Source organism: Magnolia sinica, chromosome 7 (assembly GCF_029962835.1).
Source record: "Magnolia sinica isolate HGM2019 chromosome 7, MsV1, whole genome shotgun sequence".
Lineage (NCBI taxonomy): Eukaryota > Viridiplantae > Streptophyta > Magnoliopsida > Magnoliales > Magnoliaceae > Magnolia > Magnolia sinica.
Window position 1 is genome coordinate 76,986,685 of NC_080579.1, and position 144,179 is coordinate 77,130,863.

The following is a 144,179-nucleotide window of genomic DNA, read 5'->3' on the forward strand; positions in this document are numbered from 1 at the left end:
ATTCAAGAATCTATAAAATTGTGATAGATGATCAACAAATCACACCTAGTCCCAATAAAGATGATGACGATGATGTCAATGTGTAACACCCGGTACCTCTGGTACACGGGTGTTACCTTTCAAACATACAACAATGGAGGTCAGGGTTAATTAACTAAATACCTTGAACCAATTTATGTAGGATGGGGCTCCCAGTTACCATTGAAGCCTTCCATCTGAGGCCCTAGGAGCTGAGATGAACTCCATGCTAGTCAAGAAGGTACGATCAACTAAAGACCCCGACTTATAACAACTTATATGTCACTAAATCAAGTCATTGGGGGGGGGGGGGGGGGCAACGCACCCACTGATAAATTAATGACCAACCAGGCACTCGAAGCCTCTCAAATCCCTATTTAGCCGTCAAAACGAAATCTCAGGCCAATCCAACCTTTAGATTGAGATTTATGGGCCAAATGAGCCCTAGAAAGTGTGATATGGCCCACTTGATCTCAACCCCGCCTCAAACTGGGTCAAGGCCCCTACATAGGGCTCCTAATGCAAATGGACGGAGTGGATTTGTCATAAACATCACAGTGGACCCCCCACACAGGGTGTGAATGCACCTAGTGTACTCGCGCACGACGTGCACTGGATGCCCATATCTAGTCAAACCAGCTTTGACCATGCCAAAACACAAAAAAAAAAAAAAATCAGATTTCTCTCCCGCCAACAAACCATTTAAATCTGACAGTCTTTAAGCTCCAAAGTGGCCCACCCTGGGCACTTTCCGAATGATCCAAACCATTCATTAGATTCGTGGGACCCGTCTAACCATAATTGTATAGGCTTTCCATAGAGATGAGGTTTCTGAGATGGAACTGTTCAAAAGCATATGGAGAGCTTGGATCTCGGGTGGTGAGACGACAGGGGGGGGCCACATGGGTAGTCCAGGATCGGATTGGCCTTGCAATCCCATTCATCCATCCGAACGTTGGAGGGTGCACTCTCCCTTTACCAAAAACGGTCGAGCGAGGCTGCACCAAGAAAAAGGAAAAAGGGGTTTTCCCCTTAAGGAAATGTTTGCTAGCGCATCCCTGGCCGTCCCTTAGGCCATGTGGAGCTATCCCAGCCCCTCATTTCAGGGTGGTATGGATGGAGAAGAGAAGCATCTCATCTCTCGAGAAATTAACGAAAAATGAAAAATCTTCAAGATATTCCAAAACTAACGTTTGGGGTCCAAAAAGTGGGCCCCACGTTGATCAGAGGTCCCATCTGGTCCGCTCAAGCGGATCAGATCATGCCAATATACGTGGGACATTGATCTGTCATTAAAGGCCATATCATCTTCCCCGATAACCCATCTGAACTTGATCTCGAGATGGGCCCCACCAGACTAAGAAGTTTACTTTTTTGGTGGGCCAGAGCATCGGCAATCCATCCCACCGTGTGGATAACCCCATGCATGGCCATTTTTCAATCAAAACCATCGAAAGGGAGGTCGTTTTCCAACCGTTGGGACTCTCTCTCCCACTACTATAAAAAGAGCCATGTAGCCCTCGGGATTTGCACCAAGGAGAGAGAGGAAAAAGGAGAGAGAGAGAGAGAGAGAGAGAGAGAGAGAGAGAGGAACAAGTTGGCCGAGTGAACTCAATTCACACTGCACCAACCCAGTTCGTGCAAGAATCGGACCGTGTTGGATCAGTGTAGGGCATGTAGCTTCACAGTCAGGGGGAAAGAAGGAGAGAGAGGGATAAAGGGAGGAAGAAAGGTGAGTGTGAGAGATGTGGGTGCGTTGCTAACCTCCGAGTTAGGTAACCCGTCCTCTCCCCATCTCCTTGTAGCTTTCATCTTAAGCTGGAAATGGCGCTTGAATGGGCCGAAACCAGGCTAAATAATAGTTGTGTTTCGGACTGAAACAAGGCCGGGAAGTAACTCAGTTTCAGACCAAGACTCGTATCCTAGACTGTACCATTCTGTGGACTCACGCGGTCCTCCCTGTCGAATTCCGGTGACTTGCAATCTGTAATCGGCATTTGCGTGTGACCCTGAGTTGCATCTTGTCGATCTGAGTTAGCACGGCCTGAGACTTCTATCATTGTGACCGCACCATCGCCACGGTTCTAAAGCCGCATCTCGCGCATCGATGCAATACTCAGGCTAGGAGATGTGGGCCTACGTTTATTTCGAGAAAAATATCACGTAAGAGAATCTCTACTAAATGTCAAATCAATCCCATCAATCAATTAATAAAAGTACACAACCCATCAAGTCAAGTACTCTATCCCATCCCCAAGTACATAACCCATCCCTAAAGTCAACTCTCTCTCTCTCTCTCCACCCATCCCTTCCTTACACCGATCACCCATCACTCCACGCACCATTCATCACTCCTTTCTCTCATTTCTCACTCTCCCAAGCAACTCCCAAGGAGAGGAAACGTCCAAGCTCTCCATGAGAAGAGCCATGTGTGGCCCACTCTCGACCACCCTACCTCCCATCTCCACCATAGAAGGAGCACTTTTAGAGCATTGGAAGGCTAGGGAGGAAGAAGAAGGATAGGCGGGTGATCTTAGAATTTTTACCGTTGATTTCTATTTATGGACCCACTTGTGGTGGGACCCACTTGATGTATGCATTGTATTCAGTTTAGGGAGGGCCCATAGTGGCAAGGTCTCTCCCCTTCACACGTCTCTCTCTCTCTCTCTCTCTCTCTCTCTCTCTCTCTCTCTCTCTCTCCCATGTGTTGTGGACCCCACTGTGATGATATATCCACGCCGTCCAGTAGTGGGCCACCCTCTGTCCAGTAGCGGCGGCCCAACTCACTGCTGACCGGACTGGATGATGAATAACACAAATTCCAGCTTTGATAAAGCTGGTGGGCCACACGTGTGGACCCACCAGATGTATGCGTTCCATCTATCTCATCCACCGTCCATCATTTGGACGATGGAGCCCACCTTAATGTTTATATATTATCCACGTCGTCCATGCTGCCTCCAACATGTGTGGCCTGCTGGATGTGGGGCCCACCTTAAAGACCTGTGCATCCAGCACGTGGACCCCACCTTGAGGACATCATGTGTCCAAGCCGTCTAGTAGGCCTGGACACTGGAGTGGTTATAAAATAATAATAATTTAATATTATATATATATATATATATATATCATTAAGGTGGGTCCCACGTGGTGGGCCACCCCACTTCTCTCTCTCTCTCTCTCTTTATATATCTTTTAAAGATATATAAAGAGAGAGAGAGAGAAGTGGGGTGGCCCACCATGTGGGACACACCTTAATGATATATATTATAATATCTGGGCCGTCTATCTACTAGACGGCCAGCTATGGCCAGCAACGGCCAGTAGCTACATAGCTGCTGGACTGACGTCACCATGTTCTGTGGGCGTGATCATTAGGCATGTGTTATATCTAACCATCCATCTACAGTGGGACACACCTAATGCTTGTGTTATCCCCCACCGTCCAGCAGGTGGGACGGTGGATGATCCTGATCGTCCAAACCACTGGATGGTGGGCCACGTGCCCGTGGACCCACCTTGATATAAGTATTATATTCACGCTGTCCACCTGTTTTTGCAGGGATGGTGGGTCCCGTTGCTACTGACGTCAGCAAGTTCTGTAGGTCCCGCATGATGTATGTATCTCATTCCATGTCGTCCACCTATTTTTCATCTAAGCCATCCATCCGTGTGGGATCCTCTATGATGTATGTGTTTTAAATCCACACCGCCCACTAGTTGGATGGTGGAAATCCACTAGATGAATGGGCTTTGTCCTCACCATTCGTCCATCTTCTGGGACGTGGACCCCATATAATGTATGTGTTCGCACCGTCCAGGCATTGGGACGGTGTTGCTGCACCGTGATGCATGTGTTGTATCAGTGTCGTCCAGCAGATGGGACCCACATTGTGACTTATTGAGGCCTTTGATGAGGCCTAATGTGATACATTTACGACGCATTTGGTGAGGCTCATTGTGATGTTCTTGTGGCCCATTGTGATATGTTTGTGGCCTTTGATGAGGCCCAATGTGATACATTTACAACCCATTTGGTAAGCCCCATTGTGATGTTCTTGTGGTCTATTTGTTGAGGCCCATTGTGATATGTTTGTGGCCTTTGATAAGGCCCAATGTGATATAATTACGGCCCATTTGGCGAGGCCCAATGTGATGTATTTGAGGCCCATGGATGTGGCCCATTGTAACGTATTTGAGGCCCATGGATGTGGCCCATTGTGATGCATTTGAGGCCCATGGATGTCGCCCATTGTAATGTATATGAGGCCCTTATGTTGAGGCCCAATGTGATGTATATATGGCCCATGTGATGAGGCCCATTATGTTGTATGAGAGGCCCATTATGTTGTATGTAAGGCCTTGTGTGAGGCCATGGGCCCCACTATATGTTAGGCTCTATGTGGGCCACTCTTTGGGAGCAATGTTGGTTAAATGTCGACATTGATGGGCAATAATGGTTAAATGTCTACATTGTGACCTTCCCTTATACCTTATTAGGCTCATTCTCATCGATGCCAATTATCAAGGCCGATACTGATCATCGATACCGATTATCGAGGCCGATGCTAATCATCAATGCTAATTATCGAGGCCGATTATCAGTGTTGATTATCGGTGCTGGTTATCTATACCGATTATGAGTTGACAACATAACTTAATGATACATGCCCATACACATCATCTGCATATTTATTATGAGATGTGGTTGACCACTGCATATGTCATAGGACAGGTTGCTTATGGGACTCCCTGATAAGTAGAGTCGTCCCACATGACCGCACGGTATGTCTAAGATTGATGCATGATTGGACTGTGTGACTCATGCATCTCGCATTTTGGGATATGACTATTGTACGCCCTAATGATATCAGGGTCGTAGCCTTCACAGGCATATCATAGATGGCCAAATGGGACACTGAAAATGTTTAGTTCGAGCATCTGGGTACGTTGGATGTCCGTGGGTGAAAGTCCCTAAACCTCTGTGGCCAAGAGACGTCCTAACGTTTAGACCAAGTAGATATATATGAGCGCATGAGGGCCGTATACTAGTAGGCCGCGTCTCCCACTGTGTTGTGGTCAGTTTAGAGGGGGTGTGACCTTACCCGCCTGAGTGAGGGGGAAATATCTAGGTTAAGTTTGACCAACTTAAGGAATGGGTTCGCTATCAACGAGCCGGGCCCGATATTGGCAGGCGGATAGTGAAGTCTCTTCCACTTACCCAGTTGTGTGCTTGAATAGGGGCGGCAACCTAGCATAGAGTGCAATAGACCCCGGTGATGATCCCAAAGATTTATAATACTGATATGTGTACTTATTGAGCAGGAGTTGCATACTCAACATTTTACTCATTCATCCATTTATTCACTATCCACTCGGTTTGGTGGTGCGAACTAATTATTGTGTACCTTCGCAAGGCCAGGATTTCGGTTGGGGCACGCGACTAACCTAAGATCAGGAATCTACCACTTGAGTCTAACTATCTAAATTTAGGTATGAGACTGGTTTAGATAGAAGTTCCTTATGATGGACCCCATAGCCTGCGATACTACGTACTATCATCCCGACTTCACACTCCAACTCAGTCATTACATTCGCACCGCATCCTGCATCCACGGCATATGGCATTTTGGGTTACTATGTTTCTGCATTTATATGGCCTAGATGATCCTGACGGTATTTGTGGACTCATTAGGATTTGTATATTGCATTGCATTCTCAGTATATGATATTTGGCTTACTATGTCTTCGCATTGATAGCTGATCTACATTGCTTCCTCAGTATATGATATTGCCTTACTTTGTCTTCACATTGCATAACTGATTTACATTGCTTCCTCAGTATATGATATTAGCTTATTATGTTTTTGCATCGCATAGCCTAGATAAGGCTGATGATGTTTATGGACTTACCAGCATGTTTCCGCATGACTCTGATATTGTACGATTTATGGATTGTCAGTATTTTCACTAACTCTGATATTTATATGCTTGGCACGTGCATCGCACACACTTACACTACCCTCTAAGCTTTTTACAAGCTTATGCACTATAGATGCATGCAGGTGGCGTTAGGTCGCAACAACAGTAAGCTTGGAGTGTGCAGTTGTCTTCTGGAGCTTTAATTTTCAATATATGTATATTTCCCTTTCAGCATTATATTCAACTATTTATATTAGTGGATATGTGATGATAATGTTACCTTTGTGATTTGGGTAAACTTGTGGTTATGCTTATTACGAGTTAAATTTATGTTGAAAAATCCTCCTTGTAGGATCCCAGGATCGGAATTTGGCGTATGGACGTTGGGAGCCGAGAATGGGGTACTACGGAGGCTGTCGGCACCGGATTCGGCGATTGAAAAATTTGTGAGCCCGGTTTCTAAGTTTGAGGCATGACAGGCCAGGTGCTGACTGAAACCAGCCCTGAATCTAGGCCGGGACCAGACCCAGAAGTAGGCTGGAATCAGCCCAGTTCGGGCCCTGCTCATTACAGGTGAGCCACACCGCAGTGGGCCTTACCCTCAAGTTACCCGTGGGACTCACTTTAGTCAGGTGGGCTGCACTTGAGGAAAACCTCTGTGGCCGCACGCTAATATTAGGTGGGCCACACCATGCATATTGTGGGCCGCACGCTAATATCAGGTGGGCCGCACCACATATGTAGGGTGGGCTGCACCACATATACTAGGTGGGCCGCACCCTACAGCAGGTGGACTGCACACTACGGCAGGCGGGCCTCACCCTATCTAGAACTCTGGTGGGCCGCACACTATAGCAGGTGGGCCTCACCTGATCTAAAAACTCACGGCTGCTGCACGATGTGCCTTGCCACACAGTGCAAAGGGGCAGCCTCATTTGGGCTCGTTATGAGACCCAATAACTGGGCCAAGACAAGCCCAGTTCAGCCTCGTTGTTGGACCATCCGTGGTCAGATATTATGAGCCCCAGTCAGGCCCAATTTAGACTTAATTATTGGGCCAAGCCTGGCCCAATTCACATGTTAATGAGCCCTTACAAACCCCACACACTATCAGTTGTTTGAAATCTTGGAAACACGTGACTAATACAAACTATGACTCTAGGAGATTATTTGTATGACTTGGAGCCGCTAGATACTCACAAAAATTTATATTGAGGTCGGGATCACAACACTCCAGGTGATGATTTTTTTTCCTTGAGCTTTCCATCTCTAAACTAGATTAAGGATAGTCTTTTATAAATGATATCCTAGGAGTGGATGATCATTCAACTTGTTTGTTTGAGTACATGCTCTTTGGCTTTGTTTAATCATTTATTAGCTATTGTTTATGTATTTTAGAAGTAATCAAATCCTTGATTTATTTCACCACATGTCATAGGGTCGACCATTGGAATTGTTTACTCTACCATATGTTCTTGGAATTCATTAAATTACTGATTAGTTTAACTTGAAAGCATGATTTGGATTTACTAAAATACTCGATTGTTTACTTGAGACGTATGCTTTAGAATTTTATAAGTTAGGAATATATGATTCCTGAACTAGTTGCATACATGAGTTTTACTTCAAATATCAAAGCATGCTGGAATCTTCAAAAGATTGTATTATTTGTAAGTCATACATCATCTAAAACCTCTCTATGGAACTCCTATTCTAAGAGAGTCTGAACTTAGGGTGTAACGAAATGGATTGTGATAAAAATAGACCCTCAACATGGAGGTTATGATTAGTGACAATTGAGTTATGAGGTTTACCATCTATGGAGTGATTTCACTTACCTGACTATAGAATGAACCGCGCAACATTTATTCTCTTCGTTGTTTACTCGTATTGATCCATACATACCTTCTCATTTTAATCGCTACATTTAATGATTTCAATACTTCATTCTTAGTCAGCATACGGTGGTAGTTCCCTTATATTGAGAATTGATTGGCCACGTGTTGATGGGTTCTATACACACCCTAAGGCAATAGTCTTATGAGCCGGGGATAGTGGTATGAGACCTATGCCCGAGCTGTCGCCCCATGTTGGTGATAAGCCCCCGTAGTAACCTTGAGCTTATTTAAATTGGCTGATTGTAACTGGACTAATAATGGTTTGGCTAATCATGCATACATGACACAGACCAGCATCTATCGCTATCATACGTGATGTATGTATTTTGTCCGATTGGATGAGCATTCCCAAGTCGATGATTGCAAGGGTGACGAGCCCAATGTTCGCACGGATGAGCATCCCTGGGGCGATGATTGCATTCACGCATCCATGCATATGATAAGACTGTATTACTTCGTTTTGGATTTCCTGGATGTTTTATGTTATTTCTTATCTAGAGCGGTAATGTGTAATCTTGAGGAGAGATCACATTGAGCTGGCCACTCATTCATTAATGTTCAACCGTACAGAGGATACAGGGCCAGATGGACTCGCGCCGGATCTGAAGGTGGCTGTAGTTGAAGAGGAGCCTTACGATGAGGAGCCGTACCAAGAGGGGCTGCTTATTTTGGATTAAATCAGTAGATTATTTGCTTAGATTTATTTCAGTACATTGAGGTCTTGAGGTTTTGTATATGGGCCCCAACTGAGTGGCCCAGGATATTGTTATTGTTTGAGCTACATTTATACTACGCTTGGTTCTGTTAATCACACTTTAATTTGGTTTGATTATCTTTTTAATTACCAACTAACACTTGAGTTTTCTAGGAACGAGTCATATACTCAGGTCCCGAAAACTAGGGCGTTACAAGTTGGTATCAAAGCGAGGTATGAGATAGTCTGACCGTGGGATCAACATACAAAACCTTAAAGGATTAACTTAGACATAACTTAAACATTTCTCTTAGGGAGTAGGAATGATGAGTTAACTTAGAAACAAAACACTTAGGCCCCTTAGATATTAGCAGGATGAACTTTTGAACTTATGAAGGAATCCCCAGTAGTTAGAAAGAACTTAGAGTATGAATCACCTAAGAAAGAACCTAGAATTGTTTAATAAGCGACAAGTTAGTCACCTGAACTTAAAAGCAGAAACCTTAGTTCCCTTGAAATTTCAACCAAGTGTATCATTTAGAAACTAAACTTATACATCGTGTGGTAGGCAAGATCTCTAACTCTTGTGTCGTTTCAAAATTAACTAGAATCATTTTTCCGATACCTGAACCATGAAATTCTGATCTCACATGAAGCCATGCCACCTGTGTTGTGATCACATCAGACCCGTACGGTTGACATAGACCCCATCCTATCGACAGAGCGCCAGCTGGAGCGTAGCCCCGTTTACACACCAGGCCTTCCGCCTAGAGTGGCGAATGGGGACATGAGATCAGAAGCTGTGGGTGACTCTCCTTCCCCTCAGATCTTTACGTCCTGAGTACCCTCATAATACTTCGAGCGATGGACACCTTCAGCCGAACCTTCAGCTGAGGCATATGCAGACTCGCCGATAGGGGCCGCAGTTTTCGTGGCATTTGCACAGATGGTGGCGACTATGCAGCAGCAGCAGGCTGCCTTCATGCAACAGCAGTAGCATTCACATACCCTCATGATGGAGACCCTCCGAGACCGAAACCGCGGGGGAGCACCGCGTGATGTAGAGACCTGAGGCACCGACATATTCGATCACTTCTTGAGGCTCCGCCCACTGACTTTCAGGGGAGCGCCTGACCCAGTTCAGGCCGAGCACTGGCTGGCGAGGATCACCAAGATGATGGGACCACTGGAGTGCTCTGATGCTCAGAGGGTCAGCTTAGCCACGTACATGCTGGAGGAGAGGCTGAGAACTGGTGGAACAACGTACAGAGAGGCGTGCCAGCTGGGTACGCCTGGACATGGGCTAACTTCAGGACGAAGTTCCTAGAGAAATACTTTCCGTGGTCGTGCCGGAGCGAAAAGATCTCTCAGTTCCTAAATCTGGAGTAGGGGAACCTGACAGTCGCCCAGTAAGAGGCGAGGTTTAACGAGCTATCCCGTTATGTACCAAAGGCCCTCGAGAACGAGTATAAATTAGAGAAGTTTAAGGAGGGGTTAAAGCCCGGGATATAATCTCGGCTGTGCACCTGGGATTTCGGGGACTTTCCGAAATTGGTGGACAAGGCAATGTGAGTAGAAAGAGACTTCGAGTGCACCATCCACTCCCACCTTCCAGCCCGAGACGCCCCGGTCAGGCTGAGGCAGGCTCCCCCTACCCTGCCTGTTCCTGCAGGGAGATTCAGGCCGCTACTCGCGCGAGCTCCGCCTTTGCCTTCTGGCGAAGGTTATAACTACTGTGGTAGGGCAAATCACATTGCCCGGAACTGCTTCCAGAGGATGTGGGATCAAGGTCTTCCACTCCCGGCGAACCGACCCCAGTAGAACCAGATGGCAGCCAAAGCAGCGCTTTGGCCCCATCAGCCTAAGAAGGGACCCCCGATGCAGCAGAGGGCTCGCCCGGCACGACTATATATTGTTGCTGCCACAGAGGCTAAGCAGGGCCCCCTGCAGACTATTCATGGGACCGCTCACATTAACAGTACCCCTATACTCACCCCAGTTGATTCTGGTGCAACTCTTTCTTTTATTGATTCTGCTATTACATCTAGACTAGAACTGAACCCAACTCGGATGCATGCCTGATGAGGGTCGAATATTACATGTCAGACCCCAATTATTACCTGATTTTACGTATATGATAATGTTTAACGGAGTATTTTAATTATATTTTTGTTGCAGGATGAAATCAGGAGCGTTGATGGAAAAAGAGTACTACAAGCATGGATTTGACATTCCGAAGTCACCAGAGCAAGGGACGCACTCCAGAGAACTAAGACTGAAGAACTTACATACCAGGGATCCAAGGAAATCAAGCCGTTTACATTAAAAAGGCCCAAAAATGGTCCAGAATGCAAGATCACATGGGTTTCGCTATCCGATTGACTCGAAACTTCATACATGGGATGGGAGGCATAAATAAACCATACACATAAAATTTTAACCATTTCATATCTCGGGAAGTGGCTCAACGGCCAAATCAGCCCTTTAATTCCTTAAGCGGGGCCCACCTGGTCTCTGGATATGCATCAAATTTGGTCTCAACCCATTATATGAGGAGACAAAACAGATGGTCGGATTAGATTTTAAAAGAAACATTGTAGTGGACCCCACCTTGTGTGACATGTGCACATGTACACTGCCCGTGCACCGAATGAACTAAGTCGGTCAGCAGTGCTGACCCGACTTCCTTCCTAAAAAATGGATGTTTCCGTTTCTGGCGCTGCGTAACGGACGAAAAGTCCATTTTTACGGACCTTTGTGGGCCCCACCCATAGCACGTACATCTAATCCAAACCGTTCATCGTGTAAAAGGATTCGAGAACTACAAAACCATGTGTACATTTTGTGCCCATACGTGCACACGTGTGAGATACAGAGGCCACAAGTGGACTGTCCTGTGACATTCAAAATTGATTTTATTTTAATTTCTTCTATGGGTCGCGTCAATGGATGTTCAAAACCATCCATATCTGACCGAAATTTCGTCGTGCATCCAATGGACGGCTTGGATTTCCCTGAAAACTCTTATGTGGGGCCCACCGAGCATCACAGCGCTGGACGTGCGAAGGCTTACGCACGTCCGCGAAAAGCGGACTTCCGGGCGGTTGTGGCCCACCATCTTTGATCAGATGGAAGATCTGATCCGTCCATCGTATAGACCAGCCAAAAACGTCCCAGGATACGTTGATTTTACGGATAAAGTGCAAAGAACAAAGGACTTATAACACTCCAAAGTTGGCTACGAAAAGGGGACGCGGCTGTTGCTGCGACAGCCTCTCCATCGACTCCAGCCTTTCCACCGCCCTTCCAGCACCTATAAGAGAGTTTTGGACGTGGTAAGGAGGGGATCGAGAGTTTGGGGAGAGCCAGGGAGGAGAAAAAGAGAAGAAAAGAGAAGAAAGAGGAGAGCCAGGGAGAAGAAAAGAGAAGAAAGCAAGGGGAATCTGTGGCTGGACGTGGAGCTGAGAACAAACAAGAAAGAGAAAAGGGAGAGATTGAAAATGGATGTATTTTTATCAAGTATGTTTTTCCTTCTTTCCAGTTGAATCTATGAGTTTCTAAGTTCTTAGTTAGGGCTGAGATGAAGCCCCTAATTTGAATAACCCTGGTTATGTGTTGATTTCATTTTGATTTAATTGATTTGTTTCTTTCTCTAGTGTGCTTAATTGAAAGTTTTGTACTTCTCCATTCTAAGAGCTCAACCAAAGTCTAGTTATGGATATTGTTTGGAATATTATTCTAGGTGCTTATATCTGACCATGAACAGGTTCCTATAGAGGAAGAAACAGGAATCTACATCTCTCCATGCCTGACCATGGATGGAAAGATGTGATCTATATGCTTTAAGGAATTATACATTCTGTGTGCCCGACCAAGGACATAAAGTGCGCTTTATTTATTTTGATATCAATCTGAATTGGGGTGAATCAACAGGTAGAATAAGGTTTATGATAATTAGGGGTGGATTCGAAAGTCCTAGTCTTCTCCTTGATTGAATTTTTCTCATTATTGCTCTTGGTTATTTTTCCATTGATTTTTGTTTAGTGTACCCAATTACTAGCTCAAATATTTGTTGGATTAGTTAAGAAGAGTCTTTAATTTTAAATTGTGACAACCAGTCCTCGTGGGAACGATCTCGTAATACATGTCATATCTACATCTGATTCGTATACTTGCGAGTTTAAAATCATTTAAATCAGGTTGGTTTAAATAAAACATCAATGCCCCTTTAGTTGTAGTGTCTCCTATGGGCAACTTTGTAGAAACAGACAAGATATGCAGGGCATGTCCCATCACTCTCGCGAATCGCGAAGTGACTGTGGACCTAATTGTCATGCCCGTCGTCAGACAGTTTGACGTCATCCTCGAGATGGGCTAGCTTACATTGGCAAGTGCATTCATGGACTGTCGCGACAAGACGGTTACTATATCCGTCCCCGGGGAGGCCTCCTTCACTTTGAAGGGGAGGGGCAGACACAAAGAATTCGAGAGCTTGTGGGCTCTAGATGAAACTGAGATAGTAGAAACCATTATCAGTCGGATACCAGTTGTGCAAGATTTTCCAGAAGTGTTCCAAGAAATATCAGGGTTGCCTCCTAGGCGAGCGGTAGATTTTTGTATCGATCTTAAACTAGGAACCGCCCCTATATCACTTCCTCCGTTTTGCATGCCTCCTTGCGAGATAGAGGAGTGGAGGAGTTAGATTGATGAGTTGTTGGCTCAAGGTTTCATTCGCCCCAACATTTCTCCTAAGGAGCGCCGATTCTCTTTGTAAAGAAGAAGGACGGGTCGATGCGTCTTTATATAGACTACATGAGGCTCAATGATGTGATGATAAAGAACAGATACCCCCTACCGTGTATCGATGATTTGTTCAACCAGCTTAAGGGTGCCAAATATTTGTCTAAGATAGATCTGCGCTCGGGGTACTACCAGTTGAGGATCAGGGATGAGGATATCCTAAAGACGACTTTCTAGACTCACTATGGGCATGACGAGTTCCTAAAGAATGATTAGTAGTCTTCTGTACTTAACTACTAGTAGACTTGATATTACTTTTAGTGCTGTAATATGTGCTAGACATCAATCTAATCCTAAAGATTCACATTTAACTGTTGTTAAACGGATAATCAGATATTTCACTGTTTCGAACAAGAAACAAATGCATTTTATTTGGGAAATTATCTTATTCAAGCATAATAAAGAGAGAGAGAGAGAGTATTAAGGATTATCATCATATTTTATTAGTACTGAGTTCATTTACATCCTCAAACATCCGTTGATTCTAAGATATATTATTTAGAATGTAGAAATTGACCAAATTCAAATGTCCAAGTCAGATATCAAATCCGGCAGCACTTCGACTCGCGATTTGATCATCTCTTTAAGAGGGATATGACATAGATATCTTCTACTGATTTCTCTTCTTGAAACTTGGACAGAAGAAATCTGGAGACTTAGTCATTTCTGCAGCATGTTAGCTCCTTAACATCACAGACTGCAGGGTAGTGTGGTTGCGCGGACCCGCACAACCGATATGGTTTGCACGGGCCCGCGCAAGCCATCGATGCTTCTTCATTCCTACCTTCAGTCTTCCTTCTTGCTCTGCTTCTTCTCCAAAATCTTCAATCCTCCAAAATGAGGGGGGAAGGGGGTATTTTTAGACCTCCACACGTGCGAAACCTCGATCTTGGTGCCAAGGGACCCACCTTTCATTAATACTGATCATTCATGGACACCAAGTGCACGAACTAGTTGTGCGACATCGCGCAACTAAATTATTGGTTGCGAGGACCCGCGCAACCGATATGCCTTGCGTGGACCCACGCAAACCCTCCTGAAAAACACTTGTCTTTCTTCATTTTCTATTTCCTTCCACTTTTTACTTTTCAATCTTATTTTCTTCAATTCTTTCTTCTCATTTTTATGCCTTAACAGATGTCCCTTTGATCCTTTCTTTGTTTCTCCAAAAATTAAAGAATCAGGATCGATTTTTATTCTGAAGAAAGGGTTTGCATGGACACGCGCAACTGACGGTCGTGTACTGTACTCGGCCTTATACACTATAAATACCCCAGACTTCATTTATTCTGCACTTGCTTCAAACTACGTCGAACCTCCGTCTCTCCGCCGAATCCCTGCACAACTTATATCGTTTGCGCGGACTCGCGCAACAACTTTTCTGTTCGCGTTGATCCTTTGGACGTTGCGTTGTTCTGTGTAACCAACTTTGATTGTGCGAACTTGCACAACCAGGACTTAGAGAATTTTTTAATCCCCTGATCTTTTCCTTCTTTAACTAACCTTCAAATCCTTAACTTTTTCAGTCATGGCCCGCATTAAGCGAACTTTCCGTGCTATAGATCCACCTACTGAACAACCTTCTCACTCGGATTTGCCAGACCCATCTTCTTTCCATCCTTCCCCTTCTTCATATCAACAACTAGCGAAACGCGTTAAAACCACTACTCGCAATCCCTTGTCTTTCAAGGAGCCCGTATTACTAACCTTTAATTTCACCGATCGTATTTCTTCCTTACCTTCTCCTATTCACCGGGCAATCGCGATGGGAGACGTAGAACGGCCTCCGAAGTAGGGTTGAGAATATGATTGGGACGAATGGTTGAAGACAAATGCTCATATTCGTATAGACAGTCAAAGACCCCCTGTTCGAGAAGACACTCCTCCTGCTTCTCGCTCAAAGAAGACTCGCCAAAACAAGGCCAAGGAGTTCGAGGAGAAGATCAAGGAGCACAACAAGAAGAAGCTCCAGAACTCATGGGAATCATTCAGAGTAATCGAGGGCATTATGAACTTCGATAATCCTCACTCGGAGGGTATGACGGTGATTCCCATCAACCTTCATCGCCACCAATCCATACTTGATTGCGAGCCGATGGATTACATAGACAGAGAGAAGCTAATGTACACTTCCTCGTGGTCAACAAGAGAACTGCACATCCTTGAGGGGATATTGATAGCGCATAAGCTACGACAAAGTATTGGTGAAGTCCACCCTATGATTTTTCTTACCCCTTTTCACAGTCCTCACAACCTATTCCCCACATATTTCTATGAAACCATCAAGCAACGCTTCAGAGATCGCGATTAACTTTAGGGACCTGAAGAATTCCGAACAAGGGGTCTGTTAACTTCATGACGTTATTATTCAGACTGTGTAGAAGCCATCTTGCAAAAGCACGCAGGCATGCTTGCTAAGATCGGCTTGTATGACGCTATAGAAGTTACATCTCAATACTTTTATAAGGAACCAACTGTGATAAAGGGTTTCCTTGAGTACTGGTCTCCCACCACCAACTCTTTCCACCTGCCAGTAGGTGAAATGAGTATCACACTCTGAAATCTCCATCAAATAGCATGCCTTCAACTGACTAGAAAGTTTTATGATGAATTCGTCCCGTCTAATAAAGAGTTGGCCTTTATTTCTTCTCCCGATCGTAAGCCTTCCATCTCTGAAACCACCATCGAACTCTTCAGAGAGATGACAAAATTTCCAAACATCCATAAGCTTTCTCCTCTGTAGTGGCTTACACATTTTTCTATGTCCCTTAGATATTTTCAAGTTTAGGATTCAACTTCCCTTTTTCTTTCTTCCCTTTTTTATTACACATTTCCTCATATCAATCTTTTACCTTTCCCTGTAAATTCTACGATTGTCAGTCTAAAGAGCTAATGGAGCTTCGTGACAATGTCAAGGAAAGAGCGGAGTACAGCTTATATGGGGAGCTCGTGGCCTTCTTAGCCTATTGGCTGAGCATCGTAGTACTTCTAAGCTCAAAATGGGCAGATGTTATTCGCCCTATAGTCTTTGTCGTTGCCGGTGCTTTGGTAAAAGGCCACAAGTATTCACTCGCACCTCCAGTGTTGTGTTCTATTTATAGATCCCTTAGAGAAGTAGCCAGTCATGTCAAGAATCCTACCATTGGAGCTTCCTCAACGCACACTCCATGGCATTACATCACCGGCTAGATAGGAGTCTATTTTCCTTGGACTTTTGAAGCACCAGAGAAGGCATATGTTCATCCAACACATCTCCCACTCTGGTTTTTTCAACAAAGGGCTGTGGCGAAAAGATCATATAACTGGGTAGCCAACAAAATCCGGGACACTGATCAAGTGGATTTCTTTCAATTCTGCCTCCATTGTTATACTGACGACACTGATATGGTGGACAAGGGAACACTCACTACAGGAGAAAGGGCGTTCTTCCCCTCTATACGCTCTTGTAGCTTACCATTACGAGAAGGAACAGAGTTTTGTCGAGAACCCTACTATCCTAGTAGCTTTGCTCGCCAAGTTAGCTATGACCAGGCCGTTCCAAAAGACTGCGGATTAGTCACTAAGAGAATGTGTTGCTATGGCACTGGTCATATCAATTGGGCCATGATATGGAAACAGCTATTAGGCGGTCGTGTTGATTCTTTCTTCATAATCCCTAGTTGCGATCACACAGTTCGTACTTCTTATAGCTGGATGCGGTGGTGGGATCACCAGTCATTCTTGGTCAACAATTGTTTACCAGTAGATTCACCCATCTAGCTTCACCCGTCCAGGCCAAGGGGTAGAAAATGTGAAGACGAAATTGGCTACGTACCAGAGAAGATCCGCGCATCTTTTCACAGTGAAATTTACAGAAAAATATCGCTAGAAGATCTAATATGTGAAAAGAAACCCATTAATACTTTAGAAAGCTTGATTGCTCACGGACTCTTGACAGAATTTGAGCAAGTCCCTTGTGACTTTGGTGGCCGGGTCACAAATGATGTCGAAAGAACATCTTCTCCTATTCCGGCAGAAACTGTTGTAGCTCAGGATGAGCCAGCTCCTCCTTCACAGCTTACTCCTCCTAGTTCATCATCCCTCATGACTAGGTCTCAAGCATGCTTGCAAGCATCGTCATCTATTCCTCAAGAAGGAGATAGACAGGCCTTTACATCCCCTTCAGTCCCAGCTAACAGAGAACCTCAACCAGAAAGTAGTCGAGTTGCTCTTTCTAAAGGAAAACAAGTCATGATTGAAGAAGTAAACGAAGAAAACTTAGGGGATGAAAATTTGGCTTCTTCGTCGGAGAGTACTGCTTCTGCTGAATACAAAGATGATAAAGACGACAAAAATGGTGAAGATAAAGATGATGATTTCGAAGAAGGAGAAGTTGATATAGATGGGGAGGAGGATGTTGTTACGGAAAATGCTGACAAAGAACACCCTCCTGTAGATTCTAAAACTCTTCCTAGTGCCAATATTCCTGCAAAGTCTCCTGCGATAATAGAGGAGGAAGAAGAACCTTTAGATTATGGGAATATGGATATTCACTAGGTAATGGAATTTTTTAATTCTGTATATATATTCGTATATGTATTTGGTGATAGTTATCTCATTATTATTGTCATATCCTTATTTCAGGTACTCACGTTGTTAATGCTAGGATGGGTGATACTCCTCCCATGAATCCTCCTACAACTGCACCGATAATTTCACCGAGGGTTCCTCTGGTTCCTTTGGTAGCTCCAAAAGTGGTGGCCCGTGAAATTATCTTTCTAGTAGAGACCACTGATTTGCCCACTCCAAGTACTAGAGATTCAAGTACAGAGGCCGGAGCGCCTTCTTTCGCTGACATGTTAGGAGCTGGTCCTTCTACAGTTCAGGAAATCCCACCTCCTATTAGTCATACTTCTGCGGCAGGTATATATATATTGATTGCTTTATCAAGAGCTGTACATCTTCTAACTTTTTTATCACTATTTTGAGTTCTTTCCATCTTTATACTACAGGAACTCCTCCTTGTAGTGGGGCAGCAAGCTCTGAGTCTGTGGCCACTGCGTCTGAACTATTGTCCTTCGTGAAGATTCCCACACACAAGATGTTTTTGATGAAGAATTCTCTGTCAGCAATAATTCACATTTTCAAAGACCCTGAACAATGGTCAGACCTAGATATTGCCATTGAAATTCTAAAAAGTTCTGCAAGAATGGCGAAGATCAACATTTCCACTCTGCGTGATTCTCTTTTCAAATTCCGCGATTCAATAATCTCTTTAGCATCAGCGAAAAATGTCACAATTGCTCTTGAGATCTTGGAATATGGGAAGCAGCTAACTCTGTCCAAGGAAAAGGCTTCTCGTATTGCTTCCACTATTTCTAAATTTGATTAGGGACAATTAGTTATTCAAGAATAGTTAAAGGCTTATAGTGATGACAAAGTGGTTATTCGGGACCGTATCGCTACCCTGAAAGAAGAGATTTCGCAGCTAGAGTTAAAGGATCACGAGAAGGAATCATCCATAAAGGAGATTGAAGAAAGGATACAAGTCAATATTCAGTCTATTAATGCTAAGAAATCCGAACTACTTAAGAGCGAAGAGATGATCTCATCATTGGAAGATAAACAGACTGGCATTCCTGATCAAGCAAATATCATCTTTAAGGAAAAGTCAAAACATGTCACAGCTCAAATGCAATTAAAAGAGGATTTGCAAAAGTATATGGGGATAGTAGGAAGTATAGAAGAACTTTGAGTATGTAATTTCTTTATGTATATATTTTTTGAACAAGTAATCTCTTTTAACTCTCAACATATGAAGACATGATAATATTTTGAAATATTTTATTCTTTTATGAATTTCTACATCACAGATCATTTCAAACATATTTATCTATGCAATAATCTTGACATAATATTTAATGAGGAACTGATATAAACACCAGTATTTAATGCTTGCAGTATGGGATTTCATATATGATTTTTTGTCTTAATTGGTGGTGCTAAGTTTTAGTTTAGTCAGATAATCACACAGTTTAAGCTCTTGAGTAGTGGAGCCCATACAGTTTTTTAGACTCTTGAGTAGTGGAGTCGGGTCTCACGTGATGGTCTTTGTAACTCTTAGGAGTTCACTGGACTTCTCACAACCTAGTGAGTTCACAAACCGCAATCCACCAGAGGGGCCCAGTGAAGCTACTGGGGCCGTGAACTCGGTTGGATTTACGCACAAGGTTGGCTGCAGTAACTCTATAGAGTTCATGGGGCTCACAAGACGACCTTTGGGGTACCAAATTTAGGGCCGCCAGTCTATCAATGTGTAGGTTTAAGCCCCTTCTCATGAGTTAATACTGAAATCAAGCCAGAGATCTGGGGGGTCTTACGTATGGTTGACCTATCTATGGATATGGCCAAAGAGCTCACACTGCACCCCGCGTTTTCTTCGTCTGCAAGGTCGGACCCATTCATGGGAGGGCATTTTCCTCTATTCCCTATGACGCTGTCGGAAAGCTATACAGACGGCATTGGTCTCACGCGTGACTGGCCGTAGAGGACTTTTCGGCCTTTTAGGCTTTTAGTTGCTGGCTACGTCCGCTGCTCGCATGGGTATGTATATGATGGCCTTCACAGGCTTTTTAGGGCCACTGGCTTCTCATTGTTGCCCGAATGGCAAAAGTGATAGGCCTTAAGCATAGTTGGACATTTTTAAGACTTGGCTAGGCTGCCATAAAAGATAATAGTAGGTTATCATCGTTGTCGCGAGGATGATAGATATTTCTGCCCGAGATTGATACGTCACCACTTCCGTTAATATCTTCAACGATATTCATATGCGTTGTTCACAATGCATTAGCCTGGTGACGATATTAATTTCAACAAAATTTTGTAGAGCTCGCTTGATGATGTAATGATGGTCACTTTTTTTTCGTTTCACTTGTTGGTACATAGTCCTAATGTGCTCGCAAATTTCTTCTTTATTCATTCATCTAACAGTACATAGTCGTGGTCTTGTTTATTCTTACCTCCTTTTGATACAGAATCATTATTCTGATAATATTCTGGATCAGAATCAGTAGTAGCTTCAGGTACACTATTTTTTGATGAAGCGAGCATTGACCGGTATACTGATACCTTGTCCATCTTGATCCATGACTCTATATGCTTCATTGGAGTACACTTCTTTTATTATGTACGGCCCATCCCATTTAGGCTCAAATTTGCCCCATGTTCGATGGGTGACCATTATAGGTCTTTTCAGTATCAGTACCATATCCCCTTTTTTGAAAGAGCGATATTTAACTTGTTTATCAAACGCGGCTGATATCCTTGCCTGATACGATTGCAATCGTTGTTGGGCTGTTAGATGTTTCTCATTGAGTAAATCCAGTTCCTTCAGCCTTATTTTTACATTTTCATCATCTGTAATGGACTGATGTACTGCCACTCTAAGTGATGTTACTTGTATTTCAATCGGAATCACTGCTTCTACGCCATAGACTAGCGAGTACAGTGTTGCTTTTGTTGTTGTCTGGTGAGTAGTGTTGTATGCCCACAATGCTTCTTGTAACCTTTCATCCCAATCACGTTTGTTCCCTGTCATTGTTTTCTTCAGTATATTGACTATCGTCTTCTTAAACGCCTCTGTTAATCCATTGGCCAGTGAATAATAAGGTGTTGAAAATGAATGACGAATGCTGAATTTCTGACATAGTTTTTCCATGCCTCTGTTTTTTAAAGGAGTGTCATTATCTGTACTAATCTTCTTAGGAATACCATGGCGGTATATTATTGCATGTCGGATGAAATTAACTACATCTCTCTCCTTAACACTGCGTAATGCAACTGCTTTTGTCCACTTGGAGAAATAATCTGTCGCTACCAAAATATACTGCTTTCCTTTGGACGAAGGTGGATTTATAGGACAAATGACGTCAAGTCCCCGAGCAGAGAAGGGCCAAGGGGGGACTGACTGATGTAGGTCCTCAGGAGGAATGTGTATAACATCTCTATGAATTTGACATTCATGACACTGCTTTGCGTAATTTATTATATCTTTGAACATAGTAGGCTAATAATACCCAATTCGATGTATTCGATGGAACAAATTTCGGCTAGCTTGATGCGCTCCATATTCTTCAGAGTGTGCCTCTCGCAACGTCTGATCTGCTTCTTCTTCATCTAAGCAACGTAGCAACATTCCATTGTAAGATTTTCTATACAGCACTTCACTACATATAATGAATCTGCTTGACCTTTGCATAATTTGTTGTCTCTACGCTGGATCTTTTAGTAGGATATCATATTTGAGATAATCTATAAAAGGCTGACGCCAGTCTTCTATCGTTACCTCTAAACATGAAATTGGAAGTGTCTCAACAACTTCATCCATGACCTCTAAAGATGGAAAAAATCTTCTTTCTTCTATAGTTACTTAGAGAGGGCTTCGATTTGGGCAGGACAAAGTCGCTGCCAAGCTGGCCAAAGCATCTGCTCTTGCATTTTCACACCGTGGTATGTGCTTAATTTCGACATTATTGTTCTAGCAATTGCTGTGCTTTTCGGCAGTATGATAAAAGCTCTTGCTTTCTTATCTCGAATTCAGTCGTCAATTGATTTATGATCAATTTAGAATCCCCAAAGATATGCAGCGTTTTTATCTTCATTTCTTGAGCTATTTCCATTCCGATGATGAGGGCTCTATATTTGGCCTCATTGTTTGTGCATGTAGTACCCAACGTGAATGGGTAGGGTAACAAGTCACCTTGAGGAGTAATGAATATTACTCTGCACCCACTCCTGATGCTCGAGAAGCACCATTAAAATACTTCTACCATGGGCTTTGTGACTCAGCTAACATAAATTGTTCAATTGAAAAATTATCACTGATGGTTTCACATTTTGCTACAGGGTGCGCCGCAAGGAAGTCTGCCATTGCTTGTCCTTTTACCGCTTTTGCCAGCTCATATGTAATAGAATATTCCGAAAGTAATAGCATCCATTTGGCCAATCTCCCAGAGAACATCGGTCTTGTTATTAAAAACTTTATCGGATCTGCTCTTGAAATCAAAGTTATGTTATAGGAGAGACAATAGTGTCTCAATTTTTGTACCGCGAATATCAGTGTCAAACATTCTTTATCGATTGGAAAGTAGTTACATTCCGCACCCAGCAGAGTTCTACTTAAATAATAAAGAGCGGTCTCTTTCCCAAATTCATTCACCTATGCCAACAAAGCTCCTAAAGAATTCTTGGCTGCAGATACATATAAAATAAGTGGCTTCCTTTTTATCGGGGCTGTTAATACCGATGGTTGTTTCAGCAATTCCTTTGTTGAGTCAAACGCATTCTGACAGGCTTAGTCCCATACAAACTCTGTACCTTTCTTCATCAAATAGGAAAATAGCTGACATCTCCCTGCCAGATTTGAAATGAAACGGCGAATGTATGCTAGTTTTCCTTGCAAACTTTTCAATTCTTTTAATGTCTTCGATGGTGGCATATTTTGAATGGCTCTGACTTTCCCTGAATCTATCTCAATGCCCTTATGTCGGATGACAAAACTGAGAAATTTACTTGAGGACACCCCAAATGCACATTTAATTGGATTCATCTTCAGCTGTTTCTTTCTGAGTCGACGGAAAACCAATGTTAAATGTTTGCGATGCTCCTGATGATTTCTTGACCTGACTACCAAGTCATCGACATAACACTCAACATGCTTGTGCATCATGTCTTGAAAGATATTCTGCATTGCTCTCTGATATGTCACATCGGCATTTTTGAGACCAAATGGCATAACTTTATAACAATAAATCCCCAGCGAAGTTCTGAACGTTGTTGCTTCTTCATCTTCAGGTGTCATTCTAATCTAGTTATACCCTACATAACCGTTCATGAAGGACATGATAACATACTGAGTCGTACTATGAATCAACAATTTGGTTATTAGGAGAGAAAAATCATCTTTCGGATAGGCTTCGTTAAGATCTCTGAAGTCAACGCACACCCTGACTTGTCCGTTTTCCTTCTTCACGGAGACAATGTTCGATATCCACTTTGGATATTTGACCTCCCTGATAAACCTAACTTTATCAACTTATTCACTTCTTCTTTTATCAGGGGAACCATGTCCGGATGAAATTGCCTTTGCACTTGCTTAACCGGCCTTTTCTCTTTAGAGATATTTAATCGGTGCATTGCTACGGAAGGCTCCAAACCTGGCATCTCTACATACGTCCAAGCAAAGATGTCTTTATTTTCTTTGAGAAGTTGAACGTATTTCTCAGACTCCTGTTCAGAAAGACCGGCACTGACGAATGTGTTCCTTGGCTCATCCTCCGTACCCAGGTTTATCTCTCGCAAACTGTTTATTGTTGGCTGCCCCCCGTCTTCTATTTGCTTTGGAGCTATTTCAGGATGTTTGATTGTTTTAGGATCCTCTTCCGATAACTACTCGGTTGTAACCATGTTCACCGATGATTCTGCCCCCAATCCTTGAAATTTTCCTCGATTTTCCTAACCAACTCCAATAGGAATTTGAATTCCTCTCCCATGATTCAAATCGGTGGGTTCTTCGTAATCAAAACCCATGTTTCTCATGATTTTCTTGCTTGTCGGGTTATATTTTTTGAGATCTTGCGGTGTCAGCCTACCGCGGTACACATTATTCTTGGTTTCTTCTCCTACCTTTGCTTCCACTAAAGCGTAAAATTCTATTGGTTCCAGGTATTTCGCGCTAGCCCTGACCTAAAATCTTCTTCGAGCGGCCGAAAATGACTTATTTCTTTCAACATATGGCAATAGTGTTGTATAATTGGACTGCAAAATTTTTAACTGTTCAGGTGATAACAGGGTTAGTGGCGGTTGCCCCGGTTGTCTCAGATGTTTCGGCACAAAATAGAATTTCTTCTTTGCTTTTGCAGTCCTAGATGATTCTGCCTTTTCTGTTTCTTCTTTCATCACTTTTACTTGAATGTCTCTTAGGACTTTGCTTTCATCATTCTTTCTTTCTTCTTTAATGAACCCTTTATAATAACTGGCATCTGCGAAGGACTCGGCCTCTGTATAGGGCTTCGCATCGGCCATTACTTTATACTGTATCCCACCTTTACAGTATTTGAAGCATTGATGTAGAGTAGAAGGTACAATGTTGTACTGATGTATCCATGGCCTTCCTAAGAGAAGATTGTATGTCGTCACTGCATTTATAACATGGCACACGACATCAGTAGTCAACTCTCCTATCTCTAACGTCACTGTATTTTTACCAAGTGCACGCTGCCCATCTTGATTGAAACCCTGTATCATCATTCCACTAGGGCGTAGATTAGAACAACGATAACCCAGCTTACTCAACATCGAGAGTGGTAAGAGGTTCACCACAGAGCCATTATCTATCATAATTCATTTAACCTTCTTTCCACAGATATGGCCTTCCATCATTAGCGGCCTGTTATGCCCTGCGTCGCAGATCAAATCATCATCGGAGAAGGAAACGATTGGTAGGCAGTTCTCTTGCTCATTGTATTCTTCGTGTTCCATCTATGCCAGTAAAGTTTCTCTGACATCATGATTGGACAACGCTTGAACCAAGCTCTGCTAAAATTCTTCTGACAATTTAAGAAAAATGCTTAATCGAGCCGGTATACCTTTCAAATGACTCACTACATCATAAATCACTTTTGCTGTTTCATTCTTCTTTTCCTTCTCATCATCATTGCTTTGCCTTTCAACAACTTCCTTTCTTATAATTCCTACTTTCTGCTTCATGGGGCTTGTTATCTTCTTTCTCGATCGTAACACTACTTTCCTTGTCACCTCATAATCCTCTTTCTCTTTCATTTCTCGAGTCTTTCCCTGGATCATGAACATATTTACTGTCGTCATTGCACCCTTTTCTTTTCCTCTTCCAATTACTATTTCACCCCTATCTATTATCCGTTGTATTATACACTTCAAAGTGTATCAATTCTTCGTCGGATATCCCACCAGACGATGATAGTTGCAAAAATCTCTTTCTCTGGTTTTTGTCACATCTTCGGGGTGTTTGGGTTCTAGTAATTCCATCGTATCAGCTTTCAGCAATTGGTTCATTATAGGAACAACATCTTCCCTATCGAATGCGAACCCCTCATGAGAATTGAGCATTTTAGGCCTTTTTCCATTGTATCTATTTCTTGATTGATTTCATTCTTATTTTCGTTCCGGCCTTATATCTCTTGAGTCTCTTGTGTCTTTGCCTCTCTTTTCACGATCAACGGTATTTGCGGCCATCCTGCTGGGTGCCCTCCTGGGTGTCTCAGAGTAAAACACTGGCATCTTCCGAGTCATCAGCTCTAAAGCGTGAGCCTTAGTGGCTAGGTCACGGAAAGTTCTAATATCAGTGCTGGTGAGTCCAAACGCGATTCCCATTTCCATGGAGTTCAGACACATCTTGACCTGTTCCTTTTCTTTCGGCAGCTGCCTACACGAAGCTCCCAATGTCTTTCATCTGTCTATAAACTTTTCTACCGATTCTCCCTCCCTCTGCTGCATGGAAGCCAATTCTGTAATGCTAACATCACACTCTGAAAAGAAGAAGTTTGACATAAAGGCGTCCTGCATTTGTTCCCAGGTACGTGTCGACCCCGGGGTTAGGCTGGAATACCATCGGAATGCTTTGTTTGTCAGGGATGATCCGAATAATCGTAAAAAATGTTGCGGTATTGTGGAAAAATTCCCCATGCTAGTAATAAAATGCATTAGGTGTTCCTCCAGTGATCCTTCTCCATTAAACTTCTGGAAATCTGGATGTTTGAAGTTGGCTAGAAATGGGACGTCTTCTACCTCTCTTGGATACGACGTTCGGTATTTGAAACGGCCAGTATTTTCATGCTCTCTCTCTACTCTGACAGCTTCTTCGACGACTTGTCTCACCTCGTCCTATGTCATGGTTCTTGCTGCTGGGACAGACCTCAGTGATCCTACCCCCTGTGGTTGAAAGCCTTTGGGTTGGTTTTCTTGTCCATTCATTATGCTCATCATCGGGGGAGCCACTATCTGGGCTACATTATGTGCGAGGGTTGTTAATGCTTCTCTAAAGTTTCTACACTCTTCCATTAGTGCCCTTTGTGCTTCTGTCATTTCATTCATACGATCTTCCGTAGTCGGCATATTTTCTTGGCTTGTTCCAGCCAAATGTACTATGGCTTCTCCACTTTTCGACGAAGCTGTAGTTGGAGTGGGGCGGGAATATGTTGATGTGATAGGACTTACGAAGAGAGGGGAGGATGGAGCTTCATTCAACTTCTCTATGCTTCCATTACCATTGATCGATTGGGGCGATACTGACATTGGTGAACTTGCTAATAATGTCTTACCTTTCTGCTCTTTCGTTCATCTAACCCTTACGATGACCAATGCTAAGAAGTCGCGCGACATTAACTGTGGAACTATCCCCCTGGGATATATTGTAAGAGGGGCGAGTTCAGGATTCCTAGCTGCATTACGCGTTATTGGCCCTCTAACTCTTGGTGAAGGCGGATTCATTCTAGGGCTTCTTGTATTCTGTGCTCTCATCCTACGAGACATCACAACAGTTAAGCCCTTATCTCCTTCCAGCGATTGAGGCGAAGCAGATACAACCATAGCTGTTGCTCGAGTCAGGTTGTTATTATTCATAGAAAGTCGAGTCATATATTCCGGGGGTTGGTTCGGTGCATATTCTATCGTGAATCCGGTCGGAGTGAAATGGAAGCTCATTTTCCTTGTAGAAATTGTCACTGGTTGTAATTTGTAGTTGGATTCAGAAACCTTCAATCATAAAATGTAACTATATTTAGTATTTGAAGAATCGAATAATCTATCTTAGAGATAAAGGGGAGGATGCTTCCACTGAGAGTCGCCATTTTAGCGTCAGAAAGACACCAAACTATGATGAAAGTTCTATAACTGTCTCAATGTTAATATTAAATAAGATAAAAGTCCCAGCAAAGTCGCCATTTTATTTCGAACAAGAAACAAATACATTTTATTTGGGAAATTATCTTATTCAAGCATAACAGAGAGAGAGTATTAAGGACAATCATCATATTTTATTGGTACTGAGTTCATTTACATCCTCAAACATTCGTTGATTCTAAGATAAATTATTTAGAATGTAGAAATTGACAAAATTCAAATGTCCAAGTCAGATATCAAATCTGGCAGCACTTCGACTCGCGATAAAAGGGATATGACATAGATTTCTTCTACTGATTTCTCTTCTTGAAGCTTGTACAGAAGAAATCTGGAGACTTGGTCATTTCAGTAGCATGTTAGCTCCTTAACATCACAGACTGTAGGGTAGTCTGGCTACGCAGACTCGTGCAACCGATATGGGTTGCGCGGGCCCGCGCAAGCCATCGGTGCTTCTTCACTCCTACCTTCAGTCTTCCTTCTTGTTTTGCTTCTTCTCCAAAATCTTCAATCCTCCAAAATGAGGGAGGAAGGGGGTATTTATAAACCTCTGCACGTGTGAAACCTCGATCTTAGTGCCAAGGGACCCACCTTTCATTGATACTGATTATTCATGGACAACAAGTTCACGAATTGGTAGTGCGACGTCGCGTAACTGAATTATTGGTTGCGCAGACCAGCACAATCGATATGCCTTGCGTGGACCCACGCAAACCCACCTGAAAAGCACTTGTCTTTCTTCATTTTCTATTTCCTTCCACTTCTTACTTTTCAATCTTCTTTTCTTCAATTCTTTCTTCTCATTTTTATACCTCAACAGTCACAAGTTTTGCGAACTTAGGACTATGGTGTCCGCATGATACGTCTGTACAGATTGTCGGATATACTGATGCAGACTAAGCAAGAAATATTGATGATAGAAAATCTACCAATGGTGGATGTTTCTATGTAGGAAACTACTTAGTATGTTGACTGAGCAAGAAAGAAAATTCAGCATCTTTCTCTACAGTTGAAGCTGAAAATATTGTAGCAGGGAAATGCTTGCACTCAGCTAGTTTGGATGAAAAGACTGCTAGCTGATTATGGAATTACGTAAGATATAATGACTTTGTATTGTGATAATTCAACCGCAATTAATATATCCAAAATCTAATCCAACATTCTCGTACGAAACATATCGATATACGGTACCATTACATTCGAGAATTGGTTGAAGACAAGTCTATCATGCTTAAATACATTCAAACTAAGAAGCAGCTTGCAAACATACTGACCAAGCCTCTTGACAAAAATAGATTTTCTAACTTAAAGCATGATATTGGTTTGTGCATTGTTAAATAACCATCTTGTTTTTTTAATGCATTTTTTATGTTTATTTTTATTAAATGCTAAAAAATAATAATAATATATAAAATAAATTAGTCAAAAAATCAAAATTTTGTAATTTTTCGACTAGTCGAGTACATACTCGAGCCAATCGACTTCTTCGACTAGTTGAGTATATACTCGGGCTAGTCGATGAACGCATGATTTCACCTAAAAAGGGGGGAAAATCCCATTTTCTTTTCATTTCACATATTCTTCCTCGGTTAGCCGGTACCCCATTCGACTAACATATCATTCATTCGACTAACCCATCATTCATTCTTACTAGTAAGTGTTTTCCTTTCAATTTTCTTCTAGTATTTTGTAATCTATTGCTAGCAAATCTCTTTTGAGTAGTGTATTCATCATTTGAAACCCTATTTGGGGTGAGTTTTTATCCAAAATTGATCTACTCTTTTTCCTAGCATTTTCTTTGATTTTTATCTTGTGCAAACTGATATGGAGTTTCGATCCAAGAAAACGACACGCAAAAATCATGCTAGCTCTTCATCTAGATCTACTCCTATTAGTGTGAGAACCCTTCGGGCCTCGGAAGAGGATTTGGAGCATGTTCGAGATTTCCACACTAAAGATATTATCATAGAAAGATCAGTAAATTTAGATCATATTGTTTCTTTTGGTTCAGTTCTCATTCTCTCTGAAGTCGGTTGGGAACGTATTTTGGGATGGGGTGGAATGGCTTACCGCTCCATTGTGCAAGGAATGTATGCATCAATCTGTGATGTATCCCTTGATGACTTGACATTCATGATTAAATTTATTGAAGGGAGATTCCAAGTTATACCGCACGTTATTTCGGCGTTGACGAAAATCGATGTTACGGAAGATGTCATACCTATAGCCACATTAACTGAAAAAATGTCTAATACTGAAAAACAAGCGATAACTCGTAGGTTATGTCGCTTTAATGTAGAATAGCGGTCGGGTAATGCCCTCTCCGCAAACTAAATGCTCCCCAAATATAGAATTTTGCATTGAATTTTTACATCCAACGTTTATCCTCGATTCGGGAATAAGACTGATCTTACCCCCTTCATGGTTAGAGTCTTTCATTCTGTTGTGTCGGGTATGTGTATATTTATACCATCTTTAATTTGCTACATCATCATTCAGTATCACTTGCATCCCAAGCACGATTCGATTACATTTTCATATCTTATGACTTGCCCTACATTGTATTATAACATTCAAATTCTATTGGTTGAGGCACCGGAATTCGAACTCTCATTTAATAACGACAATCTAAATAAGATGAACCTGAAACCTCTTCCTGGTCAAAATAAAGAAGAGGAGGAAGCACAACCACCTGAAGACACAACCATGGAAGACATTTTCAATGAGTTAGAAGAGTAAGATGATCCAGATGATTCTGACTACCAGCCCTCCCAAGTTGATGAGCGTCTTAAATCACTGGAGGAGAAGGTTGAAGGTTGCATGTATCGCAGGAATCTTTGGTTCAAACACACAAGTCTTCAATGAAGTACATGAAGAAGTACTTCCATCGCATCAGCCGGACTTTAAATCAACTTGACCCATCGATGCCTACTCCTTCTTTCTCTAGGTCGAATTGAGACTGATTATCTTTCTGTTTAAAATTATTTTGCTGGTTTTGTAACTTAAACTTTACTCTTGTGTTAGTATTTAGATGATTTCCCTTTACACTTCCTTAACCCTTTTAAATTTTAAATTTCATATGCTTTCCTAACTTTAGCTATTTCATATGCTTACTTCTACATACTTCTTGGTATTCGAAATCTATCTATGCCTAATTGATATTCATCTTATTCTTCCTTTGTCAACTTGTGACAAAAAGGAAGAGAGTTAGCATGATTGATAATGATTTATAATGTTATAGTAGTGAGAATGTAGGAGGAATGAATGAATGCTATGGAAAATGTTATAATGATGTGTGTGTGTGTGTGTGTATGTGTGTGTGTGGAATGCTATGTTTCACAGTGCAAGAGAAGTGCTATTTGAGGGGGAGTAGTACCAGTTGAGCTTCATAGCTTATAAGAAGCTCCTACTACAAGATTTCTTCATATTACAAGACTTCAATATTTTTATATATGTAATGATAATTGTTTTGTCACGAAATGGACAAAGGGGGAGATTGTAAGTGCTATAATGATGAAATACACTTTAGTTATCAAATTTCGTATAGTCAAAACAACTTGACAATAGATCTTTAAGACTGATTCATAAGTAAGAGAAGATCAAACTCAAGATCAAAAAAATGTCAAGCTCGAGATCAATAGAAGATTAAGCTTGAGATTGGTACATTCTTTGTGTTATGTGGTGAACGCCTTTATTTTTTTTATGGTGAATGGTTGTATTTAAATTCAAGTTGAGTGGTGAATGTTGTAATATTTTATTTCCATTTACTTTTGTAAAGTTTGAGGTTTTGATTTTAAAAAAAATTCGTGAAATGAGATTATCCTGCCTAAAACTTTAGGTGAAGGTTGTCCTACGAATTATTTGAAATCAACATTTCAATATTTAAGCAATTGAGATCTTTGATTTATTTACATATTCAACACTTATTTTGATAATTTGGCATAGTCTTGTTCACCCCCGCTCTAGGACATCTTAAGCTCTCCTTTTCAACATTAAACTAAATTTGAAGTTTATACAAAGCTTAAGTGGACAATACCATCGAAAACAATGGAAATTAAATAAGCATGGTTGAGAGCTTATTAGGGATCACAAAAGTTTTGGATCAAGCTGATATTTATGTTTTCCCTTTAACTAGATCTTTGTGACCTCAAAAACATATTGAATGATTAATAAATATTAATGTGAACCTTATAAAGATTTTAACACTACAATATTATCCCTATGATTTTTCTTATAATAAAGTCTACCTAAGTTTTCGATATTCTTTAATTTTGGGCTCATATCTTTAAATAAGTAGGTAAAATATATTTGACAACAGCGTGGACAAAATACATACATCATGGTGCCCACTGAGTCTTCACACCATGATAAATGGCGGTAACCACTTCATTACACAATCCCTATTCATGGTAAGGATGGTGATATACTAGCTCGCAAATTATACCTCGTTTGACTTGGGAATTCAATGCTTTATATACTTACTGTCCAACTTAACATCAAACAATATTCGAAAATATAAATTATTATTGAATTGTGGCAATAACTAATGATATATTATTACCCAACTACAACCACAATTGAGGAGTCAGCTAAGGTTCAACTCAATTGTAAATAAGATAAAACACCAAGAAAAAATTATTGTTCAACTGCAATCACAAATAAAGAGATTAATGGCTCAACAAGGATTGTAATCGAGGAGATAGTTATTGTTATAAAAGAAAGCAATCAAACAAGATTACTCTTTTGTACACCACGCAAATCTGATATATCATAGCTAAGCACTTATCAAATATATTTTCAATAGTTTTATTGTTTGAAGTTTGTAAATCTTTTAAGCTTTCAATACAATATTCAAAGTTTAATAAATAGTTTCTTCATTTCAGGCTTAACAACTCATATGCCACTCTATTACATCCCATATATAGTGCATGACGCATCCCAGTGGTTTATGTTAATTTCTTAGTTATTTTTATATATTTACTCCATTTTCTTTTGAACTTAATTTTTTAAGACAATTTTAAATGAAATGTCCATAATTAAGATTAAGTAGGTTCGAGGCCTCCTTATTGCGCAGTTTGTAAGGTTAGAGATAGACCATGTTTGTTAATATAAATTATTGACAGGCAATTATTTGATCTTACTTATTAACCAAAATATATTTAAAAATTTTTAAATTATTAATCTCTTTTAAAAAATATGTAATTTTTTCTTCTTTTTTTGCATCATCTCCATCTCCTTTAGGCACTATTAATACCATCTTCATTAAAAATTATAAGAAAATTGTATGTAACAATAATGAAAAAATCTACTCAAGATTGAATTATTCCAAAATTTTCAGCTAAGAGAATTTATAATAACGGATCATTCAAAGGAACCTCAAATTATGTGATCATGATCAAAATTGTTGAACAAACAAAATCAATTATAGAAAACAAAAAAATTTTACAATTAATTTCAAAAGTTACTATTGAAGCCCTTAAAAAAAAATATAATCATATCCATATTGGTCTAATCCAAGTTACAATGAAACTCCTCATACACTCTCATCTCAAAATATCATTCTTAACATATGTTAGAGACAAATGCCATAATAAAAAATTTTACTCTCTAGTTGGTATGGTAGAAGCTAGCTTTCACGTTGGCCCTACCTTCTTTAATTGTTGTCCAACATTTTCAAAATCTCTTTAGATACAGGTGCACATCAAGTCATAAATCTAAGCATCCATACTAAATGATTTAATATAGTCCTTCGTATTGAAAATATAACTGTAGTCCATCGAATATATTATAAAACTATGAAGTCCATAGTCCCAAACATAACATATACTCAAGAAACAAAAGGTGTAACAATATTATTCTTGACCAATACTCAAAATAATGCTATAATACCCAAAGTTACCTCCTGAAATAAGATTAATTTAGAAAGACATTGGGAATTAAATAATGTACAAAAACTACATTATCAAACTAATAATAAAATAAAATCCATTATAAAATATCTATATGAAAAAGTTGAAATCAATTTCAACCTAAAATTTGAAAGAGCATTTCATAAAGCGTTCAACCTCTTCGATCCCAACAACGCCTTCCCAAATACCTCAATTTTAATCCTAGAGACATTAAACTTAAATGCCTCCTGATAATATTGCCTACCCAATATATCCATTTAAAGGTAAATTTCCTGAATCCTATAATCCTACGGGAAAAAAATTTGAACAAAGTAATTAAATTAATATTATATCTTTTTAAAAAATTCATCTTAGTAATTTTGAAATTGATAAAAAAATATCTCTTAAAAAATATTGAAGCTCACCCTTTAAAAATTAGTTATTTGAAAACTCAGAAGAACAAGCAAATTTAAAATCCTCATAATTTCAAGAAATGAATCCCTAAAAAAAATATTATTATGATGCTATATTAATTAACTAAAAAATGAGAAACTCTTCAAGGGAAAATTATAACACAATCATTGTCCCTTATTCGATTAATTAAAATAAAAGAAACCATTGCAACCCTGATCAAATAAGAATTTCTATTCATATAAGACATGTAACTAATAAATATTTATTTCATATAATTAAACAAAATAATTATACAAACATATTCTTACACACGATGGGAAAGTAAATAAGCAAACTCAATAATATTTTGAATAATAAACCATTCACTTCCTCAGATCCATATACCCGAAAAATACACAACCAATGTTCATACTTAAGAAATCAGTTTCCGAACCATTTTTCCATCAAAATGAATCAAATAAGTTTACAGTCAAATTCTTATTAAAATTATCTAAAAATTTTCAATCAGTAAATCTCAAAAAGACGAATGTCCCCCAAATCAATATTACTGAAGAAGATTAAAAAGACCCGAACAAGCGTATTGTATATTGTAAATAACATATAGTAAGACCTCAAACTTTTACTAAATAAATTATTATAGAAGATCAACTCATATTGGTCTTTAATTTTTTTTAAAAAAATATTTATTTTTCTCGAAATGTGGAACCTTGATGACCTTTTAGAATATCAAATCCTTCAACTCCGTGATTACCTATTTGTTTGTCAAAATATATGTATCGTATATAACTATAATCTAGAAAATATAGCCCATGCAATTGTTGCTAGTTTCACTGGCCAATTATATGGCCGATGTAATGATTAGCTCATGCCTATAAAAGAGAAAATATTATAATAACTATTAAGCTTAATGAAAATGGAGAAGCAATCTTAGACGAAAGAGGACATCCGTTAAGAGATTAAGTCATAGTTTTAATAGTAAACATCATTAAATTTTTTATAAGAAAACTCTCGGATATCTATGAAAAAAACAAGAAACAACTAATGAACCTAAGATGTCATACATCAGTTGATTTCAAATTATACAAAAATGTATTTTTTTCAAATTTATATAAAGTAAATTCATGTGGTGACTCTTTTTGGAAAGAGAAAATTATATTAGGATCACCTTCCTTATTTTTAGAAAAAAGTTAAAAACTATTTTCGAGAACAAAATAATAGATCATCAAACTATAATAGTTGTACATATGGAGAATTAATTCAAGTCATTAATAAAACATGCCTTAATATATGTACCGATTTAAAACTCAAATCTCAACTACGCAAAGAACATTTTAATAACAATAGAGAATTGGGTGTTTGTGTTATCAATTTAACTACAATCCCATAACAAGCCCTTCATCAGAATGACATACTAGACCTACTAAACATCACGTTCAGAATCTTAAAAAACCAAACTTATAATAAACCTTACAAAAACTATTCTCAAAATTATCTCATAAATCGAAATATTTCAAAAATACTTAAAGATGTTTCAATTGTATGAAACCAGAACATTTTGCTAGTAAATGTTTAGATATATTTGCTCAAGAAAAAATTCTTAAAATTTGCAACCACTCCTACTATAACTCTATGCATAAAAACAATTTATTGTCATCATCTCCCTCTATAACAATAATGATTGAAAATGAAGAAATGATTAACCAAATTCAATACCCTACAAAATAAAATAAGTACTTAAAACTAATCCTACACCAAGCTAAATTTTCTCAAACCCAAAAGCCCCCTACTTTAACCACAATAGCCTATTATACGAAAGATGTTTACAATAAATTATATGAACAAATTCATTCGTCTAATCCTACTACCATTTTAGACATTCAAAGAGAAATTAATGAATCAAAACACAAAGTTCAAAATCTCAAATATAAAGTAACTGTTCTTCGAGATTAATATAAAACTTCATATGGAGAAGTTGAACAATTTATAAAAATCATTACTAAATATCAATTAAAAAAATAGTTTACTACATTGACTCTTAAAACCAAACACTTCTCAAAAAAAGTAGTTGGTCCAATAGATTCAAGTGCAAATATCAATCGCATTCGTGAATGATTAGTTCTAACATCAATACATGAAAAAATCAATAACTCTCTAATGAAGCCTAATGGACAAAGCCTTGGAATCTAACAAACTATTAAACATTCGTATTTGTAAAAATGAAAAATGTATCCCTATATCCTTTATTATTGTAAAAAATTTGCAATATGATATGATTTTAGGAACACCTTTTATTATTCAAATTCAACTTTTGACAACAATTCATAATGACCTTCAAACTATTATTAACTATAAGACTATTTATTTCAACTTTATCGAACCACATCAACATAAAAAATTTTAAAAGAATTAATTGATTTAATATTTTACAGAGAGAACCACTTACAAAGCATTAAATATGAAATAAAACATGTAAACATTCTAGAAAAATTTAAAAAACTTTATATTAAATTTAAAAAAAATCAAAAAATATCCAACTTTCATTTTTAAATATTGTTTGAATCTCCATCTATATCTCGACATAAAAAAACTCATCAAGTATCTTTTTCATATATTGAAGGCTTAGATTTAAAAAAAATTCACACAAAACTTAGACTATCTCAAATGGATTATGAACTTTTAAAACTTTGTAATCAATAAATCAAAGACTTCATTAATAATAAAAAATTAATACAAAAACGAACTCACCATGGAGTCGTGTAGCCTTCTATGTAGAAAATAATGTTGAACTAGGATGAGAAGCTTATAAACTTGTCATTAATTACAAACCCTTAAACAAAGTTTTACAGGACATCAGGTATCTTATTTCTGATAAACTAGACATCATTAATTAATTATAATGTGTAGACATATTCTCTAAATTCGACTACAAATTCAGATTATAGTAAATACAAATAAAATCAGAAGATCGATACAAAACATAATTCACTATCTTTTTTTTTTTCATTATGAATGGAATGTTATGTCATTCGGCCTAACAAACACTCCTGAATTTTAAATAATTATAAATAAAATATTTCATCCATATAAATTTTTTATTATAAATTACATAAATGACATCTTAATATTCTTTGATAACATATAACAATATTAGAAACATCTATTTATTATTGAACATTTAATTAAAATCAATGGTTTAGTTTTGTCTTTAAAAAAAAAAAAAGATAAAAGTATTTCAAACTTTAATACAATTTTTATGATTCAAAATCTACCAATATACTATTATACTAATAAATCGTGTGATCCAATTTTCTGATAAATTCGTAAATTAAATAATAAATAAAAATAGCTATAACAGTTTTTATGATGTCTTAATTATATTTCAAACTTTTATAAAGACCTTATTATAAAAAAGAAAATAAAAATTACAAAAACTACTTCAAGAATCAAACACTAAAAAATGGAACGAATCAATATAAGTAAAAAAGATCAAGTAAAAGGTAAACGTTTTACCATGCCTTAATCTTGCTGATCCAAATTTAAATAAAATTGTACAAACAGACGCCTCTAAATTAAGATTTGGAGGAGTATTATTATGAATCAATGATAAAGGCAATTAACAAATAATTAAATTCACATATGAAAGCTGAAATTATACCCAACAAAATTATTCGACAATTAAAAAAGAGATTCTACCTATAGTTTCATACATACTTAAAATTCGAAGTAATATTTAAATCAAAATTTTTTTTTTTGAAATATATTGTAAATCAACAACAAAAATTTTATAAAAATATGTTAAAAAATTTTCTTACAAATAAAATTTTACAAGATAACAAGCTCTTTTAGTAAATTTTTATTTGAAAATTGAATTTATCAAAGGATCTTCAAATTCCTTACTTGATTTTTTATCCCGCAGATTTCTATAGGGTCATGTCTTAAAAGGGCTAAGGTAAAGACAAATAAAAAATCAATACTCATCATCTTTCAATAAGTTCTCTCCTTTCCAAAATCCCAATATACCCCATGTGGTGAGCAATGTCTATTATCCTTAGATAAAGAATTTGCAGACGTATCAATCGACCAAATTATTCAAAAGATATCTCACATAACTTTATTTTGATCGCAAAACCAAGATTTAATTCACCGGTATATATATATATATTAGGTTTGAATGTTTATATGAATTCAAATGAAGATGTGTTGTAATGAAAAGCAAAAAAATTATAGCCCTATTCGGGTACCTAAATTTTAAGGCGTAACACCTCATTTCATGTCACGCCCCAGACTCGGTAACCGGATTCACAAGGAACCCGATGGCCGGTTCTGGCCGTAACAGCCTCCGTAGTACCCCATTCTCGGCTCCTGAAGCAGGTTCCAATCCTGGGATCCTACAAGGAGGATTTTCATAACAATATAACCATTTCCAATACGAGCATACCCAAGATCATAACAAGTAAATCTGAGAATAAAAAAGGCACATATCACAAAATCCACTAAGAATTTGAACTTTTACAACTTTACATGAGGTCCAAAAGGACATACATAAGATAATAGAAGAAAGAAAGGAAGGATGCAATACTGGGTCCTCAAGCTCAGCTCTAATCCAAACTCTGCCACTGCGACAAGATCTCCTGCACGCATCAATCGTGCATAAGCTTATAGAAGCTTAGAGGGTGGTGTAAGTGTGTGATGATAGTGCACAGAAGAATAATAGGAGATACAGGAAGGAGACATGCTCAATGAGAATATCACTAGCCTTACCAAGGCTTATCATGAATATGATGCAATGAGTACTGGACGCCATACCAAGGCAATGCATGAAGGGGCTTACATAACCAATACTAATGCGATGCAAGTAATGCCAGTGCTCATAACCAAACCGTATGTCAAGTATATTTCTAATCATAAGGAAATCACCGGGGTCCATTACACTCTTTGGATGGCTAGCTCTCTGAGACCCGCATCAAACGAGCGTAAAAGACCTCACTACCCGCTTTGTAGACAACCAATCACCAGCAAGGTCACGGTAGCGGACTCATTCACGAGCCGGTCAGACTCGGCTAGCAATGCCCTCTTACATCGTAGTAAGGCCACACCCCTATCCAACCGACTACACGACAGTGGGAGTCGCGGCCTAATGGTATAAGTCCCTCGTGCGCTCATATATTCCACCCGGTCACGGCGTTGGAGCAGATCCTTGGTACCATGGAAGTTTTGAAAATTTCACCCATGGGCATCCTATGCACCCAGTATGCTCAAGTAACATTTCCTGTGTCCAAACATGGCCATCCACGATGTATCTGTGGAGGCTACAACCCTGATAAAGCAAGGGTGATAATGCTCATATATTATGCAATGCCAGATGCATGAATCACACAATCAACTATGCATCAATTCCAAGCATCCAACATGCTCAAGAGGGAATATTATGTCCCTCGGGAAGACAGCATGCAATGCCCAATGGCACAATCATAACCACACACACAGTGTCATCCAAGCATACAATGATGCACATGGGCCATGAAGATGGGTCTATGCGCATTATGCGGCGATATACAAAGTAAATTACATTCCTCCTATCCAAGAAGGAATCAAGACTAGGTACTTAGACAATATCCATAAGGAATCCCACCTCTAGTGGGGGGCCATTTACCTGGGGTAGCCCATAAGACTAAACATACAACTACAGGTCTAAGTAATATAGAAATGAGCCTAGCAACTATCTAAGATAAGTATCCAATCACTTTTAAATACAATCAGACCTAGAGGGGTCCATAATGAGGACATTTAACCACCATTCCCCAAAAAGGCATATCTACCATGAACTATATAGATAAAAGGCCCAAGGCCTACATTTAAGATAAAAATAAAAGTAACCACATACATATATTCCTCATAATAGGCCATAAAAAGATATAATACAACTTTTAACAACATGACTCTAAGAGGGGAATTAAGGCCCAAGGCCCAATTCCCAATGGCCATAGAATCCATGCATTAAGTTGGACTTAGTGGGCAGCCCGCGTACACAATATACGGCCCAAAAAAATAGGTTTAAGTTTGGATGAAATGGGCCCCACTACATCAGCCCAATAACTAGCAATTTAAGTAGGCAACCGAGGGCCCAATACTATCCTTACCTCAGCCCACAAGTCCATCAAAATGGTGGAAGTCGGCCCAATGTATGGTTGGGCCAAGCTGGGATGTCCCTGCCCAATCTGGGCTCACTGGATGTCCCAAAATTCTGATCTTAAGATGATGGTCCTCATAAGATCACTAAAAGTGACCCAAAAGAATGCACTGATTAAGCCCAAGGATTATAAGAAAGCATAAGCATTTAACACGTACACAAATTCTTAATATGGTGAGCCCCACAGCCAAATAAAGTTGTAACCATAAAATTGTACATCGAAGGCCCTTTGATAAACTTTTGGCCCGTTTAACTTCTTGGGCCTGTTAAGGTCCAGAAATTAGTTGAGTATGTGGAAATAACCTCATGAAGGCCAACTATACTCACTGGGAAACCCCACCAGATGGAGAGTGTGTATATACCATGAAAAGATCAAGTGGGCCTGCTACTGGATTGTGAGTCCAACAGCAACCCAAGGCAGAGAGTGCTTCCACAATCGGGCGATCCAAGGCTTGGATGGCCTGGACCAAACATGCATTAAGGTAGATTCCACATACATGCACATTGAGCCTTAAATAAATGGCCTAAGGTCTATGGTGGGCCTTTAACCACCCATAGAGAAACCTATGAGCTTACCTTAGGATCACCCAGGAGGACATCCAACCTCAACTGGTTTCCAAGAGGTAGCTCACCACTACCCATATAATGAAAGATCTAAGGCCTAAACAATGTGTGGACTAGTAGGCCATACACCAAGCCCAACTCATAAGCCATATAGTGGGCCCTTAAGTAAGGTTTGGGCCCAACCACAAAGGTCATAATTCCACATATTGTGGTGGGCTTCATGGGCAGCCCAGTAATTCATTTACATGGGCAAGTTTCACATTTAACACAAGTGAGTTGGGCCTCACTTTTGGCCTAAGTAAAGGGTCAGTTTAATGGGCAGCCAAGGGCCCAACTTCTTGTGTATCATTGCCCCTAAGCCCCTCACAATAGATAGGAGAGTATAGGCTCAAGATCAATGGGCTTATCCAAAAGAACTGAGTCCACAAGGCCTACTTGCTAACACAAACATGCATATACTATATCACATAATGGGCCCTAAAGAAATGGCCCAAAACAAAAGTCATCCAATTCATACGTTATGGTGGGCTTGAGGGCAGCCCATCAACCCAAGAATACACATAGGCGAGGCCTATACTGACAGTGTGGGCCTTGCCACATCAGCCCAAAGACTTAACAAGGCCCTCCACAATATACATTTATGTGGGCCCCGCAAGTCAGCCCATAATTAAGCATTTCATGAGGGCATCACGGCTAATAAATATACACGGTCAGCCTGTAGACGGCCCGTTGGGCCCGTGAAACAATAAGGTTAGGCCCTACACGATCTTGGGCTCAAGAAATAGGTTTCCAGCCCATTGGGCCTACAAACTACCAAAAATCTGGTTAAGGCTAACCCCCAACATCACCACAAAGGTGAGCTTTAAGAGGAACTAATTATGCCCAAAAGTGTCTAAGGAAATAAGGTAAGGAGTGTGTGCAATACTCCCTTAAATCTGGTGGGCCACAATAGCTCCAAAACAATCAACTATGGAGCAAATTTGGGCCCCTTGTTGGAATTTCAGCCCACCCACTTCCTGGGCCTGCTGGAATCCAGAAATTTATGTAATTCAGATGGGTTACTAGCCCATGGTGACCCACACATATCATAGTGGGTCCCACCGGATGAGAGGGGAATGCACAACACATATTAGAAGTGGGCCGTGCCGCTGGAATACAGGCCCAGCAACAGCCCAAGGTAGGGGCATCCCGTGATGGGTAGTCCTACGGGCCTGAGTATCTGGCCCAAAACTGACCCAAGTTGCAGGCCACACCACGATCAGTACAGGGGCTCGATGGCCATAAAAATTTACAAGATGGTCCTCCCATAGGTGGACCACAAATCTTCAAAATTTTGTGATTTTTGGACGGTCAGAAGTATTTTAATTAATTTAAATAATACAGACCATCAAGAAAATCTGGTGAATCGGGACACCTGAACGTGGTGAGCCATTCCAGCACTTGTCACGGTGTACATAGGACTCCATTGGCCCCAAAAATTTGTAGGTGAGTCCCACCATGGGTGTACCACCTCCCTGTAAATTTTCATGATTTTAGGATACTCAAAAGTATTTAAATTAATCTAAATAATACAATCTATGCAGGGTGAAATATTGCTGGAATATAACTGTCATGAATTTGGGCCATCCAATGGGTGGGTTCTGGGCCTCCAAAATTCCTGAAATTTGGACCCAAGGTCCCTCATCAAGCCTAAAACAGTTGGCATCCAGAAATATGGCCCACCTTCTTAAAAATTATTTTTTTAATATTATTTTTTATGGGACTATGCTGCTGGACTGCACAGCAGAAATATCTGGCAGTCCAGTATGTTGGCCCACCCTTTTGGATGCCCAAATAGGATTCTTTGACCCTGAAATTTTGTGGATAGGTCCTAGCATGGGTGGGACACCTCCCTACAAAAATTTAGGATTTTTGGGATAGTAAAAATATTTTATTTAACTCATACAATTTATGGACAGCAAGGTCCAGATTTTTATTTTCCTGCTGCAGCAATGCTGCTATCCCTGACTTTAGCACCCCATTTGAGTGGGCCTAGGTCTATGTAAATTTGGAAAAATGCAAGACCAACCTTCCTATACAAGTATACAGTAAGGTGGGGTCCACAAAGGTGGCCCACCATTTCAAAATCAGGCTGATATTTATGAGTTTCCAGCAAACAGTGTAGCTGGACAGTCCAGAAAAATCTGGACCGTCCACCCTCCTTGGCCCACCCTTTTGGGTGATCAAATAGGGACATTTGAAGCTGAGGTTTAGCATACGTTTAGGTGGGGTCCATACCTCAAAGAGAAGTCTAAGAAATCAGGAAAAAGGAGACCACAAACAAGGCCTACAATACATACATTACAGCATAAAAAAATTCCAGCAATCTGGACAGCAACATGTTGCTGTCTAGATCAGCCCAAAATTTAATAAATGGGAAATAAATCATAGATTCCACAAGGTGGGGTCCACCCTGATGTGTCACACAACTCCCAAGCCCAGCACCTCCCCAAGAAAATCCATAAAATCAGGCCCAAAGGCTTTCCAAATCAAGCAGCAAAACTAGGCAGCACAGTTGGGCCTGGGTGTCCAACAACTTGGGCCTGGATGTCCCAAAATTTAAAAATTCTGGTTGCATGGCACATCAGGTGGGCCACGTAATCATTACATCCAAACCATAGAAATGAGAGAAGAGAAGAATAAGGGAAATCTCATCAAGATGGGGTCCATGGAGAATGACCCCATCAAGATCACATGCATGCAAGTGATGGCTAAAAAAAAAAACCTTATCTAAGGAGTGGTGGACCTTCACCATTGATGTGGTGAGTCCTACACTCTCCATATGAAGCAACAAAAGATCTATGAAAAATAAGAACCATGCAATCTATCCTATATGCTCACCCACTTGTTGGATCTTCAAGATTCTTCAACCACCATGCTCCTTAAGCTTCAAGGAAAGGGGTTCAATGGTGATGATGGATCTTTGATGGTTAGATCTAGGGGAGAAGAAGAGGATAGAGGGCTGGAAAAATTCAGCAATAGAGGACATTGGAGAGCATTTGCAAGGAGGAGAAGAGAGAAATGAAGAAAGAGAGAGGGAGATGAGAGAGTTTCTAAGCTTGAAATGATTACTTTCTTAGAAAAAGATGAGTTTTGAAAAGAGAAAATAATCATTGCTCATGGGATAGGGTGGCTCATCATTGCCTAGAGAAGTCAATCTCATCATGGTTTTCTTGAGAAAAGAAGCCATCATTGCTAGGCTAAAGGTGGCTTACATGGGGAATAGTGCACATGGGGAAATGTGCAATCAGGTGGGTCCCACCAAAAATGCAATCAACAGTCCAAATAATGCGCGGCCCATAACTTTTGATGGACATGCTGGATTTACGCATGAGACCCGGCGCTGAAACCGCGGCGACGATGCGGTCGCAATGGCATAGGTCTTGGGTCAATCCGAGTCGGGTCTACGTGACCAAACTCGAGGGTGACCGCAATCACTATCCGAAGGTCGAGGGTTGCCGAAATTTGACCGGTAGGACCGCGGGACCAAAATACACGAGATGCATACTCACACACACACATGCAAACATGTGAACTCGGGTCAGGTCTCACATTTCAATTGTTCACTAAGGTGTGCCCCACCTAAGTTTTTGAATGGCTTGATATTTGCCTGCTATGAATAACACGATGAACATAATTAGATATTATAACATTAAGGTGGTTCGACACGTTTGAAAGTGAATAGTATTGTAATTAGATGGCCCAAGGGAATGAACACATGCATCAATCATATTGTAGTTAATTCTATCCACATGTCAGTTCCATCCACCCTTCCATTAGACATACTGCTCAATGGAATCCAACCCGTTCAAAAGCTCAAGTGGGCCATGGTAAGTGATGAACAAGTCTTGAAATGTGATTGTGCATTGTCCCACATTGTATGTTCATAAGTTTTAGACGTGTGATTTTTGGGATCCACAACGAAAATGAGGAGGGGCACCAAGTGCATGTTTTTTATAGGTATCATCATCCCAGTTCTTTATTGTGGCATGACCCACTTGAGCTTTAGATTGACTTTATATTTGGGCACCAGGGGCAACAAGATGGAGAGGGATCAAGCATTGCAATAAGCTATACTGTTAAATAACTCAGCATGAAGATGGGCTTTTGGAGTCGGGAGTTATGTGATGCTCGGGCTACGTATGAGGCTTGATACCAAGGCACTTAGAAATTGTTTGTGTTACATGTATTATTGTTCAATCTAGCCACATGGCCACATGTGTTACTAACTACTGGTTTCAGTCAAACATGTGCAATTATATCAGTGCTGAGTGTGCCAGAGTCATACTCGACTTAAATTGATTGAACGCATGTAACTTCAAGCATCGAACTAGATGACTTAGGACCAAACCTGTGGAGGTTGGCTTGACTGTTTAACCACTCATTGTTATAGCAATTAAATGATTTTAAAAGGGAAGAGTTGGTCCTTTAAAAGTTGATTTTTTTTATGTTGGAACTGATGACTTTTTCTTCTAAAGGTGATAGCAGGTCAAGTTTCTTAGTAAAGTAATATGATTAATCAAAATAAAAAATATGGCTGGATCATTGATTTTATTAATTGAAATATAAAACAATACAATCATCAATAATAAATAAAACTAAGCAGAGAAAAAAATTACAAATATTTACAACGCTTATACTGACAAAACAACCATGAAAAAATGATAGATGATCAGGAGACGGTTGTGGTGTAAAATAGGTAAGATGTGGTTGGCAATATATCAGGTATGAACTTGATAATTAAGGGATTCGAGGATAATAGTTGTTGATATTTAATCTACTCCTAAGGCATACTGCAGCGGTACACCAGACAATAACGAGACTATGCTAATAGCTCCGGACTCGCTAAAGTATAGCTAAACAGAAGTGAAGTAACTAAAAGCTAAGAAGCTAAAGTAAGGGATAATGAGTGTTGCGTTATATAGTGATTTATTATTTGTGGCGGGGCTTGATGCTCTTACTCGAGTACTGCTTATATAGACTTATAAGAGGTGGTGGTTCTGCATATGATTTGGTATCGTAAGAGATTTAGATAGTTGGCTGTACAAATATCCATAATTCTCCAGATAAGCGTAACCCATTGTATTAGACAATGTGTACAAGAGATCACGTACGTCTCTCGCTATTCCGATCGTGCATATGAATGCTTGCTGAAGTCTTCATATCACTGGACTATTGGATATGAAAATTATTAAAGTCCTCACGTCATTGGGCTCTTACATCTGTATAGAGTTTATTTTGATGAGGTTTTGACATTTAATGCTTACTAGAAATTTGCTCTGACATGACTTACTTAGTAGAGATTTGTTTTTTATGAAACTCTAGCCTTTCTCTAGCTCCTCATTTTGAAGTCCATTTATACCATACTTGTATGGCTACCACGTAGCTTTTTTATTAGCTGTTTAATCTGAACGTGATCAATTCGATATAAATAGCACGTATTATCTCAAATTAAATTGAGTATATTGGGTTGGCTATTGTCTTAAGTCATGATCTCAATATTAGATTTTTTGAGCAATCTTAACTTTTAATTGGTGGACACTTCGTATGTAGAAATAGTTTATCATTTTAAATTTTTTTACTCATTTTCATTTTAAAATATAAAAAAACTTTAGATAACTAAGTAAGCCTATTTTTCAATAAAATACATCTAGACCAGACAACATATTTGGTGCGGTCTAATTTGACTACTTGCATACCAAGTATGCAATTTCCAAGAGATGTAGATTGCATCCCACCCCCATCGTCTCCAATGGGAACAGGCGGGAGCTTTGAGTGGCCACCATAATGTATGGGCTTTATCCATCCATCCATTTTTTCCCTATTGTTTTAGGGTATAGCCTTAAAAATAGGCATATCCCAGGCTCAAGTGGAACACACTACTATAATGATTCTTCCTGCTAAAACTCTCATACGGCCAATCATGATATTTATTTGCCATTTAACTTATTTATAAAATTACATAGTCACCGTGAAGTGAAAAAACAAATATAAGCTTCATCGAAAACTTTCGTGGCTTCCGATAAGCTTCCATCGGTAAGAGTTTAATCCCCAATTTGTGGACGCGGATTTCCTACGAAAGCCTTTCGCAAGAAGTTCCTGCGCTGGAAACCTGGGTGGGGCCCAACGTGATGTTTTTGAAAAATCCACCCCGGCCATCTGTTTTCCGAGATATTTTTAGGATGATAGGCGAAAAATGAACCGTATCCAATACTCAAGTGGACCTAAAATGTGAGTATTGAACATACACAGTTGAAATATTCGTGGGCCATAGAAGTTTTGAATCAGGCTAATATTTGTGTTTTCAGTTCATCCAAGTAGGGATGACGTTATTAACGGTATTAATGTCATGTAAACATCACTTTCTGCCCTAGAAAGTTTTCAACGGTAGGAATTTTCCTACCCACCTTTTACTCTAGTGCGGCCCACTTGAGTCTTGGATCCTTATCAGTTTTGGTCTCAAGTACTAAAATGAGCTCAGAAAACGAATGTACGGAGTGGATTTTTCAAAAACATTACGTTGGGGCCCACCCAGGTTTCCAGCGCAGGAACTTCCTGCGAAAGCCTTTCGCAGGAAATCCGCGTCCCCAATTTGTAGTTCACTTGAGCTTTGGATCTGCCTCATTTTAAAGCTTGTAGCTAAAATGATACGAAAAAATGGATGGACGGTGTAGATAAGACCCATACATCACGGTGGCCACTCAAAGCTCTGCCCGTTCCCAGCTGGAGACAGGCGAGGGTAGGACGAAATCCTCGTCCATTTCCAAGTGACGGCGTATCATTCATCACACTACCGGAATATCAAAGTTTCTCTCTTTCCAATAGATTTTCGGGGGTGCCGACGAAGACAGAGAGAGAGAGAGAGAGGCCTTACCATCCGTCGAGAGGAGGGTTCCGGCGAGCTACGGGGAAACGTCGGAGCAGAGAGAGAAGCGCCAAGAGAGAGAGAGAGAGAGAGAGAGAGAGAGAGAGAGAGAGAGAGAACACGTCAGGGCAGGTACGGCGAGCTGCGCAAGGAGATTTCCGGCGAGCTGCGCAGATACGGGGAGCTTCGAGATTTCCGGGGACGGGGATCAAGTCAGGGAGAGAGAGAAACACTTCCGAGCAGGTAAGAAAGCTCTGGATTCCGGCGATTTTGGGAGAGAGATGTTGTTGTGGGGTGAGAATACCCTTCTTAAAGGAAACCCCTACAACGGTAAAAAAAATGTAGCCGTTGGAGAGGATTTGATTCTTCCCCCACCTGATTCATGGATTTTCGAGATGATTCCAAAAAGCCATCTTTTTTACGATTCCAATTACACTCGATTCCAGTTACCCCCACTTCCAAGCTGTCCAAACGCCCCTAATTCTCCAATTCCTCTCAATTACTTCCAATTCCAAGCTCCCAAATGATCCCTTATTTTGATTCCCAACAAATAGGCCTAGATCTAGTCTAAAATGACTTTTTAAGCTTCCTCCATAGTTTAAATGAAAAAAAGAAGAGGAAAATAAGAGTAAAACTGAAACTTTTTTCTCAAATTTTATTTGGGCATTCATGGCCGTATTGGTGCAGCCCCTTTCCTTTCGGTGGCAGGTTCAGCCCTGTATCACATATCTTATCAAGCCAATACAGATACAATAAGGCTGTATTGGATGATTCAATATGGATATTCAAAAAAAATGGATGGGAAAATGGTCCAAGTGCATGATTAGGATCTTCCAATCTACAAGATTTTTAGGCATCCTCGCAATTTGTGCTATTAGATTGACAGTTTGGATCCTTGAGCAGTGCCAGACACCACACATGACCTTGCAACCAGCTTGCTCATATTGGTGGGTAATAGAGAAGATGGCCCATGGCCACATGCAAAATACGGCGGTTTTGGAAACTGTTTAATAGTTTAGAAAACTACCTCCACTTCTTCTTTAACTGTTTAGCAGTTTTGGAAACTCCTAAACAGTTTCCAAAACCGCCGTATCTTGCATATGGGTATGGGCCATTTTGGGAGTAGGTAAGGAAGCTCTGGTTTTCGGCGATTTTGGGAGAGAGAGATGTTGTTGTGGGGGTGAGAATATCTTTTTTAAAGGAAACCCCTCCAATGGAAAAAAAAAATGTAGCTGTTGGAGAGGATTCCGATTCCTCACACACCTAATTCATGGGTTTTGGAGATGATTCCAAAAAGCCCTCTTTTTGAGGAGTTGAATTACACTCGATTCCAATTAGTACCACTTCCAAGCTCCCAAACGCCCCCAATTCTCCAATTCCTCTCAAATACTTCCAATTTCAAGCTCCCAAAGACCCCCTATTTTGATTACCAAATATGCCTTGATCTAGTCTAAAATGACTTTTTAAGCTTCCTTTATAGTTTAAATGAAAAAGAGGTGGAAAATAAGAGTAAAATTAAACAAGAAATTTCTCAAATTTTATTTGGGCCTTCATGGCCATATCGGCCGATACAATTGGTTAAAGCCGATGCAACCCTTTTTTAAAGGTGGCAAGTTCAACCCTATATTAGGTATCGTATTAAGCCAATACAAACACAATAACACTGTATTAGCTGATACGATATGGATATTTAAAAAACATGAATGGGAAAATAGTCCAAGTGCATGGTTAGGATCTTCTATTCTACAAGATTTTTAGGCACTCTCACAATTTGTGCTGTTAGATTGACAATTTGGATCCTTGAGCAATGCCACACACCGCACATGACCTTGCAACCAGCTTACTCATCATATTGGTGTGGAATAGAGACAATGGCCCATAGCCACATGCAAGGTGTGACGTTTTGGAATCTGTTTAATAGTCTTGAAACTATCTCCACAAAATTTGTAATTGTTTAGTAGTTTTAGAAACTCCTAAACAGTTTTCAAGACTATCGCATCTTGCATGTGGCCATGGGCCATTTTGGGAGTAGGTAAGAAAACTTTGGATTCCGGCGATTTTGGGAGAGAGATGTTGTTGTGGGTTTGAGAATACCCTTTTTAAAGGTAACCCCTCTAACGATAAAAAAAATTGTAGCTGTTGGAGAGGATTCCAATTCCTCCCCTACCCAGTTCATGTTCATGTGTTTTGGAGATGATTCCAAAAATCCCTCTTTTTGAGGATTCCATTTACACTCGATTCCAATTACCTCCACTTCCAAGTTCCTAAACGCCCCTAATTCTCTAACACCTCTTAATTCCAATTTTAAGCTCCCAAACAACCCCTTATTTTAATTCCCAAATAGGCCTAGATCTAATCTAAAATGTTTTGTTTTGTTTTGTTTTTTTGTTTTTTCTAAGCTTCCTTCATAGTTTAAATGAAAAAAGAAGAGGAAAATAAGAGTAAATTTTTTTTTATATTTAATGAAAGATCACAAATATTATTGAGAATCGAACAGAGAAACATAGAGATAGCTAAACTGCTGAGGTAGCGGGCTAACTACACTCCTATAAAGTGCAGATTACAGCCCTTTAATTGTTCTACATTAGAAGCCCACTCGACTAATAGCTGCCTCGCTTTAAACACTATGGATTCCGACGAATTTCTGACACCATTGAAACATTTTCCATTTCTTTCTTCCCCCACGGTCCACCATACAACAAGTAGGGACATTTTCCATAAAGCCGTCTTCCCTTTGCCCAGTCTAGGGCCATGCCAGGCCTTTAGGAGCCTTCCTGTCAAAACTGGGAAGGACCAATAGATATCGAATCGAGATAAAATTTCTGGCTAGATCCGATAGATGAAAGGATAGAAAATTAAAAGATGATCCACCGATTCCTGGTTCGCCATGCAACATAGGCACACATTGGTGATAATCATTCCCCTTTTTCTCAAATTGTCAACTGTAAGGACCTTCTTCTTGCCAACCAGCCAACCGAAACCCACTATCTTAGGTGGAACTTGGTATCTCCAGACATGATTTGTCTGGATCTCTTCTCCTGATGAGGAAACGCTGTCAATGCTCCTATAGAAAGATCTAATCGAGAAATCTATAGATTTGTCAATTTTCCACACTATTCTGTTTGCTCTAGACTGGTCCGGTTTGATGTCGTGAATACGATTAAGAAGGGCAACATATTCTTCGACCTTGTGGTCGTGAAGATTTCTTCTACACTCAGGATGCCACACCGCTTCACCCCCAAGAACAGAAAAACAACTAGCTACCACAATGGACTGATTTGAGGCAATGTGGAATATCTGATGAAATTCATCTTTCAAAGCAACATCGCCCACCCAAATGTCATGCCAGAAACGAGTGCTATCACCTTTCCCTATATCAACTGCAATCCTTTTTAGGACTTCCTCCTTTATGGATAGTATCCCTCTCCAAAGTGCCGAAGCTCTATACTTGGATGAGTCCTTGGTCCGACAACCTCTCTCTGAGCGCCCATACTTTCTCTTGACTAACGTATTCCAAAGAGTCCCATCCTCTTTACCTAGCCTCCAAGTCCATTTGCCTAAAAGGTCCCGATTCATGATTTTAAGATCTTTTACACCAGCCCCGCCTTCTTGGATATGCTTACAAACCTCCTTCCAGTCGATTAAATGAAATTTTTTCTTCTCTGCCTTCCCATGCCATAGAAAATCTCGTCTTAGTTTTTCCAGTGTTACCAATATCGAGGCCAAACATTTGAACAACGACATGAAATATAGAGGGATATTCAAAAGAGCTGCCTTAATTAGAGTGATTTGCCCGCCTAGAGATAAGTATCTGCATTTCCATCTAGCTAAATACGTCTCCAATCTGGCGATAACCTTATCCCATAAGAATTTCGAGGGCTTCCCTATACAGAGCGGAAGGCCAACGAAAGAGGTTGGAAGATGGCCCAATGAGCAATCAAAATATTCGGCAAAGTTCCTTATCTCTTCTTCTTTCATATTCACCCCAAAAATCTTGGACTTTGTCATATTCACTCTAAGGCTTGAAACTTCCTCAAAGCACCGAATAGTGTTTCGCAAATTACTCACTTTTTCCTGATCTGCTTCGCAAAACAGAAGCGTATCATCCGCAAACTGCACATGAGATATTGGTCTGTCCATTCCTTCCACACTAATACCACTGATGATGTCTTCGTCTTGACCTTTATTCAACATTCTGGAGAGGGCTTCCCCAACCGTTAAGAAAAGGAAAGGGGACAACGGGTCTCCTTGACGCAACCCCCTTGAGCTTCTGAAAAAACCTTTTGGGGTTCCATTTAGAAGAACTGAGAAAAAAGCAGAACCCACACATTCCCCCATCCACCTTCTCCACTTATCCTCAAAACCCATCCGCTGTAACATGTACTGAAGAAAACCCCAATCTACGTGGTCGTATGCCTTTTCTAGGTCTAACTTGCGTATTAAACCTTTTGCTTTGGACCTATGGCTCGAATCCAAACATTCATTTGCTATGAGGGCGCTGTCAATTATTTGTCTTCCTTGGATGAATGCACTCTGGTTATCAGAAATGATCTTTCCTATCACACCTTTCAACCGTGATGCCAAGACTTTTGCCAGAATCTTATAGTGGCCATCGATTAAACTAATTGGTCTAAAGTCCTTTAACGAATCCGCACCTGGAATCTTTGGAATTAGCATAACAAAAGTTGCTCCAATGTCTTTTGATAGTCGACCTTTAGCATAGAATTCATTAATGAAATCCATGACATCTCCCTTTAATATTTCCAAGAAAGTTTGGAAGAAAACTATCGGGAATCCGTCTGGCCTCGGGGCCCTATTTCCTCCTAATGCTTCCACTGCCCCTTTTACCTCTTCCATAAAAAATGGGGCTTCTAGAGCGCTGGCTTCCTCTTTTGAAAGACTCTTCACGGCGAGATGGTCTAACATCGGTCTTTTCCAATCTTCTCCACGAAGGAGATTACTAAAGTATCGGATGGCCTCTTCCGTTATTATCTGCTGGTCCTCTGTCCGGATCCCATTGACCACCAAACTGCTGATTTTGTTACTTCTTGCTCGCGCACTAGCTATATTGTGGAAAAATTTGGTGTTTTTGTCTCATTCTTTTATCCACTTTATCCTCAATCTTTGCCTCCATGAAATTTGGTCCTCCAACACCCTTGTAGAGTAGCTTTGGATTAACTGTATCCTTCTGGTTGACTTATCTGTTGATATCAAACCTGTTTCCACTTTCATATCACTAGCTTGCAGCTCAGTTAGAATGTCATTGGTTTCCATTTCCCTTTTCCACAGAACCATCTCTTTCCACAGCTTTAACTTATCTTTCAGAAGCCTCAATTTGCAACAAAGCTTGAAACCTGCGTATCCTTGCACCTGAATTTCTGTCCACCACTCTCTTATGAGCTGATGGAAACCTTCTATCTTTAACCATGACATTTCGAATTTGAATGGCTTTGGGCCCCAATTGTTGTCTTCTACTGTGAGTAATAACGGGTTGTGGTCCGATGTTGGTCTCATGAGGGTGGTCTGTGAAAGCAGGGGAAATAGTTCGAGCCATTCAGTCGACACCAGGAATCTATCCAATTTGGACATGATCGTCTTCGTGCGTCCGTTAGACCACGTGAATCTAGATCCAAGTAGAGGGAGATCCACTAATTCCTCATCATCGATCCAATGCGAGAAACTACGCATTCCAGAGGTGACCTTTCGACTGTTTGACCTCTCTTCCCCATAACGTGTTATATTGAAGTCTCCACCTATGCACCAGGGACCATTAAACATGTGCCTGGTAGCCTTCAATTCCTCCTAGAAATCATTTCTCGCTTCTTCTTTGTTTGGACCGTAAACTGAGGAGATGAGGCAGCAGAGATCAGAAGATACTTCCTTTAAAATTACTGACACTGAATACACACCCTTCCAGCTACTCTTTAAGGACCAGGCTGAAGACTTCCAGGCCACCAAAATTCCTCTCGCGCTACCTTCAGCGTCCAAAGCCACCCATTTCGCGTCTGTCGCCTTCTAGAGAGTCCCTAGCAACTTGTTACTAAAATTTTGTACCTTTGTTTCCTGTAGGCAGATCATGTCCGATTTACTTCTCCCACCAGCATCTTTGATTAGCCTTTTCTTCTGTTTGGATCCCACTCCTCTCACGTTCCATGATAGAATCTTCATACAGAAATTGAGCTACCCCGTAATCTCTGTGACCCATTATTGAACATATTCTCGCCGGACTTCAAGGGATTGATTGTAATACTTTGTAGTTCCTTATTGCTGCACACCTTGCTGTGAGATTTCCTGGGAGATTTAGTTCCCATCAACGGTCTTCCACGGGTCTCAACACAGTGGAATAGAGCTACATAGTCTTCTAGATGATTTCCGAATGATAGCCCTATAGATCTTCCTACGTGACCCATTGCGTCCCTTATCCATTTCTTTTTTTGAATTACTTCGATTAACTTTGCCCTCTCTTCTTCGAGTTCCATCCTTGCCAGTTGATCCTCCTGCTTTTCTCTTGGGACTGTTCCCAACCTAAACTACAGTGTTTCCGCTTCGAGAACCCCTTCATCGATTCCTTCTTGGAATAAGGATGCTAAGGCTTGGCCAGATGCAGTGTCCCTGGATGATGAGGAGCGGGGTGACAAACAGTCTGGAGTTTCCGCACATTCCGAGTGCCAAGGAAGAAAGTCTATATTGGGTGTCAAAATGGCGTCCTCGTCCAATATAAGCGCGATTTCTTTACTTGAGGGGCTGCTACTTTCCGCACGTGCTGGTCTTTCCCTAGCCTTTGCATTAGAAAGAGGTCCTCGCACATGTGTTCTGAAACCACCACGTGCCTCTGACTCTCTGTAATGCGCATATAAGTCGGTGGCTTTTGAACGCCCCGATATTGACACGTAACTGAGGTTCGGACCAGGGTCCACATTTATCAAAGGGTCAAGATTCACTCTCGCTAGCTTTGGCCAATTCAAGGTACCCGATCCAAAACCAAAAGAGGTTACCTGATGGAAGTTTGGCTCCTGACCCTCACGTAAAGATTCACCCAATCCAAAACCAAGAGAGGTTACCTGATATACGTTCGGCTCCCGACCCTCACGTAAGGATTCTCTCTCCTCTCCGAAGCACCCACGTGTATTGGTGTCCTCGAGGTACTGACGTAGATCGATCTTCCTTGGTATGATAGGGATTCGATGGAGACTTGATCTCATCTCCTCCGTCCACATGGACAAAGGAGATTCAATCTGGCCTTCTCTGGATGGGCGCATGCTTATAGCACTGCCACGCGTCACGCAATCCTTTCTGCTACAGTCGGCGGCATCATAACCTCCTGCCGTTTCATGACACCTGTTGTTCGAAATGTGTGATACTCCTGTGGTATACGAAAGTTGTACTCCTTCCACTGCTAGGGCTCCCTTTGCCCCTGCTGCTGTCTCCCTAAGTCTCCAAAGATCACCCCATCGAGGAATGGGGTCATCCTTTGCCTCCTTTTGAACTGGCAAGCATATCTTCCTTTCATCGACACACACCTGAATGCGGGGTGGTGAAACCTCTCCCTTCTTTCGCCTAACCCTGACCCTTATCACCTCCATCTCCTCTCCTAGCTTTGTCTTTGGGTCAATTCTATGATCTTCCCCAGACATGAAGTTGCTGATATGAAGAACTCTTCGTTCCAAAGCTCCAAAGGGACCGACTAGATCAACATCCAGACATCTTCCATTTCGAAACATGAGAACTCGTCCCAGCTTTGGATTTCGCTAATTGGGCCGTCTTTGTGCAGCACTCCCACCATGATAAGTAAATCCGGATTGACTTCTGGACTCATCCGAATCCAAAGCTCATTATATCCAATCGGTTTTATGGTGTTCATCTATGGCGTAATCCTGCAACATTCATCTATCCATCCTCTGACCTGCGCGATTGATGCTCTTTCTTTGATTATCGCCACCACCGACCCCTGCAACGAACATTTTGATCTGTGAAACGTTTCTTGATTTATATGCACCGTCGGGTCCTTCCCTTCCATCTCTCTTTCCATTCCTCTTCTTGGTTCTATATATATTTTTTAATTGCATTTAAATCTGCTAGCCGTTCTATTTGTTTCGATAACCCACTCGATAGCACCTCCTTGAAGGAGGGTGTATCGCGAATATATAATGTACTATTCTCCTTCTTTGAGTATCGCTATGTTGTGGTGTCTATTAGAGACCCCTTATCTTTTTGCGTTTGGGTTGCCCCTCCTCTGTTTTTTAAATTTAGCTTTGGGCCGAACCTCGCCCTTTGAACTAGGAGCTTTACCCCCCCGAAGCTTTCACCATGGAGCATCTGCACTGCCTTTATTAACTCTTCCTCTGAGCTCATCCTAACTAGTGTGAAGCCCCTATAAGTACTGCTGACCTTATTCCTTGGCAACACCACATCCATCACCGGCTTGACCAAACATCCTTGAGAGGTTTACAGGGAGTCATCCTTCTGGGTATCCCTTGACGAACATAGTTGGGTAGCTTAATACATCTATGCTCTTTCTATCGTTCTGCTTTCCCTCCTGTTTTCTGCCTTTAACCTGTTTCCACTCTCCTGCTGACACTTCCTTCAATCTGATCGATTTTTTTCTTTCGTTCTCATAGCATATCTGTTCATCTTCGTTTTCATCTAAAATCAATACATCGCTAGCGGCATCCTCCGCCTCAGACATCTTAGCTCCAGTTGCGACCCAAATATATTTGTTGACAATCAGATGCTCATAACAGTCGAAGATTCCCTCTTGTGGTGTCCTTGCAAGTCAGGGGAGTTCTTAGTTCATTCCTTCTTTGCGCAGCTGTCTCGAGCTAATTCCGAGAGGGATTGTTGCCACATTGCTTCTATGTGGTCCTATAAGGTCCATCCTGAAGTTGCTACTTTTGTTTGGCTTGCCGAGAGGAATTCTCACCTTTGATAATTGGGGGGGAGGATTGGAATTTGAAAGGAGTGAGTTCTTTTTGGCTTGAAATTGGAGAAGGAATGAGAGAGCTAATACCTTTGTAATTGCATTACTACATTAGTATAAGGGAACAACACCAAGTGTGCTCCTTCACATGAGATGGACGAGAGGCTTTGTGCCACATGGACCAACATGGCACAAATGTAGAAAATCAAAGGCATTATTTCGAGCACAAATGATCCTCCTGATTAATCGACGAGCCTATATTTCGAGCAGCTATGTCACGTTGGTTAGGATGTAAGAGTGTTGAGAGGATGCTGAAATTAAAGTGTTCAAGGGAATTAAGAGTGGTGCCATTACATAATGAGATGAGGGAAAGTAGACTTAGATGGTTTGGTCGTGTGCAACAATGACCAAGAATTGCGCGACTGCACCGGTAGGTGCGAGGCGTTTCTCTAGTTGAAGGCTCCAAAAAGGAATGGAGGAAGATCCAAAAGAACGCGGGCGGAGGTAGTAAGAAGAGACTCGATGACCTATGATTTAAATGAGGATATAGTCCTTGATAGAGTGGAATGAGTGTGATGCAGGACATGAAAATTAAATATGATATGCAAGATTTCAAGCTTAAGATCACGTTAGTTCAGGAACAATTACACAAATTCCATATCCCACATGAAAGTCCAAACATTCAATTAAGGGGAATCTATGCGGGTCCAGGCCTACACATGATAGGGTTGGATCAATAAAAATTATGAACCAAATGATATTCAAAGATAAGAAATAATCATCCACACATGCATAGTAATCAGTTCCTAATCCAAGGGATTCAAAAATTCCAATTCGAGGAACCCTAGGGTAAGAAAAGGGGCATAAAATTGGAGATTTTAGTAATTTAGGGTTATGTTTAGGGATTTTGGGTGAAAACGGAGTGAAAGAGAGAAGAAAGACGAACCAGAGAAGTACCACACGCGTGGACAACAACAATGGCCCAGACGCACGTGCGTGTGATCCGGGCCGCACGTGTGTGGGGCCACTATTTAGAAAAAGGGCACCTTGGCCCTGGTCGGCCAGGGATGGACTCCAAAACCCCCAAATCTCAGCTCTATCCGTTGTACGGTTTGTGCATGGTGCTCTGCCGAAGTTTCAGCCCTCCTATAGTGCCAGATTCTGAAATTCTGCTGTTGGGAGGAGAATTGCTGTAATAGATGATTGATTCGAAGTGCAGATGATGGGGTGAGATGAGAAGAAGGGATGGTAAAAGATAGGTAGTAGAGATGGCGATGGATGGAGGCGAATCGGGATAGATGTGGCTTCACACTACAGTAGTTAACCCTTCGATGAAGGGAGGGCTTCGCACCCAATTAGGCTTCACAACTTAGAGAGTAGGAAAATACAAAATTTTTATTAATATTCAATGAATTAAAAAAAAAGCTACAAGGGGTGCCTATTTATAAGAAAACCCTATACCCCAAAACTCACGCCATATGTGCAACCTATTATTTGGCGATGAAGTAAACCAAAATAAAAACTAATCAAAGAAATCTAAAGCGTTCATAATGTTCTAAATAACATTAATAAGCAAAACTTAAAATATGAAATCAATCTGATTAGTGGGCCACGATCATGAGATCCCATGATGGGCTTTTCTTGACTAACGGGCCCACTCTTTTGAATCAAAACTTTGTCTTCTTACTAGAAGGCCCTCCCTGGACGTCGTTATAGATCCAGATGGACGGTGGGGCCCTCCTTCTGGCGTACGTGCGTAGGGGGGGGCGGCGTGAGTGCACGTGTGCGCGTGATGTCCCCATCAGAGTGGAATAGGATTCGTGTAGCGGATCCGAATTAGTTGGCAACTTGGCATAAGGCTTAGATGACGACGACGACAATGATGATATAAAGAACGAACAATAAAAGATCCAAATACTACTATATCTCTTTAATTAGCATAATGAGGACATGCAATATACACTTCGAAATTTTCTTATGGTTGCACATATTTCTAGTCTTACAGAAATTGTTTGCATCACTTTTGGAATAGTTTCACCATGCTACACTGACAATCTCTAAGGGCTTGTTTGATTTTCTAGTGCACTGGTAAATACCATGTAAAAGAGTAATAATTATTTCCTCATGCATTTACAACATTTTCATCCGTATCTGATTTGACTACCTACTTTTTTGACACGAAAACCGAGAACATTACAAAATATCTGTGGGTCCCACTGTGATGCATTTTGCTTATCCACACCGTTCATCCATTATGCTAGCTGAATTTATAACATGAGCAAAAAAATGAGGCATATCCAAAACTCAAGTGGATCATGCCATACGAAAAAGGGAATCGAATACTTACTGTTAAAAACTTTGTGGGGCCACTATTTCTTTTGGTGTGGGCCACTTGAGTGTTGGATCTGCTTCATTTTTTGTCTCATGCTTCAAAATATTGTAGTAAAACAGATGGACAGAACGGATATATCATATACATTACCGTACAATTCAAAAATTAAAATGATCTCTTTTGAACCGGTTTCAAAGGCACAAATTCCAATGAATTTTCAAACAAGGTGAAAACGTAATAATTACCTATTTACAGTGTATTTACACTGGCTTTGAAAAAACAAACAGGGGCTAAATTGAACAATGAGAATCCTCGATTCCACTCTCCGAATTTGTCTCCACTAACCATGCATATGGCATAAATTCTATCTTTTTCTCTTCGTCTTTTTTTCTTGTCTTTTTAAAATTGGGAAAAATAACCCAAGATTGCATTTTTGCTCATTCCCGAGATCAAACCCTCCATTGACGATAAAAGTCACAAAGAAAATGAAATGGAATTTAAAATCCCCTTGAGGGGTTGTTGAAGAGCTTGGAATTGGAGGTATTTGAGAGGAATTGGAGAATTTGGGGCATTTAGGAGCTTGGAATTGGAGGGTAATTGGATTTGAGTGTTTAATTAATTATTAATTAATTAATTATTTATTTATTTTATTTTTTTAAATTCAAGTGTCTTTGGAATTCTAAAAAAGAGGGCCTTTTGAAATCCTCTTCAAAAACTATGATTTTTTTTTTGAATATCCAAAACTTATGATTCATGTGTCTCCCGCTCGTTAGAGAGCTAGTAGAGACAGTGCAGTGTGCTTGAGTGATCTAGAGTTCAATCCCTGGTAGCATAACCTTTCAAAAAACATATGAATCATGTGAAGAAGGAATCAAAATCCTCTCCAATGGCTAGATTTTTATTTTTATTTATACTGTAGGAAGGGCTTTCTTTTAAAAAAGGTATTCTCCCCCTTTCAATAATGTCTCTCTCCCCTTCGCCGGAATATTAGCAATATGAGCAAGCTGGTGGCAAGGTTGTGTGCGTCTTTTTCTCTTCGTTTATTTTTTCTTGTCTTCTTGAAATTGGGAAAAATAACACAAGATTGTGTTTTTGCTCATTCCCTATATCAAATCCTTCATTGATGATAAAAATCACAAAGAAAATGAAATGGAATTTAAAATCCCGTTAAGGGGTTGTTTAAGAGCTTGGAATTGGAGGTATTTGAGAGGAATTGCAGAATTAGGGGCATTTAAGAGCTTGGAATTTGAGGGTAATTGGATTCGAGTGTTTTTAATATATTTTTTTTTTCCAAGTGTGTTTGGAATCCTAAAAAAAGGCCTTTTTGAAATCCTCTCCAAAACCTATGATTTATTTATTTATTTTTTGAATATCCAAAACCTATGATTCATGTCTCCTGCTCTTTAGAGAGCTGGTAGAGACTGTGCAGTGTGCGTGAGTGATCTAGGGTTCAATCCCTAGTACTGTAACCTTTTAAAAAGCCTATGATTCATGTGAAGAAGGAATCAAAATCCTCTCCAATGGCTAGATTATTATTTTTTAAATTGAGGATGGATTTTCTTTTTTCAAAAAAGTATTCTCCCCCTTTCAGTAATGTGTCTCTTCCCTTCGCTGGAATATTAGCAATATGATTAAGCTGGTAGCGAGGTTGTGTGCAGTGTTTGGCATTGCTCAAGGATCCAAACTTTCGATCTAATGGCACACATAGGGAGGATACCTAACAATCTTGTAGATTAGAAGATCATAATCATGCTCTTAGACTATTTTCCCATTCATGTTTTTGGAACATCCATATCATATTGGCCAATATGGCCTTACTGTATTTGTATTGGCTTGATACAATATGTTATACAGGGCCAAACTTACCACCTAAAGAAGGGCTGCATCGGCCTTACTAGGTTGTATTGGTTGATATGGCCATGGAGGCCCAAATAAAATTTGAGATTTTTTTCTTCCAATTTTACTTTTATTTTCTTCCTTTTTTTTTTTTTTTCATTTAAACTATAGAAGAAGTGTAACAAGTCATTTTAGACTAGATCTAGGCCTATTTGGGAATCAAAATAAAAGATTTGAATGGGATTCTGCGAATCAAACTGAAATGGGACCATTATGGGAAAAAAGGGTGAACCACACTTTTCTTTTTGTGTTTCCATCTTCTTTTTGTGGTATTTCAATGTAATTGACCCTAATTTACTAAATTATTTTTTATCTGTGTTCAATTAGGGCCCATTTAGTTAACTTTCAATAGGCCAATCCTACAGAGAACATTTTTATCAAAGAGAGGTCTAATGCGCCGTTACATACATGTCTTAAATACAAATCAATGATAGATTATTGGATATCTCATTGTTTTCATTTTTTATGATATCTTTCTTAATTTTTTGGCTTAAAAAAATCGGCTGATACGGGCCTAAATTGATACGCGATGGCCGGGTCAATACATCCTGCTAGCCCGGATGGATCCTCTCAAGCATCTATTCGAGAAACCGGCTATCACCGGGAGAGCAACTTTGGGATCACATTGTCGAGATGTGGCAAAGACTTTGCAAATTGGAAGATCCTAAGCATATGTTTGTTGAACCATGTTCCATGTGTTTCTTCTCCATGGAATGTATTTAAAGCCCATTCATGTGAAATGTGCTAATTACGATCTTCCAATGGGCTAGGTTTTTGAGGAAGGCTCGATCATGGTAGGCCCATTAGGTCAATGGTTTGGAATTGGATCATGGGCTCAGGCTTACTTTTTTTTTTTTGCATGGGCTGGGCTCAGGCCAGTCTGTCGAGGCCTGACACAGGCCCAGGCCCACCTTGGCTCAAGTTTGAGGTCACTAGCTGGGTTTGGAAAGAGCCCTGGCCCAGCCCGGCCCATTCACAGCCCCAGACGTTTGAGAATGCCTGATCTGCAGTGAGTCCCACTATTTGGGTGGCTGTTTAAGTGCACCTATGCCACATGTATTATGGTGGAGTGCATGCTCATGGATCTCATGCTCTGCCCCCGTGTCCAATAACTTCACTAGAAGAGAGGGCTATTATTGCTCCCTCTCCGGACGTTAAAGTTATTTCATGGGCTAGCAGAGTATGGGAGCGATGTGGATGCACTAAGCCCTCATCCATGTGACATATCTTTGCCTAAATCCAAACCATCCAAATTGTGGTGAAAAAATGCAGATTGGGGCATGGCCCCAATGGCAGATTGATTATGACCTTTGGTTAATGAACATTTGTTTATCGAATATGGGCCATTGGCTGGCTTTTGCTATGATTATCCATTACTCTCAGTCAGCCAGTTATAACAACCTTATGGCATATGTTTTTGGTCATGAACCATCCAAAATAAGGCCCATGATTTTGACGAATTTGAGATGCACTCATTCCACATGTACAGTGATATTGTTAGCAAAGGGAGAAAAGTGAAAAAATTTCCCAAATAAAAGGAGCCAGAGTCCAGAGCCAATCTTACTCACGTACAACCATCCCTACCTGCTGTGAAGAGGAAGATGATTGTCTGCATTGCTGTCGTTGGCCACCAGGTGCATGCATCACCCTTCTCTTTATCTCTAACTTCACCACACGAATCTGATTCTGACTCTCTCTCTCTCCCCCCTTTCGACAGAATAACCCGCTTTATCTTCAGAGCTTCACAGAGGAAGATGACGCTCTTAAACTTCACCACATCGTTCATTGCTCATTGGATGTCATTGATGAGAGAGGTTCTTCTTCTCTCCACCTTTATCTTCTTTCTGCCCCTTCACCCACCACCCCTCTGATGGTTGACAATTTGCGTGCCTTTAGAATGATTCCTTCATGAAATTTTGATAAACATTCCCAAGAAAGGTATTATGGAATTTCATTCCCTTTTTTATTTACTCTCAAAAAAAAAAACAACCCTTTTTTGCTTAATATATATGTATATAGGTTGTACAATCTATATCTCCTGTTGGGTTTTAAATTGGAGAGCAATGATCTACTAGAAGTTCTGCACCTTATTTAGGTGCAAGGTCATGTATGGGCCCAGCTAGTCCCGCCTATGATCACTAACAGGCGGTTGCAGCCCATTGTGGATTACTTGTTGCCCAAAACCCACAATGATTGGATGATCAAAGCCATCCAGTTAAGGGCCTGCAAAATGTGTGGTAAGAGTGAAACTGATCTTACAGTCCATTTTTCAGCCCCTTAACCCGATAGATTTGATATCTACCTGGGGTGATTATAGAGTTGTCTGCAATCCATGGAGGACTACTATCCATGTTCCTTCCATTATGAGCTTAAGTGTCCCATCTGGGTTGCAGAAAGGAACTCATGGGGAATAAAGTATGAAGAATTCTCACTGGATCGTGATCCTTAAAATGAAATGTTTCTAGACAGTTTAGTCATTGTTCCTGATCATCCGTTCAGTCCAACCCATTTTTTGCAGGAGACTTTGCAACACTGTTGATCATAAGGTCCCATCCATCTGATCAATTAATTGTTAAGTGGTTGGCCCCTGGATAATTTACAACAAAAGAGATCTGATTATATAGTTGAACCATCCCTTTAGGTAGTCATCATCTTGTACTGCTTATGCAGATCAGCAGTTACTCCAACTCGATGATCCTAAACTGCTTCTGTCTTGGAAAATGAATGGCTATAAAAAAAGAAGGGCAATGTTTGGTTTGTCAGGATCACTAGACCCGTGTGATTTCCATTGTGGCCCATGAGCTGACCGGATAGTCACACTGGATGATGACTCTCCCTTCAATCAGGCCCATTGTGAGTAAAGTCTATCATCAACGGGCCAAGGGTGAGCCCCACAAGTTATCTGATCAATGATGTGGGCATTGAAGTGTTTCTGTGATAGAAGTTTCTAGATTTAGTAGAGTCATAGTTAGTTTCTAATCAGTATTTACTTGCTGATCAGTTCAATTTATTGCTTCAAAGGATTTATCAAACTTCTCCAAAAAAAAAAGGATTTATCAATAGCAGTATGTGCAATATGTACTAGAGGCACACACAATGCATTTGAAAATCCGATAACTCAACTCGACTGTAAGTTAAAAGACTCGATGAAGAACTTGGGAAAAATCGAGCTTCAACACTCTATATTTAATAAGTATTTCAAATATAAAAATATTATTAAATTTATGATTAACAAAAACGTAAAGGACAATAAGAGAGAGAGAGAGAGAGAGAGAGAGAGAGAGAGAGAGAGAGAGAGAGAGAGAGAGAGAGAATTTGAGGGATCCTAAAAAATCTGGGAAAAACATTATCTCCTATAAAAATAGAGAAAACTTGGTAAATCTCAAAAAACTTGAATTCGGCTTAATCAGAAATGAAGAGAGTTGAGTCTTTCGCTGAGTCCATTAGAAATCTGATCGAGTGGACTTAGTCAAGTTTAGAATCAACTTGTCGATTTTTTAAATTATGGCATAACCATGCATAGGCATTCTTATTGCTGGAAGATTGTGACTATCCATATGCCTACACATTGGCATTGTACACGTGGCATATATGTAACTCAATCCAAGCTATCCAAATCATGTGCTTGAGTGTAGATGGAAAAGAAAACTAAGATAGATTGAACATTCTGAATCTCTTATTACTGCTCATTTGTCACATTTGAACCATTGAAACCTTTTCATTTAACCATTTATTTGGCATCTACCTATCAGAATTCAGATGTTAGGATCCCTCACTCATTGAGCCACACTGGTTAGGAATGCGCTGGTACAAGTTGAAGGCTCTAAAAGGGCAAAGGGAAGGCCTAAAAGGACGTGGATGGAGGTAGGTCTAACTGAAGGTTGAGTGGAATGGTGGAAAAAGATTCATGTAGCCAACCCCAATTAACTGGGATAGGCTTAGATGATGATGATGGTGTGTTGGATTAATTCCCAAAATCAGATTCTGTGGGATTTCAGGAAAATCAGTTTCAACAGATCTAATTTCCCAGTAAACTATTATGAAACTTGATTTATAGGGCTAAAAGTCAGGTATTGAAAACTCCTAGTAAGACTTGGATTTTACTAAGCGAGAAACACATGGGTACCTTTTTCTGTGGTACGCTCCATACCCACACATCTCGTCTTGCCTCCACCCCCCCCCCCCCCCCACACACACACACACAACAACAACAACAACAACAGCAACAAATAAAAGAAAAAAAATAAAAGAAGAAAGGAAAACCACTGGAGGGAAGAGGTCAATGATCAGCTGGGATTACAGAAGTTTGTAATTTCCTGCTCACTGATCAGTTTGGATTGTAATGCTTGTTTTTTAGTGTTTCTGCAACTACTGTTGCTGCACTGTTATATTCATGTTCTGCTTTTTCTTTTTCTTTATAAAATTGAGGCTATTATAAAAGAAGAAGAAGAAGAAGAAGTTTGTATAACTTAGCTGTAGTACTTCATTGTTACCACCCTTTTAGATGTGAATGGTCGGGATTTGGGAGGGTGTTCGTATGGTTCCCCGCCACATGATTTGCTGGTTTTATTATTTTCACTTTTTGGAAAGTTATGCTACTTTCTGCCGGTGGCATATTGAATATTAGCTTGGCTTCTTTAGAACTCATAAAGTAACTCGTACACGAGAATGGAGTTAATATTTTGACTAAGACCACTAAAAACGTGGATTGATCCATTTTTATGATTTTTGTTGGACATCCATCAAAGTGTTTCACACTTTCACAGTTGAAACTAGAATATTATTTGGGTAATGTTATGTTCATCCCAAATGACTAATGCTATCTTATTAATATAAGAGTGGAGAATGGTACTCTACTGGACTACACAAAATACATGAACATACTCGTATATCTCTACAGTCCTCACGCTGGAGCATGAGTATCAATCATGCCTAGCTTGTTACAAACTCGATCAAGATGATGAAGCCCAATGCCTTTAGTGAGAAAATCAAGTTGATCTTCAGGCTTCTGATATGACATCTTCACTTCTTTTGAAGTCACCTTTTCTCGAAGAAAATGGCAGTTGACTTCAATGTACTTAGAACATCCATGATACACCCAATTAGAGGAAATACGATTTGCTGCCAAGTTGTCACTATGAATTGTCATTGGAAGAATAACAGGAGTCCCTATATCTGACAACGATGTCTTTAAACAGAGGAGTTCACGAAATCGATAAGCCATGGCATGCGATTCTGCCTCAGCACTAAGGCGAACCACCGCGTGTTGTCTCTTAGTTTTCCACACCACCAACTTACCACCCACAAGCGTACAATAGCCAATAATAGATTGCTGATCTTTCTGTGACCCTACCTAATCCGCATCTGTGTATGCCTTGACATTTAAGTGACCATGCTTCAAATACAATAAACCTTTACTAGGAGACTTTTTCAAGTATCCAAAAATCCAATACACAGTTTCGAAATTATCTAAGTGCGGAGCATGCATGAACTGATAGATAACACCAACAACATAAGCAGTGTCAGGTCTCATGATGGTCAATGGATAACCTTTCCAACTAACAATTGATATATCCCTATACCAGGAAGCAAGTTCACAGTGTCTAACTGAAGCCGGTCATTCTGCTTGCTAAGAGTGCCCACTCGCCGAGCATTAAGTTGCTCGGAGTTATGAAGAAAGTCAAGGGTATACTTTCATTGAGAGATAAATGTTCATAGTATCGGTATCATTACATGTGTCGCTGGCTAGGGATATGGAAACATGTATCGATATCACCAATATCATCACTAAGGGAAACTTGGAGAAACACGAGGAAATGGTGGAATTTCTCAATGAAACTTCAGGAGATGCTAAAATACACATATTTGCATATATAGGAAGGTACCATATAATTACAAAATGACACATACATAATAAGTTTCTCTTTAATGGGGGGTCTAAAAGCATGTAACACTTACTCAGGGAAACATTAGAGAAACATGGGGAAAATGGTGGAATTTTTTAATGACACTTCAGGAGATGCTAAAATACACATATTTTCATATTTAAGAATCAAATAATAGCGAAAAAGCACATATTTGAATATTTTGGAATCAAATAATAAGTTTCCCTTTAATGGGGCCTAAAAGCATGTATCGTTGACTCAGGGAAACATTGGGGAAACATGGGGAAATGTGGATCCAACCATCCATCCATGCATGTACATAAATACATAAAAACACACATGCATGATCCATCCATCCATGCATGCCTCCATGCACACAAGCACACAAACACACAGACATGCACACGCGCTATTATCGATATATCGTCGATACGTGGGCTGTACAAGCGACTCCTGGAATTTACACAGTTGAAAATATTGGCGATACAAAGTGACACCTAGAATTCACGTTGTAAAAAATATTGGTGATACATTGGTGATATCGACACATCGGTGATACTCACCGATATATTGCCGATACCTGGAATTTCTGATATTAACAGTGTTATCGGTATCGCCGAGTCGGAGATCCGGATAATATTGGGGATGTTATTGATATTTCGGGAATACTCCAAACAATGCATGACGTAATTGTCCTATTATTAGATTCCCAGTCAGCATGAGAAGGATCATTTGCCTCTTGGTCCATGGTTGTACCGTCCAAGTATCAATGCTGCCCAACTGAACATTTACAGACCCACATCAGCGGCCACAGGAATCAATTCCAGCGAAAACAATGCAAAAAACGCACAAAGCAGCCTTGCATTGCAAGTGTGCAATATTATGGAGCAAAGACTGACATGACTCCCTGAATCTTAAACAGAATTTCTCAATTCTTATTTTTGAGGGTTGTTAATATTCAACCAAATTAAATAAAATTATCATCTATCAAATCATATGAGTTTTTTCTTCAAACCCCTATCTTTTCATAAACTGCTGACATCAGCATCAGACCCCACATGACATTCTTTCGGTCAGCCCCAGAGGAAGAGGCAACTCTGATATCAAGTTAAAAGTAGAAGATCAGAGAGAGGGAAGGAGATTAGGGCTAATGTGATTAAAACTATCTTATTAATATAAGAGAGGCCTGTGGTTCTCCATGGGTATAGCTCTACATGTGTCGCATGTGTACTTGTTTCGACAAGAAACGAATGTGTTTCGTTTGGGGAATTATCTTACTTAATCATAACAAAGAAAAGATAGAGAGAACAATCATCAATTTTACTTAATCTGAATTCGTTTACATCCCTTGATTTCCCTTGATTCTAAGATAGAATATCCAAAATAAATACAAGTTTTGAACAAGCTTGAATATCAAATCCGAATATTAGATTATTAAATCTGGCAGCATTTCGGCTTGTGATCAGATCATCTCATTGAGAGGAATATTGTATAAATATGATCATCCTGTATCTTCTTCTTGAACTCATAATCATGATTTTGAATTGAAGATAAGCTGGAAGTGAAGAAAAGCTGGCCAGCTGACAGTATTTCGATTCATTTTGACAGCATCTCGGCTCTTTGATACAGGTTCTCGTGCAACAGACTGTGTTTGCGCTGAACTCATAATCATGATTTTGAATTGAAGATAAGCTGGAAGTGAAGAAAAGCTGGCCAGCTGACAGTATTTCGATTCATTTTGACAGCATCTCGGCTCTTTGATACAGGTTCTCGTGCAACAGACTGTGTTTGCGTGGGTCCACGCAACACCACAGTGGTTGCGCGGGCCGGCGTGACATGCTTTCTTCCTTCTTCTTTCTTCTCTTCTTAATACCTTCAAGTTCTTCTTCTTCGGAGCTCTGATCTTCTTCGAAATCCTTGTAGTAGTCCAAATGAGAGGGGGAGTGGGGTATTTATAGGCCTTCACACATGCGAACCCTCGATCTTTGTGCCATGGGGCCCACCTTTTATTAGATCCCAACCGTTCAATTCATCTGGTCATATTGGCGTTGTGCGGATGCCCGCAACCAATGAGAGTGTTTGTGCAGACCCGCGCAACCAATGCGCTTTGCGCGGGTACACGCAACACATTACGCATTCAATTTTTTTCTTTATTTCCCTTCCTTCTTCAATCTTAATTTTCTTCTTCCTTTAATCATCATTCAGAATTATTATTATTATTTTTTTTTGTTTTTTACCTTAACAGATGCCCCCTTGAACCTTTTGTTTGTCCTTTCTAGGATAAAGAAATAAGTCAACTCTTTCTTCTTCTGTCAGACATCGTTGTGCGCACCCGCACAACAGCTAATCAGGTCCTATAATTGGGTCTACTTCCCTATAAATACCAGAGCCGACTCTTCATTTTCATCCTTTTATTCTCTTGTGGAAGCCTTGTCCATCTAACAATTTCTCGCGCAACAGCTCGTCTTTGCGCATAAACTCCGCGCAACAGATATTCTTTGCTACACAAATCTTTCCTCTGCACGTCTCCGTGCAACAACTATTTGTTGCGCGCTCTCGCGCAATCATTTCCCTTCTTGCGCAAAAAGTCTTCAGAAATTTCAATATCTCCTAAGTCTTGAACCCTCACTCCTCAAAACTTCATATTTGACCTGATAACTCTTGACCTATAAATATCAACACTCGAAGGCTTCGTCTTCAAGAAGGAAGAATCATCCATCTTCTTCAGGATCTAATCAAACTTCTCAGAATACTTGGGACTGTATAGAGATTCATGAAGAAGTTTTGGAAATCTCCACTTTCTCTGAGAATGAAACAACTGTTATTCCCATCAATTTGCGGCGTCATTGGTCGATTCTACATAGTGAACCATCCATCTACCGAAGCAGCCTTGTTTCTGTAGATAATTGGATCATTAGGGAACCAAGAATCCTAGAAGGACACTTAGAAGAGATCAAATCTCATCAGAAAGTTGGCATGATATATAAAATGAGATTCTTGCGTCCTTGTTATAGTCCTCACCAACCATTTCCTATTCATTTATTTGAAATCGCTCAGCAACATTTCTTTAATGGTCATTCATCTTGGAGGACAGGCGACTTTCTAGCCAAAGGTCTTCTATCGCCTCGAGATTTCTATAGTGCTTGGGCTCGAGCCATCGCCCAAAAACATACTGCTATTCTAGAGCAAATTAGTCTATCTGACGCGATCATAGCTACATTAAAACATTTCTGTGAAAATGCAGCTATCTTCAAAGGTTTCCCTAACCATTGGTCTCCAATCACCAATTCATTCCACCTTCCCTTGGGCGAAATGAGTATTACCATATGGGATCTTCTTTGCATAGCAGGTCTTCCTATCATGGGCAATATCTTCGATGCATATATTCCTTCAAATGAAGAATTCGCTCTTGCTTCTACCGGAGATAATAACTCTGAAATTTCAAAGACCACTCTTGAGCTCTTCAAAGAACTGGCTAATTTCCCTCAACCCAATCATATTAATTCTCTTGAATGGTTGGCTCATTTTTCCCGAAGACTACGATATATTTCCACTTTTTTTTTTTTTTTTAAATTTTTACTGTTTTTCTAAAGCCTTTGTCTTACATATATTCATATCATCCACATCTTTATCTTGACAGCTTCGCAGGCCATAATCATCGAGAACTTAAGATCATCCGCGAGAGTGTAAAGAGGACCATCGAATATAGCTCCTCTTGCGAATTAGCCGCTTTTCTAGCTTACTGGCTAAGCTTGGTAATATTTCTCAATTCCAATCAAATAGATATCATCAGACCATCTCTCTTCGTAGTTGCGGGTGTAATGGCAGAGGGTCAGAGATATTCACTAGCTCCTCCGGTTTTGTGCTCTCTATATCGCGCTTTTGGGGATGTTATTTTTGGCTTTAGAGATTCAACGACCAAATCTTTTCCAGTTTGTGCTCCCTGACATTTCTTGATAGGCTGGCTAGGAGTGTATTTCCCTTGGACTTTTGCTGATTCTGGAAGAGCATATTCGAACCCTCATTGGCCCCCCCTTCAACATTACCAACTAAGGAGGATGATCGAAAAGTCGAAGGGTTGGCTCACCCGAAAGATAGAGGATAGTGATCCTATTGACTTTTATCAATTTCCGTTCACCAGTCATCCGGAAGATATAGAGGTTGTTGATGATGATTTCATCTCTTTTGGTGAGCATTCATTTCTCGTTTCTATCAGATCTAGTACTCTTCCACTGAGAGAAGGTAGCACATTCTGGCGTGAAACATATTACCCGAGCAGATTTGCTTGTCAATTTGGTTTTGACCAAATAGTACCAGGGACTTGTGACATTGTCACGAGACCCAGGAGAAGTTGTGGCATCGGGCCCTATAATTGGGCTCTGATATGGAGGCAACTCTTGAATGTCAATACTAGATCTCGTTTCATGATTCCCGACTATAATTATCCAGTTCATACTTCTTATTTCTGGATGTGCTGGTGGGCTCATCAATACTATTTGGTGTGCGATTATTGCCTAGTTGATTGTGCCATATTGATCCTTCCGCCACAGGTAAGAAGTTATCAGAAGGACCAAGGCATAAGTTATTTTGAAGAGACAGATCATGCCCCCTGTCCAGGTCAGCTTTGTGTAAGGATTTCTTTAGAAGATATTGTTCATGAAGTAAAACCTGCTAATACCCTCGAAGGATGGATAGCTTTTGGTGTTCCTTTGAGGAATTCGGAGAATATGTTTGAATCATCAAACCTTCCAGAAGAAAATGATAATTCTTTGCGATTCCATTCTCCGCCGCCTTTGAGAATCCTACGAGAGCATCTTCCTTCATCACCAAAGAAACAAGAGACGGAAAAATCCCATAGCTCCCGTCAGAAAGATAAATATATTGTACTTGAAGACTAATAGCTGATCCTAAAGATCAACTTTTGAGTAGAGTATTGTAAACTTCTTGAAAGTGTTTTTCATTGTAATTTGCACTAGTTTCTTTTACATTTCTATATGTTGTTTAATCAAAGTTTGAGATTTTCATGATTTATCTCATCATATCAGACAATTGCATTTTTAAGCATATCTTAAATGAAATAGGCGAGCATAGGTATCTACAATATCAATGTATCTGCAACATTTTGATGCTACACGTAGTTTAAGCTCTTGATTAGTGGAGTTGATATATTTTTACCAAACAGAACTTTGACTGGACATGACTCGCACAACTCAACTGGACTCAAGGTGTCCCGTATCGGTATCGGTTAGTGTAACGGTGCCCTCCGAAATCGATACGGATACAGGGGTGTAACGGCCCGTAACGGCGCAAATTATTTTTTTTGCCAAAAAAATATGGATTAAATCCGGAATATTCTAAGCATTCCAAATATGCATTCATTTATAAATTGGAACATGTTTATGGTGGTGTAACAGTCCACTCTTTGGTGAGAAGTTGTCTGATGAATTTATGAACCAGATAACTTGAATTTGACTACAAAATTCATATATTTAATTTTCTAACTATCTACTATCAATGATAGATATATTAGAATGAATGTAATATGAAAATATCTTACATTAGGTGTTTGCAATTATTTTTGAGGAATTTCTCGAATATACCTGTGCACGTGACTGTGATTCCTGTCTTTGACCTGTCATCCTCAAGTCAAGAATATTAAAAAAAATAAAATTAGTAGTGTCTGATATACTCTCTTGCAACTTGATTAAGGATTACTTGATTGGTTGTCAAGGGAGCTATTTTAAATACAAGTTTGGCAGTGTCAAGTGTGTGCTTGGCTTCTTGCAATAATACTGTTGTGAGCTGTCTGCTGCAAATACTTACCTTAATACAAATATATACCCACAATCACAAGTCACCACCAAAACGAAAATCTGCTTTTTTGTGGTTGCTCGACCTCCACATCATCGTCATCGTCACCATCAGGCTGAGGCTGTCCAATAGGTGTAGGTGCTGCATATCCATAATATCCAGTGCCAGAAGGAAATACTAGATCAACGAAACCAGAGGATGACTGATCTTGGCCATGCAACGACTCTGATCCCGAGTAAGGATATCCACCAGTGCCCGTCGAATAGTCATACTAGTGCCCATACTCAGGCTATTGAGAATCCTGAGATTGAGAGTGCGTCTGCTGTGATGAGTAACTTGGATTTGGATCTGGATATCTATAATCATATGGATATTGATCGGGAGGACTACTCCAATATGAATGTGATGGAACAGGCTCAATATAACTACCATAATCATAATTCAATTGACTATAAGAATATACATCATAATGACTAAGACCATAAGCCTGCTGATGTTCCGGACCTCCCGGACCCGGTGCACCACTAGATGTACCCTCCTCCTGCTGGCTGTATCGTGACTCGGTACATTCATAAGTTCGACCTCGTGTACTACCTCGTCGATGTTCATCGGCATTGCGATCTGTAGACGACTATATAGGGCGCTGAGCAACACCAGAAGTGCCAACACCAAGGGCAGGGGGTTCATCGTCACTATCATCCGACACGGTCACGTTACCACTGCTCGTACTCTTTTGTTGATCTTGAGCCGTACCCGTACTTAGCATAAACGCTGCCCCTCTTACTGGGTCCAACACATCTGCACGACTCTCTTGTTGCGCTCTACGTATTTCTGGGTCATTAATTTCCAATTCTTCACTATCCTCTTCAAATTGCTTTTTCCTTGTTTCCAACCAAGGTAGAAGCGGGTCATCCTCATCATAAATAATGTCCAAGTTTATTAGACAGTAGTCTTCGTCATCGACAGCTGTAATGCTCCTATGATGTTGTCGCATTCTTAGTTTTATATTATAGTGCATGAAGACAAGTCTATCTAATGTTCTAGTTTGCAATCTATTCCTATTCTTTGAATGAATAAGCGCAAAACAACTTCAATTCCTTTCGCAGCTAGATGAAGATGTTGTCTGGCTTAAAACTTTTACTACAATTTTTTGGAGAGCCTTCGTACTCTCTCCAAAATTAATCCACCATTCGGCCGGTTGCAACCAAGATACTGCATGTTGTGTAAGAACATCTCCAAAGCTACCAAGGTGATTTCCAAATGTATCTAATTCATTCAACGCCTTTATTTGCAGATCTAAGTTAGGCTCTAATCTCTTTATCACATTTTTTAGCCCGACACGAACTTCATCATCCTCAACAAATGATTGAGCATATCTATACCTAGGATTTAGATAGTAACCTGTTGCATGAAGATCGTGATGGAGTTGTCTTGTCCATCTCCTGTCGATCATCCTCCAATAAGACTCCCAGCTTCTACAATCACGTTGAATTGCCAACTTTGCCTTATCCATGACATCGTATAGGAAGCCCATGGTAGGTGCTTCGTCGGTTTCAACAAGATGGAGTACCCTCATTAGTGGCTCCATCACCTTTAGGATCGACTTGACCCTCTTCCAGTATTTGTTGTCCCATATGGTGTTCACAACTTCAACTGGTGTCCCTGATGTCTTCTGCCCATGTTTTGTGTTGAGCCATTCTCGGGAAGCGAACATTTCACTCAACTCTCCCCTATGCTGGAATAAACTCTCTAATGCTATAAAGTTTGTTGCGAATCTAGTCGCCGCAGGCCTCAACAACTCTCGTCCTTTCGTGAACTTTCTCATTATTGCGACTACTTGATTATGGTTGTAAATAGACGTCGTCACTTCTCTTGCCCTTTCGACCATTTCCTTAACATTCTTCTTCTTCCCAATATCTTCCAATATCATATCAATACAATGGGTAGCACGCGGTGACCAAAAAAGATGTTTTCTTTTATTCATCAACATATGTCCTGCAAGCTTATATGATGCTTCGTTATCTGTCACAATCTGCATTATATTCTCCCCTCCAATCTCGTCCACAACTTTATCCATTAGTCCATCAAAATAAATAGAATTTTTTGTTGCTTCTGAGGCATCAATTGACTTGTGGTATATAGTTCCTAAGTGGCAGTACACCATGAAGTTGATCATGCTGCGTTTGGTTGGGCCAGTCCAACCATCACACATGATCGTGCATCCTCTGGCTTGCCATACAGGTTTAAAGGTAGTCACGTATACTTTCACATCCGCATACTCTGCATATGTCCATTTCCTCCTAATCTCCTTAGCCGTGAGAGCTTTTATTCTTTCACTTGCTTCTGTTGCTGCATCAATTACCACTTGCCAATATGGAGAATTGGCCACGTTAGGAGGTATGTTGGCATGTATAAATAACTTTGCTGCTGCTCTACCTAATTTCTCAACGGAAGTTCTACTCCACATTTGTTTTATCTTCTTTTGTTTAGTCAATTCTTTCCTAAACAGGATTGGATCAGTAAAGGATCTCCTAGGCTCATTTACTTCTTCATCCAAACGTATAGGGGCATCACGTGAAGATGTCTGTCGTCGGCTCCCAAACACACGTCGTAACCCACCAAACCTACCCCCCTTCCCCCGTATCATGCACTGACCCATGCGTGTCAAACATGCGGCGACGTTCTTCCTCTTCACGAGCTAGACGCAAGCTCTCTCTCCTAGCTATAGTTAATTTCCGATCTGAATCTTTGTCAAAATTAATAATATCTTCATCACGAACGCCCATATATTTAGGACCAAACACCTCATGTCGAGCCGTATCCAAAACATCATCTTTCTTCTTCTGTACTGTAGCATGTTTACCCTTCGACTCATCCAGACTAGCTTGCATTAAAAGCATTATCTCTTTCGGTTCTAGTACATGCCGCAACTTGACCCTTTTGATGTGCCAAATGTTGTTTGAGACGGGTAATTCTACCAGTCACTAGTCTATCACAATACTTGCACTTCATTTGGTGCCTAGTATCACCAACCCTCTCACAATGTTGCCATCCAATATCATCACTTGTTGGCCAGACCCAGACATTTCTTTAGGTTTAGGTAGATACTAGATAATTAGATATAGATTAGATATGAGTATGCGTGTATGACCTATGTTAATAAAGATGATTTTATATTCTAACTAAACCCTAAGAAGCTCCAAAAGCTGTCCAATATAAGCAAATAAAAACATAAAGTCACTAATTCGAAAATAGGAAAAAAATATAAAATGACACAACAAATCTGTAAAATGCACACTAACATGTTCTACTATAATTAACACATCATATTTTATGATTAAAATAGCAAACCATTCTTAAAAAAATAATTTTTCAAATTTTTTAAAAAAGGGCCGAAATTAGTGCGTAAATAGAAAAAAATATAAAAATAATATAAAATGAGGTTGCAAATCTGTAAAATGCACATTAACATGTTCTACTATAATTAACACATCATATTCTATGATTAAAACAACAAACCATTCTTTAAAAAATGATTTTTCGAATTTTTAAAAAAAGGGCCGAAATTAGTGTGTAAATAGAAAAAATATAAAAATATGTAAAATGAGGTTGCAAATCTATAAAATGCACATTAATATGTTCTACTATATTTAACACATCATATTCTATGATTAAAACAACAAACCATTCATTAAAAAATGATTTTTTGATTTTTTTTAAAAAAGGGCCGAAATTAGTGCGTAAATAGAAAAAAATATAAAATGAGGTTGCAAATTTGTAAAATGCACATTAACATGTTTTACTATATTTAACACATCATATTCTATGATTAAAACAGCAAACAATTCATTAAAAAATGATTTTTCGAATTTTAAAAAAAGGGCCGAAATTAGTGCGTAAATAGAAAAAAATATAAAAAAAGAGGGCCGAAAAATATAAAATGAGTTTGCAAATCTGTAAAATGCACATTAACATGTTCTACTATATTTAACACATCATATTCTATGATTAAAACAACAAACCATTCATTAGTGCATAAATAGAAAAAAATATAAAATGACACTACAAATCCGTAAAATGCACATTAACATGTTCTACTATGATTAACACATCATATTCTATGATTAAAACAACAAAGCATACAAGAAAAAGTATAAATACCTATTTTTGACGAATTTCTGAAAATGGCCCACGGAGCTTCGATTCAAGAAAATCTGTAATATAATGTGTTTTTATCTCAAATACCAAGCCAAAATTGGTCGAAAATAGTAGTAGAAGGATTGAGTAAGAGTTTGGAAGAAAATGGTTTCAAAAAAAAGAAAAAACAGAGCTTTAAAAAGTAAAAAAAAATCTGACCGTTACGGGCTAGCCATTATGGGTCAGTAACGGCCGTTATGGTACCAAAATCGGGGTTATGCTCGTTATGCCCCCGTATCGCGTAACGGGTACCACCGTTATCGTTATGTATCGGCCGTTACGGCCGATATGTTACCGATTTGGGACACATTGACTGGACTTGACTTGATTCACCATAACTTTACTAAACTTGATTTAACTAGACTTAACACAACCGGACTAGTGGAGCAAGTACAGTTTCGTAGACTCATGTTGGAGTCGGGTCTTACGCGAATGGTCTCTGTAACTCTCATGAGTTTGCTGGACTTATCGTGGCCGGGTAATTCATAAATCGCAATCCATCAGAGGGGCCCAGTGAAGCTACCGGGGCAATGAACTCAGTAGGTTTTACACACAAGGTTGGCCACAGTAACTCTCTAGAGTTCATGGGGCGCACAAGGCTACCTTGAGATACCAAATCCGAGGCCACCAGTCCATCGATGAGGAGACTAAAAACCCATCCTCATGAGTTTCTACTGGAATCAAACCAAGAATCTAGGGGGTCTTATGCATGGTTGGCCTATCAATGGACAAGCCAAAGAGCTCACACTGCAGCCTGCTTTTTCTTCGTCTGCCAGGTCAGACCCATTCACGAGAGGACATTTTCTCTCACCTTCCCTCGTGGCGCTGTTGGAAACTATACAAACGGCATTGGTCTCACGCGTAGTTGGCTGTACGGGCACACACCGCTGCCCACATGGGTCTTAACCATGTAATAGCCTTCGCGGGCTTTTTAGGACCACTGGCTTTTCACTGCTACCCGCATAATATTTAATATATTACCGATTGTGGTAGGTCTTTCCGCATGGCATTCCATTGTCGTAGATGATGAATCGCCATCACCGCTGCCATGGATGATGAGTTGATAAATGATATATTGTCAGTGTTGATGATAATATATATATTTTTTGTTTAATTCATTCACATGAGTAGAAGACTAATACATGACAGAAAACTCTCCCATTCTTCTACTTGCCTTGCCCCCTATTGATTAAGAAATATTATGCTGATAATCTTCATAATCAAAATTGCAACAACCCTCAAAGGTAATATATTTTGGCGCATTGGGCATTGTTATGAATACTTGTATTCTCACATTCTTAATTAGAAAGATACCGAGAGTTTTGTCCATAGTAGAATGTGATAATCATGACTGTCTTCAATCAGGATTGCGCGTTGTATCTTCTCTTACGTCTTACATCTTCCTTATGACAATTTCACAATTATCCATCATCTCTTGTAAAATTTTCTTCAAGATGAAGCAATTCCCAGTTCAATGCCCAAGAAGACGGTGATAATAACAATAATCACTTTCTTTCATTATCTTCATTTCTTTTGGGCGTTTTGGCCATGACAGCTGGATTTTCTATGCAGCCAATAACTGGTTCATCATAGGAAGTATATCATCTTCTTCGAATGTATACCTTCCAAAACTATTGGACTGTCCAAATCTTTTCCTTACTTTTCTGACTGTAGAATTGCTTATACTTCATCAAAATTTCTTTGTTCATATCGATAACTCTTCATTTTCCTTTCTTCCCGGATAATACCAGCCGAAGTCTTTTTAGAATCCTGAAACATCTGGTTCATATAGAGATTGAACATTTTTCTGTTGAGCTTTTCTAAATTGCAAGCTTTTACGATCAGATCTTGAAAGGTCTGTATTTTTGAGTCATCGAGACCCACTGCAATGTCTGGTTGTATGCATTCCATACATGACTTGTTTTTCTTCTTTCGCCAATTGTGGACATGATACCCCCATTATCCTCCATCGATTGATGAATTCTTTGACCGACTCGTTTTCTCTTTGGCATATGGAGACCAAGTCTTCTAGACTAATTCCTCCAGTAGACGGACCAAGAAGTTGTGAATGATAGTACTGAATATTCGTGATGGGACTTGCCCTGGGAGATGTAGCAAATGGTATTTTCCCTGTCATAACAGCCTTTCCTTTATCTTTCCACGTTTTCGACAGATCCCTTGTAGAAACCATGTTTGCCGTTATTTTTCTCTCCCGTTTTTCATCCTTTTTTTATCACTATCTCACCCTGTTTTATCATCTTTTGTAATATGTCTTTTAGTGTAAAGCAATTTTTTGTTGGATGTCCCACATAACGATGATAATGATAATACTTCCTTTCTTTAGTCATCTCTACTTCTTTTGAACGCCTGGGCTGAGGTAGTTGGATGGTTTCGGTAGCCAGTAACTGTTCCATCATCAGTATAACATCTTCTTTTTCAAAATCGTATTCTTTGTGATAATCATACGATCGAGGTCGCTTGTCATTCGCACGTTCCTTATAATGACTTGAATCTTCTCTTTTCCTTGTTTCTCGCTTATTATAAAAGGCACCTCTTTTCTTTTCCTGATCAACAATGTTTACTGTTTACCATTGATTTATTTGATCCCCTTCTCTCTGTTCTGATTTGAAATGTTGGCATTTTCCTGGCCATCAGTTCTAGCGCATGTGCTTTTGTTGCGAGATCTCGAAAGGGCCTTATATTAGCACTTGTGAGCCCAAAGGCAATTCCTGGTTCCATAGAATTCAGACACATTTACTTGTTCTTTTTCTTCTGGTAACTGTCTACATGAAGCTCCCAATGTTTTCCACCTGTCAATAAACTTTTCCAGAGGTTCATTCTCTCTCTGTCTCACTGAAGCTAATTCCGCAATATTAACATCACGTTCTGATGAGAAGAAGTTAGATATAAATGTATCTTGCATTTGTTCCCAAGTCCTTCTTGATTCCGGTGCCAAATTAGAATACCATCGGAATGCTTTACCTGTCAGGGACGATCCAAATAGTCGCAAACGGTTTTGTGAAACAGTGGAGAAGTTACCCATTGTTGTGATGAAATGTACTAGATGTTATTCTGGAGATCCATCTCCATTAAACTTTTGGAAATCTGGATGCTTGAAGCTGGCTGGGAATGGTATGTCCTCCACTTCCTTAGGATATGGCGTTCTGTAGCAGAACCTCCCAGTATGTCCACATTCACCGACGACTTCTGCAACCATCTGTCACATTTCTTCTTGCGTTATGATTCTTGTTGTGGGAGCAGATCCATGTGACCTTGCTCTATGTGGTAACGAACCTTCGTGTTGTTGTTCAGGTTCATTCGTAGTAGCCAGTGTTCAAATTGTTGATGAAATGTCGATATTATCGCCGATAATATCGGTGTCACTAGTCTAGCAATACCGAAACCCCAAATTTTCGTCTCTCCCTATTATCGGCAAAAAATTGGAGATATTGTTGATAATTTTGGATTATCGCCAAGAATATCGACCGTAGCCACCAACCACGTAACTTATCAATGGAAAATTGTAGCCAACAACCTATTTTTTCAATAAATAGGTAAAAATAAGGAAAAAAGAAATCCAAAAATCATTTTGATTTCGCTGTTTTTGTAAATACGTGAGAGTGATCGCGTACCTGGTTAATTGGAACTCACAGCTCGGAAGAATGCCTCCTGTCGATCTTCGAACATTGCAAAGAGGTAAGAAAAACCTCAAAATTCCCTTTCCTTTTTTGATTGGAAGCTTGAAATTTCGGCTAAAAATCAGCGATTTTGGGAATTTCCTCGCGATTTGGTAATGGTATAGGGTTTCGAAACCCTCCCTCAAAAACCCCCTTTCTTCGGCAAGAATCCCTCCCGAACGAAATTTCAGGGTTTTCTTCTTCTTTTTTTTTCTTTTTTCTTTTTTTTCTTTATTTCGAGGCTCGACGATATAAGGACGCAGATTAAGCTACGGACGGAAGCGGATTGGCTGGTGTACCTTACACCACGTCAGCAAGTTCTGTAGGTCTGATCATGAGGTATGTGTTATATCCAAACCGTCAATCCATTTGGCGAGCTCGTCTAAAGGCTTGAGAAGAAAAATAAGATAGATATAACTATCAAGTGGACCACACTGCAAAAAGCAGTGGGAAATTGAACGTCTACCATTGAAACACTTTTTGGGGTCATAGAAGTTTTGGATCAATATGAAATTTGTTTTTCCTCTTCATTCAGGTCTTTGTGACCTTATGAACAGATTGGATGGAAAATAAACGTTATGGTGGACCTTAGGAAGGTTTCAACGGTGTACATCAATCTTCCCGCTGTTTTCTGTGGTGGGGTCCACTAAAGCTTTGGATCTGCCTCGTTCTCTGGGTAATGCCTTAAAATAATATCTCCAAATGAATGGATGTTGTGGATACGACACGTACATCATAGTGGGGTCCACAGAACTTGGTGACGTGTATTGAGTCTCGCCACTCAACCTGTCAGTATCTAATCCGCGTCCGGTTTTCACGGGTGCGTAAGTACGCTCTTATCGTACTGAGTAAACTCTATTAGGCCCACCGTGAATGTATCTAGTCTATCCACGCCGTCCATCCGTTTTTCCATCTTATTTTAGGGGTTGAGACCAAAATTTAAGCATACCCAAAGATCAAGTGGACCATACCATTGGAAACAGTTGGAATAATAACTTCCACCATTGAAATATTTCTTGGGCCTACAGTGATGTTTATTTCTCATCCAACCTGTTCATAAGATCACACAGACATGGATGAAGGGAAAACACAAATACAAGCTTGATCCAAAACTTATGTGGCCCTCAAGAAATTTTCAACGGTAGATGTTCAATTCACATTGTTTCCCATTGTGTGTTCCACTTGAAGTTTGGATATACTTCATATTAAGCTCAAGCCGAAAAATTATCTATTAAAATGGATGAACGGAGTAGATAAATAAGTCACGATGGACCCCATAGAGTTTACTCGGTACGCTTAGCCTACTAAGTGACTCGGTACACGCTCTGCTTCCTTTTAGCGTGGTGTGCGGGTGCGAACGTCAGTGGCGTGTGGACGTCACCAAGTTCTGTGGACCCCACCATGATGTATGTATTATATCCACATGGTCCATCCAATTGGCGAGATCATTTTAGGTAGTGAACCCAAAACTAAGGCAGATCCAAAGCTAGGGTGGACCACACCGCCAAGGCAGTGGGGACAATGATTCCTACCGTTGAAACCTTCCTAGGCACTATGGCCCACAGTGGTGTTTACTTGTCATCCAAGTTGTTCATAAGATCACACGGAGATGGATGAAGGTAAAATACAAAAATGACATGGATCCAAAACTTTTGTGGCCCCTAATGATTTTTCAATGGTAGGAATGTTCAATTCACATTGTTCCCTGTGGTGTGGTCCATTTGAGCATTGGATATGCTTCATCTTTGGGATCAAGCCTTAAAATTATCTTGTAAAATGGATGGATGGGGTGGATAAAATACATAAATCAGGCCCCACACAGTTGACTCAGTACAATAAGCGTACTGATTAATACGATGCGCACGTGTCACCTGTTTGTATCCGTGGATTGATGGGTCGATGTTATGTTGGGCCATCATAATGATAAATATTTTATCAATGTCGTCCATTTATTTTGATAGATAATTTTAAGGCATGAGTCCAAAATGAAACGGATTTGCATGACTGCATCTCAGGTGGACCACACTACAGGAAACAGTGGTGATTAAATGGCCATCATTAAAAACTTCATAGGGCCATTGTAATGGTTTTTTTTTCTCTTTTTTGCCATCCAACCTCTTGATTAGGTCACACAGATCTTGATGAAGTGAAAACACGGTTCAGATTATGTTATAATTTGCCACATGTACCATTTTCAAACGCTAGGTATCAAGTGTCATACGCAGCCAGAGTATCAAATACCACATTGATTGGATAATTTAATCCATCCTTGATTTGGCATCTTTGAGTTCATTTACTTTTACATGTCTTAATTACTGTGTGTCAGCTGCATTTGTATTATATAAACTCATTTTGGTTACTATTTGAGTGATTTCTTACAACAACGCATGCCTTTTGGCCCCCATTAAATGGAAACTTCTAATTTAATGCATTCTTTTTGCATTTTTTTCATTCCTGAATATGCAAATATGTGTATTTAGGCATGTCCTGAAGTTTCACTAAAAAATTCCACCATTTTCTCCATGTTTTCCCCTTTTTCCTTGCATTTCCGATTATTGGCGATATTATCGGCAATAACGATATTATATCTTTATCTTTGGCCAGCGAAACTTGTAGCGATACCGACAACTCGAACACTGGTAGTAGCCATTACCGGCGGAGCCGTCACTTGAGCCACGTTATGAGCAAGGGTAGCCAAAGCTTCTCGGAGGCTTCGACACTCTTCCATCAAAGTTCTTTGAGCTTCTGCCATTTCGGCCTTTCGCTCGTTGACACTTGGTGGAGGACCTTGACTAACTCCTGCCATATGTGCAGTGGCTTCTCTGCTCTTTGATGAAGTCATTATCGGAATAAAAGGGCAACGCATTAGCATAATCGGGCTTAACGAGAGAGGAGTTTCGCTCGATTCTTCTATACTTCCATATAATTCAACTGATTGAGATGTAGCTTCTGAAGGTGTACTCTGAGGTGATATGGAAACTGATAAATTTCTAATAGGTGATTTGCCCTTCTCCTTTCTTGTCATCGGATGTTTGTCACAGATAGGGCTAGAAAGTCCTGTGGTGTCAGAGGAGAGAGATCTTCTTGAATATAATGCTGGAGGAGCGAGTTCGGGATTCTTTCTGGCCACATTCCGCGTAATCGTTCCTCTGGCTTTCCTTGGAGATAAATCTATTCTGGCAATTGTAGCGTTTCGGGCTCATCCTTCGGGATGATACAACAATCCAGTCGCTATTATTATCCTGAGCAAGTGGTGAAATGGTTGACTCTGGTCATAACTCGAGACTTGTCATTTTTGCTTGCAGTTGATCGTCCTTCACAAATCGCAGATCGATTTGTAGCATATTCTATTACGAACCCAGTCGTTGTGAAGTAGAAATTCATCTTGTTGGTAACGGTTGCCATTGGTTGTTTGGAGTTTTGTCTTGTATCCTTCAAATAACAATATGAAATCTCAATTGGTATTCGGATGATAAAATATTCTATCTTAGGGATGAAGGGAAGGATGTTCTTGCTAAGAGTCGCCATTTTGGCGGCTATTCGACGCCAAACCATGATGAAATTCTCTAAATAGCTTCATAATTCGATATTAGGTAAGATAATGAGATAGTCCCCAGCAGAGTTGCCATTTTGTTTTGACAAGAAACGAATGTGTTTCGTTTGGGGAATTATCTTACTTAATCATAACAAAGAAAAGATGGAGAGAACAATCATCAATTTTACTTAATCTGAATTCGTTTACATCCTTTGATTTCCCTTGATTCTAAGATAGAATATCCAAAATAAATACAAGTATTGAACAAGCTTGAATATCAAATCCGAATATTAGATTATTAAATCCGGCAGCGTTTCGGCTTGTGATTAGCTCATCTCATTGAGAGGAATATTGTATAAATCTGATCATCCTGTATCTTCTTCTTGAACTCATAATCATGATTCTGAATTGAAGATAAGCTGGAAGTGAAGAAAAGCTGGCCAACTAGTATTTCGATTCATTTTGACAGCATCTCGGGTCTTTGATACAGGTTCCCGCGCAACACCACAGTGGTTGCGCGGGCTAGCCTGACATGCTCTCATCCTTCTTCTTTCTTCTCTTCTGAATACCTTCAAGTTCTTCTTCTTCTTTGGAGCTCTAATCTTCTTCGAAATCCTTGTAGTAGTCCAAATGAGAGGGGGAGTGCTGTATTTATAGGCCTCCACATGTGCAAACTCTCGATCTTTGTGCCATGGGGCCCACCGTTTATCAAATCCGAACCATTCAATTCATCCTGGTCATACTGACGTTGTACGGATGCGCGCAACCAATGAGAGTGTTTGTGCGGACCCGCGCAACCAATGCGCTTTGCGCGGATACGCGCAACATATTACGCATTCAATTTTTTGCTTTATTTCCCTTCCTTCTTCAATCTTAATTTTCTTCTTCCTTTAATCATCATTCATAATTTTTTTTTGAACCTCAACAGATGCCCCCTTGATCCTTTTGTTTGTCCTTTCTAGGATAAAGAAATAAGTCAACCATTTCTTCTTCTGTCAGACATCGCTGTGCGCACTTGCACAACAGCTAATCGGGTCCTATAATTGGGTCTACTTCCCTATAAATACCAGAGCCGACTCTTCATTTTCATCCTTTATTCTCTTGTGGAAGCCTTGTCCATCTAACAATTTCTCGCGCAACCGCTCGTCTTTGCGCATAAACTCCGTGCAACAGATATTCTTTGCTACACAAATCTTTCCTCTGCACGTCTCCGTGCAACAACTATTTGTTGCGCGCTCTCGCGCAATCATTTCCCTTCTTGCGCAAAAAGTCTTCAGAAATTTCGATATCTCCCAAGTCTTGAACCCTCACTCCTCAAAACTTCATATTTGACCTGATAACTCTTGACCTATAAATATGCAACACTCGAAGGCTTCGTCTTCAAGAAGGAAGAATCATCCATCTTCTTCAGGATATAATCAAACTTCTCAGAATACTTGGGACTGTATAGAGATTCATGAAGAAGTTTTGGAAATCTCCACTTCCTCTGAGAATGAGACAGCTGTTATTCCCATCAATTTGCGGCGTATTTATAGGCCTCCACACGTGCAAACTCTCGATCTTTGTGCCATGGGGCCCACCTTTTATCAAATCCCAACCATTCAATTCATCCTAGTCATAATGACGTTGTGCGGATGCGTGCAACAAATGAGAGTGTTTGTGCGGACCGCGCAACCAATGCGCTTTGCGCGGGTACGCGCAACACCTTATGCATTCAATTTTTTTTCTTTATTTCCCTTCCTTCTTCAATCTTAATTTTCTTCTTCCTTTAATCATCATTCATCATTTTATTTTATTTTTTTGGTACCTCAACAGTACTCATACTGCTACAAATGCCAAGGCCATTGTCACGAGATTGAAGAAGCAATTTGTGGCAAACACTCAGATGCGGCACAGTGCAAGGTCGAAATGATTCATCAGTGGGTCCCACTATGAGCACGCCCTGCCCAATAATCAGGTCCGTACACTAATTTAGGTCCAGTTGGTGGTGGATTTAGCCAGGCTGAGCAGATGTGCTCTGCTTTGGCTTTCAATGTCTAGAAGGGTTATCTCCTGTGCCTTGGGTGATTGAGGGGACCCCCTGAGTTCCTTTCAGGGTTGACCACGAGTCAAAACCACTATTGGGAGTTTCATGTCATTCTCATCCAAAAAGACTCCTTTGGTTGAATCACAATTCATAACCCATAATCTTGGAGGAAAGCTTAGGGAAGCTAATTTATCTTGGAGTTATCTTTTGTTTGAGGCTGGCATCCATCTTTCTTTGGAGGGGATTTTTTTGCCAATTTATATTAATTTTTTGTTGTTTGTCTATACTGTTTCAGGAAATAAGGCATTCTTGTTTCTGTTTTCATACATCATTGTTCCATTAGACTGATTGCTTGAATATGTGGCACGATTTTATACTTGATTTTATGGTACACTGGAACGAGGGCAGTTTAACTCTATTATTTTCTGAATTTTCAGTAAACAATCCAAGGAAAAGTGGGCCAACATTGAATGAGACATTCCTTGGTCTTCTTTATCCAACTGAGAACTACAAAGTGTAAGTTTGTTGGGTGTGTTTTTTTCTTGAGTTTCTAGCCTTATGAGGGGCCTACTCATTATAATTCAATCAATTTTATTTTTAATTTTTTTTTTTTTTCACATGGTTTCTCATCATGTGGTACTCCTTGCAGTTATGGGTATTTGACTAACACAAAGGTGAAATTCATTTTGGTCGCAACTGATCTGGAAGTCAGAGATGCAGATGTGAGAAATGTAAGTTGATAAGGGTGTTAAATTGATGTTCTGAGTTCCATTAATCTTATATTCACATTTACATTTCACTCATGAGTTCATGTTCTTTGATGGGACACATTGAGGTTCTGTGCAATCTGAAATTGGCCAGAACTATTTGAGCATAATCAGTATGAATAGATTTCTTAATCTGTTTACTCACTTTTTTTAATGATGATATTTTATTAATAAGCCCAAAACTCAGCACACAAAAAACAGGTGACCGTAAGTCATCTATTTACGAGACAATTTAGGATGAATCTCTACAGCTCTCCTTGACTTTCTAGGCACTGCAACCACCCAACTTTGGTTTCCCAAACCAACTAAACACATCCTCCCTTTGCACCACTGTGTTACGAGACACTTGTTATGCTTGTTCCAAATTTGACCAATCCCCGGCTAGCAAAGCAAGATGCCATAGCACTTCCCATGCCTCCAAGAAATTAGAAAGAGGGCCTGGTGTCGTCCATGAGACATCAGGACACAGCTCCCAGATGAAGCTGGTGAAGTCACACAATATGAATAGATGGTTCACAGATTTGCCATCCTTGAGTTGTAGAGAGCCCACATTTGTAATCACCATTCATCTATTCCTTAAATGATCTATCGTTAGAGCTTTTTTGCTCCCAACTATCCATGCAAACTCTAAATAACCCTTATGGGCCTTGATAGGCCCATGATAGAGGCAACATGTCCAAGCCATGGAAGGTGAAGTGCTTCATCGATGATGGGCATCACTTCGCTAGGAACTGCCCTATGAGACAAGCTTTAAACACCCAATGAAGCTAGATGAGATCAAGGATGAAAGCAATGAGAAGATGCACATTGGGTTGATGCATCTACTTAATTCTATCAAGAGCAAGAAGGGAGTTTTGAGTGACTTTGTCCAAGCCAAGGAGGAGAACGGGGGGCCAAGGATCAGGTTTGCAAGTGCTTTGTAGTGTCAAATGGAAATAGAGGCGAAGCCACTTGGATGAGAATTGATGTATTTGTTGTGCAAATTAACAGCATGTCCACTTAGGCCATGGAGGATACGAGGGCGACCCACAACTTCATCACTGGAGAGAGTTGAAATGACTAGGTCCAACGTTGGTAAAGCATGCATGCAAGATAAAGGCAGTCTAGTCATAAGCCACACCTATTTAGGGTCTGGCCAAGGACGTCAATGTTGGTTGCTTTTGAAAGCCTTGAAGCATAAAAGTTTTTGAAAAACCAAATTTAGAATTCCAACATGAATCCTAGCATTCAAATTCCAAAACTATAGATATCAAGGATCGAGATTTTACCTTAGATTTATCCCTTGATCATTGAAGTAGTCCGATGTCAATCCTCCAACTTATTCTCCCTGATCTATTGTAATAAAGATGTGCTTCAAGAGCTTGCTCACGCCCCCATTATACAGTTAGGGGTGTGGCCTATGAGAACTGTCCATAGGTGGACCACATACACCAGGAAGGAAGGGAGGGAGGGAGGGAGGGCAAGTGTCTAGTTGGGCTTAAGCACCAAAACCCACAAACATGATGAACACTCACATAGTCAACACTCCCATGTGGGGTAGGGCAAATGTACAAGTCCAGCGATGGAGACTGTCCATCCCAACACGTCATTAGTTCCCATTACACAAGATGACTACAAAACATAACCACGGGTAGCCCAAACCCGCTAAAGTAGTCATGAATTTCTAAGGTGTACTTAAGAACCATGGCCCACAACTCTCCCACGTCTAGGATATCCATTGTTTCCATGCTCATATTCCCCATGGACAGACCGAGGAAACCCTCTCAAATAATCCATAAATATATCCACATGTAGTCACAATTCCACACAATTATGGGAGAAGATAAAATGCATTCCACATAATCATAAATAAGGTTCAATAAAGTGTATTGACTTTCCAAGGCATACAACACTAATAGTGGAGCTACATGTTGGTAGGTGGGTTGTCAAGACAAGTCTCTCCACTATATATCGTTGGATGACTTGGTATCTTTGGCGCGGACTTCCTGAGTCCGATTTCAATGCCTGCCTTGGGGTGGTGAGCATTATGGATGAGAGGTATCTCTGCATGATATGATGCTGTGTAAGGGAAAGGCCAATGTTGGGATTATCCTAGCCTTACAATTGATCAAGGGAGACAAGGATGGAATGACGTGGCATGACAATTCAAGGAATTGACACGGACCATCATTGGCAAGCTGTCGACGAGGGCGTCAACACATTTAAGTGGGGGAGATTGTCATGGGCCGATCATCTCTAAGGAGCTTTTTAAGAGAGCATTTTCTGCTTATCTTGCCCACCAGGAGTTTTGTGTATAGTATGTAGAGAATTCTAGAGAATAGTAATGTAGAGTAGTGTCCAGACAACTAGGATTTTCTCGAGTTCTCTAGGGGAGTTTTGTAGGTGGTAGTGTATAATTTTCTACAAAGGTTCTAAAGCATTCATAGTTGTTGGATAATCACTTGTGCCTTCACCATCCATTTAAAGGTTTTAGAGGATTCTTAGGTCTATATGAGGAGGGGATCCTCATTTGTAATCAATTTCGATAGTTGCAAGCCCTCTTTAAGTTCAAGTGCAATAAACGTTCTCTTGCCTTCAACCCTTTAGCGTGCCCTTTCTCATCTATTCAAGTTACCTTGGTTAACAATTGGGTGGTTGGCTTACTCATTCACCAGAGGTTGTGACTTGTGAGTCGAGTGCCGCACGGTCTCCCATCATCTATTTCATATGTGACCATAGGTCAAACTGAAACAAAAGACCTTTTCTTGGTTGGTGTGATCCGGTGAGGAGAGTTAGGGAGAAATCCTATGCAAACTAGGTCTATCTCCATCGTAGAAGACTTTTTGAAGGTCTTTAGACACCCGGTTCCCTTTAAGGATTTGGAGTGTCTGCGAGCGGTTAGCTGGAAGCGGGAATGGAAACAAGTTCTATAACACCAACTAGCCAAGGAGACTCGTTCCCTGAATCAGCCCAGCGGAAGCATCCCTACTGTTAATCTCGGAATGCAGGATTTGGGTCACTTGGGGAAGCACATGGGCCACGACATTAGGGTTCAATTTTTATAAACAAGGATTTTCTATAGATTTTGATTTTGATTGTATTTTTAAAACATAAGTTTCATCTCCATTTCAGTCATGGGTCAAAGGAATTTGTTCAATCCTTTCTGAGTTGCTTGTGGATCCTTGTTTTCGAAGGTTCTTTTTTTTAAAAAAAAAAAAGAAAAAAAGAAAAAAAGAAAAAAAGAAGTAATGATTGATATTAAAAGAAAAAGAGAGAACAAAAGAGGTTTGCTGAGATAGCAGAACCAAGGTTTCAGGCCTAGAAACAAAAGATTACAATCCTTGAGACCAGACACGTTAACCACCCATTCGATAAGAAGTTTTTTGGCAAAAGATCCCACTGCTTGAGCCGATGATTGAATGTTGTTGAAGCATCAGTCATTCCTCTCCTTCCAAACAGCCCACCAGATGGCGAGGATCGCTATTCTCTAGATACGGTTTTTATTCTTCCCCAATTTAAACCCGTGCCAATATGATAGCATGGAGGAGACGGAGTTAGGAATGCATCCGCTAATATTAAATCTAGTAAAGAAGTCCAGCCAAATCTAGGAAATGAGCGAACAGTAGACCAACAAGTGATCAACCATTTCCTCACTGTTCATACAACAAAGGCAAATGTTGACGAGTTGCATGCCTCTCTTCTTTAAGTTGTCGACCGTTAAAATCCGATTCTTCGCCGCCAGCCAGCCAAAACAGATAAACTTGGGGGGAGCCGAGTATTTCCAAATGTAAGGGAAAGCAAGGGTTGCAGGGGAGGCGGGGGGAGAGAGAAACGAATAGAGAGACGTAACCGAGAAAAGGCCGGTTTTATCCCTCTTCCAAAAGATTTTATCTTGCTCTTCCCTGATCGGCATCACACTTGAGCAAATCAACATATTCACTAACCTCCCAGTCGTGCAGATTTCTGTTGCAGTTTATTTCCCAGACTAAACCAGAATTGGACTGTATGTAAAAGCAATGAATTGGACCATCTTTGTTGACAGCGATGCTATAGATGTTAGGGAATCTGTTTTTCAGGGCCGTATCTCCCAACCAATGGTCGTCCCAAAATCTAATTGCAGCTCCGTTCCCTAGCTGAAAACCAATATTCTCAACGACTGCCTTCTTAGCGCGTAGGATACCCTTCCAGATAAACGAGGCTCTGTAGACTGAGGATTCTTTTGTCCACCAACCCCCAGGGGAAGAATCGTATTTTCCTTTGACCACCGTATTCCATAAAGCGTCCGTCTCTAATCCCAACCTCCAAGACCACTTGCCTAAAAGGGCGCGATTCATTATCTTTAGGCTTTTAATGCTCGCACCACCATCTTGGAAATGGGTGTAGACTTCTTTCCAATCCAACAGGTGGAGTTTCTTCTGATTCTCCTTACCGCACCATAAAAAGTCTCTTCTCAATTTATCAATACGATCCAGGATTGAGGACAGACATTTGATCAGGGACATGAAATAAATGGGGATGTTGGACAGCGCCGCTTTAATGAGGGTGAGTCTTCCCCCCATAGATAAATAGCAGCATTTTTTATGGGGGAAGGGGTCTTCCCTTGTTTTCAATGTATTGGAAAAGGCCAGTGTAGTCTTCTGACCTGTTGCCAAATGATAAGCCCACTGACCGACCAACATGGCCAACTGCATCCCTGATCCATCTCTTGTTTTGTATTTCATCGAAGATTTCCTCTCGGCTTTTGCTTTCCGTAGACACCATCGTATTATCTTCCTGTTGTTGATGGGGGATTTCTGCACACATCTGGAGAGGTTCTGCAATTATGACATCGCTAGGACACTCCTCTTGGAACAGCGTTAAGGGTCCCAGATCTGCCCAATCATGTCTCTGGGATGTTGAGCTGACTGGAGACGAAGGACTGGATGAAATGCACTGTGACTTTGAAAAGAGACTCTCCGATAATTCCCCTCGGGAAGGATCTTCCCCCATGGGATTTGGGTCATGGTTGCGGAAGGATGGGGATAGAATATGGGGTGGAAATTTAACGCCGGAATGAGTTAAATCAGGTCTCAGGGGCGGGAAAGCATTGCGTAATGGACTGGGATTAAGGGGAACAGGTTCAGATACTTTAAGAGAGGTCCATTTGTTATGGGAAAGGCGGATTCGGGTCGTAAATGGACCCGCTTCCACTAGCCCAATTTCATTGAGAGAAGTCTTGGAGATGACGCTTGGGCATCCACGTGGACGGCTCTGATGAGTTCATCAGGAAAAGCAGCAGGCACGTGTCGAGAGGAGGCGATCGATGATATGTCGTCATTAAAGCTTATCAGGAGATGAAAAAGGTGCTGATTATGTGGCTGCACCATCTCCGCTGGATTGTCCATCCGAGAAGAAACCGTAGCGTTCCTTACACTTGTCGAAATCTCAGGAGGCCGCCGAAGCTTCTCGCCTAAGGAAAAGGTGGCGTCTGCGATACGGAATGAGGGAGCAAGCGGGGAGCTGCCGCGTGTCTCTGAAGTTGACGGATGTCTGTCGTGACAGAATACGACTGCAAACGATCTGACAGCAGGCTGCATTCGTGCTCCGCTGGAGCACCGAGACTGAGGACCTTCTTCTCCACGGTTCACCTGGATCTGCTCTGGCGAGAAGCTCATGAGGTCCCTAGATCTCTAAACATCTCCCCACCTGAGATAATCGGAATCAGGGGTTTCCTTTTGAACCGAAAGCATGATGATCCGATTGTCCACCTTAACTCGTATGTGAGCGGGAAGAGGGGTGCCTTTCTTCCTCCTTACCTTGGCTCTGATAACACCTAGTTCCACCCCTAACTGAGTTTTAGAATCCATTTCAAGAAGGAAGCCCAAGCTTGAAGCAGCCGATATGAGAAATTCATCATACCAGAATTCCAATGGGACATCCCATATGAGGATCCAGACGTTTTCTTTTCCGAAAATAGAGAATTTGTCCCACGGCACGATCTTGGCAACCAGACTTGATGTCTGTATATTCCCCACCGTCGTTAGCAAGTTTGGATTGAGGCGTGGACATACTCTGACTAATGTTTTATTTAAACCAACCTGATTTAAATGATTTTAAACTCGCAAGTATACGAATTAGATGTAGATATGGTACGTATTACGAGATCGTTCCCACGAGGACTGGTTGTCACAATTCAAAATTAAAGACTCTTCTTAACTAATCCAACAAATATTTGAGATAGTAATTGAGTAAACTAAACAAAAATCAATGGAAAAATAACCGAGAGCAATAAGGAAAATTCAATCAAGGAGAAGACTAGGACTTTTGAATCCACCTCTAATTATCATAAACCTTGTTCTACCTGTTGATTCACCCTAATTCAGATTGATATCAAAATAAATAAAGCGCACTCTATTTCCTTGGTCGGGTACACAAAATGTATAATTCCTTAAAGCATATGGATCACATCTTTCCATCCATGGTCAGGCATGGAGAGATGTAGATTCCTGTTTCTTCCTCTATAGGAACCTGTTCATGGTCAGACACAAGCACCTAAAATAATATTCCAAACAACATCCATAACTAGACTTTGGTTGAGCTCTTAGAATGGAGGAGTATGGATATTCCAGTCAAGTACACTAGAGAAAGAAACAAATCAATCAAGTTAAGATTAAATCAACAAACAAGGATCATTCAAGTTGGAGGCTTCATCTCAGCCCTAGCTAAGGAATTTAGCTATCCATGTGATCAATTAGAAAGTAAGAAAAATAACATTGATGAAAGGAAAACATCCTTCTCTCTTTCTATTCTCTTTTTCTTCTCTTTTCTTCTCTTTCTCTTCTCTGGATCTGTTCCCTGGCTCTCCTCCCCTCTTGTCTACGTTTTGCATCTCTTTTTATAGCTGCTGGAGTGGCTGGAATGGAGAAAATCGGGTTTGGAAAGCTGTCGTATGCGCAGCGAAAGCCTTTTCGCAGCAAACTTTTGTACCTTCATAAGTCCCTTGTTCTTTATACTTTATCCATAAAATCAACGTCTCCTGGGACGTTTTTGGCTGGTCTAAATGATGGACGGATCAGATCTTCCATCTGATCAAAGATAGTGGGCCACAACCGCCCGGAAATCTGCTTTTCGCGGACGTGCGTAAGCTTTCGCACGTCCGACGCTGTGATGCTCGGTGGGCCCCACAAGCGTTTTCGGGGAAATCCAAGCCGTCCAGTGGATGCACGACGAAATTTCGGTCAGATATGGATGGTTTTGAACATCCATTGACACGACACATAGAAGAAATTACAATAAAATCAATTTTGAACGTCACAGGACAGTCCACTTGTGGCCTCTGTATCTCACACGTGTGCACGTATGGGCACAAAATGTAAACATGGTTTTGTAGCTCTTGAACCCTTCTACACGATGAACGGCTTGGATCAGACGTACATGCTACCGGTGGGGCCCACAGCGGTCCGTAAAAACGGACTTTCCGTCCGTTACACGGTGCCAGAAACGGCAACTGCCGTTTTTTGAAGAAGGAAGTCGGGTCAGCGCTGCTGACCGACTTAGTTCGTTTGGTGCTCGGATAGTGCACATGTGCATTATGCACATGTCACACAAGGTGGGGTCCACTATGATTCTGTCGAGAAATCCAATCCGTCCATCCTATTTCTCATCTTATTTAAACCGTCTAGGTCAATTTTGAAGTATATCCAGATTGTAGGCGGGCCTAAAATTGGAGATTAATGGGCTGATCTGTCCGTTGGCCCACTTCTCGAGATATCCAATGGTTGAAATTTAATATGTATGGTTTATTTATGGCCTCCAGGCCATGTATGAAGTTTCGAGTCAATCGGATGGCGGAAACCATGTGATCTTGCATTTTGGACCATTTTCGGGCCTTTTTAACGTGAACGGCTTGATTTCCTTGGATCCCTGGCATGTAAATTCTTCAGTCTTAGTTCTCTGGAGTGCGTCCTTTACTCTGGTGACTTCGGAGTGTCAAATCCATGCTTGTAGTACTCTTTTTCCATCAACGCTCCTGATTTCATCCTGCAACAAAAATATAATTAAAATACTCCGTTAAACATTATCATATCCGTAAAATCAGGTAATAATTGGGGTCTGATATGTAATATTCGACCCTCATCACAACCCCCAACCAGCATTTTGCTAGTCCCAAGCAAAACATGCGAAAAATAATTTCAGAAATACTTGACAATTCCTGTGAACCCGAGTGACTTGTGAACAGATCGTCGAGGCGCGAGAATTCTAAGATTCATGAATGGTGCACAGAAATTTTCTTTTTAGAATCAAGCACATGGTAAACTTCATAATCAATTTCAAAATATTAATCTATTAATTAGAATATTCTAAACATTGAGTTCCATGAGTGTATAGTGTAATCTCGGCTTATTATCATTAGGAGATCCAATTTTCAATTTCATGATATCATTAGTAATTAACAACAGAATGCATGACAACTGCAACCAACACTTGCCTGATAGGTTAACTTTTCATTCTACTAGCCTTTGCTTTTCTTTATGAATAGTAATGCCAAGGAGGGGAATCAAGTCCTCACCTATAGGGAGCAAACCTATGGCGAAAACTTGTCGCCTAACTTTTTCAAATGACAACCATAGGGAATCGAATCTACACCTATAGGGAGCAAACCTATGGTGAAGATTATATGACTTGCGCTTTCTCTCAATTCTTAGTTATAGACCAAAGCTAAAAATTTCAGGCTGGTTCCTTTCATGCCTAGTGATTACCAAGTTAATCATTCAATGTTGAAACGGAACCTTAATATGCAACCGAGATGTGATATGTGAGATCATGACTCAATCAATGTTTAAAAGTTCTAATCATGGGTTAACAATTTAAACTTAACTGTGAAATCTAACGGATGGCTGAATCCAAGAGTTATAAATTACCGACATTCTGTACCTTGCAATGTTAAAATCACCCTTATCCTTCACAATCACTTCAAATGCACAAGAAATTCCAGAAAAATTTAAAAATTTTCACAATTTGTGCTCAAGACCAAGAAAATACTGATGAGGTAACCTAATCGCCCACCCCCAACCTAAAATCTACATTGTCTTCAATGTAAAAGAAATAAACATGCAATGCACATGAGACGACGAAAATAAAAGAGGAGTGATGGAAAGATATCAGTGTAAGAGCGGGTCAGCACAAGAGAGAAATCAACAAAAACAAAATAACAAAAATAACATCACAAAAAGAAGATCCTACCTATACCACTTTCGCAGGTGTTCTTGATTGCATTTAGCGTATGCAACAAGCCTTTAAACCCCTAGGTTGCCCCTAGTGGACGAGTTGTAGTCTCGTGAGGGTTTGCAATAATGTTACCCACAAACATTGAACTAACTAGGAAAATGAAATGAAATGAAAAGATGGGTTGCCTCCCAGGAGCGCTAAGTTTAACGTCTTCAGCCAGACAAGAATGGACCATGAACTAATCAATCTTGATAACCTGGGTCCGCCAAATAAATTTCCTCAACATCTTGATTAACCAATCCCAGACTTTTTGGGAACAACTTGAACCGTGCTATTTGAAATGGGGTAGACATCCAACAATTTAAGCACCTCTGCTCGAATGACTTCTTTTATGTCTAACAACCTAAGCACCTCCGTTGGAATGGTACCAACGTCTAACAATCTAAGCACCTTCGCTCGAACATCCTTTTTTTTGTTAGGGTTAAGCCCCCTTTGCATTTCACGCGATGTTTCTGCATATTCTTCAATATCAGTACGATGCATACACAAAGTGCGGCTTACTCCCTTCATGTCCTCTATCGTCCACCCAATAGCTGCCTTATATTCTCTAAGCACTTTTAGTAACTTGTTCTTCTGTTCCTTCTCAAGGTTAGACATTCTGATGACAGGTAGGGTCTCAGACAGACCTAAAAATGCATACTTGAGGTTTTCAGGCAATTGTTTAAGGTCAAGTTCAGGTGGTTTCTCAATAGATGGGACCGGTTTAGACTCGAGGGTGAAAGAGGTTCCACTTTCGCTTTCCATTTGACAGTCTCCATTATAGGAGTAGAATCGAGCAATGCATTGACTTCTTGAATGGAATTCTCTATGTCAAAATCCATGCCAAAATGTGCTAAGCAAGTCTCAAGTGCGTCTTCGGAAGATTGAAGGAAAGATTCATGCACTAGACTCTCAATCATGTCCACTTCACATTTATCCTCCGAGTCTGCTGGTTGCTGTGTAGCATTGAAAACGTTGAGCTTGATCTTCATGTTACCAACGGACAACTTCATAACTCCATTCCTGCAATTTATGATAGCATTGGATGTGGCCAAGAATGGACGTCCTAAGATAACCGGGATTTGACTTGTAGGATTCTGGACAGGTTGAGTATCTAGAACGATGAAATCCACTGGAAAATAAAACTTGTCAACCTGGATTAGCACATCTTCAATAATACCACGGGGCACCTTGATAGATCTATCAGTTAGTTGTAATGTTATTTTAGTTGGTGCTCACCAAGTCCTAGCTGCTCATAGACCGAATATGGTAACAAATTAACACTGGCCCCTAAATCAAGCAACGCTTTCTGAACCTAATGCTCTCCTATGACACAAGAAATGGTAGGAGCTCCTGGATCCCTAAATTTAGGAGTGTTGTTTTGAATCATGGAGCTGAGTTGCTCTGCAAGGAAGACCTTCTTATGAACATTCATCTTATGCTTTTGAGTGCATAAATCTTTAAGAAACTTAACGTAAGCAGGGACTTGCTTGATAGCATCAAGCAACGGAATGTTGATTTGGACTTGCTTAAACATGTCCAATATCTCATTAAAGTTGTTTCCTTTCTTAACCGATGCCAGACGTTGAGGAAAAGGTGCTTTAGGCACATAAGATGGCACATGAGTGGTTCCTGGAGAGTCAGAGTGTTGTTGGACTTTGGATGCACTAGTATGTCTCTCTATTTCATTTTGATCTTCCGCATTGGACTTTGATTCTTCCTTAGGCATATCTACTTTGTTCTCGATCTGTTTACCAGACCTAAGGGTAATGATTGATTTGGCTTGCTCATGATATTGTTCTTGGTTTGAATTAGAGCCAATCTCATACTGTCCTTTTGGATTTACCACAGGTTGACTAGGGAACTTGCCCTTCTCTCTCTCACTCAATGTGGCAGCAAGTTGACCCAACTGTACTTCCAGCTTGGCAATGGATTGCGCATTTGCATGTAAACTCTGCTGGTTAGCTACTAAAGTATGTTGGGTGTCTTTTTGAAATTGAAGTGAACTCTGCATAAAAAGATTGAGTGTATCCTCGAGAGATGGTTTCCTAGATTGTGGAGGCACTTGTTGATACTGTGAGAACTGCTGAGGTTGTTGACTGCCAACTTGGGAGTAAGGTTGCATAGGAGGATTTCCAGATGGTCCTCCTTGTTGTGGTCCTTTTGCCCAAGAAAAATTTGGATGCCTAGCCTACCCTGGATTGTAGGTGTTTGAGTCAGAATTATTCTCAGTTCTCTGAAAGGTGTTCATAGCATGTACTTGTTCAGAGAGAAATTCTAGAAATGCTGAACTAGATGGACAAGACTGCGTAGGATGGGCGAGACTAGAACATATGGCACATGACTCGACTTGAGTTGTTTGTGGAGGTCCATTGTTTAACATTAAAGCATCCACCTTCTTTGTCAGGGTATCAATTTTGGCATAAAGATCTGGCGTGACTCCTACCTCATATATACTCCCTTTCTTCAGTGGTTGAGGGCTTCTTTCACCTCTATTTGAATAGTCCCATTGCTGGGAGTTTTCACACAAGGTTTCAAAGAAATTCCAAGCTTCGACATCACTTTTGGTCATGAATGACCCTCCACTGGTGGCGTCAACCATGCGACGGTTTTGGGGTGTCAGACCGTCATAGAAGTATTGAACCTGTTGCCACTTTTCAAAACCATGGTGTGGACATTTAAGAAGTAAATCCTTCCATCTTTCCCAACATTCATGAAAGTGCTCACCCTCTTTTTGTGTGAAATTCGTAATTTCTCTACGGAGAGCATTAGTTTTGTGAACCGGGAAGAACTTGTTTAAGAACTTCTTAGACAGTTGGTCCCATGTAGTGATAGACCCAACTCCTAGAGAATTCAACCATGCTTTCGCCTTATCCTTCAAAGAAAAAGGAAAGAGGCGCCAACGGATCGAATCGTCTGAAAAGTTTTGGAACTTAAAGGTGGAGCAAATGTCTAAGAATTCTTTCACATAATGATATGGATCCTCCTTATCTGAACCATAAAAGGAGGGCAACAATTGTATGACCCCAGGTTTAAGTTCAAAGTGTGCTGCCGTGGTGGCAAGCAACACTATACATGAAGGTGCATTAAATTGGACAGGAGCTGAATAATCTCTAAGAGCTTTAGTTCCATTCTCTTCCGCCATTTCAAATAGGATGTTTCTAAATCTTCTACGAAAGGTTCTTTCTATTTCAGGATCGAAAGGTGCTAGTTCTATGTTCAGAGATCTACGTCCTAGCATAAACTATGTTATCAATATAAGAAAGAAAACTAAACTAAGATGCAACCTAAGATGAATAAAACTTAAAAATAAAAGTTATGAATTCCTAAAAATAAGAGAAAGCTATGTAAACGAGAATTGGAAGGAAGAACCCGGAAAAGGAGATGATGAATGTCTGAAGATTTGAGAGCTCCTCCTCTTGAAGACAATCTTATTTAGCAGCTTCCTGCCTCAATTCCTGTAGATATAACAGAAATAAATCGAATTTCCTAAAATAATGCTAGAAAAATCCTAAGCAACGGTTAATTTTTAAAAAAGAAAGTTTCCAATCTTAGAAATAAAAAGCTAAGTTAGTTTCTAAAAAGGGAAAAAATTTCTAAAACTAGAAAATAGAAAGTTACTTGAAAGAAGAATCAAAATCTAAAAATAGAAAATTTCTAAAAAATAAAACCCTGATTCTAAAAATAGAAATTAAAAAAAGTAGAGAATTTAGAAAGAGATTACCAAATTAGTATTTTATGTCAGGACCCTACAAAACAGGAAATAGGTTAGTTTCTAAAAAAAAAAAAAAAAAATTAAAAAATTTAACCTAAAGTTAGTAAAAACCTAAGACTATGAATTATGATAAGAGAGAATCCTAAATCCAATTGGACCGAAACAGTCCCCGGCAACGGCGCCAAAAACTTGATGTTTTATTTAAACCAACCTGATTTAAATGATTTTAAACTCGCAAGTATACGAATCAGATGTAGATATGGTACGTATTACGAGATCGTTCCCACGAGGACTGGTTGTCACAATTCAAAATTAAAGACTCTTCTTAACTAATCCAACAAATATTTGAGATAGTAATTGAGTAAACTAAACAAAAATCAATGGAAAAATAACCGAGAGCAATAAGGAAAATTCAATCAAGGAGAAGACTAGGACTTTCGAATCCACCTCTAATTATCATAAACCTTGTTCTACCTGTTGATTCACCCTAATTCAGATTGATATCAAAATAAATAAAGCGCACTCTATGTCCTTGGTCGGGTACACAGAATGTATAATTCCTTAAAGCATATGGATCACATCTTTCCATCCATGGTCAGGCATGGAGAGATGTAGATTCCTGTTTCTTCCTCTATAGGAACCTGTTCATGGTCAGACACAAGCACCTAAAATAATATTCTAAACAACATCCATAACTAGACTTTGGTTGAGCTCTTAGAATGGAGGAGTACGGATATTCCAGTCAAGTACACTAAAGAAAGAAACAAATCAATCAAGTTAAAATTAAATCAACAAACAAGGATCATTCAAGTTGGAGGCTTCATCTCAGCCCTAGCTAAGGAATTTAGCTATCCATGTGATCAATTAGAAAGTAAGAAAAATAACATTGATGAAAGGAAAACATCCTTCTCTCTTTCTATTCTCTTTTTCTTCTCTTTTCTTCTCTTTTTCTTCTCTTTTCTTCTCTTTTTCTTCTCTGGATCTGTTCCCTGGCTCTCCTCCCCTCTTTTCTATGTTTTGCATCTCTTTTTATAGCTGCTGGAGTGGCTGGAATGGAGAAAATTGGGTTTGGAAAGCTGTCGTATGCGCAGCGAAAGCCTTTTCGCAGCAAACTTTTGTACCTTCATAAGTCCCCTGTTCTTTATACTTTATCCATAAAATCAACGTCTCTTGGGACGTTTTTGGCTGGTCTAAATGATGGACGGATCAGATCTTCCATCTGATCAAAGATGGTGGGCCACAACCGCCTGGAAATCCGCTTTTCGCGGATGTGCGTAAGCTTTCGCACGTCCGACGCTGTGATGCTCGGTGGGCCCCACAAGCGTTTTCGGGGAAATCCAAGCCGTCCAGTGGATGCACGACGAAATTTCGGTCAGATATGGATGGTTTTGAACATCCATTGACGCGACCCATAGAAGAAATTACAATAAAATCAATTTTGAACGTCACAGGACAGTCCACTTGTGGCCTCTGTATCTCACACGTGTGCTCGTATGGGCACAAAATGTAAACATGGTTTTGTAGCTCTTGAACCCTTCTACACGATGACCGACTTAGTTCGTTCGGTGCTCGGATAGTGCACATGTGCATTATGCACATGTCACACAAGGTGGGGTCCACTATGATTCTGTCGAGAAATCCAATCCGTCCATCCTATTTCTCATCTTATTTAAACCGTCTAGGTCAATTTTAAAGTATATCCAGATTGTAGGCGGGCCTAAAATTGGAGATTAATGGGCTGATCTGTCCGTTGGCTCACTTCTCGAGATATCCAATGGTTGAAATTTAATATGTACGGTTTATTTATGGCCTCCAGGCCATGTATGAAGTTTCGAGTCAATCGGATGGCGGAAACCATGTGATCTTGCATTTTGGACCATTTTCGGGCCTTTTTAACGTGAATGGCTTGATTTCCTCGGATCCCTGGCATGTAAATTCTTCAGTCTTAGTTCTTTGGAGTGCGTCCTTTGCTCTAGTGACTTCGGAGTGTCAAATCCATGCTTGTAGTACTCTTTTTCCATCAACGCTCCTGATTTCATCCTGCAACAAAAATATAATTAAAATACTCCGTTAAACATTATCATATCCGTAAAATCAGGTAATAATTGGGGTCTGATATGTAATATTCGACCCTCATCACTGACCCAAAGAGCGTTATGTCCCAGGGGTTTGAAATCGGAGTTCCCATATTGAAATCCAATATTTTCTGTAATCCACTCCTTAACCATTGTTATAGAGGCTCCTTCTTTTGTGATAATCACTGCAGATTTGGCGAGTTCTGCTCTATTTTTTTCAAATTTCCCCTGGTCTACTGTGATTGTACAATTCGATGAATCGTCAACATCCTCCTTATGGCCCTGATGGAGTGGAACAGTCAGGGATTCCTCCATCGCCGGAGGGGTTGAAGGAGGCTCCTTAGGGCTACTGCTTCCGTGGACAAGAGCGTCTTTGAATGAATGACCCTGTAAGGAGGTAGTATTTATACCAGCTGGCCTTGGTAGGAGATTCTGTTGTTGGGGTTTGGAGAGGAGGTTAGGCTTAGGAGAAGGACGCTTGAGGGTAAGTGGATTGGTAAGAGATTCAAGTCCGAATTTGGCCCTTTGCACTAACAGTTTTCTGTCATCGAAGCTGCCTCCATGAAGCATATCAACCGCTCTTGCCAACTCTTCTTCACTACTCATGCGGATTAAAGCGAAACCGCGATATTCTCCACTTTCTTTGTCTCGGGGCATTACCACATCCATCACTGCACCTACCCGACCAAAAACCTTCTCAAGATTAATGGGAAACCATCTGTGAGGGTAACCCTTAACGAAAAGGGTTGGGTAAGAAGCATTTTTCCTACGAACATTACCCACCGGAATCCGATTCCATCTTCTCGATTGAACTTGGTTCCACTCCCCTTCTTCATGATCGATCGCTGAATGCCTAGTATCAATTATTTTTTACTTGCCTTTATCTCTAGAGTCGAACTGTTTCGCCCTTCCTTCACCCTTGTAGCCCTTGATCCTTCCTCTCATCGACATCTTCTTAGCACAAGCCTTTGTTTTCAATCTGTTTTCGAGGGTTTTTGGTTGCCTGTTTCTTCACTCGTAAGGGACGTAACCTGATTATCTAGCATTGAATCCATTTGAGGATTCCCATCATTTTTACTGCAGCCCTATGCATCATGGATTCTTCGGGAATAGGCCTGCATCATGGTTTGTGTAAAGAAATCTACAGATTGAAATGAGCCTCACATGCATGGTTTATTTGGTTTAGCACATTTCTTCTTCAGCATCATGTGCCTGGTTTACTTGGTTCAACATGTTTCTTCTTCAGCATGGATTCCTGTCTGGTCAGGTTGATTCCATTGTTAGCTACTCATCCCACGAGGGTTGCTTAATTCTTCTACTAAACATGAGCGGCATTATTAGTGATAGTGATTCTAACGCAGAGATGGGCATGATGAGGTCAATCACCGTCTTCCTCAAGGGGATAACTACTCCGAATCCATGGAGCTTCGCTAGACTCCTCACAGAGATACCTCGAATCCATGAGGGAAAATAAGAAAATAGAAATAAATTCTAGAAAATTTGAAATTTCATTGGTAGATAATAAAAACGAATTTACAATCGTTTAAATAGTGATACCAAACCTTGGAAGAAATTTCATAATCAAACTCCAACTCAAACTCCCTAAAATTCGTAATTTACTATAAATAGTAAATTTACTATTTATAGTGTCCTATTTGGCTTAACCATGTTATTCTTGTAATTTTTCTAAGCACTTTTCATGTTGGACACGGCTCCTAAAGCTCAAAGGATGAAGAGTTATAATCAAACCAAACTTACTATAAATAATCAAAATGGAAATAAAATGGATTTTTGACCGTCAATCTGATGGAATCTCGCAAATTCGGCGTGGGCAACCTGGCTATGCCGGGTTGGCTGGCTAAAGTAGCTTCTCCTACCCCAAAATCATATAAGGTACGTCGAGCAACTCATTCCGGTTTGTGAGAGATATGCCTGTTGTAAGGTTCTGATGGTCCGGATCACCTCCACCTCCGATTGGGCCTTTTCTGGTCCATCTTGGACATGAAAGCGTCCTCGACCCACTCTACATCAGATTCTTAGGTATAAATTTTCATTTCTTTCTCTTTACTCGATTTGATACAAAGGGCTTGCATCCCTCACATCTTCTATTGAGTATATAAGCTTCTTACTATTTTCGAGGGATCTCTTTCAATGACAGTGTAATTTGAAACTTTTATTAATTACCAAGATGATCAGTGCTAAGCATGTTTCCACATCTATCGTCACTGGAACAAATCTAAGCCTCTCAGGTTTGAACTATGCTATGATTCTTCTCATTATCGCAATACCTTAGGGCTTTGCAGTAACTCTCATTTGGATTGACCCTTATCCCGTCAACTAGGTATGTCAGTTCATGCATCCACCTACATGGTATGTCAAAATGGTTACGTAGTGGCTGTAATCGTAATGGTGGTAACTGTTACGTGTTACGGGGCCAAAACGGCTGTAACGGCTATTACAGAAACAAATGTAACATAACAGCCCTGTAACGGGGTTGACATAGATTTTTATTTTTTTAAAAAGAGAGGCCATCAGCCCATTTCGTTACAGTAATGGCGATGGTTGTTACAGCCACCGTTACTATCATGGAATACCTTGGCACCTACTACCTCACACCTTTGAGCTGTCCAGAGGATTAAAAGGCACCACTAATCTTGGGTGTTATGTTCAACCCTATACTACCGCTTTGTTGCACAGTCCTTATAACTAGGTTATGCTTCGGCTTCAAATCATGCATTGGACTTGCGCTCCTGCTTCCTTGCTATTTCTACTTGCTAAGATTGTGGTTGAGATAAATCATGAAGGTGTCACTTGTAAAAGATTATCACTTCTCATTTTCTTTTTCTTCCAAATTTTATTTCTAATAGTTGGAAAACATGCAGTTTTTCAGGAGGTTCCACTCTGCATATGTAGATGCTGTTTCGAATCCATTTCATGTTCCGGGAAAGAAGATAACCTCCAAAGCTTTTGCTGAAAGGGTCAGTACCATCGTCAAGTCTTTCGGCTCTAATGCAACTACATGAAGAGGCATTTCCTCTGTTAGGTTCGTATAAGATTCCCAATTGAGAAGTGTGATTTTTTCTTTTCTTTTCTTTCATTGGGATTGGTTTTTATTTTCCTTTTCTTTCAAAGGGTTACATCAAACACTGAATTGGAAGAGAAGGCAATTTAGTTTATCCAAACGAATTTGTAATGTGCACCTCTTCGCCAGTCTTTGGATCTTCGTGCGTGGGTGAACGTGAGTTGGGTTGTCCTGTCCTGGTCCTAGCCTAGGTTGCTTTCGGCTTGATCTGGGCGAACCTTAAGGACTGCAGTCCGGGCTGCGGGTGGAGTTGCTTGGCTAGCAGGATAAGGTTTGCTTGGACTGTGATGCTGAGCTAGTGGGCCATGTTGGACTTGGGCAGGTATTTATTTCACGGGCTGGTCTTGGACAAGCTTCGACTGTCTCCAGCCCAGCCAATTTCGGCTCCTGAACTGAGCTGTGTGAATGCCATGTGTAAAGTAGATGGCTCCCTTTACTTGCCCAGATCTCGCATGCACTCACATGCATGCGCATGGTACATGTGCTGCGAGGACCCTCTCCACATCAAACATGCCTGTTACTAGTAATAATGCTAAAAACACAAAAAATAGACTAAAATTTCTCCACCCTTCTTTTATTTTGTTCAGGTTTCTTGAGTCTGGTTTCATATCTTGTGCCAGTGGTAGGCCATGGTTCAATGCGAAACTGTTGATATCCTGATGAACGGCCCATGCATTAAAAATTGAAGATCATTGACATAGTCTCTTGCCTTTCTTTGGTTGAATGTGGAAGATTGGTGTATTTTCTTTCTTAACAAGTCTATTTGGTGCCACGGATTCTTAGGATTTTCTAATGTAGGAGATTTTTGTTGTGCTAAGCCCATCCATGGTGGGGCCTTTTAATATGAGTGGTTTGAATTGCTAAATGATGGGTCCCACTGCATCCACATCATGCAGGGCCCAGCAATATCCCAGTACCACCACTGAGCATTCCTCGCAAATATTGAAGAGTATTTGTGGCTCACATTCAGCTTGACAATTTGATGGTCCCGATCATTCTTTAAGTTTGATTAATGGATCATAACCAGTTCAAAATAGTGCTTGGATGAACAATGTCTGGTTTAGGTGATCCAAAACCATGTATATAATGGCTCCATTTTGGGACAGGGAATGCTCGAGAAAATTATCTTTAGTTGGAAGATCCAAACCCTTTGATCAGTGGTCTACAACTTCACAGTCAAGAAAATGAAAAAAATAAAATAAAAATGAATAAGGCCAGAAATTCAATGGCTACATTGTTCTAGCATAGTTTGGCAGCGTGGATTGGGGGTATCGGAATCCAGAGGTCGTTTGGCAGCACGGACAAAGATATTCTTCTTTTTGCTCATTTTAAGGGGGTGTTTGGATCTCAAGTCACTTAAGGATAAGCTACTTATGCCTTAAGTAGCTTATCTTGATTTCTACTTATTAAATTGAAGTGATTAAGTAATTTTAAATTTTTAAAAAAACTACTTATAATTGATCTTAAACCAAACTTATCTCAAACAAGGTACTCATCTACTGCTGCAAGTAGAAAATGTATTTTATTTGGTGGTATCCAAATGTGCCCTAAAAGGCAAATCCCTCTAATGTTGATGATATGCTTCCTTTTTTTGCTCATTTTTAAAGGCCGGAGGGTCACACGTATAATCTATTGTACATGCAACATTGATGATATCCCAAAACAATCAAATTATTGACTGCATCACTAAAATTAGATCAATAGAATGGCATGAGCATTCCAAACATTGGCCATGTTAATCAATGGTTAAAAAATATGCTTAGACCGGTGGTTGTGATCTTATGCTTGTGGCCCATCCGAGGCTTGGAATTTTATCATCTTTGGCAAAAACATATATTTCAATGGGCTTATTACAATCATTGTGTCAAACATCATAACTCTTACACTAATTAGGGATATTAAAAGTTATTTAGTAATCAAATTCAATGCATTGCTATTTTTGGATTTTAGTGCGTTCTGAATGCATGTTGGAAGGATTTGGAATCACCTTGATTGGAAATGTGAGGTATTTGAAATACAAGCTTCCAAACGGGCCCTAAGATACTTTAGAGGTGGCCTCCATCCATGATGAGTTCAATCACCTCAATGGCTCTGCTCACCTATCCAGGGCAGCACTTGTACAAACAGGTCCATGTAATTTCTCCATCTACGCTAGGGCTGTACATTGAGCCAAGTCTAGTCGAGGTGGGCCAAGCTTGGCTTGACTCGTCCATGCTCTCCTCGAGCTCGAGCTTACCATTAGAGCTTGGTTTGTTTGCTAAACCTTTCGAGTTGAGTTGGTGGATCGAGAGGAGGCGAGCTTACCTCGAGTCAAGTCGAACCTGCTCCCAACCCACACCCAACTCGAGAGAGAGAGAGAGAGAGAGAGAGAGAGAGAGAGAGAGAGAGAGGAAATGGTAAGAAAAGGACGAATGTATAGAGTAGTGTTTAAGTTTTATTTTTTTAATATATATGTAAAATATTCGAGTCGAGCCGAGTTTGAGCTTCGAGTCAAGTTAAGATCCACTATGATCGAACTCAAACGAGCTAGGTCATATAAAGCTTGGCTCGCCTCGGATCTTCATTCAAGCCGAGTCAAGTCGAGCTAGATTGAGTCGAGCCCAGCGAGCATTTCGAGCTAGCTTGGCTTGTGTACAACCCTAATCAACGCCAAACTACCCTCCCACCAACACAACACAAACACAAAATCTCCATTTAAAAAACAACAACGTAATCTCTCTCCCTTCCATTACTTCCATAATATAAAACAGTTACAAGAACATCTGGAGAACTGCAACCACCAATGCAGTTCACATGACCAGAGATTTGAAAGAAGATTACACACTACAATTACTTAATAACTCTCAAAACAGAAAAAAAAAAAAAAGACTCATCATCTCTTCTGCAACCCACACTCACCCAAACAACAATCCACATAAAACCAGGTATGCACTATAGAATTGAATTGCATTTGTTACTCTATGTAGAAATAGACAAATTGCAATTGCCTTATCTTTCAAGTTGGACTTAAAGAAACATAACTGCGATTTTGAGGGCTACACCTCAATCGCGAATGCTGCAGAAAGCACCATTATATATTGAATGTTTGCAATCCAATTCACTTGGGCATCCAAACACAGCCTAGTAGAGAGTAGAGCCACCTTCAATTCCCTGGCACCCCTTCTTCCTCGTCCTCGTAGTCTCCTTCATCGTCAGCCGTCGCATCCTGATATTGCTGATACTCTGAAACAAGATCATTCATGTTACTCTCGGCTTCCGTGAACTCCATCTCATCCATCCCCTCTCCAGTATACCAATGCAAGAATGCCTTCCGACGGAACATGGCAGTGAACTGCTCGCTCACCCGCCGGAACATTTCCTGTATTGACGTGGAGTTCCCGACAAACGTGGAAGCCATAGAAAGACCCCGCGGTGGTATGTCGCACACACTCGATTTCACGTTGTTCGGGATCCACTCGACAAAGTAGGACGAGTTCTTGTTCTGGACGTTGATCATCTGCTCATCGACTTCTTTCGTGCTCATCTTGCCACGGAACATGGCTGATGCCGTGAGGTAGCGGCCGTGGCGGGGGTCTGCTGCACACATCATGTTCTTGGCGTCCCACATCTGCTGGGTGAGCTCGGGGACGGTGAGGGCACGGTACTGCTGGGAACCACGGGATGTGAGGGGGGCGAAACCGACCATGAAGAAATGGAGGCGGGGGAAGGGAATGAGGTTGACAGCGAGCTTTCGGAGGTCAGAGTTGAGCTGACCCGGGAAGCGGAGGCAGCATGTCACTCCACTCATGGTCGCAGAGATAAGATGATTCAAGTCACCGACTGAAAGAATGAGCAAATGGAAGGACCGTATCAGAGATCATGATGCTATAGGAAATTTCTCAAAAGTGAAAGAGTTTCAATATAAACTCCAAAATAAATTAAGGGTGTGTTTGGATGCACAAATAAATTGGATTGCAAACATCCAGTTCAATCAACAAGGAAAAAAATCAAATTGAAATGACGAACTTACTACTCATCAGGAGAAAGTAGCATTAAATTGCAGGTCTAACTTGAAAACGAGGTATTGAATTCCTAATATGAATACTAAAGGAAGTACAATTTGATCATTTACACGTGTTTGGCTTGGGCACAAGGAAAAGAACACGTGATTTTGGGATTTCTACTCTTAGTAAAAATTGCTAAATTTCCAAAATGACATTCTTGTGGTTATGAAGGAGAACTTTCTTTCCAATGCAAACATATAAGAGCCCCATTTCATGATTTTTCGAAATTCGACTAAAAGAACAGAAATTCCAGAATCACAAAGTATTTTTCTTCCGTCATGAAATGACTGAAAGCCAAACACAACCTTGACCAATTATCATGATCCAATTCAGTAGCGTGACCAAACAAGGCCTAAATTCAGTTGAATTAATGAAAAACTGAGAAACAAGAAGCAACTGCTTAAGATAAGTAAGAGTGTGTTTGGATGTTCTCCAAACTGCTGGCAAGTTCGATACTCTAGGAGAATGGATGGTTCTGTTTCACCATGTTTTCAGGCCAGCAATGAAAATCAGAAACACTTTAAGGGGAAACAATTTTTCTGTCTTTCCAATGACCAAGCCAGTATCTGATGAGTTTCAGTTCCTATCTTTAACTCACACAGTAGGAAATCATCCCACCTGCCTTTATGGGCACATCCATATGTGGCATAACTTATGAAAAAAAGAAGAAGCTATTTCTGAAATCTATAACCTCACTTAATTTATGGGTTATGCAGCATACATGTTGCATGTACTGTGATTGGAGTGTTGATCTGGTGGGCCACCAAATGGATGATCTAAAGACCAAAAATTGCAGTGATTGAACCAACTCTAACCATACAGTTTTGAATTTTTCCTGTTGAATATGGACAATTGCTCTGATTTTGGACTGGTCATCTAAACTTCAGGCTGGTGATCAGATAGCCATCACAGTCCCATCCCCTTGATTTTTGTGGAATAAGTCCCATGGGAGCTTGGATAAGGCTCAGATGATGATGATGATGATGATGGTGATGATGGCGCATGCACATGGGATGGTAGCAATCATCTTTCTCTCTCAAGCCACCCATACAAAATGAGAAAGTAGCTAAATCTACTGCTAATCATATAACTAAAGTTAAAATATGGAAGTAGCTAACCTACCTATTACCATATCACAAAAATAACAATAGGAAGGTAGCTAATCTACACCTAATCATATCTCTCAGATTTTAAATAATAAGTAGCTAATCGAGCCACTATCATATTGCTCAAATTACAATAAAAAACTAATCTAATCATGTCACTAAAATTTAAACCAATTAAACAATAAAATGCCTCTTTGCTAATGAATCGCTTTGTACAATGAACAGAAACTGAGGGTGCAGTTGTACCATTTGTTTTTTTTTTTATCGAACATCCGTAATAGAGTGGAATGGTGGAACAAGATTCATGTAACCAACCCTAATTAGTTGGGATAAGGCTTGGATGGTGATGATGGATGTGGACCACTGTGGGCCTACTTGTTCAACCCTTTGTGAGTGGGCCACACATATATGAGCTCTGTCCAAGAGTCCTTTGTGGGAAAGGTCACCTGGATTTGTACACTACTTGAACATGAGGAATTTCCTTCTGTGGAAAGATTCCCCATCCTACCACAACTCTCCCTCTCCTCTTTCTACAATGAGTGCTTTCTCTCACTAAACCCTATGAAAAAAGTGAGAGCCCACACATAAGAGGGAGAAAATGAAGAGAGAAAAATACAACAGAGGGACAAGGACTCGGTACTGGTCCATGCTCTCTGGGCCCCACCATGATGCATGCATTTTATTCACACAGTCCATCCATTTTGCCAGCTCATTTTAGGGCATGAGAGCAAAAATGAGGCAGATCAAAGCTCAGGTGGATTCCACCAGTGGAAATAGTGCTGACTTAATGCCCACCATTAAAGATTTCTTGGGTGCCACAAAAGTATGGGATCAAGCTGATATTTGTGTTTTCCCTTCATCCAGGTCTGTGTAACCTAATCAAGAGTTTTGATGGCAAATAAATATTACAGTGAGCCCTACAAAGTTTTCAATGGCGGGAATTCAATCACCACTATTTCTTGTCGTATGGTCCGCCTAAGAGTTGGATCTTCCACATTTTTGGGCTCATGTCATAAAATGAACTGGAAAAATGGATGGACGGCGTGGATAGAGTACACGCATCATATTAGGGAATATAAATCTGCTTCCACTATGTTTTGCATAGATAAGAATGATGATGATGATGAATATAACCATCCAATTGTGACTCCATCTAGTTAGTACAGTTGAGGGTTTTGTTCCATGTTGATATATACTTTGAGGAGCAGATAGACTATGAAATTACACGCATATATCTAAGTTATTTATCAGTGATTAGATTTTCTATGAGTGGCATTTGTATGAAATTAAGATGATTATCAAACAGGTCCCACCCTTTACATGTATTGGACAATCATAATCCTTCATCTGGAGAACTTCTTATGGCAAATAGATGGAGTAGAAAATCCTCCATCGATCATCATTTTTTCCCCCTAAAAATCCTCCAAACGAAAGGTTAGAATTGTTCAATTGTTATGAGTTTGTCCTATGGCCCATCCATGGAAAGTCCCACAGATTTGATGGTTCTAGCTTTTCTCTTGGGGGGATGGTAATGGCTTACAGCTTGGTGTGCTGAGCTTGAGAGTCCTGAAGCAGATGTCGTAGAGCGCTTCGTTGTCCAAGACCATGCACTCGTCGGCATTCTCAACTAGCTGATGAACGGAGAGAGTAGCATTGTAGGGCTCGACGACGGTGTCAGAGACCTTTGGAGAGGGAAAGACAGAGAAGGTTAACATCATTCGATCTGGGTATTCTTCTCTGATCTTAGAGATGAGAAGAGTGCCCATTCCAGAGCCGGTCCCGCCACCGAGAGAATGACAGACTTGGAAGCCTGTGGTGGATGGGAATCAAACAGAAGTACTATCAATTAGAAGATCCAAATGCAGCTGCAATTCCATTGTAAAGAAAAAAATATATATATAAAAGAACAGCCAAAAACAGGGGAAGAAATCAAACATAAGTACTATAAATTAGAAGAACATAACTCCCAAATTGGAATATAGAATCAACACAAAAACCCAAAAAGGATTAAAGAAAGAAAGAAAAAAAAAAAAAAACCCAAAAGTCAAAATCCAACAAAATAATTTCAAAGAAACGATCTGGTGTTCTCATAGCAGTGTAAGATACAGAGTTCCTAGTTGCATCAAGACATTTCAGCTGTGGACTTGATCAATCGGGACCGTCCATCAGGTCCAACACACTTCATGGATTGGACACGCGAAAGCATAGAAAAAGATCAAAACCTCAATTAATTTAAAATAATTCCCAACATAGAGGCGAAAAAAGTCCATTTAAAAAAAAAAAAAAAAAAAAAAAAAACCAAATACAATCCATTCTCAAAATTCGAAATCAAAACTTCTGAACAACAACACCAAAATCCCCCAAAACCAATAAAATATAGCATAAAAATCCAAACAATCGGAAAAAATATATATATAAATCAAAATCCAAGAAACCCAATAAAATATCAATCGACTCGAATCCAAACCCCCAAAAAAAAGCAAAATCAAACAAAATCCAAATCAAGAAAAAGCTTCAAAACCTTGCAAGCAATCGCAATTCTCCGCCTCCTTCCTCACGACATCAAGAACCGAATCGATAAGCTCTGCTCCCTCCGTATAATGCCCCTTAGCCCAGTTATTCCCTGCCCCCGACTGCCCGAAGACGAAATTATCAGGCCGGAAAATCTGCCCATACGGCCCCGTCCGTACACTGTCCATCGTCCCGGGCTCAAGATCCATCAGCACGGCCCGTGGAACGAACCGCCCGCAGCTCGCCTCGTTGTAGTAGACATTCACCCTCTCGAGCTGCAGCTCAGAGCTTCCCATGTATCGACCGGTCGGATCGATGCCGTGCTCGTCGCAGACGACTTCCCAGAACTTCGATCCGATCTGATTCCCACATTGCCCTCCTTGGATGTGGAGAATTTCACGCATTTTGGCCTGTGGAAAGGGTAGGCACCAGGGGCAAAATGGGAAGAGATAATATCTTCCTTCTTCTGTAACTGCTGAAAGGCTTTGGAGATGAAGATGAAAGGATATATGTTTATATATACAAGTTCTTGGATGATCCGACGGTGAGGATTGATTCTAAAGTTATGTCGTGTGACTTGGTTGTCCTCGCTTTCCCGCTAAGATGGACGGTGGTGATTCGGTTGGATTTTATAATTGGACGGGTTGGATTTGTTTGGATGGGTGCGAGCTCGAATGTCAATTATCGGGTGGTTTGTAATGGCGGGAACGTGCCACGTGGCAGCGTCATGCCGGTTTGAAAAAGAGCAGAATGGTCTGCCACGCTTGTTTTATGCGCTACGTAAAAAACGCTAGATGTTTTGGGAATATCATGTTATATATGCAAAATCCAGTCCGTTCATAAGGATATAATCATAATTTTAACCGTAAATACAAAATATTTATGATATTAAATACTTATATGGGCCACACCAATTGGAATAATATAAAATTACTCACAAAATCTACAAGTTTATGAGGGGAGTTCACATGAATTTTATATCACGACTATTTTCTAAATTCATTTAATCCTTTATTTTCACATCTGATGAACGGTTTTGATTAAAGATATACACCAAGTTGGCCCCCACAAACAAACCTATGGTTAGCATCCCATATTCATCGTTCCCTGTTGTGTGGTCCACCGAAATTTTTTTTTTTATGGTAATTACTATCGAAGATATAACCTGATAGACGGAGTAGGTTTTACAACAAAAAAAATGGTGGATGGATATCGCTTGATTGTTTTACGCGCTGCGCAGACGTGGTCTTGCAGATGATTAAGCTCCGTCCGAAGCCGGCGTAACAGGACGTCTATCTGCCGTTGAAAAGTATGAAGTGAACTCGCGCGAGTGAACCTTGCAAATGAACTTTCTCGGGTAATCGTCCACACACGTGCAAGATCATACCCGTTGATCAAAATCGAGTACGTTAACTGTTATTTCATGGGCCAAAAATGGAAAGTTTTCTATCACATTTTTTTTTTCATTTAATAATGTTCTGTATAATTGTGGAGTAAGAGTTTTATGGTTTAGATTAAGTTTTCCCTTATTCCAAGTGTGCAATTTCTCTGAGATGAGTATCAACCATCATACTCTAACAGAGTATCAAAGTTATTTTTAGTTTTTTCTCATGATCTATCTGTCTGTGGGGCTCGACACGAAACATATCCAATGTGATCGGACTCCGTGGGGCCACAGTGATGTATTTTTCTTATCCATACCGTCCATCCATTTTCCAGATTATTTTAGATAATAACCTCAAAATTGAAGCATAACACAGCTCAAGTGGACCACACCACAAGGAACGGTTGGGAGAATGACTTCAACGGTTGAAATCTTCCTAGGCCCACCATGATGTTTATTTGCCATCTGACCTGTTCATAAGGTCACACGGACATGGATGAAGGGAAAAGATAAATACTTTATCCAAAACTTCTGTGGCTCCCAAAAAAATTTCAGCAGTAGGCGTTTAATCCCCTTGTTTCCTGTTGTGTGGTCCTTTTAAGCTTTGGATAGCTTCAATTTGGCCTCCTAATCTAAAGTGATCTGAAAAAACGGATGGACGGCGTGGATAGAACACATGCCTTACGGTGGGCCCTACAGAGTCTGGTCATCATGGATATGTGTGGTGTTGGGTCGCCACCCAATCCACGAATTATTATTTTCGTATTAGAATGTTAATGGCAGACGCCCCAACTTTAAGCGCCAAAGGAAAACGCACATCACATGCCAATTAGACATTATTCAATAAAATCCATGACGTTCATCAAAAGATTCCTTTATAGTTCGTGTTTTCTACTGAAAATCTCAGGATATTCTCCATACTATGTGGGCCATGTTTATACTTTCAATTTGAACCGTTGATTATATTTCTTGGTATAAATGTGGACCAGGTATAAATGAATCAAGAGATTTTAAATTATATAAAAATCCACCGTGGGTTCCACCCTAAGAACGTCTCAGATGCTAATCAAATGCGATACATGATCAGGAACTTGCGTTTGTTATTGGCGCTTGAAGATGTCGCATATGGGAGTATCACTCCTTATTACTCTATTGTTCGCCGGTCAATTTGCAGGCGGGAGGTTGGGATTCGATTTGGATGTTATCCCATAATAACCCAACTAATGTTAGGGAGTTATTTTATACTCTGGCTGCGTATGACTCAAGATACGCATGCACTTAGAAATAGTACACGTGGCATATATTAACTAAAATTAAACCGACTAAGTTGTGAAACTCACTGTGACTAAGTTACCTTCGAAAAATCAGAATGTTTGGATAATACTAACCTCTGACTCATGGACACTTATTTGTGGAAATAAGACCATTGGATATTTGTTATTTTTAATTGTCTGGTAAATGTTCACCAATCTAATAATCAGATAAGCTTAGTTTTTTTTTTTTTTTTTTTTTTTAAAATTATATATCTAAAGTGGCGCCCAAAATTTGGACGGTTTCATTTTAATTATTTACATTCAATGTTTGTAATACGTAAGTAATTTTTGAAATGTCTAAGTATCATCTATTACAGTCAGCCAGAGTATCAACATTTCTCATTAAGGGGGACTTGTGGAACATGTGGAGAGGATTAAGTGTTACCAATACGATGGGGCCCACTTTAATGATGTGTTGTATATCCATGCTGTCCATCCCTTTTTACATCCCATTTTAGAATGTGTTCCTAAAAATTAAGTAGATCCCAATCTCATATGGACCACACCACAGGAAAGAGTGGTGATTGAACGCCTACCATTAAAAATTTCCTAGGGCCCATATTAATGCCGAAGGTAATGTTTCTTTTCCATCCAACCCGTTGATAAGGTCAACCAGATCTGGATGAAGCGAAAACATAAATATCAACATGATCTAAAACTTTTGTGACCCACAAAGAGCTTCTAATGGTCATTCACCCCTCTTTCCAGTGGTGTGGTCCACCTGAGATATGGACCTGCTTAAGTTTTGGGTTGAAGTTCTAAATTCATACCGGAAAATGGATGGGCAGCACGGATATACAGAAAATTCATCAAGGTGGGCCCCACACGGTAGAGGTAAGTTGATAACACATAATCCGCTCCCTTAGGTGACGTGGTGACAAGTGGCAAATACCCATCATTTCGGGCCCACTAATCAGAGACCACTAGCAAAGGACGTTGAAATTTATTTTTCAATGAATTTTGGACAATTTCCTGGTAGGAATAATGACAATGATGGGAAAGTCCATCCACGGTCCGAATGACATCTTTGAAGATGCAGGAAATGACCGCAGTTAAAAGCTCCAAAGAATGATATTTTAGGTCTCCAGCATATTTCATGCTAGTCTGTCCACCTAACCGTTGAAAATTGAAGATGGGGTCCAATTATCACTATCAAAACTAGGTGGGAAAAATGCAGAGGAGGTGTGAATCTTCTAAATATAAGGTCTTTATATGCTTTCTTGTGTTGAGTATCAAGGGCCAAAACATCCTTATTACCTACCCATCTATCATACCAATGGTCCAATCTGTACAAGGATTGAGTGTACAGTTTTAGAATATGCATGTAATAGCAAAGGCTACATAGGTTTTTAGTTATAGAACATAATAATGCAATTGAAAATAATATCATTGCAAAATCTAATGATGCAGAATTTTATTTAAAAAATATATAAATCAACTCATAAGTTAAATAAAAATAAAGATGATTTTTCCGTATAATCTATTTAAAATCACAAACCAAGAAAAAGATTCCGAATCTAAGAGAAGTAAAAGACCTATACATGACCCAACATATAACTGTGTCATATTTCTCTATATTTATAATAGAAGGAAGTAGAGATGAAACAAAAGACAAATGTAAACGATTATCCGATCACACATAAAGAAGCAATGAAATTCTATAATACCCCGTTTTGAAATAAGGATATTAATAATGAAATAGATTCAATAATGAGTAAAACATAGAAAGTCATGGATTTATCCCTAGGATCAAAATACATAGGTTATAAATGAATATATACAAGCAAGGTGAAAATAAATGGTACAATGGAAAAAATTCAAAATAAGGTTAGCGGCTAAATGCTTATGATAAGAAGAATGAATAGACTCGTTGAAATCTAATTTAGTATATATGTGTATGGGGATACTCTAACTTAAATCTAGCCATTGTGAGTAGTTTTTATTCATTGATCAAGCAATCTAACCGTTGATTTTTAAGATGAACCATCACATCATTATGAAATCTGTCCTAAACATGATTTAGCCTTTAAGACCCGATCATCAACTAATCTCAATGATAGATCATGATTATGATACATAGAAGATTGTTCTATACTAATGAAATCTGATTCTAATGGGGGGAGATACACCACTTATCATTCTTTGTTTTATAAGGACCACATGTACATATTCAACACCAATTCCCAAAGGAATCTATTTCTAGGAACCCGATCAAGACAAATTTTCAGAAAATACTTATTTTGTTCAATTAAACCCCACATCTTCAATTTTGGAACCTAACTCAAAAGATACACTGTCCATCAAATTTTGCATCATATAAAAACCCTCCCAGTGGTGTGAATCAGGTCACAACAAAAAAGGGAATGAAGAAAAGAAACAGAGAGAGAGAGAGAGAGAGAGGAAGTAAGATGAAGTGTAACAACCACTTAATTGCACCAAACCTGAGTCGACTCAGAACTGAGTCCAGTAATGAGTTGATGTAACGCCCTGAAAATTGATTCCCGTGTATCTTACACGGGATCCGAGTTATGTGGTGTTAGACATTGTACTCAAGGCATAACACCTTATAGCTTACATTCATCACATGCATTTACATTCACAAAGGTAACCATTAATGAGAATAAAACTAACCACACCTTAAATCTTATTCTATTTAAACATAAAATTCAACTGAACGGCAAATGCTCACCCACGTAGGAACTTATTATAAAAGTTCATATTTGTTTGCATGAAACGTAATTAAAACTAAACTAAAATTTAGTCAATGTCATTATCCCTCATTACACAAAATAATCCTTTGTAGGGAGGCCATCACCTGTATCTTCGACCAGTACATCATTTGCATCATTGTATGGTTTGAGAGGGTCAACGCCCTACTCATGGTGATGGTTGTCCTTTAAGATTAACAATAATTCTGGTGATTCATCATAATAACAATGTAAGAGTTTCGGTACACCTTATATTTCGCCATTACAAGTGGTATCAATATGCACAACTAATCTACATGAATGCATGTCTAACATAGTATGTGTGGCTCATCATACATAGTGAACACCATACTGTGAATATAATTCATAAAAATATGGCTTGCTCTGTATATCATAACTACGGAGATTCGTCGACGTGTCCAACACTACCATGGATTTACTAACACATCGAGATGGTATAACACATGGATTAGAAGAATTAGGTAACTCGATTTGTTCATATAATGACTAATTGCGACATCCAATCCTAGGAAAATGATGTAACACGTACCCGCAGATCACTTGCATAAATGTGTGTACCTGTAACACCCCGGTTCTCAAGACCCGAGTATACTACTCATTTTCTGAAAACCTGAGTATTAACCGTTAAAGATAACCCAAATTTCACGTATATATTTATTTATTTATTTTCTTTTCAGAGTTAGCAGTTTAGCAAAAGAGAAACAACTCAAAATTTAAAGGAAACTCTGCATACATATTCAAATATACGAGCAATTGCCCATAGGGCTTATACAAACCAATGTATCGATATTAACCAAATACAAGAAATTAACGGTCTAACATATGAAACAGAATATAACGCATCTAAGCTTGAGTTGTACAGTCACACAGCTTCTCTTGAATAAATATAACCATGCATCTTTAATATTTGTGCCCAGCTCCTTATCAATTTGAACTATCAATTTGAACATGAGTATTATTTAAACCACATGTACTACCTGTACGGTTATATATTCAAAGAATGAATGGTCAGCTTGATGTGAATTCTCCCTAAGATTACACACTTGTTCACTACCCCAAGTATAGGGTTGCGATGTAGTAATAATCTCGATAAGACTGAGGTCGAATCCACAGGGACTGAACCTTGTACGTAATCTGAAAGTAACTCGAAGTAGAACTAGAATAAGATGTAATCTAAATTAGAAAAAATTTAAGAGAATAATGGTGAAATCTTAAACTAAAACTTGTAAAATTCAAAGGTGGGAAAACTAGGGTGCCAAGGATCCACTTGTAGAGATCAGAGAGATCTATGCTTAATTCAAGAACACAACTAGGATCAGAGTCTTATCTTCATCCAGTTAGAAGATATAACATTAAAATCCAAATCTGAACTTCTTTTAATTTAGTTTTCAAGATATGAGAGGTATGAGAATTAGAATTGATTCCATCACAAAACCATGCCCACGAGACAAAGCAAACAACATAATTTAACTAATCCACAACAAATTAGAGAGAGTTATGAAAGTTAGGAAGGATTTCATCATCCAATCATGTCCAGAAAACGATGGTGAACAATAGGTTTCCTACGCTCATAATCTTTATAATGAACAGAACATGCTCAGAGCCATCGCAGATCCATTGTAATTTAAGTCACAATAAACCATTAAAGACTAAAAATATTCCATATAATCAAACTATAATAATAATAAAAAAAAAGAGTTTATAAATATGAATCAAAACTGTAGAAAACTCCCCATCACGTTACAAGCTTCACCTCTTAGCCCTAGCTAAGAGGTTTAGCCAGACAAGATCAAGATCAACTAAGATCTCTCAAAGGAAAGACATAAACAAAGCCAATGAAGAAAAGAGAAGAAGAGCTCTTAGCCAATAGCCACCCGCACGTCCTCCTTTCTTTCTCTTTCTTTCTTCCTCTCTTTCTTTCCCACGGCTTCCCTGGATCCACACGTTCTTGGATGGCTTTTCTCTCTCTTCTCTTCTCCTTTATATAGGCAAAAGTAGGGCTTTAGAGAACCTCCTTTACGCAACAAGGGCGGTGGAGAAAACACGGAATGTGGAAGCTCTTTACGCATTCAAAAAAACGCAAGAAGGAAAACGCAACCTGCGTTTGCTGGATTTTTAGGATGACTGTACAGCCTGTCCCTGGTATCTGCCACCTTGGAAATGGTCAGACCCACTTAGGTGAACTTCTGGACGGTTCAGATCAGCTATCCGATCACGCCCATGCTCGTACAATGCTCCATAAGTTCCGGTTTTCCCGGATGTGCGATGGTGCGAAATTTATTGCACTAAGATGCTCGGTGGGCCCCCAGTAATGTTTTTGGATAAATCCACCCTGTTTATTGGATTCCTGGTAAAATTTCAGTCGGAAAGGAGTGGTTTTGATCGAGTTTTGGTGCGGCCCACTATTTCTTTGTTCTCACTGTCCATCTTGGGTATGGATGATATATTCGCCCGATTGCTTGCAGGGGACCAAAAAGAAAGCATAATAAGGGTCGTGACCACCATCCAGAGCAGATGAACGGTCCTGATCTTCCGTTAGGATGATAGGTGGGGCCCATGAGATAATCCATTCGGCCAGCGTCCTTCCACTGGACGCTGGTGCGAAAAGGGACGGATCAACCCGTGTTGATCGAACCGGCTGGTCCAGTGTGGCGCGCATGCTGTGTGCGTTGTGTACACGCACATCACGTGTGTGGTACACTGAGATTTTTATGAGAAATTCACTCCATCCATTCGTTATGTCATCTCATTTAAAGGGTTGAGACCAAAGTTGAAGTATATCCAGATATATCAGGTGGGCTTCAGATAGGTGATTTGAGGGCTGATCTGTCTGTTGGGCCACTTCTACAAATATCCAATGGCTGAATTTCGACGTGTATGGTTAATTTAGGGTCATCAAGCCATATATAAAGTTTCAAACTGAACAGATGGTGGGAACCCTGTGATCTTGCATTCTGGACGATTTTCAGGCCCCTTTGGACCTAATCACTTGATTTCCTCGGATATTTGACGTGTACATTCTTCGATCTCGGTCTCCTAGGATCCGTCCCTTGCCTTGGTGATTTCTGAGCATTAAATCGATGCTTTTAATACCATTTTCAATCCAAACTCTTTAAATTCACCTTGCAACAAAAACACGATTAAAATGAGACGTTAAGCATTATCATGTACATAAAATTAGGTAATAATTGGGGTCTATTATGCAATATTTGACCCTCAACAACACTATCGCAAGTATCTTTTAAACAAGCAGAAATAGTAGTTTATATCACATGAAACATTCGATAAGTCCTGTTGAAATGAATGAATACATGTACATGCCCACAGGTCTGGGGATACACATCTAGCTAGCAAAAAGGTCGCCCATGGATAACTAGCCACCCAGAAAAGACCATGTAATGAGGACATCCAAGGTGAGCTAGCCTCTAGGAAAAGTACTATAAAGTACGCCCTAAGGAGAACTAAACACCTAAAAATGTTCGCATGCCATGAATGCATGATTAGCCCGCTATTTTATTCCAATTACAAACAACCAATTTAAGAAAACTCAAAGGTCACTATGAGGGACTCATCACCTAACATAGGCCGACAGCTCGGAGATAGTGTCATATACCACCATCCTCATGGGACCCCAACATTATGATGTTTAATGATATCATCCTTAACTAGTGGTCAATCATAGTTCAATAAGTGAAACTTACCATTGCAAGGTTATACGAAAATAATCCATCAAGCTACATAGGGCAAGTATTTCATCAAAGCTATAAAGAGCAAACATTCAATCAAAGCCACATATGGAAAATAGTCAATCGAAGACACATAAGGCCAATAGTCCATTCAATAATACAATAAAAAAAGAATTATCCCTAAAATCCACGAAGGTGCAAATAATCTGTAAGATGGTAAGTCCACGATAAAATTTCATTTAATCCGATACACAAAATGACCACTAGTTCGAGTGTCCACTGTAATCACAATCAATCAAGTTACATCCCAAATCTAAATATACATATATAAGAGGAGTTTTCCACTAAATAATGTAGCAATTCAAGTTCATAAACAATCCACAAGAATAAAAGGATATTTAAGCGCAACATGTAAGTGTTTTTACCAAATAAATGTTGAGCATATAATTTGAGGATCAATTCGAGTAACTAACACAAGAAATCATGAAATGGAGATATCAATTATGAGTCACAATTAAAATAGAAACTATCACTTAAGCTAGTATGAAAGCGAAAAGCTAAAGGAGAAAGTTCATCACCTTATGAGTCGAATCACCAACTAATATCGTTAGGAGGTGCATGCGCCCTTCGAATCAAATTATATAATGAGTTAATTCAGTAGCTCGATTCGACTAAAATTGGCTGAACTTGGCCAAATCAACCTAACATTGCCACTTCTTCTTCTGTCTCCTCTCATCTGCCTCTGTTGATGGTTCAACAACAACATCTAAACCATCAAACTCAACCTAACTCGATCCGGACTGGCAACCTACACACGACTCTACTAAGTCAACTCAGCAGAAACCTGATAATGGTTACTCTCTCTCTCTCTCTCTCTCTCTCTCTCTCTCTCTCTTCTTGCATATTCCTCCCATATTTCTTCTAACACAATCCTTGTCTAGCAGGGTAATTGATTAGACAAGACCCACCTGACTAACTCCGCATTGAGTCGAGCTCAAAACTCGACATAGTCCCTAATTTGACTCGCCCCCCACTCTCTTTCTTCTTCTCTTTTTTTCTACTTCCCTTCTTCCCTTTCTCGTGTTTTCTTTATCTCCCTTCCAGTATGTCTAACAGCTTACTGGACTCAGTCAAGCTTGACCTGCTCGCCAAAAACTAGTGAGTTGACTCGGTTTGACTTCTTTATTTCCCTGCCACATCCTTTCTTCCTTCTGCTTCTCTGTTTCTTTTCTTTGTCTTCTTCCCCTCCTCTTCTGAGATGTCCAGATATGTCTAGACTTGACCCGACTATGATAGCAAAATGAGCAACTCGACTCACTCTCGGGACTCACTGCGGCACGTATAACCAACAACCCCAACTCGATCCTCTCTCTCTCTCTCTCTCTCTCTCTCTATATATATATATATATATATATATATCTCACAACCAGACAACTTGACCAGACCTACACCCAACTCACCTAACCCCGACCCATGACTCGTCGAGTCATGCCCAAACTCGACAAGCACTGCAGAGTCACATCAGCGATTTGGACCGCGTCCCTACCTCCTGAACCCTCTCTTGCTCCCTTTTCTCCCTCTTCTTCTTCTTCCTTCTTCTGCTTCACTGCTACTAATATCCAGTACTGGACTCGATGAAACTCGACCCAACTCACAGTGACTCACACCAAGTCGACTGACTCAGTGCAGCAAGGAAGAACGACGCTCCTTACCTCTCTCTAAAACTTTCCATTTTAGAAAGGGTTGCCCCAAAAAGGGTGGTGTTTTATAGGTCATAGTAATCAGTTTCTAGATCCTTCGGGCGTAACTAATCAGGTGATTAATTATGGTTTGGTTGTTTTAATGACAGAGTTTGAGTTGGATAAACTCAAATTCTACTTGCATTGAAGAAATCTAATGATATAATTGGGCTTTTGATACCATGGCCCACATGATGGATGAATCTGATGTGAAAACGGGTCTCATTATGCGAAGATGAGTTTTCAGGTTAAGTGGTGAAGATAAACTTGTCATTAATGGTAGATCATCAATGGATGGTTGATCTTATGATCAACAACGTTTACATTTTAGATAGGTCTCAAAGACCTTGTGGGGCCCATATTTTGGGACAAGGTAATGAAAAACTTAGTGGTTCACAAGATTTTCTCGTGTAGACGATAAATCTGTCGTTAGCGAAATGTCTCGCAATAACTTCAACCAAAGTAAGTGGCTTCTCGATTGCCCTAAAATCAATGGTTGGATTGGGTTGGATTGTTTTGGAAAGGTTTCTAGAAGTAGAAGAATGGTCAGGATTGCACCAGCAAACCAAACAGAAAAGACTCCTTATAACGCCTCTCTTTGGGTAAGAAATCCTAATTCGCATTATTTGAATGGAGGGCTAAGATTTGAGGAGATAAAGGGCTAGGATTGAAGGATGAGATTGCGTACAAATTGCCAGCTCATTGGCATAAAACGGGTTTCCATTTTTGAAAAATCTCTCCGTGTACACATGCCTTCTGCGTTTGAATTTGTGCCCATATATGGGCACACCTTCTCATGAAAGATCCTGGGTTTTGGTTGGGGTCATGCCCTAAACATGATGGACGGTTTGGATCGCCATGGTGGGGCATGGTGGTTTGCCACCATTGTCTTAAACGAACGGTTTTTGCTTATACTCCTGCTCGGTGGGAAACTGAAGAAAGAGAGAAAATTCTCTTATTTTCGGCAAATTGTCGAATCAAAGCTAGTTTGACTTAACTCTTGATTTGGGTGCACTGCAACTGCACACATCTCATATACACACACCACCCATGGTGAGGTCCACATTGGTGCATGGTGCAATCTATACCGCCCATTTGATTCTACTTATCCTATTAGGGCATATGTCTATTTATCAGGCAATTCCAATGCTTAGGCAGGCCATTCTTTTAACTTTCGAGTTCTATTTGTGGATTTCTATAGATCTGGTGGTCGAATTATTCTGAATTTGAACATAAACGGTTAAAAGGGTCCTAAGGACCTTAAGGAATGTTCGAGTGTGATATAGGGGTTGATGTAAAACTTAGGTGGGCCACAACTCCTTGATTTGTTTGATAAACTAACAATCACCTATAATTTAACGGTTGAATTTCACCACGGTCGGTCATTCTATAAATTTATAAATCCTTAATGGCTCTTGGTTCAATCTAAACAATTGATCATGAGTAGATTAGCTGCGTATTATAGTTTATGAGCTGATTTACTATTAGGCTCTTCAGAATGTGATTAACAGTGGATTTTCTTATTCATGCTTCAAAATTTAAGATGGACAGTCGGATTGATTCTAATTGTACACAAGTGGTCCTAGGATTCCAATGGTCCTCCAAGTGGATACTAATAGTTGGATATATAGTCTAAATAGGGTGTTTTCACATTCTAATAGAGTATTGTTCTCCACTCAAGTATGAAGTTAATAACCATCTCGTATTCGTGGCTTTTAGTCTAAGGTGGAGGGTTAGATCCTATCTATTAAGGAAAATGAGCTCCTAAAAATAGGCTTCTTAGTTGGTGTGAAGATCTATTTTGAAAATAGATGGTTGAATGACTTGATTTATGGGCGAAGATTACTCCCAACTGCCAATTCAAGCTACAATGAAGGTGAACATTCAAATAAGTCGAGTTTGTGTTTATTCTAAGCTAGGTCCTCACAGTAACATCTGAGTACTGAAAAGTATGGGGTGTTATAAACTACCCCTCTTAAAGAGAATTCCTTCATTGAAATTCGACACTTATGCCTTAAATGGGAATGAAGACAATCTATTTTTACATGTCTCAACCTTTCACCGCTTTCCCCGTGAAGTATGTTCGTATGAGTAAGTGTTCACACCTTACTATTAGGACTGAGGTTGTTACAATGCCTCCCAAATCTCATCCAGAGCATTCACCACATAACACTCACTATCCATTTAAATCCACTAGTTGAAAGCATCCCCTTCACATCATTGTACTATCTCTTATGAAACCTCAGCATATTTTGTACGTCCATCTAGTTAAGTTTTATGCTGGTTTGTTTTGCAATATCTTCGACAGTTACATTGTACACGTCTCACTTAAATCCATTGTCAACTTTGCGTTCAAGCGCAATTTTCTCTAACATGTTGTTAATAAATACCACATTCATTTCTTTAGTCCATTTAATATTTGAACATCTTGATGATGTTTCTGCTAAGGACTTAAGCTGTTTATCTCGAAGTGACCATTGGGACGGAAGTGCCAGAGATTTGGTCGACGATTTTATTGGGGTAGACGTAGGTGTCCTCCTCATATTAAATATCTCACATAGCAAAAAAGAATTTATATTTATAAAAAATTATATATAATCTGCTATATTTATTTATTTTTAAAAAAAATCATACTATACTGCTCTAATACAGTCTCACATAAAAATTAGAATTCATGATAATGTATTAACAAGTGCCATCAATGCATAATATGAAGGTACGATGACCATTTTAATTGTAGACGCTGAGGACTATACATTACTAAGGTGATCTGTTTATTAGTTTTATTGTAAAATGTACAACATAGTTTTCAAAAGGCAAAAGAATAGTATCATCAACTTAGTCAAGAGCACACAAATGTAGTACAATAATGAGTAAAGGTTCATAGTCCTATATGTGTTTACTATTGTTCTGCACATTTGACGGCATCCGGTTAGCAATGTCATCGCGTACCCGCATTCATGCGTCCTTCTCGCGTTGAGTGACACAAACCAACCACTGCCACTCGTTCATAGTAGACACTTCCATTGGGGTTGGAATGCTTTCAAATTCACCTCATGTGTCACCAAGTTTATTAAAAGGAGCCTTTGATTGATCGATTGATTATCTAAAGTTATGGAGTACATAGCACACAATCACGATTTTAACTTGGGTTTCAAAGGAGTAAAGCACTGCTGATTTCAAGATAAAGAAACACGTTTTCAAAACTCTAAAACAACGCTCAATTGTGTTTTTAAGTTGTGCATGCCAATAGTTAAATAACCCCTTATTAGTAGAAGCATGACTCATTTGATACTTTTGCAAGTGATATTGAACATCGCGGTATGAGCCATGAAGCCAGGCGAATGTCCACATCCACCATCTACGATGTAATATTTTCCTACATTTTCACATGGTATGGTATATCAGGGGTTGACCATATAGAAAGTCTATTATAAATAAAATTGTAATAAAGTCAAATGTTTCATTTTACCATGAGGGATATTGAGGGGATCATAGTTTGCGTCAGAGCGTTGTGAAGAACATGAGTATCTTAAGCAGAACCTTCCCAACCAGTCAGCACACATAAAATTTTCAAATTAAAAGAACAGGCAACGAGAATATTTTGAGACAGATAACATTTTCTATTTCAAAAGCTGGTGCATAGGTTAAATGATGGTCCCATCAATTGCCCCTACCAATCCTAAAGAAGATTTCATCTAATTTTTAGTCTCACATTTATTTGAAATTATCCGAATTAAATACAATTATAATGAAGTTAATATGAAACTGCCTAAAATTATGAAGACTAATGTGGCTTTGAAGAAATTTCAATCGGAGTTTCTGCGCTTGCTGCTTAACATAGTCTGGGTATAGGAAGAGAGCAACATTAAAGGCCCAATGAAAGTGACGGCTAACAGTTTCACCGAAATGAATGAATCGATGTACATTTACTCGATTACGTGAATTATGTGTGAGTGTGTGGAGGAAAAGTACAACTTGCTCCTCTATAGATACACTTCGACTAACACGCAAACATTTTCTCTCACTTAGCTTGAGGCAGAGTCGAAAGAAACAGTCATGGCCCATCCTAAGTTGTTTGATACAATTGTTTCATTACTTTGTATAATCTACTTATAAATCTAACTCATTCTTCATCTCCATGATGGGGTGGGTGTTTAAACATGTAAACTCGGTAAAACTCACCCATTATAGCCGCACATACAACAACTATGAGAATTGCAAAACAAGCCACAACCTCCTTTTTTTCCAAGTTATCCATTTTTTATTTAGAGACAAAAATTAATGTACATAAGTGTATAAATTTATTAGGATTCATGGCATGTGGTATTATATAGTTTAAAAAGGTTATATGGAACTATAATAATAATTGTTATCAACCCATTTACTCTAAAAATCTTGTTTATTTTTTATTACAATATCAGTATCATGCAATCAAATCCCAATTCCTTAATTGTGTATAAGATATTGTGGCTAAATAATACCTACTTCCAAATATATATACCGATATATGTATGTATGTATTTATACTGCATTGAGAATATGTTTGTTTGACATTTCAAATGTGTGAATTTATTACTGACAATAATATGAAGTATGTAAACTTTCAATTAGTCTATAACCCAAAATCACATTAAAATTAAGTTGTGGGATGTTTTCAGAGAGAAAACCACTTCAAGGATGGATAGAACTTTGTATCACAATTTGCAGTCCACATTAATAGGGGCGTCATTGCATGTCACACAAGATTGCAATTCAAACTACTTCTAATTCCAAAATGACTATAAGAAAATGTTCTTCCAATATGCAATATGTACATAAGGCAGTTCTTAAAATTGATCACTATCATGACCGAAACTATATTTATCAACAAAAACTACATTAATTTTTGTAGGGATTGCTATAACAATTTGTATTTAATCAACGTATGGTTCTTCTGGTGTGGAACAACACTGCAAAATGGATATAATTCATTTACAAGGGCCAATGAGAATATTATCCAGTACTCACTGCCTCTACTGGCAGAGGCAGTGGCTAATCAGTGTCCACAGTCACTTAGGCGGACCGGATGGAGCTGGATTTAAAAACATTAGAAATATGAGTATATTGGACAGATTTATCCTGAAAAACTAATTCAGACATACATGAATATCGCTTGTTCTCACTATGGAAATCGATTCATTCTTTGGAGCTACGCAATGGTAAAAAATGTTTTAGTAGTTGACCTTAAAATATCATATAAAATTTTAATAGAAGCTCACAGCAGGACCGTACAAGTATGTGGATGAAGAAGGCGATCTATCATAAAAGTTGTACCTTGAGATGGTATGTATCAACCCAATCTCCAGAGACAGCTAACTTGCTTTATGTAGACAAGGAGATATACAAGAAGAGAAAATATGAAAATAGATGTGAAAACATTACTTCATAAACTCAAGAGCAACATTTAGAGCTACTCATCCGAAAATGAAGTGTCATAAGCTACAAGAAACAACTAATTTTGGGAAAGTAGATGACAATTCACCGATTGTACAAAACCCCGATTGCAATAGATAATTTGAGAGTCAAATGGGAAAAAGTAAGTGAAGGTGCCATAAGTTGTGTGCAACATCTATTTTGAAAAAAAAAATGAGGATAATTCACCGATTATACAAAACCCCAAATGCAACATCCAAATTGAGAATTAGAAAGGGGAAAACAAAGAGAATGACGGTAAATTCTCAATACCCTGTAATTGATATCACAATTTTTGAAGCATTGTATTTTATAAAGTATCCCTCTTGAAAGCTTCCCGATCTTACCTATGATGTTGTCGGAGCCATAAATCCCACTTCCTTCTTCTCCCACAGCTGATTGATAGATCCTACAGAGTAGTAGATAACATTACTCGGAGATATTAAGTTAACCCATGAAACATTAAAAAGAGAAAACAAGCAACAAACTTATGAATTACGGATCGTGCCTGTCACACCCCAGACTCAATGACCGGACTCACAAGAGTCCCGATAGCCGATTCCGGTACCGAAAGCCCCCGCAGTACCCCATTCTCGGCTCCTAACACCCATTCACTAGGTTCTGATCCTGGGATCCTACAAGGAGGATTTCTATAACATAAATCCGATTCATAAAGAGCATACCCAAGATCATAATATAATAACCACAGATGATAATTACAGGAACAACATTACAAAATCCACTAAGAATTTAAAACTTCATACAAGGTACAAGGCTCGAAAAGGAAAAATACAAGATCTGAAATAAGAATAGCTCCAAAAAGGTCCTCGGCACGCTCCTTGCTTCTCAGTTACTGTAGTTGCCTAGAATCACCTGCACGCATCAATCGCACAAAAGCTTATAGAAAGCTTAGAGGGCGGTGTAAGTGTGTGTAATATCATTGTCGTAAGGAAATATCAGAGAATGCAGAAGCTCGGCATGAGCTTTGAACACTATTAATGCTACTAGCCATACCAAGGCTAAGCTATGGCAATCATGAATGCAATAAGCCATCACAAGGCTATGCGATGCGTCACATGAATACTAGGTGTTGTACTAAGGCGATGCACAAGAGGCCTATGTAGCCAATACTGTATGTAAGGTGCAATGCAATTATCAAGTCCACATATCAGTATAGTTCCTCTCTAAGGAAATCACCGGGGTCTAATACACTACATGCTGACTGCCACTCTGCTAGCCGCACAGCCTAGCGAGCGTAAGAGACCTCACTACCCGTCTGTGGACAGCCAAGCACTAGTGAGGCTCGATGGTAGCAGACCCATTCACGAGCTGGTCAAACTCAGCCTAGTTATTACCCTCTCACTCAAGCGGGTAAGGCCACACACCCTCCCAACCGACAACGTTGCAGTGTGAGACGCGACTTCAAGGTATAAAGGCACTCATGCGCTCATGTTTTCCACTCAGTCTTGGCGTTGAGGCGTCTCTTCGGTACCGTGAAAGTTTAAGGGCTTTCACCTAGGGACATCCTATGCGCCCCAAATGCTCAAGTATCATTTCCGATGTCCATACACGGCCATCCACGATATATTTATGGAGGCTACGGCGTTGATGAAGCAAGGGCGAATATCCACGTGTTATGCAATGCCAGATGCATGAATCACACAATCAACCATGCATCAATCCCAAGCAACCAACGTGCTCAAGAGGGGATACTACATCCCTCGGGGAAGCTAACATATAATGTCCAATGGCACAACCATGATCACACAGATAGTGTCAACCAAGCATACAATGATGTACATGGGCCATGAAGATGAATCTAGACGCACCATGCGGCGATGTACAATGTAGTAAACTCCTCCTATCTAAGAAGGGACCAAGTCTAGGTACTTAGACGTATTTCCATATGGAATTAACCTCTAGTGGGGGCCCGTTTACCTGGAGTAGCCCACGAGACAAAGCATACAAGCTACGGGCATAAATAATATAGAGATGGGCCTAGCAAAAGTCTAAGGAGGGCATTCAACCACACTTAGAAACAAACGGGCCTAGAGGGATCCATAATGGGGACATTCAACCACCATTTTCCAAAAGGCATAACCAACTATAATCCATATAGCTACAAGGCCCAAGGCCCATATCCAAACTACATACATAAGCCCCACATAAAGGCATAAGAAAAGGATCCAATACTACCTTCAACAACATGGGCCCAAAGAGGGGAATCAAGGCCCAAGGCCCAAGTTCCAATGGCCATAGGATCCATGCATTTAGTTGAACTTAATGGGCAGCCCATGTACACAAAATACATGGCCCAAAATAAGTTTAAGTTGGGTGGATTGGGCCCCACTACATCAACCTAATAATTAACAATTTAAGTGAGCAACCAAGGGCCCAATACCACCCTTATCTCAGCCCATAAGTCCATCAAAATGGTGGAAGATCAGCCCAACATATGGCTGACTAAGGTGGGATGTTCCAGCCTAATCTAGGCCCACTAGGAAGTCCCAAAAATCTGGTCTATACTTGGGACCACATAAGATCATCAATGGGTGGCCCAAACAAGCATTAATTAAGCCCAAGAAAATACTAAATTATGAGGGAGCAACAAGTACCCAATTCCCTCAATGTGGTGGGCCCCACATCCAATAAAAATTCAGCAATATACCTGTACATTTAATACCCATAGCTGCCCTTTTCAGCCCACCTAATTTCCTGGGCCTATTGAGGCCCAGAAACTTGTCAAAGTGTGAGGGAATTAATCCCATAAGGGCTAGTACTTCTTATAGGGGGCCCCCACCAGGTGGAGGAGGGGATTTGTCACTTCAACATAAGTGGGTCTGCTGCTGGAACACAGGCCCAGCAGTAGCCCAAGGCATGGGCGTCCCAAGGGTGGGACAGTCCAAGGCCATGGACGGCATGGCCAAATACACATCAAGGTGGGCTCCTCATGCCCCAATGGTGGGCCACACAGGGGACGTCCACCTAGGGTGGACCCACCCACATGGGCCCCATAAAAATAGAGGGACAGAAAGGATGGAAAACATACATCATGATGGGCCTAGGCTAGGGACAACCAGCATGGCTAGACGTCCACCAGCTGGACGTCCAGTCATGCTCACTGGTCCAACTAGTTGGCCCACAACCATGGCCCCAAAGGCCTCTAAAACATCACAAGGTGGGCTCCACAATCATGCACAAAAGCCCCAATGGGCTGAGCCCAATTACTGCTACAAACATGGAGAGGACAGCAAGGTAGAAAAATTTAGCAATATACATGTTGCTATCCTAAATTTGGGCACTCCAATGGAGTGGGTCCAAGGCCTCTATAATTCTTGAAATTGAGGGCTAAGGTCCCTCATCATGTCTACAACAAGATGGAACCCAAAACGAGGGTCCACCTTCATCAAAATAATTTTTAAATTAAGGTTTTCTTGAGGTAATGTTGCTGGACTACACAACAGAAAAATCTGGCAGTCCATCATGTTGGCCCACCCTTTTGGAGTCTCAAATGGGATCAGTTGGGGCTGAAATTTGGTATGCTTATAGGTGGGATATACACCTTCGAGAATCATATATTATATGGTATCAATCACCCTATCAAAAGTCCAAAAATCAGGCCCCAAGATGGCCCAAAAATTTGTCCAGACATTCTGGACAACAACATATATCTGATTTAAATAAATTCATAAACACTAATAAAAGGGGATTTAATCCCATAAAATCATGGTTTGGTCCACCCTAGTGGGCCCCACAAACTTTCAGACCATCTCTACCGTAAAAACACCTTTGCATGTACCCCATCTAGGAGGATTTTGGGGCCACACGTCCAAGGGTGGACTGCCATGGGCATCCTCCCACTTTGGACGGTCTGAATTTTTTTTATTCACAAAGTGGGCCACACACTCATGATCAAAGATGAATTAACGAGAAAAGAAGAAGAATACGGCCACAAGGGAAGGGTCTCCGCCACATTGAGGCCTTTCCCCTCATCACACATGCATACATATTCCACTATCACATGATATACAAAGATCTATATGATCATAGAATTTTTACTTAGGATCTATGGTGGAGATGCAATCTCCACCAAAGATTAAGGGTCTAGATGACCCAAGGATCCCTGATCAAGGAAAGAAAGGCTATGAAGGGATCCATGGAGAATGGTCCCTCGCATGGAACATGCATGCAAGTAAGATGGGCTATGAGTCTCATCCATGAAATCTTGGGGGCACCACCATCATTTGATGGGCCCCACAAGCTTCAACATGAAAGAAAAAGGGGGAACAAGTAAGAAATGGAAGAAATCTGAATTTCCAATTACATGCATACCCACCTTAAGGATCTAGCTTGAAATCTACACCACCATCAACTAGAAGCTCCAAGGGAGATGATTCTATGGGTGAGATGAGCTAAGAAGGGTTAGATTGGGAGAGGATTTGAGGTAGGAGGGCTGAAAAATTTGGAGGGTTGGGGACATTGGAGGGTTGCTAGGAAGAGGAGAGAAGAAAGAGTTAGAGAGAAAATGAGAAGGAAATGGAGGTTAGGAGGGGTTGAAAGAGAGTAATCATTGCTCTCTCTAAAAGAGAGCTCCTTAGTTAGAGAAAGCACTCATTAGCTAGGGAGATACAAACAATGCTCATAGGGTAGGGTAGGCATGTAGCTATAGGGTTGTAGGTTTTCTAGAAACCCTAAACATAGGCATGGCATCATCCACTACATGAGGAAATTGTGGAGCTAGGGTGGGGTCCAACATCCACACATCAATGGTCCATATTGAGCATGGCCCATAACTTGTGATGTACACTTCGGATTCACGCACAGGATGCGGCGTTGGAACCGCGGCACCGATGCGGACGTAATGGCATAGGTTTCGGGTCGATCTGAGTCGGGTTGACATGACCAAACTTGAGGATGACCGCAAACAATATCCGAGGTGGCGGGTCGCGGGATTCGACTGGTAGGACCGCGTGACCTAAAGGAATGACGTGCACACATGGGTTAGGGTCTTATAATGCCTCTTCCCACCATCGACTGTGTTTGTAATCCCACAACACCTCACCTGATATATATACACAGGCTTCCCCCTCTTGTCTTCTATTGTAATGAAGGTGAAGAGTCGTACAATCACCTTCAAGTTCCATGTGGGTAGGGTATGCAAAAATCTCTAACCCTTGTCTCTCTTGAATCCAAAGCGATGATAAGGCGGGATACAACGTGATGTCCAACGAGGGTTTTTCATCTCTCTCTCTCTCTCTTGAATATGGAGGGATGAGAAAGGAGATAAGATATCAGTCATCCCATACGAAGTGGGAAATGAGAAATCCTGCCCTTCTCGCCCGTTGTTTTAGCATGGGACCCGAAGTGGTTTTTTGTCCCATTATACATGTAAACCAAATGTGTTAGTTGGATTCGAGAGGTGGGATTGTTAATTCATCCCACCTTATCCTCCTTAATATCACTTACCAAACAGCCCCTAAAATACAAAGTGTATCAAATGCAATTTATTTTATACATTTACACATCATGTTTTCATCTTACTTAATCATCTAAAATTTAGTGAAGTTCTTGATCAAGAGGAGAGATTTTTTTAATACAAGGCACGTTCCTAATGAATAGTTGATCTCCTACATGCTTGGTAGTTGGGATTCTAGGGCCCTTAACTATTGAAAACATCATTCGACCATATTATTTAATGACCCACATGATTCACTCATCAGTAGGGCAACAAACTTACATTTAATCCTTAACAACTTTCTCTATAACCATCCATCTTCCATGTATGATTTTGTTTGAGTAACGGACAAGCATATATTTGTGTCCAAAATTGCCATGCCATATTATGGTAGGATGGAATCCAGAAGCATTGCAAATTTTAAAATTCTAAACTTCAATTTTGAAATACATGTTGAGATTTTCACTAGTAAAAAAATTATGCACGCTGGCTCTTGATGCACACCATCTCCCTGAAATTTTATCTAACAAAAGTCAAAAATTTCCACAAGTTAAAGTAAAATTTTTATAGGGGTACAATAGACAGTACCACACTGTTAGGTATATTAGTTGGTTTCCATCATTTGATTGCATTTTAGATTGATCTGAACCATTCATATTCTTAATAACACCATATAAAAGCTATATTTTTTATAACATGCTTCATTGATGATCTTAAATGTTGAATCTTAGATTTTAATATGAGAAATTGAATATTCACATAGGATCCCTGGTTCAACAAATGTTTCTTACCATATTGTGCAATATAGAATCCAGAACAGGAACTATTCAAATCATTATTTACAATGCGACTCTATGGTGAAAAGCAGCCACTGTACCATATCGAGGCATACATTCTCAAACAACAAAATAACAAAGAAAAAAGAGAAATATAACTCACTGCACACATGAACATGCATAGTAAGATAATGACAACAACTTCAGTTATAGCCATATTTTCCTCTTCTATCAGTATTATCAATGAATGTTTTTTATTTGGTCATAAGAACTCCTAAGTACGTATTTATAATGATACTTATAGTTATTTATCTATATTTTATTTTAAAATTCTTAATTTTAAAGCCCATAAAAATTCTTTTTAGAAATTTATTAAAAGGTTAATACTTGCGGACATAAATTAGCTACTGACAACTTTAGTAGCTATCTCACTACTGAAGTGATGTCGGTAAGTTCTATGAGCCTCACATGATGTATATGTTGTATCCATACTGTCCATCCATTTGGCGAGATCATTTTAGGACATGAGCTAAAGAATTAAGCAAATATAAAGCTCAAGTGGACCCCACCATAAAAAAACAATGGGGATTGAATGCTTACCATTAAAAACTTCTTAGGGGCCTAGAACTTTTCGATCAAGCTGATATTTGTGTTTTCCCTTCTTTTGTGTTTGTGTGAACTTATGAATAAGTTGGATCTCAAATAAATATCATGTGCCCTAGGAAGGTTTCAACAATGGGAGTCACTATCCCCATTGTTTCCTATAATGGGATCCACTTGAGCTTTGGATCTGCCTCATTTTTGGGCTTATGCTCTACAATGATCTCACAAAATGGATGGATGGTGTGGATACAACACATACATCATGGTGGGGCCCATAAAACTTGATGATGTCACTTCAGTAGCGAGATAGCCACTGAAGCTGTCAATAGCTAATCTGCATCCCGGTTAGTCCATGATCTTCCTCGGACCAATGCACGTGCACGAAACTCTTGGTCCTCTGCCAGTGGGCCACATCACTGGACATCATGCAATGGATAATGAGATGATGGTAGGTGCTTAATCTAGATGGAGAGCGGATTAGGTGAGACCCCGTCATCATCCAAGAGTGTGCTGCCCTTACTGTGGGGTTATTGTGGGGCCCACCTTGAATTATGTATCATGTATCCACACCGTCCATCAATTTTTTCACATCGTTTTTTGACATTATCTGGAAAATAAAGCAGATCTAATTATTAGGTGGACCATACCATAGGAAACAGTGTTGATTGGCGATTAATGGGCTAGTTTTGGATGAAGTTTATATTTGTTTTTCCCTCCTTCATCCTACGTGACCTAATCATCAGGTTAGATGGTTAATAACATTATGGCGGATGTTAGGAAGTTTTTAATGGTGGGCGTTCAATGACCATTATTTCTTGTTGTGGTCCACCTGAAAATTATATCTACTTCAATTTTGGGACCTTGTGGCCTATATTTGATAGTTCACTACTTAATCAGAATGTGATCTAGATCTATGGTGGACGACTTTAGTAATTGAAAAATTATATCATGAGTGTGTGTATAAAGGAGGCAGATCAATGAACTTCCTTTATGGTAAGGTATAAAGAAGTCTATAGGATTGTGGTGTGTAATATACTAGTAAAACCCTTGAAATACTAACTTCCTTTCTTATTTAAAGATCCTATTACAGAGAAACGAAAAAAGAAAAGAAAATGAGAGAACCCTTCTACATACTTAGTCCTCTTGGGCTCCACTTTGAGAAAGAGGAAAGAGGGTTTCACTCATTCCCTTCCATCTTCATTATTCTTTCTATTCTCTTTTACATGTTTGAAGTGTGTAGTTCACCTAGTGGATGGTGTACATCTCATTCATCCCCTACCAGTGATGTAAAGGGCAATTCTCTCGACACCTATCATTTGCATAGTCAATGAGGGACCTCTTCCATTAGAGGATCGATATCAACAAAACTATTGTGAAAAACTGCGCATTTCATAACTCAATTGCATAAGGTAAGGTATCCACCATTTATCACTGAATTTTTTATCATAGAAATCTGATGTTATTGCAAGCAGTGATTCTAAATGGAATGTTAAATTGCACTATCGGATTATGCTAAACCAAAAAAAAATTCCAACAATAAGCATGTATACTTACAAATAATTCTACACCTACAACCATTGTCAACGAGATTAACCAATCATATCAACTAAAGGCAAGAAACTTGTAGTTACTTCTTTATTTTGAACAATATCGTGTGTATGATGATATTGTACTTCAATGTGTTACCCTTAAACTACTATTGATGCAGACAAAGTCATTGTTAATTTCGTAAACATTCAAATAATTAATATTTTGCTAAAAAGTTTGATTCAAAGAATAGTTCACATTATGACTTTCAATGACTATAACTCTATAGTCAATTATCCATTTCACATATAGAATATACTCTTGGAAAGACATTGGTAGACTATAACTTTCGACTACTGTTTTAACATAGAGACAAATGTGTTTCATTTTGGTACTATCTTATTTAATAATAACAGAGAAGATAGAAGAACATTCTGAAAAGGCCGAGCTATATGTCCTAGAGAGGGGGTGAATAGGACTATGCCAAATTAAAACTTAACAGCGGAATTTAAATAAATTAAATACAAATAGCAATAGACAATCCCACAATGCTAAATTTAAAGACAACCTCAAATGTATGAGTATTGGGAGGTTGATACAGATGTTGTTCTAAGAACAATCTTACACCATAAAAACCAAGGGTTTATGACAGGACAACATTACTAGAACGGTTTGTGTATCAAAAACTCAAACTGATACAGAGGAATAAAGAAATAAATAGCAAGGAATGAAATCTACGCTATTACAATATTCTCCACATTTGCATAAAAGAAATTACAACATTCTCCACAATGCAAAAAGGAAAATTACAATCATCCACAAAAAGAAATAAACAATCAAACCACAAGACCAGAAATTATACTGGTTCGCTTGTGTGTACACCAACTGTTTAGAAAAACCGCCACACAACTACTCCACTCCTAAGATCCTCACACAGTGGATATTAGCGTTCACTATGAAAATAGGTTTTTCCAGGTTCACCTAAAACCCTCACAATTGTGTCTTTCAAGTGGGCTTACACAATTCAAAAACACCACACTCTGAGTTTTCTAGATCACCTCAACCAAAACAGAGATTTTTCTGGCACAATCTCAAAAACCAAAACAGAAATTTACAATAATATAAAATACCTGGATATTCTCTTTTTGATGCCGTCCGAAAGAACCAAATCGGAGTAGAATTTCAATGTAGAAGTTTAATGTCCAAACTCACTTATGAAATGGTTCTAGGTTCTAAATTGATTTTAAATTAAATTAAGTTGGGCTAGCTCTATTTGATTTTGATTCCAAGAAAAGGGCAATCCTGAATCTCTTCTTCAAATATGAATGAAAAATAGAATACAAAATCAAATATAACAAAGTTAAATTAAGAGAATATTAAATGAGCACAATATAGCTTAAAAAGAACACTAACTTATCTCTCAGAATAGCGTATTAATTTATCTTGAATTGAATGAAAAACTCTAAAATTCACGCTCTATTTATAAGTGAAGAAATCATGTTCATGATTGGTCCTAAGGATACCACGACTGGTCGTAGTACCAACAGATTTTTGAAATTTGAGCACCATAAGATAAAGTCAATCCACGACTGGTCGTAAACCCTACACGACCGATCGAGGGACCTCCACAACTAGTCATGACCTGTCCACGATTGGTCGTGTGGAACCTGAAATAGTTACTGGATTTTGAGTCGTAGCTACAGGACTGGTCTAGAACGAGTCGAACACTATTTACACGACCGGTCAAGCAGTCTCCAGGACTGGTCGAGGCTTAACAAAAAATTTTGAAAATTTACAACAAACTTAGGACTGGTCGAGCCAATGCTAGGACTAGTCGAACAGAGTACAGGACTAGTTGAGAAACAGACTATTCACTTATAAAATGATCCAATTGAATTATGTATTCAAAATGACCTATCCTATGGTCAATTTAGGGTCATTCATACCTTAAACAAGAAGTATGAACATTGAAACTTCCTTTCCTTCAATTGAAAGTTGATCTTTGAAGTTCACGAAGCTTGAGATCTTGTCATAGAATGAAGCTTGAACTTGTGACCTTTCGAAGAATATTCAAACTTGAATTTGTAGCCTTAAGAAGCTTGAACTTGAAATATCTTAAATCTTGAGCTTGAGGTACAAAGTAAAAAGACTTTATCTTGACTTGGAGCTTGAATTATGAATCTTGAACATTGAATAATCACTTGATGACCATGTAATCTTGCATTTCTCGAAGTAAAGACTTTTGTTCTTGAGTGATGCAACGTCTTCATTACGTAGAAGAGCTACACAAGACACAAATTCCAAGAGAGGTTTTAGCAATACAAAATTTGACAATTATAGGAGCTAGAAATCATAGCACTTACAATCTCCTCCCTTGTTAAATTTGTGACAAAACATACTCCACAATAACATAAACATTATATGCATAAAGAATAATGCACCAGTTATAAAAAGAAACCAGTTACAACCTGGTTAAAGAATCATGCACCAGTTATAAAAACAAAGCATCAATTCGCTTCAATTCCTCCAACAATACTCCCCCTTACTTAACTTCCCTTCTCAAAATAGAATCATTCACAAACAACCCATGCCACAATCCACATATCATAGATCAAGCATGACAACCTTCTCCCTCTTTTTGTCACAATATGACAAAGGAAGAAACCAATATATGGAAGTGGAAAGATATAAAGAAGGAAAAATAAGAAGAGTATTGAGGAATAAATGATCAAGATAGACAACATATTAAATTAATAAGCAAGTTAAATTCAAACATAAGTAACCAAGTTCAACCATGTACTACAAAGTTAAGTCAAGTATAACCTTACAAGACAAAATAAACCAAGTAGCATTAAAGTTATTACAAACCAAGATTAGAAAATACTAATCAGATCCTGAAGAGGGAGCAGGAATAGATGGATCAATCTGATGTAAACCCTTATTAATGCGCCTCATATATTTACACATATAAGCAAATTGTGAATCTTGGGTTACACGAATCTGAGCCACCTGTTCCTCATGAGAATGCAACCTCTCAGCAAAATTATAAGGCTGATAATCAGGGTCAGCCTCAGAATCTGATTCGAGCTCATCAAAAATATCATCCATGTTTATGTCATCAAGAGGTAAATCGCCTTCTTTTTCATTTACTACTTCAGCTCCACCACCACCCACATTGACCTGGCTTGCAGCCAACCTCAACTTCATTTTGTTTATATTTGAGTTGTTGAAAATAAGGTGTTGAATAGGAGCCTCTCCAACAGACATAGCCATTAACATATGGGTGGCTAATACACTCGTAAGATATGCAAAAGGGATATCAATGTGTCCAGGATGGAGACGAAATTGTATGATGGAATGACAGATTAAAGAAGGAAGATAAACATTTATACCAGAGATGATAGAATGCAGAATCCGAACCATGAATGAGGTGAGTTCGGTTTTGTTACCAGAACGTGGATAAAGATTTGAAATAAATATCCTGTGGAGGACCCTGTATCTAGGTAACAAATACTTTGAAGCAAGCGCATTCCCATTTTGACTCCATTGCACATCTATATTGCACAATGCTCTAGTAAGCATACATTTTTCTAATTCAAATGGTTTAGCCACTAGAGTACTAATTGGAATACCTTCATCATTGACAGGTATGTCTAATAGGCCAGAAATCAGATGTCGGTATACTTCAAATGGACCTTCTCTAGTTGTTATAATAAAAGTTAAATTTTCAGTTGAAAAATCAGAAATACATACAAACATAGCTTGCGCAATAGACCGGTATGCCGGCTCACCCCAATGTAGAATGTTAGCCCATCCTACAAATTGGAGAAGAGGAAGGATTTCAAATGGAGTAAGATGTTCAACTTGAACAGGTCATTCAACTATCACATTGCGTAACCTTAAATCCCGCACATTGGGAGGATCATCTTCGGGTGACCGAAGGTGGCGCCTTGTGATAGGTGTCGATCTAGATGTTGAAGGACCACGAGAACTTTTCTTTTTTGCTTCTACCTTCCATTTGTAACTAGGAAATCAATGAATTAAAATGTTACAAAAGAGATAGAGTGGAATTTCTCAAAATCAGATTTTGGAGAAGAAAACTCCAAAAACCTCAATGAAACAAGAAATAAATCACTCCAAAGATGAAAAAGAAGTGATATGGACTTGAATCTATAAGGAAAATGGAAATAAAGCACTAACCTTGAAGATTTATGGAGATGGGTTCGACCGATCGTACTTAGATCCGTTGGAGAAGAAGCCCAAAGAGAAGAAAAATGAATTTTTTCCCAAATAAAGGTCAAACCCGTGATACCACGATTGGTCGAGTACATGCTCGATCGGTCGTGCCATGACTGGTAAAGCATATACTCGACTGGTCGTGCACAACCAAAAATGTGCATTTTTCATTAAAATTTGAAATTTAAACATACAAACTAACAAGTATATTGTAACACCCTAAAAATCGGGAGTCGAGTAGATGTCCAACTCCCCAGTTCCAACGCATCACTTATGCAACATATTTAATGATGATTAAATGTTGTCTGTATTAGTGCATAAAACATGAATAAGATTAAGCCGAATCAGCAATACATAATCCAGGGACAGTTGTAGTACGCAAGCCGAAGACTTACTTAAATATGTATAGCGCTATAACTCAGTATAGATCCCCAAAGTATGTATGCATTGCCAGGTCAATAATTACATGTATTGTTTCAAATTAAAAAAATGTCAAAAAGTAATAGCCCACTACAAGCATGACCCTGAAGCCCCGCCGATCAGAACTGTCTATACGAACCCGCCTGAAAACTGCATATATGAGAAGGCATCCTCATCGTTGACAAAGTCTTCCTTCGCCTCATCAGTCGGGTCTCCATCTGCAGCTAAGACAGAGTCTGGTTGGTGTGTACAACACCGTCCCGTAATGTGGGAGTGAGTGATCAACTCAATGGAACAATAAAGCACAGGTTAACATGCTCTCAATTCAGTCAAGCAGTAATGATAAAACAATACAATCAAACATTCTTATGTACTCTAATTAATGCAAGAATGGTATGAATAAATGATGCATGCCCTCGCCTGCACTCCCTCTGCGATCTTCATCTAAAGGTCACACATGTCAGTCACTTCCTCAGTGCTCTGCCCAACGCCAAACGACACATGCAGTGCGGTGCATGAACGTGATTACCAAGTTCTTATTAGTCCTTTTCATACAGTAGGATTGAGAAGCTAAGGTCCCTCCCTTATATCAATTCCCAAACGATGATCCATTATAGGGTCGTCAATCTTAGTAAATATCATATGATGTTACGATTCTAGGTCGCTACAAAGGGCTCGTCACCTTATCAGTGCAGGACTAGTGTACTCCTGTTGCTATGTAAGGGCTCGTCGCCTCTACGCAGTCTTAGCGTACGCTTGAGGTCACTATAAAGGGCTCGTCACCTTATCAGTGTAGGCCGGCAGCTCGAATACAGTGTCTCATACCACAGTATTCGGTTCACAAGACCATGTTACTCACTGGACACTACGGGGAGGCTCGTTACCCCAGCGTAGGCCGACAGATCAACCACAGTGTCCCATACCACCATGCCTGGCTCATGAGTCTTAGCGAATCGAGGCACCAAGGTTTAAAGGGGTTTTCACTAGTAAGTTCGGTACCTTAGATTAGCGTCCATACATGGTGAACATACATCGGGTCAATCGAGTTACTTGACGAGCTCGACTAGTACGAGCGTACGTTGAGTTGACCGACATGAACTGCGTAAGCACTCTGTGTGACCTAACCACTGCCGACATCTCAAGTACGACTCAGATTCATCGATCACGTCCTATGTGGCGAAACAACCTCAGCCACCTATTCAGTATCTGTTACCGATTGCCCGGACTATTCCGTAATCCCAAACACATTCAATTATAACAGATAATCATATAAGATAATCAGAACAGTAATGGATCAATAATTCCAATCATACTAGCATATGAGCATTTGATGGATTTCAACTTAAACATGAATTCACACATATGTAGTCCCTAAGTAAAACAGGCAAAGAATGTAAGTTACTTGGAGGAAATCATACGCATCGTTAAGATAGTTGAGAATCTCTTCTCAATGCCCATATAACGTACAATTTATTACACACTTGTTCATTCAGACATTTCTACAAACACTTAAACTACATATTCCAACATACATGACGTATGTTGGTGATAGCACGTATTAGGGCAAATTCTCTCACTAAGGAATTGTCACATATACTTCAGTCATATGTTTACAACAGTTAATCATGGCAAATCCATATCCAGAATCCATACACATACAAACATTTCAACAAACACAAGAATACACAATATTCAACATAGTTCATATATATGTGTAAAGTGCAGGAACAACGTGTCTAAGCATGTGATAGCAATTCAAGTCAGTCATAAATCATTAGCTGACATTGAAAGCCTTGAAAACCATAACCTAAACATTTATAGTCCGCACCTTTCGCCGGTAGACTCGTAGCGAACTCAGTTTTAAAAGTTAAGTCTTGTCGACGGCACCACAATAACCTATATCAGGGAATAGGTCAGATATTCATCTATTACAATAGTTAGAAACCCTAAGACAAGTTAAGGTTAGGCTTTCTTACCTAAATATGGATTTGGAATCACCTGTATAGCGATACAGGAGTGGTGGTTGAGTGCGTGGAATAGCGGAATCGAATCCCAGGAAGTATCTCCAACTCTCACTCTCACTTTCTCTCTTTTCCTTTCTCTTTTCTCTTCTCTCTCTCCTAGGGTTTCTCAAATTCGTATGAGGTGAGAGAGTGAGGGTTTAAGGTCCTTATATAGGCCCAGGTTTGATGGAAATGGCCCCAGGGCCAAGGTATACTTAGGTTATATCCAAATACGGACTGTTCCGGTCCAACAGAGCACTTCTGGTGGCCCCTTTTCCACGTGCGGTCGAACTTAAGCTCCCTGACCATGGATCTAGGTTAGGCTGAGTTTTTGTTCCGATCGAATTTACAGATCAGCCGTGGTGGACCCGTTTCAGTTCAACAGTCACGGTCACTCGATCAGGGCCACAAGTACATCGACATTTGTGGGACATTTCTCCTGATCCGAGAGTGTATTTGGGTTAGATTCTGACGGTCTGAATCCTTATATTTGGCCCGCAAGTGACACGAATCAGATTACTTAAATTCAGAGTCTTTTTTCTAAATATTTTCATATTCCTCACACACTTTGTTCCGGGCTTAAGTTGTGCATTTGTAGACACAATTAAAACTTGATTTTCGTGGGGATTGTCAAGTCCAGTAATGCGGTCATAACTGTATAGTTTTGGGGTAATCGGATTTCGACGTGCTGTATAGGTCTGATACGGAGTTTCGGTGTGCTCCCGAGAGCAACAGGGTTTAGGGATGGATTCTAGATTTCAAGGTAACGTAGCGTCAATGATACTGCACGGTTTGGGTCTTGCAAATCATATTTAAAGTGATTAGTGCTAATTTCACAAGTACTCTAATTT

General features: G+C 39.9%; 2 protein-coding genes and 1 non-coding gene across 7 annotated transcripts; 2 read left to right on the forward strand and 1 right to left on the reverse strand.

Annotated features, from left to right (window-relative positions):
* Nucleotides 1–47,097: 47,097 nt before the first annotated feature.
* Nucleotides 47,098–113,610, forward strand: LOC131251469 (uncharacterized). Of its 5 annotated transcripts, none has more exons than XM_058252188.1 (7): nucleotides 47,098–47,446; nucleotides 61,838–61,982; nucleotides 62,066–62,162; nucleotides 85,917–85,995; nucleotides 86,129–86,210; nucleotides 104,144–104,304; nucleotides 113,244–113,610. In XM_058252188.1, the coding sequence occupies exons 2-6, from the start codon at nucleotides 61,950–61,952 to the stop codon at nucleotides 104,282–104,284; spliced, it is 432 nt and encodes a 143-aa protein (XP_058108171.1). In that variant the 5' UTR covers nucleotides 47,098–47,446; nucleotides 61,838–61,949; the 3' UTR covers nucleotides 104,285–104,304; nucleotides 113,244–113,610. The 5 variants fall into 5 exon arrangements, with proteins under 5 accessions (XP_058108171.1, XP_058108168.1, XP_058108170.1 ...); XM_058252185.1 differs by lacking the exon at nucleotides 113,244–113,610 and adding an exon at nucleotides 104,931–105,100; XM_058252187.1 differs by lacking the exon at nucleotides 113,244–113,610 and adding an exon at nucleotides 104,964–105,100.
* On the forward strand, nucleotides 98,132–98,238 carry LOC131252484 (small nucleolar RNA R71). The gene has a single exon (XR_009174503.1). It is a non-coding gene; the product is annotated as a small nucleolar RNA R71 (small nucleolar RNA).
* Nucleotides 107,323–112,506, reverse strand: LOC131251468 (tubulin beta-1 chain-like). The gene is made up of 3 exons (XM_058252183.1): nucleotides 112,014–112,506; nucleotides 111,033–111,302; nucleotides 107,323–108,162 (listed from the first exon to the last, which is right to left on the reverse strand). The coding sequence occupies exons 1-3, from the start codon at nucleotides 112,405–112,407 to the stop codon at nucleotides 107,486–107,488; spliced, it is 1,341 nt and encodes a 446-aa protein (XP_058108166.1). The 5' UTR covers nucleotides 112,408–112,506; the 3' UTR covers nucleotides 107,323–107,485.
* Nucleotides 113,611–144,179: the final 30,569 nt, after the last annotated feature.

Coding starts and splice junctions, on each gene's coding strand:
- LOC131251469 (XM_058252188.1), top strand. CDS start 61,950: ATGATTGTCTGCATTGCTGTCGTTGGCCACCAG. Junction 85,996..86,128: donor CCAACTGAGAACTACAAAGT/GTAAGTTTGTTG, acceptor TACTCCTTGCAG/TTATGGGTATTTGACTAACA. Junction 86,211..104,143: donor GAGATGCAGATGTGAGAAAT/GTAAGTTGATAA, acceptor GAAAACATGCAG/TTTTTCAGGAGGTTCCACTC.
- LOC131251468 (XM_058252183.1), bottom strand. CDS start 112,407: ATGCGTGAAATTCTCCACATCCAAGGAGGGCAATGTGGGAATCAGATC. Junction 111,303..112,013: donor GAATTGCGATTGCTTGCAAG/GTTTTGAAGCTT, acceptor CATCCACCACAG/GCTTCCAAGTCTGTCATTCT. Junction 108,163..111,032: donor CAAGCTCAGCACACCAAGCT/GTAAGCCATTAC, acceptor TCATTCTTTCAG/TCGGTGACTTGAATCATCTT.